Below are 136022 nucleotides of genomic sequence, written 5' to 3' on the forward strand. Positions count from 1 at the left end.
TGGTTAGCGGCCCAATGCTGAACCACCACGTCACCAAGGTTGTTCTCCCTCCCAGAAATCTGCCCTAATCCTCTGAACACTGCACCCCCAGGCCTGCATTCTGCTAACCTTTCAGCCTGCTCATCTCCTTGAGGAGAATGCCTTCAGCTGAGCTCCTCAGCCCAGGGCCACACCAAAGGTGCTCAAGGAATCACAGCATGACAAAGGGCTCCTTGAACAGCTTACTTTGAGATGTGGCTTTGTTTCCTAGTCCTCCAGAAAACAGGAGCCCAGATAGGAATCCCTCCTTTCACTTAAAGTTATTGTTTTGTTTTCTTGGCTTTAACTGTTCTTGGTCTTCATTTTGAAAGTTAAATTCCACAGGGCCATAGGATCGGAGTTTCCTGACCAGCACTGGCTCTACCTGCTGCTTTTGCACAAAATGCACACTGCTATTTATCTGGGCCCCAGGGGCCACTCCTTTGGTCACTTCACTCTCCAATGACTTACTCGCAAAATACTCCTGTTCCTGACACTGGGCAGGTAGGCTTCCAGGAAAGGACAGAGATAAGCGTGCATCCGATACAATGTTCTTTTCTTTTCTTCTGTCTCTCTCTCTTCACAATGTTTTCCTTAACCTGAATTCCCAGTAAAGGGTCTGGAAATGTAGTGAACAGGCTAGCGGTTATTTACAAATGCTACATTAATTATCAGAAGCAGAACGAGGCCTCAGACAGGGAACGCACACTCACCCACATTTCCACACTGGGTCCAGGGAACAGGGAGTCAAGTAAAGGACACACCACAACTGAGCCATCCGTATTGGCTTGGGACCTTGGACCTGAAATCCAAGAGATGATGAACCTGATCCTTCTGTTCAACCTCAAAGGAAGTTAGATCTAAAATAACATCTATAGAACCATGGCCAGTAATTGGGTTTTTAATTAATTTGTTTTAAAATTTAAAGCAAGCACTCATTTTGCTTCCCCTCTGAGTGGAGCCTTGTACCTGCACTGCCAGCCAAGCCTTCACCCTCCTGTCTGAGGCCGCTCAGGCCAAGGACAGGAGCTAAGTGCATCTGCGTCCTCGCTTTTACCTGGTATCAACCGGCCAGGTCTCAGCAGAAATAGAAAGCCCAAATCTGCTAATCACTGGGAGAATTCCTGCCCGGCTCTCCTAATGAACGGAAGCATGTGCTTGGCCGCCCATTTCAACAAGCCTAAGAGGAGCCTCCAACCAATACACTGGACACTGCGACTTTCCAACTCTGACACTAGAGTGCCGGCCCCGCTGGCCTGTGCGCTGGGATTTGAAGGCCTTTTGCCCACCTCAAGGAGCTGCAAGCGGAGGAGTCAGGCACGGTTGTTAATCACAAGAACAGGTAAAATGTAGCTCACGTTACAGTCTTCCGAAAGCGCTAGTGTTTTACTACTTTCAAGGAAGTAGACCGAGGGCGAAGAGTTCTGACAAATTTATTCTCATCTCTGAAACATTCCTCTTCGACCCTGAGTAGAGTCAGGCCCTGAGAAGGGTCCTGGCAGAGACTCTGAAGGCAGCCAGCACCCCAGAAGCTGACGGGTACGAAAAGCAGTCCTTCCATGTGGCTAACAGAGGAGCAACCAGACCCCTGCCCTGATGGGACCCTCCTGAGGTGGCATGTCCCTCTAGAGCGGCGGTTCTCAACCTGTGGGTCACGACGCCTTTGGGAGACAAAGCACCCTTTCACAGGGGTGATGCCCGATTCATAGCAGTAGCAAAATGACAGTGCTGAAGTAGCAATGAGAATAATTTTATGGTTGGAGGGTCCCCACAACATGAGGAACTGTATGAAAGGGTGGCGGGCATTTGGTGTTGGGGTGGGGGGTAAGAGGAGAGAAACTGAGACCAGATGGGGGCATAGGCAGGTGGGGGTTGAGAGCTTTCTATAGAAGCCAGAGAATTCAAAGTGGGGGCTGGGAGGTGGCCATTCTCCAGGAGAAAGAGAAGAGACAACAAAATAACTGATGGTCTGATCCCTGATGGTCTGGTCTTCCAGAGGAAGCTCACCAGACAGGGACAGACCGGCAGACCAATGAGATAAAAGAAAAGCCAGGAGTCAGCCCCCTTTGTGGGGCGAGGTGGGGGCAGGGCCGTGGCTGCTTCAAGGGTGGTGAAGGAGGCCCCACCCCTCAATAATTGGTCTGGAGACAATTGGGGTCCATATGGAAGGAATCAGGTAGATCCCTATCTCCCTATCCCCCAGCTGGCCTCCACTCAATTCCAGAAGACCTGGGAGGAACAAGCACAGCTGTCGGCTATTGGAGGGAAACAGAGTCACTGTACCACGGGGGCGGGACGACGTCGACGTTTCTTCAGTAAGGTGCAAACCCTAAAGAAAATGTTGGTCTTGTCCACATTGAATGTAAAACTCTTCCCTACCACTACAGACACCACGTACAAGGTGAAATGCAGGCAGTATTTGCAAACCCACGTTACTGCGGAAACCACTGATCCGCTATCTTAACCTGCCTCCAGATCCGGACCCATAGGAAAGGGGGTTCGGGAGGAAAACGGGCAAAAGACAGGAATAGGGAACTCGCAGAGGAAGACGTCCAAAAAGCCAGTAACAAAAGAGGTCCGGAGTGTCCTGGCCGGCTCGCCCAGAGGTGGAGGGGGGGCACGCCTGGCGGGCAGATCCTCCCTGCGGCACACCCAGCGCCCTGCCTTGGGGACTCCCGACCCGGTGCTGCCTGGGCTTGGGGTGAGTACAGTTCCTTCTATAATCTTCCTGGTCCACACACCAAGTCCTGCGCTTGCTTGGTGTCTCAGGGCAGTTCTCAAAAGGAATGCCCCAAACCAACCTGACGGATGACAGAGGCCGGATGTGGCACGGAAAAGCAGATGGCAAGACACTGGACCCCGATACCGTTGATATGAACACACACACACACACACACACACACACACACACCACCACCACCACCACCACCCCGCTCCCCCCACCCCCACTAAAGTCATGTTTCTATGCCAAAGGCTTTTCCTGATCATAAAGAAGCGAGTCAGTTTAGTTCATTTACCCTTAGCCCTTCGGCCTAGCAAAGCTGCTTCCCGGAGGTGGGAGCGGGGGACTGACTGAGGACCTAGACCACCACCCAGACCGGCTCCGTCTCCGGGCCCCGCCCCCACGCCGGCCCAGACTCTTGGGGGGCCAGGCCCTTTGCGCAGGCGCTTGTGCAGGAGCCCGGGGCGTGGTCTCACGCGGCGCCGGGGCGGGGCGCGGCCTCGCTGGGCGCTCGTGAGCGAATTCCAGCTGCGGGCTGCAGTGCAGCGTGATGCCCAGGCTGGGCTGCGGGGCTGCGGCCGGCCGAGAGGAGGCCCACACTGCACACGCGCAGATGGAGCCCCCGCGTCAGCAGCCAGCCAGAGCGCGCGCTCCCCACGTCCTGCGCGCCCCGCTGCCGGGCGGTCCTCTGCGGGCCCCTAACTCCTGCCGGGCTCGGGGACCCCAGGCTCCTGCATCCATCGGAGCAGCGATGCCCCGGGAGATCATCACCTTGCAGCTGGGCCAGTGCGGCAACCAGAGTGAGCGAGCGTAGGACCCCCCACAGGCCTCAGGGTCTGCCACCTAAATGCTTGGCCCCTTTCCAGTTCCCCCCTCTCCCTTCGATGAAGGGAGTGCCCACAAGGTACAGCCCCTAGAGTCAGAGCTCCAGCCCTGGCCATGGTGGGCCCCCCTTCCTGCCCCACCCTTGGCGGGTGTCAGCCTCTGACTCAGATGCCCAGGCTCCAGGCGACCCAGACGTCTTCCCTCCCCCCTCTCCTAGTTGGGTTCGAGTTCTGGAAACAGCATGGCATCAGCCCCGAGGGCATCGTGGAGGAGTTCGCCACTGAAGGCACAGACCGAAAAGACGTCTTTTTCTATCAGGTGCCTGCCCCCAGCGGCTTGGCCACGGGCCCGCAGGGCGCCGGGACCCCGAGGGGAAGGGCCAGGGCTGCTGGCTGGCGCTGGGAGGGAGGGCGGGCAGGCGCCCCAGTTGGCAGGTGCCCCCACTGACTGCGCTCCCCCCTCCCCTCACCCCCTTGCCAGGCAGACGATGAGCACTACATCCCCAGGGCGGTGCTGCTGGACCTGGAGCCCAGGGTGATCCACTCCATCCTCAACTCCCCCTATGCCAAGCTCTACAACCCGGAGAACATCTACCTGTCGGAGCATGGCGGTGGCGTGGGCAACAACTGGGCCAGCGGATTCTCCCAGGTGCCCGGCAGTGGGCCATCCATCCCAGGCACTTTAGATATTTCCACCCTGGGCATCGGACCAGATCAGATTGACAAGAAATAAGAGACACCAGGGCTACCCTGAAAAGAGGGAATACCAGGGGGGAGGTGCGGGCAAGTGTACAAATCACTTGGAAGGCAGCTGGCCTGGATTGAGGTCTGCAGCAGCTTCTGCTTGTGGGTAGGTAGTCCCTGTGCCCCAGGAGGAACTCTCCTGGCTGCAAACAGATGCTCTCCAGAACCTTCCATCCCTGGCCTTCTCTTCCCATTGCTCTATGTGGTGGTGGTTGGGCCCCACAGAGTAGGTTTTTTAATCACAGCGACTCCATGTGACTGAGCAGAACTGTCTGATTACAGGCTGAGATCTGCACAGGAGCGGGTTGCCAGCCCTTTCTGCCTCCAGGCCGGTGGGTGGGTCCCAGCACTAATCTTTTGGTTAGCAGCCAGGCCAAGGGATCTTATGTCTCCACACAGGATGAAAAAATCCACGAAGACATTTTTGACATCACAGACAGAGAAGCAGATGGGAGTGACAGCCTAGAGGTGAGGTCCCCTGCCCACAAAAATAAAATTTTAAAAATCAGAGGTGGGGAGTACTGGGGAAGGTCAGGAAGTGGCCTGCTCAAGGTGGTCTGACGGGACAATACTGTTCAAAGCCCATTTATCGGGTACCTGCTGCATCCATGCTGGGGTGCTGGGATAAATAAGAAACGATTCTTGCCCTCCTGGAGACCATGGCCTTGATGGGGACGTCATGTCTTTTCTCCTCTGGGCACAGCACGTTCCCAGAGACGGCTGGGATATTCACAGAGCAGACCTTGAGAAATGAGTGCATTGGAAATAGGGAATGTGATCACCCTGAAACGTCTTTCCCTTTTAACTGGAAACTGCCCTCCCCTCTCCCCACACAGGGGTTTGTGCTGTGTCATTCCATAGCCGGAGGGACCGCTCTGGCCTGGGCTCTACCTCCTGGATCGGCTGAATGACAGGTGAGCCAGGTCTGCGCTGAAGACTGGAGCCCTGTTGCCCTGGGTTCACTTTTGGTACTTTTTCTCTTGGCAGAGAAGATTTAAAACATCCTTTTTTGAGTCACAGGGATGGAGCCGCCATCCCCCGCCCCCCCACCCCCACCCCCGCCCCAAGATGTGGGTTTGCCTAGGAAGAGGTTGTGGATTGAATTGTGTTGGCATGTATGCTGTAAACCCTAACCTCCATGCCTTTGGTTAGAGCTCCATTTGGGAAGGGGTTGCCTTTGCTGTGTTAATGAGGCGGCATTAGTGTAGGCTGTATCTTGAGTCTCTTTTGAGATATAAACAAGAATAAATCACCTGGCAGGCAGCGATGGGGCTAAGATAAGCGCCTAGGGCATCCCAGAGAAATGGGGAAGCAGAAGCTAAAGAGACACAAGGACCTTCCTGCAGAGGGGACACAGACAAAGAAAGACTTCCCCCAGAGCCAGCACTATGCATTTGAATTGGAAGCCACCAGCCGCTCTGGCGGAGAAAGAAGGGACTTTCTACTTACTCCTACTTTCCGGAGAGTTACAGTCCTGGAAACCCAGAGGGGCAGTTCTACCCGATCCTCCCAGGTTGCTATGCGGCGGCGCATTGACTTGATCACAGTGAGTTTGGCTTTGAGAAGGTGCTCTTGTGGCACATTGAACTGCTAGCCAACCACAGGATCAGCAGTTCAAAACCAGCAGCCTCTCCAAGGGAGGGAAAACAAGGCTTTCTACTCCCGTAAAGAGTCTCGGAAACTCAGAGGCAGTTCTACTCTGTCCCGTCCATCAGGGTCGCTTTGAATCACATTCGCTCAATGGCAGTGAGTTTAAACAATGAGAAAACACATTTGTTTGTTCTGCCCCCTGACTGGTGATGTTTCAGTCAACAGCACTCTGCACCAAGGCAGGCGATCTGCTGGGTTTCAGGCTTGAGACAGCCTTTCTGACGACTCTTCTGCCCTCACCTTGATTAGAAGACCGGGGCGGCGCAGGGAAAGATATATTCCCTTTTCCCTGCGAAAGAGTTGAGTAGTGATGGGGTTCCTTCCACTGGACTGCGCCACGCTCCCCTCCAGCCTCTCCTTCCCCTCAGGTACCCCAAGAAGCTGGTGCAGATGTACTCGGTGTTCCCCAACCAGGACGAGATGAGCGACGTGGTGGTGCAGCCGTATAACTCGCTGCTCACGCTCCAGAGGCTGACCCAGAACGCGGACTGCGTGGTGACCACAGAGCGAACCTGGAGGGTGGGCTCCTTCGCCCAGAGCAGTGAGTGGTATGGTACACAAGGGGGCTCCAAAAAGTTCATGGAAAAATGGAGCTAAAGGATCGTGGAATTTCCCCCACCAACTTTGTGAAGCCCTCCTCCCACTTCTTGTCCTGTTCAAGCCCCTTCCCAGCCCCCAGACACCCCCAAGGCCATCCTTAGGGCTGAAAGCAACTTACACTGTCCTGAGACAGAGACTCTACAGGCCCCGCCCTCCCACTCTGCCTGTTCAATGTCTGCCCTCTTAGACTTGACCTCCTAGCTCCAGGCGCCATTGCCTTAGGAAAACCTGCCCTGACCACTCAGTGGAGGTCAGACTCCTTTGTGTCTGTTTCAGGCCCAGGTCATGCTACCTTGCGGTGTTTTATACTTTCTCTCTGTCCACTTGGGTGGAGGGCAGGGAGGACACGTCTGTTTTGCCCCCTTGCAGCTCCAGGGGATGCACAGTAGATGCTCAGAGATCCGGCTGCTGTCTAGTCAGCGCCCACTCATGGCAATCCCGAGGGGGTCAGCGTAGACCTGCCCTCCCGAGGATTATCGGTGGTGGGGTTTTCGGAAGTGGATCCCAGGGATATGCACTACATTGAATGGTGAACAAGTGTCTTGTGAGGTTCCAGAGAACAAGCCTGCTTGGAGGCTAATACCCTGATTCCTGGCCTTCTTCCCTCTCAAAAAGGGGCCATGACCCTGCTCTGTCCCCCAGGTGGTGCTGGACAACACGCCAGGGACCGCCTGCACATCCAGAACCGGTCCTTCTCCCAGATCAACCAGCTGATGAGCAACTCCCCCACCCACCCCACCCCCTTTGGCTCAGAGCTGGGGCCCTCAGGGCTGGGAGGCCACCTGGGATGCCCTGACACTCCCGCCCCCAGGTGTCCACCATCATGTCAGCCAGCACCACCACCCTGCGCTATCCCGGCTACATGAACCCCCCTGACCACGGACCAGTCGGTAAGGGCAGCCCTCAGAGCCCACGCTGCACTAGCTCTGGGCCCAGCAGACCCTGGCCTGGCCTTACTCTTCCCCCACGGCCTTCTGTGGCCCCCAGAGTCTCTGGGCTCGGCCGGCCACAGAGCCTGGGGCTGGCTTCCTAGCGGAGCTCCATCCTCCCCTGTCTGGGGCGTTCTGCAGGCACTGGCTCCAGGGTCAGCTTGGACTTGCGCACATGGGCATGACTCAGCTGAGCTGAGGGGCGCTCAGACCCTGACCTTCCAGCAGAGGCTCAGTGTGGTCCCAGATGGAGAGGCCTCCCCAGAGGCCCAGACCCCAGCGTCTGGTCTGTGGGGCCTATGTCCACAGCTCTTTCTTTGCTGTGTGTCTCGCCTGTGACTCAAGTGAGGGTCTGGTCCCTGTCCCCGTCCTGTCCCCTGTACCCTCAGGTGGCCAGTGTGAGGAAGACCACGGTCCTGGATGTCATGAGGCGGCTACTGCAGCCCAAGAACGTGATGGTGTCCACAGGCCGGGACCGCCAGACCAACCACTGCTACATCGCCATCCTCAACATCATCCAGGGCGAGGTGGACCCCACCCAGGTAGGGGAGGCCCCTCCCAGGTCTTTCTCTGCCTACCAGCCCCGCAGGGCCAGGGGAGAGAGAGGCTGCCAGCACCACCCCCTGGCCTGTGCCCACCCTAGGTGCACAAGAGCCTGCAGAGGATCCGGGAACGCAAGTTGGCCAACTTCATCCCCTGGGGCCCAGCCAGCATCCAGGTGGCCCTGTCTCGGAAGTCTCCTTACCTGCCCTCAGCCCACCGGGTCAGCGGGCTCATGATGGCCAACCACACCAGCATCTCCTCGGTGAGGCTCACAGCTTGCGCCCTTTCGTGGGCCCCCAACCGTGCTTTGATGTGCTTTACCTGTCCACCTCCCTGCGCCCCTGCTTCTGGCTTTGGGGTGAGCCTTTGTCCCCTGAGCTGTGTGCTGTTTGTGACCTGCTCCGTGCACACCCCAAGCTCTTCGAGCGGACCTACCGCCAGTATGACAAGCTGCGGAAGCGGGAGGCCTTCCTGGAGCAGTTCCGCAAGGAGGACATCTTCAAGAACTTCGACGAGCTGGACACGTCCCGGGAGGCGGTGCAGGAGCTCATCGACGAGTACCACGCGGCCACGCGGCCGGACTGGGGCACCCAGGAGTGACTTCCCTTTCCCCTCCCACTCACACCCAACCGTTCCTAGTCTCCCCGCCCAACTCGACACCGCTTCTCTCCACAATGTCTCTAGTTCATCTCCAGCCCCACAGCGGACCCTCCTGCTTCCCTTCTGTGACATCCGATCCCTTGTCTACCAGTGTAGCTGCAATGAAGTCAGCAAGCCCAGAGGACAGGCAGAATTCTCCGTAGACACAAGGATGGTGAGATTTGTTGAGGCTTTGGATGTGTGATCGTGGGGAAAGGATAGCAAACATGGTGAGGTGGGAAGGCGACCGAACACACGGAAGGTCCTCCAGGCGTTCGATGGACACATGGCTGCAACAGTGGGTTGGACCCTAACGAGGACGGTGAGGAGGGTGCAGGCCTGGGTGGTGTTTCCTTCTGTGTACGCAGGGCCACTGTGAGTCTGTGGTGCTTCCCAACAAGAGCAAATGGAGTCAGGGCACAGTCTGTGGCGAAAGGAGCCCCAGGGACACAGTGGTGATGCACCTGGCTGCTCATCCCAGGACACGCAGTCCAAGCACACTTGCTACGGAGCAGGCACAGTATGTAGCCGTCTGCTTCCGCTTTGGAAACCCTGGGGAGGCAGTTCTGCTCTGTCCTGCAGAGTGGATATGAGTCTCAACTGGATGGCAACAGGTTTTGGTTCGTCTATGAAAACGGTGCTGTCAATGAATATTGAAAATACCATGGACTGCCGAATGAACAGACACACCTGTCTGGGAAGAAGTTCAGCCAGAAAGTTCCTTAGAGGCAAGGATGGCGAGACTTCATCTCATGGACTTTGGACATGTTGTCAGGAGCGATGAGTCTCCGGAGAAGGACATCCTGCTTGGTAAAATAGCGGGGCAGTGAAAACCAGGGAGACTGTCGACAAGATGGATTGACACAGCTGGGTACCAACGTAGGAATGTTTGTGAAGATGGCATAGGACCGGGCAGGGTTTTGTTCTGTTGTTCAGGGTCCTTATGAGGTGGAACTGGCTTGATGAAGAAGGGGGATGGGGTAAAGCACCTTCCAGCTCCCTGCTAAGGACCAGGCAAATGATAGGGCAGGGCTTGACCTGCTCCAAGGTTCACAAGTTAGCCCAAGTCTTAGGATGTCTGCAGTTTCTCTTGTCATCCCTCGCCTTGGACCACACTGGATGGCAGAAGTCAGCCCCACTCTCAGGGTTTCAGGGGCTTCTTGAGGGCTTCTGTCTCTTCAGCCCCTAAGATCCTGCCTTAGATGGACAAGAGCTGCACCAGCCCCCACCCCTCAGACTAGAGGAGGACCCAGGGTATTCTGAGCAGGTTGGGAAGGAAAGAAGTCTGGACTCTCAGGGCCAGTACCATCAGAGTCCCAGAAACACAAACCCAACACAACCACATCTGCTAAGCAGGAGCAGGGATCCAGAGGAGGGTTGACCCTCCTGAGAAGTTCTCGGACCTATCTCCTCCCTCCGTTCCAGGACCAACACATGGGTACACTCAGGGCCAGGAGGCCGGCCACTTGGGAAGGAATCAAGCAGTGCCAGTCTTGATGACTCACTGCCCTCTGGCCTCAGGGGTGCCAGGAAGCCTTCCCTATGCCACCCAAGGGAGAAGAGAAGAGAGGGTGAGTAATTAATTGCCAGCTTCCAAAGCTGCCTCTGGCCTGCCCCACCCATCACCCTACAGCAGCTGCCCGGCCAGACAGAGGTTAAATCCAGAAGGTCCAGGAGGGTGGAGCCCTGTGGCAGACAGACCGTTCTGGGTGCCTGGAAAAGCCTAGTGTGTGGGTGGGTGTCCCCAGGGGTGGAGTTCTGAGCTTCGGGGCTCTGACTTGTACAACACTCTCATCAGAACGCTTTGTGTAAATAAGGATTTTTTTTTTTTTGCTTCTCTTCTACAAATAAATTAAGAAACAAACTAGAAAATTGCAGCCCCTGGGTGGAGGGTATGCCCTGTCCCTGCAGGGCCAAAAGGGTCCACAGTGTCCTCAGATCTCAGAACAGTCCAGGCCCAGGCTGGGAGCAAGAGGGAGGTCATGACCTCTTGGCACGCTCAGTCCTGCAGCTGCCCCAAACAGCCAGACTGTCGCTGGCTGGGGCTCTTCCAGGCCCGGGTGCTGGCTGGGAGGGGAGATGTCTGGCTGGTCTTGGCATGGTGAAGGGCTGCTACAGGGCCTCTCGGGGGAGGGGCTGGCCAAGTAGGCATTCACCAGCTGCATGATCTCTTCCACCTAAGAGAGGGCAAAGGGCAGGGGGCCACCGGGCTCCTTAGGTCCCGTTTCCTACCCAGGCTCAGAAACGCCAGGATCCTCCATGACCTGACCCCTGCAGCCGTCCCCCACCCCATGAGGTGCCGCTCACATTGGCTGCTGCTCTGGCCCTCTCCGTTGCCAAGTCTATTCCCATCTCTGGACCTCCACCTGGAATGCTTGTCTCCAGATCTTAAGGGTCACCTCCTAGTGCCCAGGCCCTCTCCAGCCCCGTCCTGTCCTGGCTGGCTGTTTTTCCCTCTGGGGTGCTGCTCTTGATCTGAAATGTGACCTCGGATGACTTGGTGCTTGTCTGGCTCTCCCACTCCCATGTAAGCTCCCGGAGCTTGTCTCAGCACGGCCCCGCCCGGCCCATGCCCAATCTTCCAGAAATGGTCTTGACCTGCCTTCCCTTCCCTCCACCCTCCACTGAACCCCACCCCCCAAGCTCCCACTCACTCACCTGGGGACTTTGCAGGACAAGTTGGCTCTCTCCCACCCTCAACGCCATGGTATGGGGCCCCGTTAGCTGGCAGGCGGCCACATGGCCATAGCTGACGCTGTGGATGGGCTCTGTCTCTCCCGGGCGGGAGAGGGACATGGCCTTGGCGCCCAGGCCCAGGCATAACTTCTGTGGAGGGCCTCCACCAGGCTCCTGCGGGCATAGAGAGAGTCAGTGGGGTGGGTGGAGGAGGGACTGAGACAGAGGACACTGCGATTGGCTTTGGTGAGAGAGGTTCTGTGAGCACCTGGTTCCCCCACTAGGCCCACAGTGGGAGCCTGCAAGGAGTCACAGGACACCAGCGAGGTGAGGGGCCACCACGGGGGCCCAGGGGGTGGAGCTGCGAGGCTCTGCCCGGGTGGGAAGTGTGACCCACGGTGGGGGCCTGCGGCACTGGGGCAAAGATCCCACGGGGCTTGGGCCGCCAGAGTCCCCCTTCTCCCTTCTCCCCCTCACCGTGCTCAGCTCCAGAACGTCATACCGAGCAGCGCCGAACCCCGGACACTGCGCTGCCAGAGCTAGGTAGGCAGCCATGGCCTCCGCTCGGCCCATGCCCCGAAGCCGCTTCCAGCCGCCCAGCAGGGCCGTCGCGGTGCCGGGGCCGCCACCTCCTCCTTCTCCTCCTCCTCCTCCGTCGCGGCCCGCGCTTCCCGCCCCGCCGCCGCGCCAGGCTCGCTCCGCCCGCCGCTTGGCCAGGCCTGGGCTCCAGAAGGCCCCGGCCAGCAGGGCGGCGGAGGGCAGGGGCCTGGGGGCGGCGCGCGGCGGAGCCTCGGGCGGCGGGGCGGCGCGCGGCAGCAGGCGGTCCAGGGGCGGTGGGGGCGCGCGCGGCGAGAAGTCCGGGTGCAGGCTCTGCAGGCGCAGCGCCGCCAGGGCGCGCAGCGTGTGGTCGCGAGGGGGCGGCCGGCCGCGCAGCAGCAGAGCGTGAGCCTGCGGGGGAGACCGCGGGGCATCAGCGCGCGAGCGGCGGCCGCGCGCACCTGGGATCTGAGGTCCCGCGAGGGAGGGCGTGTCTGGGTGGCATAAAAGGCGAACGCGGAAAGGCTTGAGACTCGGGTCCACCCAGAGGCGCCTCGGATCGGCTCGCAAACGGGAGCCGCCAAAACCCCAATGGAACGCTGTTCTCTTCTGACACACGCAAGTCACCGCGCGTGGGAATGGGCGACACCTCGGTTTTGAGATAGGGAAGCTCAGGGATTCTTAGTGGGGCGTGACTGAAGATGACCTTCACCTGCTCGAAGAGGAAAGGCAGTTCGTGACCGTCTGGGGACAGCCCCTCGGGGTGCAGAGGTCCGTGAAGACGCAGACACAGTTTCCAGCCCGAGTCTGGCGTGTCCACCAGCCCGGCTTCATCTCCTGCGGCCAAACTGCGGAGGAGGAAAGACCTTCAACCAGGAAGCAGAGCCTCCAGGGCCAGGGCCCCAGGGCTGGGCCGAGGGAGGAAGCAATAGGGTGGGCCAGGTTTTTTTCCCCCCTGGGGGGCGGGGAGTCTGGGCGGAGTAGAAAGGAAGAAGTCTTGAAGTTAGACTGTGGGGTCCCAGGGAGACCCCAGCATAGATCGCTGCTGCTCGGGGCATAGAAAACTCAATTTTAAAAAGAAAAACGCCTCTCTTTAAATCCAAAGGTTCAATCTTTACAGGAGCAGACTGTCTCATCTCTCCCCGCCACAGACACACCACCACCACCACCTCCACCACCAACTGCCGACCTTGTGGCCAGTAGCTTAATCCATAGCCCACTACCCCGCCAGCACCAACGGATCAACATTTGTGTAGTGATTGAGGGCATCTGTGAGGCAGAGGAGTTAGGGGGCAGCAGGGCTGGCTCTGGACATTTACTTCTCAAACCTGGTGAGCACGTCGGCCACGAGGGTCCCCCCAGCCAGGGCTCGCTCCTGCGCCCCATGCTGTTCATACAGCGCGAAAGAGTTGCGGCTCCGGGTCAAGCCCAATCGCCCCACTAGCTCTCTCGCCACCTGCGGGGGGGGGGGGGGGGGAAGCGGGAAGCAGAGAGGGGGAAGTCAGTCCGTACAGGGGAGAGAGTCTTGCCAGCAGTTGGAGAGGGGCGGATACAACTGGAGGGGGTCCTCTAGTTTGCTTAGTCGCACCACTCCACCCCACCCCCACCCCCTACCCAAATGCAGATTCTGAAACACTGGGAACATCTAGGACCCAGGCACCGAAGGAGCAAAGCCTGGGAAGCGTGGGGATGCGGAAGCCTCTCTCTAGCCTCACCTCCCCGGCAGTGGTGTGCGAATCGATGGCCACTGGGCAGGCACCAGCCCCGGGACAGTGTACTGTGCACAGCAGCTCCTGCCGCCGGCTCAGCGCGGAAATCTCCGCCAACGAAGGCACCAGCTCACGGCTGCGTGTCCGGCCCAGTGCTCTTCTGATGAAGCGCGCATATTCAGCCAGCTCTGAATCTGGGAGGGCCCGCTCGGTTCTGGGACAGAGGGTGACGGACATCAGTGCTTAGAGAACTCCCCACTACCACCCACCGCCTATCTGTCATCCCAGGACTTCCTCCCCTCCAACTAAATTCCTCAAAGGCAGCCACTCACTCGCCCTTCCAACTACCCCATGCTCTGTTTGGAGTCGAATTGAATTCCTTTCTGTGTCACCCTGCAGTCCCTTCCCACTTCAGAAAGTCTCTTGGATGCTCATTCCAGCTAAAATTCTCAATCCAGCAGCATTTCGCTGGCTAATTTGGAAGCCTTGGAGCAGGATGGCATCAGCCCAGGGAGGAAAAGTGCTTTTAAATAATTGTCCAAAGGGGGCGCCTTTTTGTCAGTCCTTCTACAAAAGACATGGTGCATAGTAGCCTGGGCCCTGGTTTAGGCCGAGCCCCTCCCTTCTCTATGCCATCTGCCAAACCCTTTAGAAAGAAGGAAAGATCCTCCCTCCCAGCCCAGCAGGACCCAAGCCTGAGCCCCGCCCAGCTCACCTCTCCAGATGCCCCAGGAGGTGCCCGCGCACGGCTCCCCCAGGCCTGAAGGTGCAACTCATGCAGGTGAGGAGCTGCCAGTACCGCAGGGTCGCAGGGTCATGGGTCGCAGGCGGCCCGGGAGGGCCCGTGGGGCCCGAGGTCTGCTTAGCCAGCTGCAAGAAGAGCTCATCCTGCAGTGCCGGCAGGTCCCGACAGGTCTGGAGCACACCTTGCATCAGGGGCCCGGGGCTCCGCACCCCCTCCAGGGCCTGCAGCGCCAAGAACAGCCGCACTGCCTCCTCCCTCAAGGGCGCATAGCCCGGACCTGCGGGAGGGTGGGGGTGGAGGGATGGTTTGGAAAGGGGACACAGAGCTGGGCCCTAGGAGGAAGGCATGAACCAGGGGGAGGTCAGGAGTATAAGGGGACAGGGGGTGGCGAGGAGAAGAGGTTAAGAAGGACAGGCAGAGTGAAGGGAAAGCAGTGGTCCCCCCAGAACCACCCTCTCAGCCCCTGGCTTCTGGGGATCCCCACTCCAGATGCTTCTAAGGGAGTTGGGGTTATTCAGTGGGACAGGCTGAGAGACACAGGCTTGCCCCAGATTTGGTAACTGGGACTGGGCACCACTGTGATGGACCAGAACATAGACTGGGGGGCGGGGGGAGATCAGAAAACCAAGATGCTGGTCCTTGCCCCTTTGTCCCCTCCCTGTTGGAATCTTATGGGGAGGGGGGTTGGCTGAATGAGGACAGGTGCCCTTCCAGCACTTTCACTGCTTGTTAAAGTGACACGGACAAGTAACATGGCATGGAAGTGACATGGACAGGTAACACGACACAGAAGGAGCCCTGGTGACACTGAAAGGTTGGCTGTGGACCCGTCCCCACCCCAGCAGTTCCATGGGAGAAGGCCTGACCATCTGTTACTGTCAAGATGACAGCCTAGGAAAGACCATGGGGCAGTTCTGCTCTGGGGTCAGAACCCTCTCAGTGACACACGATGGCAACATGACATGTTCCTAAGAGTGTGAGGAAAGGTCAGAGAGTGAACACTCTACAAGGAAGTTCAGGGGCCCCAGTGAGACCCAGAGAGAAAACAGTCAAAGGCAGCCCTTTCTTTTTCTGGCTGGCTTCCTGCCCTACTGACTCCCCCCCACCATGCCCTGCCCTAGGTATGCCAGTTTCCCATTTCCCCTTCATTCTTGGAAAAGTGAGAGGCTGGTAGGCCCTGCAGTGTCTCTGTAAGTCCCTGCTACCCCCACCCCACTTCAATCCAGGCATCTCCTATCCAGGGTTTCCTAGACTCTACATGGTTCCAGGAGGAGACAGCTCATCTTTCTCATAGCCCCAGACCTAGCCCCCACAGGCCACCAGGGCTCCAGGAGATAGGGCAGATTCTTAACTCGGATCAACCACATCCCCTGCAGGGGGTTGGAACCTTGGGGCCACTCACCTGGGGCATTCGCTCCATAGGGCAAGGGCAGGAGTGGGGCATACAAGGCCCCACTCGTGTGCCTCAGGATAGGGTTGCGGTGGTAAATGAGGGCCACAGCCTCCTGGTCCTGACAGCTCTCCTAGAGGCCAAGGGGGAGGGTCAGATTACGGGGCAAGAGCTTCCCCCTGTCCCCAGACAGCTTCCAGGTTTGCCACCTTCTTTGCAGGAGGCCCCCCTCTCTCACACCTGAATGTCCCTGAGCAGTAGCTGGGTGGGGGTCTCCAGCGGGGCCTTGGCTGCGATCACTTCTCGCAGCGCCACCCCCCAGCGTTCAGCTTCTGTCTGGCGTGTTGAGCAGAGCCACACACTGTGTTTGCGGCCAGACACGGTCACTGACCATAGACCTGGGGGAAAGAAAGACCAGGATGAGGAGCCCGGCCCAGCAGGGATTGTGGCAGCCCCGGGAGGTAGAAGTAGAGTGCCCCCACTTCTCACCGGTCTCTTTGGGCCTGCGTTCCGGCCCGGTCACAGCGCACAAACTGGTGAGCACCAGGCTCCCGAGGTGCCGCGCCCCGTCCCCGCTGCTGCTGTACTGGTCCAGGGAGTCCCGCGTGAGTACGAACCAAGCCCGGCGTGGGGGCAGCCAGGGCCGCGCCCCTCCTCCGCGGGGCTCACGGTACAGCCAGCCTGCGGGGAGGGGACAAGATCAGCAGATGGAGATAGTATTCCCTGGGATTGGGCGCCTTGGGCGCCTCTGGAGTGCCCGAAGGGGTCCCCCACCTTTCACGACGACGTCCGGGTCGTCATCCGGCGGCCCCTTCTCGGGAATGAGGCTCCGGGTCTCATCTGAACTCGGCAGCCTAGGCCGAAGAGGAGGAAGGGTAGAGCGAGACTGCCGCACCCCGGGCGCGTCTCAAGGGGGCGTCTCACCAGGAGCTCACCAGACCACACCAGAGAGGTGCCTGGCTCCCGGGCGGGGAGCCCCTCCCCTTGTCTGTGGGAACCACCAGGCTGTTCTGACCTCGCACCAGAAATAGCCTGGACCCCCCCTTTCTCCCGGCACCCCTGGCTGGACCGCCCCCCCTCCGCCCCCATCCCCGGGACCCCGGCCAAACCACAGCGTCCGGCAGTGGGCCTCTCCCTTATTGCACAATCGCGGGAGGGAAGAGGGTGAGCAAGGGGGTCCTGCGGGCGAACTGGGGTCACGTTAGCACGGGTCAGGGCGTTGGGGCTCACCTGTCGGAGACGGGCCCGGTTCTTGCTGGCTGAGTCAGCGTCACGTCCAGGGGTCCCTGAGAGTCAGACAGAAAAGGCCTCAAGAACAGGCGCGGCCCAGGAGAGAAGGCTGCAGCCCATGCCTCTGGGACCGCGCTGCCGGGGGAATTGCGGAGTCCCAGAGCAGGGTCGCAGCAGGGGCGGAGCGAGCCAGTCACTGGGCCCGCCCCTCCGCTGGTCCACCGGGGAGGCCAAGGCCGCTGCCTCAGTCCCCTTTACCCTTTGAAGACGAAATCAGGGTGGAGTTGGGGTGGGGGTGGGGGGGGAAGAGCACTGGGCGCGGTGCCAGCAGACCTTGGTTCTAGTGCCGACTGGGCCCCTGGCTCGCTGTGGAACCTTGGACAAGTCCCTTCCTGCCTCGGTTTCCCCTTCAGTAAACCAGTTGAAGTCTCTTCCCACTCTAGCCCACTAGAAGCCAACCCTTGCACTCGCGTTTCCTGTACTGCACTAGGTCCCCTTTGCTTGGGGGGAGGGAGAAGGCGGCGTCAGGCAGCAGTAGCAGAGGTGAGTAAAGGGCGATGCTTACCTTGGCAGCAGGCACAGGAGGGAACTGAGCCCCTGCTTCCCTGCTGGGACTCAGGTGGGGTAGGCTGGGCTGAGGAATGGCACCCGCCCCCCAGGAGGAGTAGTTTGGGATCTGGCCACTTCCCCACTCGCCCCACATCGCCCTAACTTCAGTCCTAGACTGCGATCTGAGAGGCCGGCCTGGCAGGAATGGTGCCATCCTCCCATCGGGCCAGACAGCTCCAGCCAGGAGGGGGAGGGGGCCAGGGACACCTGTCCCCAACACCAGAGAAGGGGGGTGGGGTGGAGGTGGAACATGAGAGAAGCCGCAGCCTGGTTGACAAAGCCGAGCCCGACCCTGCCCAGGCTGGAAGGTCCTGGGCCTTCCAGGGGTGGGGTTGCACCCATATCCTGGAAGGTCCAAGCAGGGTTCCGAGCCATGCTACCAACGGGGACAGGTGGTGACCACCCTCTCACACCAGCTCCCCTAATCACAGTCCCCTACTTCCCTCCCCCCCCCTCTATATTTATCCGCCCTCCGCCTCCGCCAGGTGCTGGCGCCAGCCTCTGCCCGGCAGCTCAGCCCGCCCCACCCGGGCACTGAGCCACTGGGCCTGCCTGGGACCCCTGAGCGGCGGGGGATGGAAGCCTGGCCTAGGCTTTAGCACACTGGAGTCTGTCCGTCTGAGGGCAAGAATATGGAGGAGGGGACACCAGGATCGAAATGGCTCCCATACTACTCGTGCCTCAGTTTCCCCAAGGGAATAGTCGACGAAATCGGGACTGTCCCTAGCTATCCCTCTGGAATTCCCTTGGAGCCTCACCAGGGAGGGCCGAGAGTCCTGTCCAGAGTGGCAGGGGGGTGACAGGGACACTTGCAGAACCGTGCTCCTCAGCTCCTCCGTGGGGTTCCTGCCACAGACCCCAATCCTAGGATACCTTCTCCCCCTCGCCCAGGTCCCCGCGGCAGAAGCTCCCGCATCTGGCCCCAGAGCTCCCGAACTGGGAGCGGAGCGGACCCAGGCATCCGAGCCGCCCAGCCGGCCTCGCCACATTCCTCGGAGCTGGCGGAGGCGGAAGGAGACGGGATGGGACGCGGGCCCGACGGGGAAGGGAGAGGCAGGGCCAGGTCGGGCCACGCGTGACGCCTACCCTGCCTCAGGGCCCCCAGCAGGTGGACAGCGCCCAGCATGCGGCGCGAAGCCCGCAGGCACCTTCGGAGTCCCACTGTGCCTTGAGCTCTGGTGGTGGGGGGAGGGCTTCTAGCCCCCAGGCAGGAACCTCCCCCTTGTCCCCAGTGCGCCCAGAGAACAGTTTGGCTGGAGCCTTGATCCTGGATCGCGAGCTGGGGAGCCAACTGACTGGAGCGAAGATTGAGACAAATCTCCAAGACATCCCCACCACCCCGCCGCACCCCCGACTTACCCTCCCGCCGCCCGCCGGATTCGGAGTCCGAAGCTCAAAAGTCTCCTCGTCCTCGTCCTCGTCCCCGTCCCCACTAAGCTCGCCGTCCCCGTAGTCCCGGTGCAGAAGGGTGAAGCCTCGACGGCAGCAGAGGAGCCACCACAATCCCCCGGGGAGAGGCATCCGGGCGGGCCAGCGGCTGGGGATGGGGGCTCGGGCGGTCGCGGCCGGGCAGCAGGGGGTCTGAGAAACTGGCGGGGCTCCGACCCAGGGGGGAGGAGGAGCGGGGGGAACGCAGGAGGTGAGAGAGAGGGCGAAAGCAACAGGGAGAGAGCCTTGTTCAGCGCTGGGGTGCCAGGGGACGCTAGCTGGAGCCTGCGGGGGGGCTCGGTGCCTGGTCCACGGAGGGGGAGGGGGAAGAGCGTCCAGGATCGGGGTTGAGGGGGGGAGGTGGGAGCAATGTCCGGAGCTGGGAAGTAGTGTCCGTTGTAGTGTCCAGTCCTGTGGGGGGCAGTGTCCGGTGCAGTGTCCGAGGTGGGCAGTTGTCCAAGCCCCTGGGAGGGTTGTGTCCGGTAGGGCATCCGGTGGCCGGGGCCCGGGCCGCGCGCGCTGCGCTCCCTGCAGCCCCGGGACTGGCGCGCTCGGGGCGCGAGCACAGCGTCGGGACCCCGCCTCCCCAGTCCCCTTTCCTCTGTGGGGCCCCCCCTTTCCCTCTCCTTTCCTCCCTTCTTTCCAGGGCAGGGTCCAGATTTCGTCACAGCCTCTTCTGCCCAATCACTGCTCCTGGCGCCGGGCGCGGCCACCAATCAAACAACGGAGGCCGCGGCGGGTTGCATCATGTGCCCCTGGCTTGGTGACAGCGGGGAGGGGCGGGAAGAATGGAGAGAGAGGGGGCGGTGATATGTTAGCCACGCCCCAGGTCGGACGCGGGGTGCTAGTGACGTCACGAAAGCCCCGCCTTCAGGTGCTTAACTCTTGGCGCACCAACCAACAGATGAAAAATGCTCTTGGGAAGGCAGACGGGAGTGAGGGGTCTCGAGAGAGAGTGACGGTGAGGAAGACCCGACTGAGGCCCTCCGAACCTCTGATCATCTGGTCTCAGAAGGCCCGTGAGAGGGCGTCCAGACTGAGTTGGGCATAGTGCTAGAGGTGGCCTCCACCCCTGGGCGAAGGGGTCTAGGGTGGGTCTGAGTTTCTTACTTTAGAATTGAAGAAACTGAGGCAGGGGCTCCGAGAAGGTTCGGACCTAGGCCAATTATAGCACTGACCTGCGGGCGCCTGCTCACTGTACTCTGGGGCGGAGAGGGCCCTGGACTTGGCGGTGATCTCCGAATACATCGGTCGCCAAGGGCAAGGAGGCTGTAGTTCTGTGTAGGAAGGGGTTAACCGAGGAGGGAGGCGGACGGGGCGGGGCTTAGCCTTCGCGGGAGCGCGCCTTGCTGACTCAGCGGCGGTTCCCTAGGTCTCCGGTGATGGGTTCCAGGTCGGGCGCGCACGGCTGGCATGCGTGACCCTTTGGGGATCGGCGCCCGCCGTTATCAGGCCTTCCCTAGGTCTTGTACGCTGGAAGTCGTGGCTCTGGGCACCAGCCGCCGGAACCCTAAGGAGGAAAGGCTAGCGCTGGCTAGCCAGGGCGGTGGCGGGGGGGGGGGCGGGGGTCCTCAGGCCTGCGCCTCCCTGGAGACGGCCACGCCACGCCCCGTTCTACTCGCCTCGGCCTCTATCCTTCTCTCCTCTCTCCTCCCCACCCCCACCCCAAGTTTAATGGCTGGAGTAACCGGGACGGCTTTACTGACCGAATATTAAACTGCGAGAGTTGTTGCGTGTGAACATGAATCTGCTTGTATGTTTGTGTAGAACAAAGACCAGGTATCTGCCCTTTCCCCAGATGGGTGGCCCGCCCTGAGTTTTCCCAGGATGAAGAGTTCACCAACCGATTCGCTCTTCTCCAGTTCGAATGTCATTGTTTGTAGGGAAGGGCTTTCCGACGTCTAACCTCCCCTTCTCCTGTATTTCCTCTGATTCCACCCCCCTCCCACTGTACTCCCAGCCAATGACAAGAACTGTGACAAGAACGGTTGGAAATGTGCAAATTACAATTCCCTGCTTGTCTGGTTTTTGCTCCATGGAGAAGAACTTCAGCTCAACTTTGAACATTCCTTTTTTTTCCCATCGCAGAATCTCAGAAGTGATTGCAAAATGGTAATAAAAAAAAAAAGGGAATCCAATCCAAACGTCCACCCTCCCCCCGCACCCCCCTTCCAGGCACACACAGTCCCCGAAGCCTGTGCCTGAACATTCCAGAGGCCAGGAACTGGGTTCTTTCCTAAGGCAGCCATGACTGGCTAGCTCTGGTTGTTGGAAAGCTACCCTCTTTTTCAGGAGGAACGTCCGCCCCTCCCCGCCTGGCAGCTTTCCCGCCGCACCTCTGTCGGAGGCAGCGAAGGTGGAGGGGTGTCAGTGCCTGGAACTTTAACCGGCTCAGCAGTACCCCACCCCCACCCCGGCTCTTGGCGGCTTCCACTCAGAACGGAGCGGGAGGGAGGGGTCACCCACCAGCTCTGCCCTGCGACAAATCACTTCCAACTCCGTGACGCAAAAATAGTAACAGTTGTTGGCTTGCATCTCATTTTCATGTTATCAATTTAATGTGTCAGGGCACAGGTCCCTACCTCTGGCGCAGTGTTCTCCCACCTACTCCCCTTTCCCACTCCCTCCCCAGGAATCGTTTGGGGGGTGGGGGCGCCCCCTCCTCTAGGTTCCCGCTCTGGGACCTAGAAGGAGAGACTGTGGGTCTCAGTGGGAGCCGAGCAGGAAGACAGGCGGGGCCCGCAGGGGCAGCGACCTCCGGGGGGAGACTCTGGACTGCAGCCCCCACCCCGCAGCAGCCTCCGGAGGTCTTGGCGGAAACGCAGCCCCAGAAAGGCGTAGAGCACCGGGTTCAGGCAGCAGCGGGCCAGGGCCAAGCCGCCGGTCACCAACAGAGCTAGGTCCTTGCGCTTGCTCGCCGAGCAGCTCCGCTCGCGGGCGGTTAGCAGGTCGGCGGTGTCCAGCAGCAGGGCGAGGCTGTAGGGCAGCTGCAGCACCACGAAGGCCGCCACCAGGGCCACCACGACGCGCAGCGCGCGCCGGCGCTCGGGCCCCCTGGCGGCCAGCAGCGTGCGGCCCAGGAGCGCGTAGCAGGCCGCCATGACGCCCAGCGGCAGCGCGAAGCCCAGGACCACCTGCGCCACCGCACTTGCCCCCTTCACCGTCTGCGTGAGACCCTCGGGGAAGATGAGGCGGCAGTGCCGCAGGCCTTCGCGCCGCGCGTCCTGGCTGTAAAGGAGCGCGGGCAGCGCCAAGAGCAGTGACAGCAGCCACACGACGCCTGAGACCAGGTGCGCTCGGCCTGGAACCGAGAGCCGCGGCCTGGCTGGGAGGGCTCGCGCAATGGCCAAGTAGCGGTCGGCGCTGATACAGGCCAGGAAGAGGAAGCCGGCGTGGAAGGAAGCTGAGTAGAGGCCCGAGATGGCACGGCAGGTGGCACTGCCCAGGTTCCAGCCCTGCAGAGCTCCTGCCGCGGCAAAGGGCAGGGTCAATGCCAGCAGGAAGTCGGCCAGAGCCAGCTGGAGTAGGTGGGCTGAAGTGGGCGAGCGGGCCTCCCGACGGGCCGCCAGGTGGGTGGCCAGAACCAAGCCATTGCCTGCTAGACCCAGCGCAGCCACCGTCAGGGAGGCACTGGGTTGGAAGGCCCTGCTGAAAGCCTGGACATCTGCCTTGTAGCAGAGCTCAGGCAGCGGCTCAGAGGAATATGCCTCGTTATCATCCCCAGAGTAGGGTCCCCAGGAGTCCTGGGGAGGTCAAGAGGAGAGATGAGATGAGACACCTGTCCTCACACTTCTCCCTGCCCGTCCCCGCCCCCACACCTCCAAAATGGGGTTGGAACAGCTCCAGCCACAGAAGAGATAAGAAAGAAACTTCCCCAAATCTTGCCTTACGCCTCAAGACCTGGGCTTCCCGTGCACCCCATCCTGCCTCTGCCTCCAACCTCCAGAGTGACCGTGAGCAAGGAAATTGCCCTTTTTCGGACCTCAACTTCCTAATATGTAAACTCCCGATTGTTTGAAACAAGGATGATTGTGAATGTGAAGGATTTGCTTTCCATCGTGGAAAGTGCTGGTGTTATTAATAAATCTTTGAGCTTCGGTTCCTCTGCAGTGCCCTCTCCTGGAGAGACTTACCCGTGCAGTCTTTGCTTCCGAAGCTGACCCTACTTGGTCTGGAAAGGGTTTCTGCTTGCCTTCTTTCCCTTACCCCCTTCCAATCCGCCGCACCCCTTACTCCAGTCCAGCCAATGGTTGGGGCTCACTTGGGGTCTTGGTCTCTATATTCACTTTTTTCCCTGAGCCTCTTCCTCCCTCTGCCCCCCCCCATCCCCGCAACCTTACACTACCAGCCCCATCCATCTGAGGGTCCCCACCAGAATAAACCACAGGTTAGAGCCTTAGCCCTCTGCACCCCAATAGCCAGGTGGAAAATTCCATCACCTTGCCCTCCCTCTCTCTAACCACCCCTGCCCACCCTAAACCTTGCCCAATTCCCACCTGCTCTGTGGGCTCAGTCTTCATCTCTTGCTACACGGGTTTCTGAAGTGTAGTCACAGGTGGGAGAAGTTAAACTAGAGACAGGAAGGAAGGGGCGGGGAGAGGGGCCAAGGGGGCGGTGGGGATTAGGATCTGTAGAGGGAGGTGGGGATTAGAATCTGTGGACCCACTGTACCGAACTTTGCACCTGGAGAACTTCTTTCTACCCTGCCCATTGTGGAGCTTGGGGAGAGCTTTGGAATAATTATTCGCAGCTAACTAGCTGTGTGATCTTGAGTAAGTTTCTTGACCTCTCTGAGCTTCTTCTTCCTTTTCTATAATTTTTCTCCCCCTCTGCAAGGTGGAGTAAGGTAAAAATGCTGATCCACAGTTAGGAGAGGGTGCTCAGGCACTGGCCCTAGGGCATCGATTGCCTTCAGAAATGGTTAAATTTTACTTACCTTTCTTCCTATTTCCAGACACCATTCTCCCCGCCGCCCCCGCGCCCCTCTTCCTCCTCCACCCCATTCTCTTTGCCGGAATTTATTAAGACCACCCAGCCCTTGTCTCCCTGATGTTGGCCCAGCCCCGTGACAGTCTAGGGCTACATGGGATGTTGGTCCGCTAATGAAGCTCTCTACCCCCGCCCTTTCGAGGCTGGGCTGAGGCGCGCGCTTGCGCGGGGTCCGGGAAAGCGCGCGTGCCAGGAGAGAGAGGCTGGGGTGTGGGGGTGCTGACTGGGGGAGGTGAGAAGGTGGAAAGGAGAGGAGAGAGGAGACCCAGGAGAGAGAGAGAGAGAAGGTTGAGGGAAGAGCGAAGGGAGGAGGGAGGCAGGGGAAGGAGGAGAGACCTCGGCCGGGCCCGCCGCTAACCCCCAGGGAAAAGCTGGGAGCCGGAGCCGGAGCCGGCGCAGGGAGGCGGCCGCCTGCGCCGGGGACTGTCAGCTCCGCACGATGCACCTCCGGCTCTTCTGCATCCTGCTCGCTACGGTCTCCGGAGCCCAGGGCTGGGGCTACTGTGAGTGCGGGACTCGGATACAGGCGAGGACGGACCAGGGAGCACAGAGCCTGCAGGGCGGATCCCGCACCGCATTGCGGCGGGGTGGTCGCGGGCCCCTTCCCGGCAGGCGCGCGCCCGCTCCTTCTCATCCTTTCCAGCCTCTCCCCCGCGCTCCGCAATGCAGCTCTGAGGCTGGCTGGCGCGCGCAGCCGGGCTAGGGCTGGGCTTCCAGCGGAGGATGGAGTCCGGCAGGGCGGGGACGTGGGGCCGGGCTGCCGCGGGAGAACGGTCCAGTTAGGGATGACCCGGGCTAGGTTTAAGGCTTTGCCAGGGTCTGGATTGGCCTCTGGAGCTGGCCCCGGGGGCTAGGGTTTGGGTCTGGGTCTGGGTTTTGTGGCATGTAAGCAGACGCTGGTGACAGTGCTGGCTGGTGACGGGGACCAAGGCCTGAATTGGAGCTGGCAAGGGAGGGTTTGGGGGCTAGTGAGTGGGACCGCCCTTAAGGCCGGGCCTGAAATGGTGTATGCTGACCTTCGGCATTGGGTTTAGGGCAGTAAAACCCCCTGGCTCCCCAAGGGCAGGAACTGAGCAGGGAAGGGACTAGAGGTTAGGTCCGCAGGGCTAGTCTGGGAATTCCCCTGGAGGAGAAGGCAGCCCCTCGTCCCCCGTGTGTGTGACTGTTTTTTTTAGGTGGGGCCTGGCCTTTCCCCTGGGAGTCTGAGAAGAGGGAACTCTGGCTGTCTTAGTGGGCTGAGCTTTGGGGAGGCCTGGGAGTGGCCGTTCTGACCATAGTGTCCATTTCCCCACCCCTCCGACCCCAGATGGCTGTGATGAAGAGCTGGTGGGGCCCCTTTACTGGCGTTCACTGGGTGCTTCTTCCTACTATGGGCTCTTCACAGCGCCTCGCTTCGCTCGGTTGCACGGTGAGCAGGTGCACCCTGCGGCGGGGTCCGGGGTCAGGGGTGGGGGCGCTTCCAAGGGCTGGGGAAGGGCAGCATGCCAACGGTGAAAGCCCTTGTCCTTCTGCAGGCATAAGTGGATGGTCACCCCAGATCAAGGATCCAAATCCCTGGCTCCAGATAGATCTAATGACGAAGCACCGGATCCGGGCTGTGGCCACGCAGGGCTCCTATAACTCGTGGGATTGGGTCACACGCTACATGCTACTTTACGGAGACCGCGTGGACAGCTGGACTCCGTTTTACCAGCGAGGCCATAACGCGGTAGTTTGCTGGAACTCCTGGGGCGTCCCCTGGGGCTCGATCGGGCAAGGGTGGGGGTGGTTAGTTCACAGACGAGGTACACTTGCCACCATTCTGGGGACTCAGGACAGCATGGCTGTCAGGTCACCTTGTATGCATGTGCAGGACAGCCCACGCCCAAAGCATTTAATAAACGTACAGAGCCCCCCAGCGGCTAGTGGTTGGGCTGCTAACCACGAGGTCAGCAGTTCAAAACCACCAGCTGCTCTGTGGGAATAGGTAGGGCTTTTGACTCCGGTGAAGAGTTACAGTCTAGGAAGCTGGGGGGGGGGGCAGATCTACCCTTCCCTATAGGGTCGCTATACTGGTGGCAGACTGGATGGCAGGGAGGTTTCTCTGTTCTTTCCTTTTTTCAATCAGAGCTTCAGGAAGGAAGGGTCGTTACCATGGCGCTTGAGAAAAAGATAGGCCAGTGGGAGAGGGCACGTTCAGCTAGGGAACCTGTTCCCAAGGTCACGAAGGCAGCGTTTGCCCTCCCCAAAGTCAAGGTGGGGACCGTGGGGAGATGGAGCCGCGGGGGGTCTGGGGCGTCACCCCTCCCCTCTCCCTGCAGACCTTCTTCGGGAACGTGAACGAGTCGGCTGTGGTGCGCCACGACCTGCATTACCATTTCACCGCGCGCTACATCCGCATCGTGCCGCTGGCCTGGAACCCGCGCGGCAAGATCGGCCTGCGGCTCGGCCTCTACGGCTGCCCCTACAGTAAGCGGCGTCCTGGGCGGCGGCGTCCGGGGCGGCGGCGGCGGCCGTGTCCTCGTAACCCACAATCTCCTGACACACGCAGAGTCCGACGTGCTCTATTTTGACGGCGACGACGCCATCTCGTACCGCTTCCCGCGAGGGACCAGCCGGAGCCTGTGGGACGTGTTCGCCTTCAGCTTCAAGACGGAGGAGAAGGACGGGCTCCTCCTGCACACGGAGAGCGCCCAGGGCGACTACGTGACGCTGGAGCTGCAGGGGGCCCAGCTGCTGCTGCACATGAGCCTGGGTGAGCTCCTCCACCCTGCCCTGCGGGGACCCTTTGCCTGGAGAGCAAAGTCAAGTCATCTGGGTTCCAGGCTTTGCCACCCACTGGGCCTGTGACCTGGGACGAAGCGCTCCCTGAGCCTTCCTTTCCTCAGTGTCCTTGTCACACCCAAAGCTCTATTTGCTCCTACCAGCCTGGAGATGTAGCTAGCGAGCTCCATCTAGCATGCAGATAGGAAACCCGGAGGCTCTAAGAGGTCAAATAGCCCCAGTGGTGGGGCGCCCTGACTGCCTTGTCAGGCACGCTGGGGGTCCTTGGGGCTCAAGGTTGGACCCTGCCCCACCCCACCCTCAGGCAGCAGCCCCACCCAGCCGAGGCCAGGGCACACGACCATGACCGCTGGAGGGGTCCTCAATGACCAGCACTGGCACTACGTGCGTGTGGACCGATTCGGCCGCGATGCCAACTTCACCCTGGATGGCTACGTGCAGCGCTTTGTGCTCAACGGCGACTTCGAGAGGCTAAACCTGGACAACGAGGTAAGCTGGGCAGGTGCCGCAGCGGCACGGCGGGCAGTACCTGCTCTTGCCGGGAGTCCCTAGATTTTCCAAGGAGCTGGCCAGCCTGCTCACCAGCGAGACCCCTGCTTGTCGTTGCTGTTAGCCTTCAAATTCCAGGGTGCTACCGTCTCAGAACTCCTGGGATGAGGCTGGGCATCCGGGATCCGAGCAGGTGAGAAGGCTGGCCCCTGGAGTCCTCCCACATCTCGGTGGAGTCGGGAAGACCCTGGCCCCAGTTGGAAGCACGCTAGACAAGCGTGCTAGGGGGGCGTTCAGGGGTGTGCGGCCTGTTTGTGGTGGACACAGCACCTGCCCCCAGGCCTGGGGCTGAGCTCTTGGTTGTAATACAGGTGACTGGGAAACCTGTTTCCAGTCACTGTGGGCTGGGTGGGTGGGTGGGTAGGTGGGTGGGTGTGAGAGCTCACGGCCCACCCTGCCCACAGATATTCATCGGAGGCCTGGTGGGCGCGGCGCACAAGAACCTCGGCTATCGGCATAATTTCCGCGGCTGCATAGAGAATGTCATCTTCAACCGCGTCAACATCGCCGACTTGGCCGTGCGGCGCCACTCTCGGATCACCTTTGAGGTCAGTGTGCCGAGGACCTGGGAGGAAGGGACCCCCCCAAGCTGCTTGGGGAGCAGAGTTGGAAGAGCATGGTATAAACATCAGGGGCCCCTTTCCCCACCGCGGGATAGGTGCCCAAGTGGTGGAATATCCCGGCTGCCACCTGCTAGGTAATAGGTGGGCAAATTGGAGTCCGGAGGAGCATGGCCAGGCCTGGGCCATAGGCTGTGTGGCCTGGCTAAGTCAGCCCTTGAACCCAAGACACTGCAGCCTGCATCCTCACCCCATCCCCACTGGGAATTGCTGACAGCTGAGTCCCTGGCCCTAAATCACTTCTGGACTCTGAAGGGGAGGGCAGGAGGGGTCACCCATGAGCAAGCCAACTTGGTTGAGAAACCTTTTCACAGCTGGACAGATGTGTCCAAGAGGGAAGGTTCAGGTGGAGGGTCCTGCCTCCTCCCTCACAGAAGGGGTGGCTGGGAGGGTCTTGACCGGTGGGGACATTGAGTGCTGAGCCAAGGCACTGGCAGCTGCAAGGCCCAGAGCCAGGGTCACCGGCTGGTGGGCCTGACGGATGCTGGCTGGCCCTGTCTTTCACCCCCAGGGTAAGGTGGCCTTCCGGTGTCTGGACCCAGTTCCGCACCCCATCAACTTTGGAGGCCCTCACAACTTCGTGCAAGTGCCTGGCTTCCCCCGACGGGGCCGCCTCGCAGTCTCCTTCCGCTTCCGCACCTGGGACCTCACCGGGCTGCTCCTGTTCTCTAGCCTGGGGGACGGGCTGGGCCACGTGGAGCTGATGCTCAGTGAAGGGCAGGTCAACGTGTCCATCTCGCAGATGGGTCGAAAGAAGCTTCAGTTCGCAGCTGGTGAGATGGGGGCAGCGGGCAGTGCCAGGGAGCTAGAGAGGGGTAGAGGTGGTAGGCCGGGATCAGAGGCCTCTGCAAACTGGAAGGGAAGGGCAGGAGCCTGCAAGCAGTCCTCTGACCTGGGGGGAAGGTGGGAGTGGCTGGAGGGGGCTGGGAGGCAGGTCTGGCCTGGGCAAAGGCGACCAGAATCCCTAGAAGGCTGAGTCCGGAAACGCCTCAGTGTCAGCGGGTCCCTGGAGGTGCTGGGTATTTGCTTGGGACTTTGCAGCCTGTGTTGGTCGCAGGGGTTGTGGGTGGATGATGAAGACAAATGCTCAGAGACGTCACCTCTCCGTGTGATGCGTGCAGCCACGGGGCCATGTCACATACACTGCTGTTGGGGTCTCGTGGTGGGGTGGCTGCTATCCCTTGTAAGCCGCCCTTCGTCTGTGATCACTTGCTCCCCCACCGTGTTCCCTTCTCATCCGTCCAGGGTACCGTCTGAATGATGGCTTCTGGCATGAGGTGAATTTTGCCGCACAGGAAAACCATGCCGTCATCAGCATCGACGATGTGGAAGGGTCAGAGGTCAGGGTCTCTTACCCACTACTGATCCGAACAGGGACCTCATACTTCTTTGGAGGTAAACGGGGACCAACCTGGCCAGTTCCCTTGCCTCTCCCCGTCCCCCCTCCCCACTGTCCCCCAGATCCACTCGGAAGGGGAAGGAGCGAAATAGAGAATTTTGCTGGGAGCAAAGCTTCTTTCCCATTCTGGCCCTGGTGGTCCACATAGGTGGTCCATACTTGGGCCAGAGCCCCATCTCTTCCTTCATGCTTGGGGTCTCCCTCGAGGGGTGTCTCATGAGGGTGCTTGTTCCAGGGTGTCCCAAGCCGGCCAGCCAGTGGGGTTGCCACTCCAACCAGACTGCGTTCCACGGCTGCATGGAGCTGCTCAAGGTCGACGGCCAGCTGGTCAACCTGACTCTGGTGGAGTTTCGGCGCCTCGGGCACTTTGCCGAGGTCCTCTTCGACACATGCGGCATCACTGACAGGTAACTAGAAGTCCCCTGGCTACAAGGTGACCCCTTCAAAGTCCTCTCCCCACCATCCCCTGGGGGAGTGAGTTTTCTCTCACCCTTGACTACCTTCCCCTTTGTCTTGGCTCCTCAGTCTCCCAGCTGGAGACCATCCCCGTCTTGAACTCTCACCTCCCATTTCTTTCCTTCAAATGATCACATGTTCAGGATCGGAAGGAAGCACCTGCGTTGGGTCCTGGGACTTAGGGGAGTGGAGGTGGAAGGGAGGAGGAGCAGGCCCGAGTTTCCCTCTTGGGGGGGATGTGATAAACAGGAACCACAGGACTTGAACTTGACAGGCTGCCAAAGAAATGGCCGGCCTCTGGTCTTGTCCCTGGCTCTTTGAGGAGGGGTAGGGGTCCCATTGGTTCTGGGGCTCCCAGGAGCAGAGGGGGAAGCTTGTGGAGCAGAGCCCCCCTCCGCTCAGGCCCTTGCCTCGGGGCTGGCCCCTTCCCTAGGTGCAACCCCAACATGTGTGAACATGACGGGCGCTGCTACCAGTCTTGGGACGATTTCATCTGCTACTGTGAACTGACAGGCTACAAGGGGGAGACCTGCCACCAGCGTAAGCCAGAGGGGTGGAGTGTGGTGTCGGGGACTGGGGAGGTCAGGAGAAGGGAGGTGGACGTGGTGCCGCTGGCCTTTTGATCGATCTCATTCTGGAATGGCCTTGTCCCCACCGCCACCTGCTCCACACCCCCTACCCTGGCTCAGCTTTGTATAAGGAATCCTGTGAGGCTTATCGGCTCAGTGGGAAAACTTCTGGAAACTTCACCATTGATCCTGATGGCAGTGGCCCTCTGAAGCCCTTTGTCGTCTACTGTGACATCCGAGGTAAGCCGCTCTGACGCACGGTGCGGCAGGTGACCAGGCAGTGCAGGGGCCGGGCTGTTCAGGACAGAGGCGTGGACAGGGCCAGTCAGGGGACACCGTGGCGAGACTACAGGGATTTTGTAAGCATCGCCTCTGTCACCTAGCCCTACAGATAAAGTCCAGCTTCCTGATCCATCCCAGCTCTCACCTCTCTGTCCTGCTGTGTCCAGGGCCCAGGGCTGGGCTGCTGGTCACGTCTGTAGGATGGAGGTTGGCAGGGTGCAATGCCCCTCTCCAGCCAAAGCTCTCCCCCTAGAGAACCGAGCGTGGACAGTGGTGCGGCACGACAGGCTGTGGACGACGCGGGTGTCGGGGTCCAGCATGGAGCACCCCTTCCTGGGCGCTGTCCAGTACTGGAACGCATCCTGGGAGGAGGTCAGCGCTCTGGCCAACGCTTCCCAGCACTGTGAGCAGTGGATCGAGTTCTCATGCTACAACTCCAGGCTGCTCAACACTGCAGGTTAGGGCTGGGTCCAGGAGGGCGAGGCGGGGCAGGTGGACAAGAGGCTGGTGGGGGCCTGGGGGAAGGAACCCAAGAGGGGCCAGCCGGAGCCCTGGGCCAGAGATGCAGGCCAGGGTCTAGGCTGCTTGGAAGGACAAGAGGGAGCTGGAGGCTCCCGGAGGGCCTGGTAATGGCCTGCTTCTCCCGCACAGGGGGCTACCCCTACAGCTTTTGGATTGGCCGAAATGAGGAGCAGCACTTCTACTGGGGAGGCTCCCAGCCTGGGATCCAGCGCTGCGCCTGTGGTCTGGACCGGAGCTGCGTGGACCCGGCCCTACACTGCAACTGCGATGCCGACCAGCCCCAGTGGTGAGCAGGGCACAGGGCAGGGCTTTCAGGGTCCGGGGAGGGTGGGGGCAGAGAACCTCAGACCTGAGCCACTGCACCCGCCCCACAGGAGAACTGACAAGGGGCTGCTGACCTTTGTGGACCATCTCCCCGTCACCCAGCTGGTGGTGGGGGATACGAACCGCTCCAATTCTGAAGCCCAGTTCTTCCTGAGGCCTCTGCGCTGCTACGGCGACCGTAAGTGGCACCCCCCTTCTGGGTGCCCTCTTGGGGGTTGCCTCTCCGTGGAGGCCCAGATCTAGGTCACTTGACCCACGGGGGTCCTCTAGGACTCACTGTTGCTGCCAGCCACTCTACTTCCCAGCCTCCCCTCAGCTGTAGCTTCCTTGCCTCAATCTTCCCCCACCCCAGCTGAGGCTCCCAGACCCCTCTGCCCCCTAGCCTTCCTGACAAGGTCTCCCTCCACCTGGCATTGCAGGAAACTCCTGGAACACCATCTCTTTCCACACGGGGGCCACACTGCGCTTCCCCCCAGTCCGTGCCAACCACAGCCTGGACGTCTCCTTCTACTTCAGGACCTCGGCCCCCTCTGGAGTCTTCCTAGAGAATATAGCGGGCCCTTACTGTCAGTGGCGCCGGCCCTACCTGCGGGTGGAACTCAACAGTGAGCAGGCTGACCCTGGGAGGAAGATGGGAGAGCTATGGGGAGTTGTGGGGTGGGCGGGGCGGGGGTGAAAGGCAAGGACAGATGCCCTTGGGAGAGGCTCGTAGAAAGGGTTTTGGGTGACCAGGGATTCTGGGGCGACCTCTTGTTCTTTTCTTGTAAATTTTATTTGCTGCTGTTGTTGAGAACGTACACTGATCCCACAATTTCTACCAGCACGAGTCAGCGACACTGACCGCTGAAGTTCTTCAACTCATCCTCCCCCTTGAACTCAAAGCCACGGCCCCGATGTCTGTTACTGAATCTTCCAAGTTGTTATCAACGTGTTCCCGTGTAGGCCGTTCTTAAAAGAGCACAGCGCCCAGGCACCCATTCTTTACTTGGTGTGCAGCTAATCTGTGGTTCAGCTTGAAGAAGACTTCAGGGGATGTGTTTTGATTTAAAGTGGATCTTGGGGAGATAATTTTAGGAGTTCATCTCCCCTCTGTGACTCCAGAATTGGGGATTCCGTTGGGCGTTTTCCCTCTGTGACCAGTATTCTCCCGTAGACCCTAATGCACACGCTCAGAGCGGGTAGCGGGGCACTATCCAGTTCCCTCCGTCTCCTGGCAAAGGAGGCAGTAGTTGCTCCTTGAGGTAATTCGCCACTCATCCCATTGCTCCCCCATTCCTGACTCTCCTGTTGCTCCAAGCACATGGAGGCCACTGCTGTGACTTGGGGGGCTGTTTACAGGCTTTTAGGACCCCAGGCACTTATAGACCAGAAGTGCTAACCATACTGGACCGGTTAACTCGATGTCCCACGTAACCGTGCCCTAAAACCTCCAACGTAAGAAGGCCCCATCTGACGAGGGGTTGGTGAGACTCGGCAGCATTCACAGCTGCTCTCTGCTGGCCTTGTGAGAGCTAGCTTTGTCTTGAGGGCTAGCGTTGGGGGTCCTGGGCACCCACTTTGCCTCTGCAGACTTTAGGCCCCTTGTGTGTGATGGAGCAGGCGGGACTCCTGAGGTCTCCCCCAGCTCTGATGAGCTCTGTCTCTAGCCCGAGATGGGGGCCTGGGACATTCACCCTTGGGATCTGCTCCTTGGGGAGAGAGCAAGAGCCTGTGATTTTCAGCAGTTAGTGGGTCTGGTGCCAGCTGTGGACAAACTAGAGGGCCAATCGAGGCGCGCCAAGGAGAGGAAGGGAGGGTGCATTGAGCAAGGAATCAATCGCGAAGCATCTTGGCAGCCTGATCCCACCCCCACCCCTTCACCCGCCCCTGCCCAGCGTCCCGGGATGTGGTGTTCGCCTTCGACGTGGGGAACGGGGATGAGAACCTGACGGTGCACTCGGATGACTTTGAGTTCAACGATGATGAGTGGCACCTGGTCCGGGCAGAAATCAACGTGAAGCAGGCCCGGCTCCGTGTGGACCACCGGCCCTGGGTGCTGCGGCCCATGCCCCCACAGACCTACATCTGGCTGGAGTATGACCAGCCCCTCTACGTGGGTGAGCGGCCCCCCAGGGGCAGCACGGATGCCTCCTCTCCCTTCCCACCCTCCCAAGGCTGCTCTCCTGGCTTCCCGAGGTCCCTTAGCGTAGATTCAGTGCCCCCCACCCTCCCACCATCGTCCCTTACTTCTCTGGTCCCTAGAATCATGCATAGCCAGTCCTTCCATGCCCCCGGCTCCCTTCCCAGCCCACGCCCCAACCCCAGCTTTTTAGTAAATTAGGTGGGGGTGTACACATTTCGGATGATAAACTTTGTATTCAGCAGTTTAAACTGCTGTTCAAACACAACAGCACCCCCACCACTAGTTTACCCTTCACCTGGCTCCGATGTCTCTTCTTGTGACTTCACAACACTCAAGTGAGCTGGCCACCGGCGAGCCTGCCCCGCACTAGTTCCTAGTCGTGTCTCTGGCTCTACACCGGGTCTCAACTTCCCTTCCAGGGTCTGCAGAGCTGAAGCGGCGCCCCTTTGTGGGCTGCTTGCGGGCCATGCGTCTGAATGGCGTGACTCTGAACCTGGAGGGCCGTGCCAATGCCTCGGAGGGGACCTCCCCCAACTGCACAGGCCGCTGTGCCCACCCTCGGTTCCCCTGTTTCCATGGGGGCCGCTGCGTGGAGCGTTACAGCTATTACACATGTGACTGTGAGCTCACGGCCTTCGATGGGCCATACTGCAACCACGGTGAGTAGTGTGAATGGGCGGGGGGGGGGGGCGGCTGGGACAGGGCCCCAGGGAGCAGGATGCAGGGCGGGTGGGCAGAGAGGGAGGGTGAAAGGGAGTGTGGGGAAATTGAGAGTTGCCCCTGGGTGCCTATGCCTTGGGCTGGGGAGTCAGGGAGTGGAAGATGTTGGGCCACTCACTCCAATGGTGTCGATGGGATGAGGAAGGATGCCGGGGGCGGGGGGGGGCAGAACTCAAGAAGAGCCAGCAAAAGCTCTTCCCTCTCCCCCATCACCTGCTCTCCTGTTGCCACCCTCGTGAACATGCCCGCCCCGGGATGCATGGCATTTCCCACTTCATAATCTTTGTGCCCTGGTAACACGTACCCAGTTGTGGGTTAAGGAGTCTTGCTCTACGTAGCACGTACACCCAGTCCGATGTCCTCAAGACTGGCTAGTGGTAGGAAGGGACCTGTAGACGAGGGGCATACATGGCTTTAGGGCAGTGGTTCTCAACCTGTGGGCCTTGACCCCTTTGGGGTGTCAAACGACCCTTTCACAGGGGTGGCCCGATTCATCACAGTAGCAAATGACAGTGATCAAGTAGCAACAAAAATAATGTTATGGTTGGGGGTCCCCACCACATGAGGCACTGTATGAAAGGGTCGCAGCATGAGGAGAGTTGAGACCCACTGCCTTAGGGGCAGACCTTTGGTCTTGTTTGGAAACATGACTGGTGGAAGGGACACGGCCTGGCATCAGGCTCTCTGCTTACTGCTTCTTGGGGCCACTCACTAACCATCTCGGGTTCGCGGTTTCCCCTCTTGTAGAGGCAGGGGTTGGATTAGATTATCTCCCCCTTTTTGTTTTCCTTTCAAAACCATGTTATTGAGAGCTAGCACAGACACCCTGTCCTTCCGTGGTTCCGTCACATTCGAGCAGTACCGGGCACTTGTTACCACGCTCAGTCTAGACGACCGCTCTAAGTTTCTCAAGAATCTAAACTTTTGTTCAGTGGGAGGAGCGTCAAGGGACTCAAAGCGAATCGCCGTGGCAACAACAGGGGTGTGTGTTAGAGGGTGGGGGTGTGGGGACCGCTCTGGCATTGGGAGGGAGACCCTGTAGGCTCGGGTCTCGCCCGCAGATATCGGGGGCTTCTTCGAGCCTGGCACCTGGATGCGCTACAACCTGCAGTCGGCACTGCGCTCGGCGGCCCAGGAGTTCTCCCACATGCTGAGCCGGCCAGTGCCGGGCTATGAGCCTGGCTATGTGCCCGGCTACGACACTCCAGGTTACGTGCCTGGGTACCACGGCCCCGGCTATCGCCTGCCGGATTACCCGCGGCCGGGCCGGCCGGTGCCCGGTTACCGTGGCCCGGTGTACAACGTGACTGGAGAGGAAGTCTCCTTCAGCTTCAGCACCAGCTCGGCCCCTGCGGTGCTGCTCTATGTCAGCTCCTTTGTACGGGACTACATGGCGGTGCTCATCAAGGAAGACGGTGAGGGTCCTGCCCGCAGCCACCTTCCCCCACACCTCCCTTCCCAGGACTGTGGCTCCGTTCCCGCCACCAGTGCCCCAGTGAGCTCTTGGAGCTGGGGGCGGTGGGAGCTGGGAGGAGAGTCCCGCTTTCTCCTCCCACTCCGCAGGCACCCTGCAGCTGCGCTATCAGCTGGGCACCAGCCCCTATGTGTACCAGCTGACCACCCGCCCGGTGACGGACGGGCAGCCACACAGCGTCAACATCACCAGGGTCTACCGCACCCTGTTCATCCAGGTATGCGCCGGCGGGCCCTGGGCCTGAGCTCACGGTCTAGGGGGTCTAGGGTGGGGCACCCAGGAACCTAGCGAGGATTTGTCCAGTGCAGCGATCCCCGCAGTAGCTGGCAAGTCGCTGAGCTGAGGAGGGGTTCTTGGTCGGGCTCAACCTGCCAGGTGTTCTTGCCCAAGCTCACCAGCCAGCAGGCTGCCAAGACCGGCGACCCCAATCTACTTTGTTTCGAGAAACTTCCCAGCCCTGCGGATTGCAGACTGGGCTGGCACCCGACTGCCTGCAGTGGCAGCACCAGTGGGCACAGAAAGAGCGTCAGCCCGAGCCCCCCCTTGCTCAGCACACTTCCCCCCCCCCCCCGCCTCAGGTGGACTACTTCCCACTGACAGAACAGAAGTTCTCACTGCTGGTGGACAGTCAGCTGGATTCACCAAAGGCCCTGTATCTGGGGCGTGTGATGGGTAAGCTGTGGGTAGGTGTTGGGGGGGGGTAACGGCAGAGGATGCCCTGGGGACCTGGAGGAGACTAGAGGAACAATGGACTGTGAATGGCAGGAGGTGGGCGGCAAAACTGGGGGAGACCTACAGATCAGATCCCGAGGGCGTGGGGGCTCCCGAAGTGGCCCGAGCCCTTTTTTTCTGGGCCCGTTGCTCCCTCAGAGACCGGCATCATTGACCCGGAGATCCAGCGCTACAACACACCAGGCTTCTCGGGCTGCCTGTCTGGTGTTCGATTCAACAACGTGGCTCCCCTCAAGACCCACTTCCGGACCCCTCGACCCATGACTGCCGAGCTGGCCGAGGCCCTTCGAGTCCAGGGAGAACTGTCAGAGTCTAACTGTGGTGCCATGCCACGCCTTGTCTCAGAGGTGCCCCCTGAGCTTGATCCCTGGTACCTGCCCCCAGGTAGATCCCTGGGACACAGGAGCGGGAGGGAGGGATGAAGGGAAATAAAGGGCCTGACCTCACCTCGGGGGGGGTGCTTCCCCTCCACAGACTTCCCGTACTACCACGACGATGGATGGGTGGCCATACTCTTAGGCTGTGAGTAGCAAACTGCCTCCCTGGCCCTTACCCCAGGGCTGAGGGGCAGCCCTCGGTCCCTGCTGGTGAGCTGGGCACCCCTGAGGGTAGTATGGGGTGCAACTAAGAGCCTGGGAACTATTCACGTCGGAGGGGGCTGTGAGCATTAAACTGAGGTGCAGAATCAAAATGGGGCGAGAGGTAAGGTAAGGGACGAAGAAGAGGTGGGGGGGTTGCTGCCCATCTGGAGAGGTGAGGAACTGGGCTGGCTACCAGGGCTACAGAAATATAGTACGGTAGATCAGGAACTCAGACCCGCCAGGGACTTAGAAACGGCTAGGCGTAGCTGCCCACCTGAGCGGGATGGAAGGATGTGTGCTCACGTCTATACGTAGGTCGAAGCCGCACAACCTGGGTCCTGAGTTCCTCCTGCTCCTCTTCCAGTTTTGGTGGCCTTCCTGCTGCTGGGACTGGTGGGGATGCTGGTGCTCTTCTACCTGCAAAACCATCGCTACAAGGGCTCCTACCACACCAACGAGCCCAAGGGCACCCATGACTACCAGCCTGGCAGCAAGCCTCCCCTCCCGACTGCAGGCTCTGTCCAGGCCCCAGCCCCTCCATCAGCTCCGGCCCCTGCACCCACCCCCGCCCCCACCCCCGCCACCCTAGGCCCGGCCACTCGGGACCAGAATTTACCCCAGATCCTGGAGGAATCCAGGTCTGAATGAATGGGGAGGGCTTTGGGGACCAAGTCCATCTTCCCCGGCTTTCCCCACCCTCCCTCCATCCCACCCTGGCAGGGACATTTGGCTCTTTTTAGCTGGCTCTGCCCATCTAGAGGATATCCCTTCTGCCTGAGGCGGTGGTCAGTCGGCAGAGCTACAGATGGGACCAAAGGGAGTGGCAGAGCCTCACTGCCTAAACCAATGCCCTGCCCACCTGCTCCCCCCTCCCCACCCCCCCAAAGGAGAAGCAGCATAGGGCTGAGGCAGGCCCTTCCTGCCACCCCTGTCCCAGCCGCTGCCAGGGAGCAATAACAGAGTGTAGGGGAGATTAACCCCCTCCCTTCAAAGATACAATCTCAGCAGGGACAGATGTGTGGGATTGCAGGGATGCACAGGGCTTGGGGGGAGGAGGCTGCTAAACCATATCTCCCAGCCTCCCCCCTGCCCTGCAGAGCATCTTCCATCTGCTTATACTCAGCTGGGGGGGAGGGAGGGCCCCACTGCTGTACTCCCCCCACCCCTTTGTTTTTCACACAGAGACCAAGAGGCCTCAGTTTAGCACTTTAGCACCTCCGCTGCTTCACATGCTTCAGCCAAAGCCCTAAGTAACCCTGCAAGCTAGAGAACACAGACATGCTGACTAGCCAGCCCGCGGCTTTCCCACCCGCTCTCAAGATATGCAACAGGCTCTCGCTCGCTCCGTGCCTGACCCGAGGCCTGGCCCTGCCCCCATGCATGAGGGGCCTGTCCTGCACTCAGAGACGCTGCTTCACTTGCCCAGGAGGTCACATTCTTTATATATATTGTTTGTTGCAGTCTCTCTCTAGAGAAACTCTATATAGGACTCTAATTTTTTAATTCTCTGTTTATATATAAAAGAAAAAAATACAACAACTGACTGTCCTGTGCGGTGCCCAGTCTGTAGTCCACTCAACGGCAGTGGAAGTCCTGCTGCTCCCCTCCCTGGAGCAGGGCGGAGCCAGCTGCACCCAGACTGGGAGGGAGCTCTTCCAATAAAGGCAGAGTGGCAGAGCCGTCTCTGTGTGCTGGCTGGCGTCATGGGGAGGATTTAGGGAACTCGTGGGGGGTGGGGTGGGGGGGTTTCAGGAGTTTCCAGAGGAGCTCTTACAGTCCCAGAATCACCTGAAGGAATCTTGCCGGCCTCCTCCACACACAGGTCTCGGGGCGGGGCGGGGTGGGGTGGGAGTCCGCCAGGCGGCGGGAGCCACCCCAGCCCCACCATCCCTGGATCCTGCCGGCCCCAGAGCAGTCAGAACACACTTGCTGCGATGCATTCTACCACTTTATTCGGATAAGAGGTCACAAGCCACAGGACTGTAAAGTGCGTGAGATTCACTGGCAATAAAGCCACAGACGGACTGCCGCCCCCAGCCCCACCCGTGCTCCGGCCCATCATTGCAGTGTGCTGGGGGTGGAGGTGCTGAGACCATCGTCTAAGGTGAGGGACAGCAGCAGCGGGGGGGAAAAAGGAAGAGGGGCTGGAGAAGAAACGGGAGGACTGGGGTCTGAAACGGGTGGGGGGTGCTGATCAAGGCGGCGGGGGTGGGGTGGGGAGGCTGGGTGTGGCGACTTCCTTTTCCACCTCCTCTCCCTGGCCACTTCTCCACAGGCACCTGGTGCGGTGGCTCCTGGAACCAGGGTTTCTGAGTGACTCAGAGCCCCCAGGCCAGTCTGCTGGGGACCCTTGGGGGGGCGGGGGACACATACAGCACAAACCTGGGCAGAAGCAGGGCTCTGAGGCCTGGCTGGTATTGGCCCAAGCAGGTGGGAAGCCGGCGGCTGGAGTGTGCCCAGGGCACACGTGTGGAGGGTGAGTGTGTGTGAGGGCCCCTAAAATCCCTCAAGAGTCAGCCTGGGGAGGGAGCCCCACTTCTTGCTCTACAGGATGGCGGTGGGGTGGGTGGGACCAACAGGTCAGCTCTGGGAGAGGCTCCCCAGGTCAGCCTGCCCCCATCCAAGTCTATCCAGCCCCAGCCCACCGCTCTGCTTCCCAACGGGCTCAGCACCAGCCACGGCCATGGTGGCTGGGGTCTCTACAGGGAGATGAGGGGGCTCCGGTGTCTTCTCTGCTCCCTCTTCCCCTCCCTCAGGAGTGGGATGTGAGCTGGGGCCCCCAGGACCTGAGCTCAAGTTCCACCCCGTGGTCTCCAGACCGACAAGGAGTAAAGTGCTCTGCTCTGCATGAGACTGAGAGAGGTGGCACCAGGGGCTGCCTCTCAGACTGCCTCTTAGTGACTGGGGACATGCCACTTGGTGGTCCCTCATCCACCTCCCTGTGCCTCTCGACACAGCCAGCGGGTGGCACAGGCAGGAAAGCATGTCACACCAATTACCATGCTCCTTCCTAGGCCTGGCCTCAAGAGTTCAGCAGCAGAGGCTTCCTGGGCCAGGCAGGGACTGCACCCCAGCCCCACCCCGCCTTCTTCAATAGCAGCATAAAGCCCCACCTGGAGTTGCGACCCCAGGCCCTCGGATGGGGGTGACAGGTCAGCGGTACCTGCTCCATCCCAGGCCCTAAGTTTGTAGCTTGGGCACCCCCACCCCCACCCATAGAGGGGTGGCACCTAGCTTCCCTTTGCCCAGTCTTTCCTCAAGCCTGGCCACAAAGGAGAAGGAGCAGGGTGGCCCACCTCCCCTCTACATTCCTTCTGTGCTGCAGGAAAGTCTGTCTCCAAGCCAGCCCCCCCTTAGCACGTGGGCCACTGGGACGTCAGGAGGGGGAAAGCTAAGAGGCCAACAGAAGTCAAGCATCCGCCTCCCACCCCAGGCTGAGCACAGGTCCTCTGAACCTCACTTCTGCCATGCTCTCTCCTGGGGGCCCTGCCCTAGCTACCGGCCTTCCTCTATGGACAGCTGGGGCCCCACTCGACACAGTGAGGCCTCGCTACAGGGGTGGGGGCTGGGGGAGTTGGGGTTCTCGGTGTGGGACACACACAGTGCAGGAATCCTGAGCAGCAGTGGGTGGGCACAGAAGCAGAGAAGGTGCCGCTACCAGAGGCGGCGGCCTGGGGCCCCGGTGCGCTAAAGGACATCGGTCTCCCTCTCGATCCCCACGTACTTGAGGGCGTCCGCTTGGCTGTACCTGTGCCAGGGCAGGGAGGAGGAACCAGGTTACCCCCCAGGCTTTTCCACTGCCAAGAGGGCCTCCCCCCTTTCACTTCCCCTGCCCACTCCCCAACACAGCTGTGAACAAGCGGCAGGGGCAGGTGCTGGGACCCCGAACACAGAGACGGCCTTGACCTTTCCACCTGAAGCCCTCGGGAATAAAATGCCAGAGCCCCTGCCACCCGGGGCCTCTAGGGTCATCTCCCATGGGACACTTCTGGCTGCCTCACCTGTAATCGAAGAAGAGCTCTTCACCAGCCTGAATTGCCCTTTTGGCAAAAATGCCAATGCGATGGTCTCCATTCACCATGACCACTGCAAACAGGAGAACCCAAGGACAGGCCATCAATGCCAAGCCCGGCTCTGGGGTCCCTCTGCGGGATTTGGGGCTGATAGCCCACATTCCCAGTGGGGCTCCAGAGCCCCTAGGGCTTGGATGGGTGACTTTGAGTTACAGGGAAAGAATTATCTTGACAAAGACTCAGGTTTAGGGGGAAATACTTCTCATGTAATGTGGTGAAAAAGCAGATTATGAAACTGAGAAAGGCTAGAAAGGTTTCAGACATCAACCATGATGATCTTTACATTAAAAAAAAAAAAACCCACTCAGCTCTGAGAAAAGTTGAACAATAGAGAGAAACAGGAGTACATGAGCCACCCCCCACCCACTCGCCAACTCCTCCCAGGTCCCTGGGAACTCACCTTTGGCATAACAATTGGGGTTCACAGAATGGTTTGCAAACCGAATTTTGTTGCCTTTCCGGGTGGCGTCCACTACAAAATCTGTACACAGCACATGGAAGCAGACCAAGAGCGTGTCAGGCAACGCCCATGGCTGCTTCGGCCGGATTCCAACTCAAGTCTCAGATCCTGCAGCCCTGCCGTCAGATGGGGACTCTGAAGACTGATCAAAAGGAACTAGGGGTGGGGTGGGGGGGGCATAGAGCCTAATTCCACCCTGGGGGGAGCCTTGTGTCCGCCTGTGAGCCCCCCTCTTTGCAATTTGGCAGCTCATCTTCCTCTCTGCGTATGGGAATTTCTGAGTTTCCTGTGCTCCGTGTTCCAACTGCAATTCAGCCCCCCAAGAAGAAACTTCCCCAGAGCAGCGAGCTCAGCCCTGTGGGACTCTGAGTTGTATTGCAGCACCGTGCATGCAGCAAGCATCTGATGGGAAGACTGAGCTGAGCTGAACCAGGGCGGCAGCGGGGCAGTGGGCCAAGAGGCCCCGTACCGTTGTTGAGGTTGAAGAGGAAGCTGGACATGTACTTGTCATAGACCTTCCCGCGGCGGTCAGCCTCGTCCTGAGAAATGAGCTGGATACACACGGAGCACACGGTCATCAGGCTCTCAGCAAGGGGCAGGCATGGTGCCCTGTCCCCAGGAAGGGCTGGGGTTGGCCGTGGCACATACGGGGCGCTTACTAAACATCATGCCAAGACTCCTGAGTGAGAGAGCCCCCCTCTGTCCACCAGCTCAGGAGTCAGGGGCTTCGGTCCCACTCCCCACCTGGACTGACAAGTGTTCAGGCTGAAGAGAGCCCTTCCCCTCCTGCCTCCTTGTGTGGGCTGAGCTGCCAGAGAACTGATTAGCAGTGGTTTGTACCGGGAAAGCAGAGAGTTCTGTGGGACCCTCCAGAACAGCCACATGAGAACACAGCTGAGTTATTTAGAGATGAACTGCCAGCACTGGGCCCTCAGAAACTCAGGGTTTCCATCAGTACCCCACTGTGGGCAAACCCAGAGCACTCACCTCACCACAATATTCAGAAATGAATTCATTCTTCTGCACAGACTCCTTAATGAAGGTGCCCCATCCGGCCACATCTGAGGGGGCCAGCAGCAGGTGCTGGGGGAGAGGAAGCCAGACCTCAGAACTCAGCCCTCAGCCTGAGGACTGCAGAGTCTGGGAGGGAGGGGGTATGCGTGCCGTGTAGGCATGGGCCGGGTGGGAAAAACGAGCAACTGTTAGGAGGATCTGTTATATGAGCCCCTAATAAAATGTTAAAAAAAAAAAAGAGGATCTGAAAACAGAAAAAGGGCAAAGTCATTCTGCTCTGGTGTGTGTGTGAAGCGGGGGCACGGGGGGGTTGGAAGAAACGTGGCACCTGACTCTAGATTCAGGGCCCTCCCTGAGCTAAGTCTGTGGGAATTCATTTGCTCTCTGTGAAGGACAGACAGACCACGTCCGACACTCCCTGCTCCTCTCTGACTTGCCAGCTCTGGGGGCCGGGGGCTTTGCAGTGTCCGTCAAGACCTGAGCCCTTGACAGAGTACGAGTGTCACTGAGGGTGTGCTGGGTGCCTCTGTATGCAGAGGGGGCCCAGGGGGCCCAGTGGTCGCATGCTCAGTGGCTCAGCGAGGGGCAGCAGTGGGAGCCCACCCACCAGCCACCTGGTGGGAGAAAGACACACGTGGCAGTCTGCTTCTGCACAGATTCCAGCCTTGGAGAACCCCGTGGGCACTGCTGCCCTGCCTACAGGGCCACTCTCGGTCGGCTTTCTGGTCGGGGTCCTCCTGCCAGGCCTCTGGGGGACCTGTGGGAAGGTAACATGCTCGGGGCCACTCCTCCCCACCTCGGACTCTGGGCCAGAGCCCGGAACAGGGCCCTCACCTTCTTGAGGCCACGCTGGATGCTGCAGTTCTTACAGGAAACCACCTTGCAGTCCCAGTGCTCTGAGGCCCCGCAGGTGAGACACAGGTCGGGGTCACACTCCCGCACGGCCAGGTAGCACGGACACTGCTTGGTGTTGCACTGGGTTTTGCAGCGGCAGCCCGGGAAGCGGTTCTGGCCTGGGGAGAGAAGCAGGCTAAGCTGGGGCTGGCAGGACGCAGGACCGCGGCGAAGTCACTGTCCCTCATCCAAGGATGCTCGGCAGAGCAGGACAGAGCGCTCCTTCCCTGCCATCACCCCCCCCAGGGTCCTCCCCCCCCCCCTGCCCAGTGTGGCCGAAGTAGAGAAAGTTGTCTCTGAAGGAGGCATGTTCCTAAGAAATTCCCCAACAACAACCAACAATCAGCCCTCATCTCTGTGGTGGACTTTTGAAAGGAGGTGGGCTGTGGTCCAGAGAAAAGAAAATCAGGGTTTTTCACTGGTAAGTCTTCCCCATCAGAGAGAGTGTCATTCTGAGAACAAAACACATCCGCTCTGTGAGCGCCCTCCTCCCTCCACCCTCTGCTGTGGCCAAGATCAGTATCTGCTCTGCGCTAGAAAATATTTACACAACTGCTTGGGCACCCGGTTCTGCAAGCCCTGGGTGCCACCAAGCTGCTGAGCCTTTCTTTGTATGGAAGGGCTGGTGGAAGAAACAGTAAGAGAAAAGCCCTGTGAGCTTCTACCTGTCTCTAGAGATATCAAGCACTTCTCCCATTAAAACTGAACTAAAATAGGCTAGAATTGTAACCTAAAAGAAAAATATAAACCACTCCTTTAAGTCAGTTTTTAAAAAGAGATTTTCTGCAGAGAGAGACTATATTTTTAGTTAAGGAAAAAGATTTTCATGTTTTCTAATTTTTCTCCGGGATGTAAACCTGGGGAAAAGATTAGAATTGTAAGCAAAAAGGTTTGGTTTTGTTTCTGATGTTGCCGCGTCGAAAGTGTCTTGTTTCCTCTGTTGAATTTCTGAAAGGCAGCACAGAAATGAGCTGAGGTCCAACACAGCTGGGGGTGCGAGGAGAAGGGAAGGCCCGCTGATCTGGGAAACGGTCGGGGGAAATACAGAACGCTTACAGTCCGGGTTACACTGGCAGAACTTCTCACAGAAGTTCTGAGTCATGATGCAGGGGCAGCTGCTGTCACAGGGCCGCTCTGGGTGGTCGCAGGGCTGGTAGTTGTACACCTGGGTGGAAGAGTTATCTAGGAGAGAGCAGAAGAGCCTGGAGGCTGCCTGGAAGATGTTCGCTAGCGGCCCTCCCTCCCAGTGGCCGCCTGTCCCCTGTTCAGAGGAGGCTGGCTCTAGCAGCTTGCTCACATCGTCAGGCCCGAAGTGAGAAGACACCTTAGCGGCTGCTACTTCACAGGCTACTCTGGGAGAAGGGGCTGGGGGTGGGGGGAGTGGAACGGCTGCATGTGAGTAGAGTGGGAAGGGGGCCCAAGAAGACAGGGCAGCTGTCGTAAACATTCGATGAGGCCCCGAATGTGCTAAATGGCATCCTGGGAGAGCTAGTGACCACAAGGCCCCTAGCTCTGCCTCCCCAAAGGTCTCGGCTGCAGGAGGGAGCTGAGCTGTTCTTGGCTGCTGCAGGGAAACCCGCAGTGGGTGGAAGCAGCTTGGGGTCAGCCAGGGCAGCTGCAGGTGGAGCGGAGGGGTGGCTGCCAGGCTGAGCCCTCACTGGGAACTGCCCGAGAAGACCCTGGTGAAACGCACCTTTCTTCAGCTGAATCTTCCGGCAGTGCGCAGCCCACAGCCTGGAAAAGAAACAGGATGCTCTGGGTCACGGCCCTCGGGAGCTTTGCCCAGGTGGGTCTGTGACAGCGTGAGCGGCTGTGGGGTTGGTGTTCTGAGGCTGGAGTAGATCACCCTCACATCCCTTCACAGGAGAGGCCCTTACTCTGGAAGCAGTGCCCTTACCCAGGTGGCTTACGGGGCAAGATTTAAACTCAACAGGCCACAAGACAGACAGGAACACGCAACAGCAGGCACACAGCAGCAAAGCTACAACTGCTTCGTCCCCCTCCCTCGCTCGCTCGGTGGAGGTGGGGCTGCTAAGATCCTTTACAGGGAGAGGTAAGAAGTCCTCTCAGGAGCCTTCTCTGAGTGAAGGAAGGTAGGAGGGGAAAGCAACAGGACCGTCCTCTGGCTCAGGCACTGGAACCAGCTCCTCCCTCTGAAAGGTCCTAGCTATTAGAGAACCCGGTCGGGCCAGCCGCCACCACCATTCCCAAGGCTCAGGCAGGGAAAGCGCGGACAGGGCTATTGTGCAACGAGAGAGGAAAGTGACAAACGCAGGCCAAGAAACCCCCTCGCCAGCGTGGGGAAGTGGGCACCCAACAGCTAACAAGGAGGGAGCAGGCCCACGGGGCGGGGCTAGGGATGCACATGGAAACCAGACACACTGTGCGGGGTCCACAGCATCTCAGGGTGTGTGATGCCGGGCACAGGTCCCCAGGGAGCATGGAGGACGGCCCTCAGTTATGTAATGCTCAACGGATGGACACCACATGGTCTCGGGCAATGGTTAGGAGGGAGGCAGATGTGAAGGTCAAGGGAAAGTCAGAGCACAAGGAACTGCACTGTCACAAAAAGCCCTTTGTCCCCCCTCGCACCCGCCCCACCCGCTTGCCTGTGCTTTCTCTTCTTCTTCTGCGAGGGGTTCATGAGCTCATCTGTCGGCAGCTTCAGGATGAGGGATTCTTTGACTGCAAACTGAAACACCTGCAAGACAAATCCAACAGGACCTGTCACTTCTCCAGTGAGGTGGTCCGGAGACACCAGCCAGCCAGGTGTTGGCTGGATGGGCTTGGAGGGTTCTGGGGAGCTCCCAGGCAGTTGAGGGGGCAGTTCCTGACTTGGGGCACAGCACCATGTTCTCTGATCAGTGGCTTTAACCTGCTCTTTACACCGAACCACAAACCGGCTGCCCCGGCCTCTCCCCAACAGGAGCTGCCTCTTTGGCAGGGCAACTTTGTGTAACTTGTGTGCCTGAGTTTAAGACCCGTGATGCTGTGGGTTAGGCAAGGGCTGCGTGAGTCCACTGACATTGGGCTTGGTCTGGCTTCATGGTCAGTGAGTCTGAGATAACTGGATGGCGAGTGAGTTCAGTTGTTAGAGAGAGGTTGTGTGCTAGGCTGCTAACAGCAAGGTCAGCAGTTCAAACCCACCAGCCAGTCCACACGAGAAAGAGGCGGCTTTCTATTCCAGTAAGGAGCTGTGGTCTTGGAAACTCACCGGGCTAATTCTACTCTGCCTTATAGGGTTGCTATGAGTCAGCATCAATTCACAGCAGTGATTGTTTTGTTTTTCCCCTTGGTGTGTGATGGGTTACACAGGAGAAAAACAGGGATTTCTAATGCTGTCAATAGTTACAGTCTTGGAAATTCACTGGGAATTTCTCCCCTGTCCTATAGGGTCACTTTGAGTCAGCAGCTACTCGATGGTGGTGAGCTTGGGTTTGGTAACAGGTTACACAATGGGCATCTAACGGTAAGGTCAGCAGTTGGAAGCCACCGCCAGCTCCATGGGACAGAGAGGTGGCTTCTGCTCCTGCTGAGAGCTACAGCCTCAGTAACCCACAGAGCGGGCCTAGCCTGACCTCAGGGACACGGAGTGAGAACCCACCCCAGAGCACAGAGGGACCTACCTCCTCGGTGCTCTAAGCACTCGCTCCCTCTGTCTGTGTAAATCTGTCAGCTCCACTCAGCTGAGTGGGACAGCACCTCAGAAAGGCTGGTTCCCCCTTCCTGTCGTGAGCTTTCCTCTTTTGGTTCTGGGCCTCTTCCCGACTCTGTGAAAACCCTAAACTCTCTTCCCAGGCATGCATGTGTGCACACACACGCACACACACCTGCACACAAATACATGGACTTGTAGGTGAAGAATGTACGCCTGTGAGCTCCAGAACAAAAGCAAAGACACTTCAACTCGTGGGGTTTTTTGTTTTTTTTCCCACTTGTTTTAAGCAAAGGACTCATGAAGGAGGGGCCACTGGGCGACCTCCAGAGAGCAGGGAAGCATGCAAACAGAGCTCAAGCCCGGGGGGGCCTTTGTTGTACACCACTCCCCGTCCCTGCTCCCCACCCTCAGAGGCTGCCATCAAAGTCTGTGTCTCCCGACGGCTGAGTGAGAAGTGTCAGACCCAGGACCAGCCACTAGGGGTGGTAATGAGAGACCCAGCGATGGGAAACTGGCCACTCGAGCCACTGAGGAGGGAGGCCCCTGATGGGGGAGCAGCAGCTGTAGCAGCTGCAGCGGGCAGAGGGTTCTGAAAAAGAAGACCCAGAGAGGATCTGGGAGTCCTTTCAAGCAAAGGAGTGAACACTGAGAAAGAACAGCAAGAACCAACATAATAATAAAAACAGCAGCAGCTTCAAGTGTAGAAAGCTCCAGCCGGGTTAGCTGGCACTCGGACAAAGGAATAAAAATTCACCAAGGAGGAGAGCAGCTGCCTGAACCTTGATGGGCCTGGTGTCTGCAGAGAGCCCCGTGCTTGGGGGACCCACTCCATGGCCCTGACACACAGACTCACACAGGACCGAAGCTTAAACGACCTCTCTGCTGACACGCGGCCGTCATGCTGGCCAAGGACAGACCAGTGGGGGGAGGGCCCGGGTGCCTGCTGGCTGCTCTCAGACATACCTGCTTGCACGTCTTGGTCCCCAGGAGCCTGGCAATTGAACAGAAGTTGTTGAAGTAGGTACCATGGAAGACGCGAAAAAGAGATTCTTCAGCCCCGGTCCATTCCACGGGCTCCAGGGGCGCTTCCACGACACAGAGCTGGGCTGGGGCAGGGCTTGCCTTCTGTTTCGTGGGGGTCTGACAGCGAGAGTTAGCCTCTGGGGAAAACATAGAGGAACAGAACAAGGTGGAAGGTAATCGTCACTCGTTCGCCACACGCGCCGTCGGGCTTCATTCGACTCGACAGGCAGGTTTTCACAGGTAATGTCATAAAGTGTCAGGCAGAATGTCCTTAGACGGCAAGGCACGGGTCTTTGTTTCTGCTCACTGTACCTGAAGAACTGGAGGCCCAGTCATTGCCCGTGTCCCTGTCACTGTCCCCTTCTTTAGTCTCGGCCACAGCAGACGCAGACGTGTTCGAGCAAGAAGCACTGACCACGTGGTGCCGGCGCCGGCGCCGCCCCGAGCACTTGGAGCGAGGGTTGTGGAGCATGGCGTACTCCTTGGCTCCTTCCTGCAATGGACACGGTACAGACAGCACACGGGGGCAGGCCCCGTGTCGCCCTGCTGATCTCAGCATCGCAAACCTTCATTTCCCTCAGCACCTGTGCTAAGCCCAATGCTACTGTCCGAGCTCCCCCTCCCCCTCCCCCCACCGTCCACCAAAAAAAAAGGCTCTAAGATGTACGGCTCTCCCTCAAAGAGCTATCTTAGACTCTCTGAAGAGATACAGCGTGTGCATCTTCCAGCTCGGAGTGAGCGGAGCCTTAAGTCCATGTGCACGTTGGCGGTTTTGAATGTGAGTACCTGTTCCCACCGGCGGGGGAAGGAGGCCCAGAGAGCAGAGGGAACCTGCTGCGGGTAGAGGGCGGATTGTTCCGACCAGGGCTTCTGAGTCCCGAGCAATTGCCCTTGACACTCCTATCACACTGCTTCGGGCTCCACAGGACACTGGACGTTCTCTGACTGTGTACAACATCACCACTTACACCAGCTGCCAGGGGTGGAACTTCAGTGAGCACTGGACACTTTATAGCCATGGCTCTACTTCCTCTTTTTACACCACATAGCTTCAGTAGCTAACTTGATCTCTATCTTCTCATCAGACTTGGTTCCCAATGATTTCTAGCTGTTTTGAAAACTATGCCCAATTGTAAAGGCTAGGAGTTAGTCATTATAGGGGTATGCAGAATAACCCACTGCCGGCTCTAAAGGAAATTCCAGAGACGTTCCAAAGGTAATTGAGTCCGGAAGTAAAGAACCCGAGATCACTTCTAATCAAGTATCTTCTAACCTGGAATGCCTAACGTAACTATAACTGAGGCCCCAGTTAATTTCTGCTGTTGCTGTCGGGTGCAAGCCCGCCTGGTCCTGCACCGTTCTCTCTCTCCTCGTGTCTGGGCGGCTGTGGCTGCACCGGTGTCACTCCGTCTCCTTGACAGGTTCCCCTTTCCACTGACCCTCGACTGTCCCAAGCACAATGTCCTTTTCCAGGACTTCTCTCTCCTGAGAACATGTCCAAAATATTTGAGGCAAAGCGTCACCCTCCTTGCTTCTAAGCAGAATTTTGGCGGTACTTCTTCCAAGACAGATTTGTTTGTTTTCCAAGGCTCTTTGGCAGCACCCTAACTGAAATGAATTGCTACTTCTTCGGACTTCCTTATTCGCTGTCAACCTTCACGCGCACAGGAGGCGACTAGAACACCACGGCACACCTCAGTCCCTCAAAGTGACCTCCTTGCTAGCTCGCCACGTTTGAGAGAGGGGCCCAATGCAACATGCCACTTGCTTTCTTGGCGGCTGCTTCCATGAGCATGGATCATAGATCCAAGCAAGATGAAACCCTTGACGGCTCCACTCTTTCGTCTATCGGGATGTTGTCTAGTGGTCTTCACACAGAGGTGCAGACTGTCCTGACGGCTGCGATCATGGGTCTTCAACAGCAGGTGCTTCAGGTCCGCCTCACTTTCCGCAAGCGAGCCAGGCCGTGCCACCTGCATACCGCCCGTTCCTAACCAGCCTTCCGTCAGCCTTCACACAGCCCAGCTTCCGGGGTCCTGGTTCAGCCACGAAGACGACTCCCAAGGCGCCTGACTTCACAGGTTCGAGGTGCCTTTCTGTTGTCTCTAACCTACTGCACAGAAAATGGAGCTCTGTCTTTGCTGAGTCTGCACTCTCCATTCCCTTCCAGCTCTCAGTGAACGGCCTCCTTCAGTTGCCCAGACACAGGTAAGGTGCCTCATAAGGTTGGAGGTCTGTCCTTCGGGGATTCGTCTATGGGACTGATCACCTCACAATACGACATCAGCACCTGGATGTGGTATTTTCCTATGGTTTGTGCGCACACTGAAAGACAGTCATGAAAAGGGACACACACACACACACCCCCGACTGGAGTCCTCACGACAGTGTCGACTCTCCCATCTGGAGAACAAAGCCTTTGGTGATCATGCCACAACGACAGTCCCACCGCCCCAGTGTCTGGGGCCCTCCCCTCCCTACAAGCAGAAGGCATGTTTTATTTGTAATTTCTGTCCTTAAACAGCCTTGCACTCAATCGCTTGGCTCCTGTTCCCACGGGCAGACATCCCAGGACCACTTCCTGCACCATTTTCAACAGAGCTGGCAATGCTAGGGCAGCTTAGGGACGTACCAGCAAGAGGAAGCAGTCTGCCCCACACGGCTCTGGTTCAATCTTGATCTCTTTGTTCTTGCGTTTGTACACATTAGGGGTGGCGTGAAAAGCTGGAAAACACAGACGGCCGTGTTTCCAGTGGTCCATCCACTGGATGGGTGGGGCGGGCACGTGCTGGACGGGGGAGCTACGGCCGGAGTTAGTCTGAGATCAACAGCTATCCACGGGGCTCACAGCAGCTCAACACAAAGCGGGGAGGCCGCGAGGGCAGCGCGAACTCGGCGAGTGAAACGAGAACTGGCCTTCCGTAAAGCCATCGTCCGGCCAGAAGCCAAGCGCTCTAAATGACAGACGGGGACTAAGGGGAGGAGATGGGCCGAGGAGGAGAAGGGAGGTGGCATCCCCACCCAGGGGCCCCACTCACGGTGAAGGAAGCAGTCGTACTTAAAGCAGCGGCGGCAGAAAAGCGTGTGAAAGGAGTGCAGAGACTGCTCCCGCTGCACAGATTTGGCGTTGGGGCCGTCGATGTTGGGCGTGCACTGAGGGGGCAGTGCGTTGGGGTCTGACATCTCCGTTAGCTCTCGGTACCTGTTCAAGAAGAGAGGGAAGCGTTCCTTCCAGGGGAATGTCTGCACACCGAGTACCGAGCGCCTCGAGGTGGTCTGCCAACGTAGGACGGGTGCTTGTCACCCGTGGTGGACGAAGGACGGAGGAACAAGTAAGTGGACACACCTCTGCGATTACGCTGGGCGTTTGCCTACAGAGAAGGGGAACTCGGGCGTGGGGAAGAAGGGGGAATCTTGCATAAGGATGATGTTAGACGGACTCTCGGGGAAAGTGGCGGAAGAAAAGTCCTCTGTCAGACTGAGAGTAAGAGTGACCCTTACGTAGGAAGAGGCGTTTAGAAGTCAGCAAGGAAGTAAAACATAATCAGAGGAACAAGCAAATCATAATGCGCTTACCACAAGGGCTTCTTATTAACAGCAACAACAAATCAGCTTGAAGAAAAGCTACGCCCGAGTACCCTGTAAATGGCCCGAGTGGGACGGCTCTGCCTACCTCTCCTTCATGTCGTCCGGGACCCCGTTCTCAGGGAACATGGAGGCGATGGCACTGAAGATCATGTCATTTGGGAACTGTTTCTTGGAGCTCTTTTTGTTGCCTGAATGGAAGATGACAGAAAGCTCACGCGTGCTCTCGTCAGAGCAAACAAGGCCGCTTTCCTGCATCCCCTCTTGCCACTGCGTTTTGACGACAGCTGCTGCCATCAGCCTGACCACTGACCACTGGGGCATACCTAAAGGTCAATGCTACCTGCACGTGGCCCACGTTGCCACCAGGAAAGGAGAAAGCCAGAGTTGTCTACTGTTAGCAATTAAAGCCACAGTCCAAATTAGACTCTGGAGACAGGTGAAAACAGGGAAGACCTGAATCTTGAAGAATCCCATCATAATGTTGATACGGAAGAAGAAAACTGATATAATTATGCTGTACCTATAAGTGAAAGTCTAGAGAAACGCGTCTCCCTGGAAAAGATGATTTAACACGAAAAGCCAAACCCCACTCCCTCTAGTTGCTTCCAACTCACAGTGCCCGACATAACGTTTCCGAGGCTTTAAATCTTTATGGGAATGGACAGCCTCATTCTTCTCAAGAGGCTGGTGGGCTTGCATGTGTGCATGTGTGACGTACAGGAGAAAACGCAACAAAAGGTTACTGCTGGTGTGCCTCGTTGGGAGGATTAAAGCGAACTTTAATTTCTCCTTTGCAGTTTTTCATGCTTTCTACACACATTGCTTTTGTAACCGGAACAACAGTGACTGCGTTCAGCTACTTTCTTCTCAGCTAGGTTACAACTGTCTCGCGCTCTCCGTGACCGTGTTTCCCTTTGAACTGGGCCAAGGAGAAGGAGAAGCACCCAATCCCTAACGGAGCAAGTAGCCCTCCTTGTTTTCCGCTCGTCCTGCACCCTGTCTACGCCGGGGGGGGGGGCGGGGGGGGGGGAAGCGGTGCTGCTTGCCTTCGATGGCGTGTCGTTTTCGCTTTCTGGTGACCGGCAGGTCTCCTTTGCTGTCGTCTTGCTTCCCATCAGAGGGGTCATTGTGCCCTTCCTCCTCCTCATCCGAGTACTGATTCAGGGCATCTACCAACTCCAGGAAAACGGCATCACTGATCAGGACGGACCCAGGGATCATTTCTGCACCAGGAAGATCAGAGGAGTGAGTGGTGCTCCTCCCGGGGCCCGCGGATACTTCTAGGAAGGCTGGCTAGCTAACACATTTTCCAGATAGGTAACATATTTAAATTCTTCTCTGGACAATCAGAGGGCTGGCTCCTGCAAGTGCAGCCGTCCAGCTGGGTAAAGCAGGCCTGATGAAATCCAGTTACAGCCTGACGAGGGCGGTTTACTTGCTCAGCGGCAAACAAACCCTGGATTTATGGTCAGAAACCTCGCAGCAGGGTGCAAACAGCCACAAGTGGGAACAGGTAGGAACTCAAATTTAAAAGCCCACATTTCACTGGGACCTTATAGCTGATGAGTCAGTAGCGACTTTTGGAACTTTTTCTTGAAGACCACACTAGTCATTTCTTTCAACACCAGGGGGAGCTGTGGACCCGTACTGCATGTCAGCAGCATCCCAGAGCACCTACAGGGTGTCTGCCGAGCAGAAGGGGCTGTTGACTTAAACCTCGAGTCTCCCCCATTCCCCACTTCCTGTACACTGACAGCCTTTCCCAAAGCGACAATAAATCCCAGGCGACTTGCTACTATTCAGACACTGGAAGCAACTGGAGAACTCCAAGGATGCCAGTATCAAGCCAGTATGATGGAGGTTCCGTTCTTCGAGGGGAATACGGCAGCTTACTGAACATTTTGCTCACGGAACTTTCTCTCTGGCCACGGACGACTATTATCACCCGTTTAAAACTCTTTAAAAAATTAACTGGAATAATCTTAATATACAAATGTAACGCACAGCCAGACGAGGACATTAGAAATTCCTCAGCGCGCACCCCGAGGCAGGCAGGGGCCCTGGTGGCTGCAGAATGGGCTACGAACCAGCTGCCAAGCAAAGGACCAGCAATCCCCGAGGGGGACTGACTTGCTGGCAGGTTTAGGTCTGTTCTGGAGCCAAAGGGCAGCAGTGGAGAGCATGACGGCAATGGACCAAAGACAAGACACTACATTCATGGCTGTCTTTTCATCTCACATTCCACATTTTCAACCACAGTAAAAAACAAAAACAAAAAACATGGATTATCTATTACTATGTGCACATTAACAGCATATGTCTGGGCAGACACCAACGCGGAAGTGAGGGGGGAGCAGGGAGGGAGGGAAAATGAGGAGCTGGTGCCAGGGGCTTAGGTGGAGAGCAAATGTTTTGAGAATGATGAGGGCAATGAATGTACAGATGTGCTTGACACAATGGATGGATGTCTGGATTGTGGTAAGAGTTGTATGAGCCCCTAATAAAATGATTCCAAAAAATAGAAAATTCTAATTAAGAAAACAAAGCAAAACAAACAAACGCGGAAGTGAGAGGCGAAGCAGTTGTGGCTGTGCTGGTGAGGACGCCCTGCCCTGTGGCGGGGCCGCGTTAGCGCGACAGCTATGCAACGATGTCAGCTGGCCGTACGTAATGAGGTGGCTGCGCTGCAGTTCCTAAGATGATGTGGGCATCCTCCATTTTCACACAGTGTTGCCTGACAGTCTGGCCTTGGGCGCCGAGCCATTTAGGTAAGTGTGTTCTAACAGGTTGCTCCCCAAGGGCCCAGCGCCAATACCTTCTTCGCCATGGACCTTGCCCTCATAATTATTGATCAGCTCTTCAATGAAAGTTTCATCTTCTTCTTTCACCTCATCTCCCATGTATGGGATATTACACAAGACGGTCTCATCCTCCACCTGAAAGAAAACCAGATGTGGTCCATTCATTCTATGAGGCCACTGCACATTTCCTCTTTCCTAGGTAATGGGTTCTTGGCTGTGCCAACGTTGCTTCTTGATTTACCGAAAATGCCGTTTTCTACATTGTAAAGACTGGCTATTTTGTTTTGTCAACAAAATCTCAAATGGAAGGGGGAAAAAAGAGTTTAATTATTTGATGATTCTAGCAACCAAAAGTTGAGCTCGATACTAATAATAGTATCTCCACTAACACTTGGAATCTGATGGCCTGTTTCTTTTCAACATTGCTCCACCTTTAACCTCATCTTGTCTCTATTAAACATGATTGTAAGCAAAGTATGAATATCATCTAAACAACGGTCTAAAAAGCCGTACATTCTTTTATCATGATCCTTATCCCTCTGACTTAATATAGCCATTGTATCACTGCATAGTTCAATCACGTCAAGCAGAACGGATGGCTGCTGCCACAGTCAGTTCCCAGACATTCATTTTCCGCAGGACTCCGTGACGGCGTCTCCTTTTAACCCCGACCACTGTACTCCGCTCCCCGGAATGCCTTCTTCTACTTGCTGTCCCTACAGGTTCATTTTAATTATTCTCATAAGTAGACAAATAAACGACAGAGAATGGCAAGATTTATAATATAACTAGAATATTTAGAAGAGACACAAGGCAACGATGGTAATTCTGGGTGTTTTATAAATAGGCTAAGACTAACCTGTCCAATAGTTAAAAATTATAACTCACGTCAATTACTCTCAATGGGGACCTAAAGTCAAATGCAGGACGGGCTACAGATATTTTCCTGATATAAATAATAGTAGAGGATTCCCTCACCGCACACACCCACTTCAGTTTATCAGAGAACACAATCACTCTCAAATCCCCAAGTATCAAGTAGAATTACTACACTGAAATTGTGTACCGAGAAGAGATGCTATATCCTCTTTCAGTCCGCATGATAAGCACTGGCCGTACTTAGAGAGCACGGATTATCCGAACCACAAACAACCGCAGTGGGAACCAGCATGATACAGTAATTGTAGATCCACGTGCCCCTTTGTTATCTCAGTTGTTTTCCTGTCATCTGTCTCTAGGGTGTTCAGAAAGGACTGTCTCATCAGCAGGTGGATGATTTAGACGGGCTGATACAGATAGGATTTAATTCTACAGGATGTCCCACACTGGCCAAGGCAGTCAGTGAAAATTAGAGTTCCGCCCAAATCTCTGTCATTTAGAAAAGAACCAGCGTCAACTCAGAAGTTCACTTCAGAGAATACCAAATCTCAACAAGTTAGCATGTTTTGCAATATATATGTATGAATATATTTTGTTGTTGTTGAATTTTGCAATAAATGTAAATTATATATATATATATATATATATATATATATATCCATTACAAAAGCCTCCTCCCCTCCATGTCCAACGTTGCTCAAGAGGCTGACATGTGCTTGGAAATGGGAGCATCCGAGCTGTAACCACCATCATTGTTTCCGTGCCTACCATGAAGTTCTGCTGGAGAGGGGACCACGAGTACATGATGGGGACCAACGCAACTGTGTTCAGGGACCTCATTAACATATGCTGGCTTGCAAATCCGGGGAACATGCTCTCGATGGCACACTGAAAAGAGAAGCAGCAACAACAGACACGAGAAGGCAAGCTTGTAACCCAAGAGGGAATTGTAGTTTCCTCCCAAAATGAGCCCTGTCGTTTTCTAATTCTTGCATATTTATAAGCTTGAGGTTCTGGGACAGTTTGCTCCAAAAAAGGAAGCGTGAGGCTGTAAACCTGTGGGAAGCAGGAGGTGTGTCTTGTTACCTGCAGATCTGGTACAGAAGACCCCTAGTGGCACAGGGGTTAAGCACTGGGCTACTCACGGAGAGGTCAGTGATTTAAACCTGTCAGATGTGAAAGGTGAGGTGGGAATCACAGGCTTGGAAACCTTATGGAGCAAGTTCTACCCCGTCCTACAGGATGACCTTGAGTCGGCACTGTCCCGACGGCGACAGGTATGGTTTCAAGTTTTCTGTCAGTGCCTGCTATTGCGACTCCACTGCGGCTCATTCAGTCTCAAACTGCTGCTCTCCGTGGGGCAGGCGCAAAAGCAGAGGGCCTCGGAAAGGCCTGGGCGATGAGGGGGAGATGAGGGTGCTTTCCTGAGGGTATCAACTTGAATCCAGTGGACACCACTCAGTCGCACAGGAGATGGCCATAGTACAGAGGGACGCAAAATCATTCGGAGAAAGAGAGGTGCCTTATGCTTTGGGAAGGACAATTACACTTAATATACTATCTGCTTTTTAGTATTTGAAAGTAGTTATTTTTAAAAGAAACTAGAATGCTCTTTTTATATGGACCACAAGGGCTACACTCTTCATCAGTATGCCAGGCCCTCCTTTCCCGGCAGCGAAGAACCTAGGAGACCAAGCCAGGCACTAAAGAGGTGGCTGCGGAGCTTGGGCACAGGGCTCAGGGCAGTAGGTGGTCAAGGTCTGGTGTTTCCTGTGACAGGCTCATGATTATACTGACTGGGAAGGGAACAGACAAAAGACTATTCTTAGGATTTCAGCAGCTAATTCTTCGCAACTTTGACCCCAGGAAGAGAGCACGGCTGAGCTGAAGCCCCACGAGTACCTTTTTGAGGAAAGGATGCCCACTCACAGGCTTCATCAGCTGAACAGGTTGGACCCGAAGCTTCTTCCATTCTTCATTGAGGATCTGAGTTTTTTCTTGAACTTTTGCAAAATTGGCGACATACAGAGCCTGGCAAAGCCAAGAAAAGACTGTTAAGATTTCACAGCAAGAGTTACAAAAACAACTAAAATTAACAAAGCAGGTGGAGTGCGTTCCAACCATTACACACTGAATCAATATACTACATAGTTACAATGTACAACCTTTCACTTGGAACTTGTATTTTGTACCTTTGCACCCATATTGGCCTGAAGTCGTTTAAGTTGTCGAAGTCGCATGTATTCAGATTTAACTTTCCTTTTCCAGTAAGTGATACATTTGGAAGTTGGGGCATTTTGAATATCCATTCTGCGGCAAATCTGGGAGTAACACAGAGAGGAGAAAACAACGACATTGTATTGCTCGGAAATAAAACCCTCCTCAATTACAAATAAACACGGCCAACCATTTCTACTACACATCTTTATAGAAATATAAATCTATGGTTTTAATAACTTTTAAATGGGAAAAATTTTTTTTCATGTAACTCCTGCTTCAATTACCAGGAAGCTTAATGTCTGCCCTCCTGTAGTGCTGTCCTTTAAACACAGCCCTCACAGGATTCTCTCACAGCTTTGAAGAACCTGGACTATTTGGAACCGTAGAGAAATGTCCCGCACCAAGGACGCAAACATGCAGACCCACTCCCCACCACTCTGCTGACCAACTGATCCCTCACCTCCGAGCAGCGGCAAGACATAGGAAACATCACCCTGCGCCTCATCTTTCCTCGGGATCTTTCATGAAGCTTCAGAGTCGTAAAGAAAGAAGTATTTATTGTAACCAGCTCTACCTACCTCACAGAACGCAAGGGGAAGCTTCAGGTTTTGTGCTGCGTCTCGTCTTCAGAGGCACGGCGAGACACAAGGGGAAAGCCAAGGTTCAGCTTTTAAGAAGGGAAGAGAGCGGGGTGTGATTACATCAGTGGCATACCTCGGAGCCTGATACCCCGAATGCTGCCCCAGTACTAGGAAGATCTCATCAGACCCCAATCTTCGTGGATGCACTTGGGAACGACAGTGCTTTACTTTATTAAATAATCTCCATCTAGTCCTGGGCGCAACATACACTTCCACAGTTACCAAGAGCGCAGTGCTTTTCTGATCCAGGTTCTACGACCGAGTCACCGGTTATTTGAGAGAATGAGCAAGCAGGTCAGAAATACCACAAAATCCACAGGTGTTTGCACTCTGCATGAATTATTTAGGTTTCTTACAGAACTAGCTCAATTTGTTTCACCCAGTAGTTTAAATTCTGAAAGCATTACAAGGAGCTTTGAAGAGGCAGAGACTGAAAATGAAACAAAAGTTTCCGATGTTTATGAAATTTCCGCCAACATACTTTCTTCTTTTGGAGTTTTAATATTATATTTCTTCTGAAAATATAATTCTTAAAATATATAATTATTTAAAAATAATTTTATTAGGGGCTCATACAACTCTTGTCACAATCCAAACATACATCAATTGTGTAAAGCACAGTTGTACATTCATTGCCCTCATCATTCTCAAAACATTTGCTCTCCACTTAAGCCCCTGGCACCAGGTCCTCATTTTTCCCCTCTCTCATGAGCCCTTGATAATTTATAAATTATTTTGTCATATCTTGCACTGTCCCGACGTCTCCCTTCACCCATTTTTCTGTTGTCCGTCCCCCAGGGAGGAGGTCACATGTAGATCCTTGTAATCAGTTCCCTCTTTCAACCCACTCTCCCTCTACCCTCCCAGTATTGCCTCACACAACTGGTCCTGAAGGGATCATCCACCCTGGATTCCCTGTGTTTCCAGTTCCTATCTACACCACTGTACATCCTCTGGTCTAGCCAGATTTGTAAGGTAGAATTGGGATCATGATAGTGGGGGAGGAGGAAGCATTTAGGAACTAGAGGAAAGTGGTATGTTTCATCTTTGCTACACTGCACCCTGACTGGCTCATCTCCTCCCTGAGACCCTTCTGCAAGGGCATCTCCAGTGGCTTACAAATGGGCTTTGAGTTTCCACTCCGTACTAACCCCCTCATTCACTATAAGATTTTTTGTTCTGATGATGCCTGATACCTAATCCCTTCAACACCTCATGATCACACAGGCTGATATGCTTCTTCCATGTGGACTTTGTTGCTTCTGAGCTAGATGGCCACTTGTTTACCTTCAAGCCTTTAAGACCACAGACACTATCTCTTTTGATAGCCGGGTACCATCAGCTTTCTTCGCCACATTTGCTTATGCACCCGAAAATATAATTCTTAAAGTAGCTGTTTTCCCTCAAAGAAATGACAGTGTAGATGAGGAGAAAGGCACAATTCCCTCACCAGCACATCTGGGCCACAACCAGGTCCTGATCCTAATACCCCAGGCAGCCGGATTTTCAAAGGTCATGACCCAAATATTTCCTTTGAAGAAGGGAATGGGCCCCTGTGAAGCTGTCCTTAGAGGGTGATAGTGGGAAGGGCAAGGCAGCAGACAGGTTCATGGGGTTTCCTATTAACCCAAACAAGCAATGCCAGCGCTTAGAACACAGAGCTCCCTGGAGTTCCACATGACCACCAGGAAAGGGCGGGAACAATCCACTCCAAGGACTTGAAACCCCAATTGCTCAAGGGGATTTAAAACAAATTGAGCAAGCCCACATTTCTTCCCTCAAAGTCACACCACCCCTTTTATCCTACTTGTCTGAAATACTTCACAGAGTGCCAACAAGAGGGGCTGTGTTTCTCAGTGACACCACGTCAGAGCAGACAGCACACGCTGTGCCTAAGGAGGGGGCTGCTCCTGCCATTTCAGCCCTGCTCCAGAAAATGCAAGTGAGCTTGAAGGGCGTCCCTCCACACGCCATCCTGCCGAGCCGCCCATGTCACAGAGCCAGTGGTTGACCATTCCCCAGACATCCGATCGCCTTTAAAGATAGATGGTGACGCCCTTTCATTCCACTCTCATTCTCTTTGGAGCTCAGTCCCCCCTTTTGAAATAAATAGTAAGCTTAGCCTACTGGTCCATCCATTTTAAACTGGTGATCAAGTAATAGAAAAAACATTTAATTCAGCTGGTGTGTGTGTGTGTGTGTGTGTTGCTCAGAGAAGGTGGTCACAGAGAAATAACAATATTTTACTTCAAGGAATTACAATTGAAGTGTGGTCTACATTCTGTGAAAAGATGGTAGTCATACCACAATACTCCAACAATGAATAGTATCATTTCTAATTTTAATCAAGTGTTTCATCTGGCCAGGAGCGCACACATGCACATCAACATGCCACTGAGCTTCAAGGGATAACATTGTAACATAAGCCACATTTCCCGTTTACATTAACGTGATACTTGGCTCTCATGTCCACGAGCCAACATTGATTGCACTTGGCCTCTGAACGGCTCTTCTGTGTCTCTGAAAGTTTATTTGGCAGTTGGTCAGTTCCCACAGGGGCAAAAGGCAGATGAAACACACTGTTTGGAACAGATACGACTGATTCAGCACCTGAAACACAGCTGAACCCTAACAAACAACAATCACTTCAAAGTTTAAAGAAATTGTCGTGAGAGCTACAGTCACAAGCACGGGCTTGGTTCATTCATCTTGGGCACGCAGAAAACACTTCACTTCTCCATCTATTCTTTGGTTACTTCCATGTGCAAGGCAGCAGTTCCCTTTCAGTTAGAACGAAGCTAGTGCTTAAGAACCTCTCATTACATTCACTTATACACTGAAAACAAAAGCCAGAACATAGGCTGTCTTGGTTGAGAAATTTAAAACTGAATCTTTATGTAACTCTCACAACTCAATACCAAGATGACAATTCAATAAAAAAAGTGGGAGAAAATTTTGAACAGACATATCACACACACACACACACAAAATTTAGCAATGGCAAATAAGCCTCTAAAAAGATGTTCAGCATCATTACTCAGTAAGTCCCCCTCCCTGCTCCCCCCACACCAAATACCAAATAAAGCCCAGCTGCCTTCCAGTCAGTGTGACTGACTCATGGAGACCCACGTGCTTCACAGCTGAAGCGCGCTCCACAGGCTCCAGGGCCGCAGTCACCTCTGCGGAGATGACGGATAGCACCTCTGTCGATGCTGTCAGGTGCTGCCGAGTCAGGTCAGCCTCATAGGCACGCCGTGTACACCAAAAAGAAGCACCGCTCTGTCTTGTGCTGGAGTGCCTTTGGGTGGGCTTTAGTCCCTTCCCACAGCCAAATGTTTAGCGTTAACTGCCGTCCTTAATGAGGGAAACAGAAATGGAAGCATATGCAGTACCATTACACATCCTGTTGCGGGCTACGGAGCTCACCGGGTTAGGTGCCCTTGAGATGGTGCCAGCTCTCCAGGCCCTGTGCACAACGGAACCAAACACTGCCTGTCCCTCTCCAGCCTCACAATTGTTATGCTGCGCCCACTGCGGTTGACCCTGGTTCCAAACCCCTCTCCTTGACGGCCTTCCTCTTTTTCCAGGGCCTTCTTTTTCCCTATGATGTCGTTTTCCAGGGACTGGTCTCTTCTGATGCCAGTTCTTCTTCATGCAGTCCCACTCGGTGATCCTTCGGGACAGAGCAGAATTGCCCCCAAAGGGCTTCCAAGGCTACAGCTCACTGTGGGGGCATCCTGCCAGGTCTTTTCTCCCAGGGGGCAGCAGCTGGGAGCTCACCTTCCCGACACCATCGCTGGAGACAAAGTGGGTGCATAAGCCAGTGTGGTGAAGGAAGCTGATGGTGCCTGGCTATCAAAAGACAGCATCTGGGGTCTTAAAGACGTGAAGGTAAACAAGCAGCCATCTAGCTGAGAAGCCCACATGGAAGAAGCACACCAGCCTGTGTGATCACGAGGTATTGATGGCATCAGGTATCAGGCATCATCAGAACAAAAAAATCCTATCATTGTGAATGAGGGGGAGGGTGGAGTGGAGACCCAAAGCCCATCTGTAGGCAACTGGACCTCCCCTTACAGAAGGGTCTTAGGGAGGAGACAAACCAGTCAGGGTGCAGTACAGTAACAATGAAACATACATTCCTCTAGTTTTTAACACCCCCCTCCCACTATCATGATCCCAATTCTATCTTACAAATCCGGTTAGACTAGAGGATGTACACTGGTACAGATAGGAACTAGAAACACAGGGAATCCAGGGCGGATGATCCCTTCAGGACCAGTGGGAGGGTGGAGGGAAGATGGTGGAAAGGGGGAACTGATTACAAGGATCTACATAGAACCTCCTCCTTGGTAGATGGGTAACAGAAAAGTGGGTGAAGGGAGACGTCAGACAGTGTAAGACATGACTAAATAATAATAATTTATAAATTATCAAGGGTTCCTGAGAGAGGAGGGTGGGGAGGGAGGGGGAAAATGAGGAGCTGATACCAAGGGCTCAAGCAGAAAGCAAATGTTTAAAAATGATGATGGCAACAAATGTACAAATGTGCTTAACACAATGGATGGATGGATGGATTGTGATAAGAGTTGGACGAGTCCCCAATAAAATGATTTAAAAAATAAATAAAGACAAATCTATTACCCCCAAAAAACAAAAAAATGATGATGGCAACAGATGTACAAATGTGCTTGACATAGTGAGCATATGTACGGATTATGTTAAAAGCTGTACAAGCCCCCAATAAAATGATTTTTTTTTTAAAGAATAGAGCCTTACTAACAGGAACCTGTGACCCTGCATTCTCACTTAAATAAAAGAACAGTGTTCTTTTCTATGGCTGCTTCATTAAGAGGACAACTGCACAAGACCAGAGTCGGCAGATAAAAATCAAAGCAGGACTGTTTTCCTGAGACCCAAAGGAAAAGGACAATACTGATGCGGGAGAGTTCCTTAAACTAGTCTCCTTGGCTGCTTCTGTACAACACAGCACAGAGCTTAGTACTTATTGGCTGCTTATTACCATTCAATGAAAGCAAGACTTTGAATGTGTCCTTTTTGAATTAAAGTATCAGGACACATGTGTGAGAGAATAAAAATACACCACAGAAATTAAATTCACGGCATTCAGGTCCCAATTGATGACCAACTGATAGACTAAAGAGAGAGTAGGGAACTCAACAGTCAGTTTGAACAAAAAAAAATGTTTTAAGGGGATGGAGTGTTTGGGGACTTCCAGGAATGGAGGTATGTCCTTGTTTTTCTTCTTTGATCTTTAGTTTAACTTTCTCATGTGAGAATGCAATGTGTTTTTAATGTTCCTGCCTCAAACCTTTTTGGGAAGTCCCTGGTGGTGAAGGACTAAGTTGTCTGTGTCATCTTGGCTACGATTCTCATTCCCTAACTTTCCTCCTTGGCATGACCTGATGTAAACCCCAATCTCTAGGTGGTAAGTGAGGTACAATTAGAGGGCGTTATAATGATGTACAGATTAACCTGTATCTTGAGTCAATCTCTTTTGAGATATGAAAGATGTGAAACAAGCTAACAGTGATCAGAGGTACCTGACTACCACCAAAACAGAGGAGTCTGGGGAGAAGCAAATCCTTTGGACCCAAGGTCCCTCTGCTGAGGATCTCCTAGACACAGGGAAGAAAGCTTGCCGCCAAGACACATCGTTATCTCCAAGCAATCCTGGATGTGAAGAGGCGCTCCCCTAAACGGAAAGAGAACGCCGCCTCTGCTGAGCAGGTATTCTGAATATGGACTCCGTCAGCCACGGGACCAATGGTGAGGATGGCACAGGACCAGGCAATATTTCTCACTCTGTTGCCCATAGGGTGGATATGAGTCAAAGGTACCTGAGAACTAAACAACACACTAAGAGAATAAATGTATGTTGTGAAAGCCAGCCACAGGTGCTATATTTCTGTTATAGCCACACTAGATGACTCAGACACTAGTGAACAAAGCAAGAAGAAACGTTACATTTGGTCCAAGCCTGAAATACAAAAGCCAACCTTGAATGAAACGAATTGCTACATATTTCCTATGAGGCACAAATCATCAGCAACAAGTGCTGCTCCCAGGACTCAGGCGGCCGGCTTCAGAACTCACGAATTAAACAGATAAAATAACATTTAAAAAGAAAAGTAAAGTATGAGAACTCAAAGGCAAAAGAAACAAGTTTGACTATGTTTTCTTAACTTTCTTTCTCTCAAGTTTTCTGTAATGTATATAACATGCTCCTTGTTATATACATTACAGAAGTAACACCTCAGTAACAAATCTATGTACATTTGTGTTCACTGTAGCACTCTGCACAACAGCAAGAAGATGGAAACAATCTAAATGCCCAGGGTGGGAGAATGGATATTCTCCTACTCACACATAACAGAATAGTATGTATCACTCAAGAATGATGACGAAACTGTAAACACCTCAAGACATGGACAGACGTGGAGGACACTGTGCTGACTGAAGTTGGCCAATCACAAAAGGGCAAATATTGTATGAGATTACTGATGTGTGCGTGTGGGCGGGGGGTGTGATGGGGAGAGGATTAAGATAAAAAACAGATTTTGGAGGACAGCACTAGAAGACATTAGCCCGGAGCGAGTGGTGGGCCTGTCCAGACCATACTGGAATAAACTAACAGGGAAGGAGGGAGAGAGAACGAGCTCATTATGGTCCACCAAACAGGGGATGACATTCCTAGCGCTACAGGGGACAGCACTGGAGACACTGTATGGAAAGCGTGCCTGTCTGCCCACACACAGTGGGGTGAAACGCAAAGGGAGCAAAGTAGCCAAGTCCCCAAGGAATCATGAAAATAGACTTCTGACTCCAGGGACAGGGCTTGGCTCCTCATCAGACCTGATTGGAAAATACTCATAAGGGTCACCAGGCATACCTGGTATTGGTTATTAATTTTGTATTTATTTCACTCTATGTCTATCTAAATAAGAAAGAAAGGATGAACAATCCCAAGGAGAAAACAATGGACATGGGCATGGGAGAGGAGGAGGAGGGAGGGGGAGTGGGGAGCCAACAACTCAGGGATAAGGGAACAAAAGATCTAAAATTGATGGCTTGGAGGGTGTAGAATGCCTGGTGGGGTTTGATCAAGTGCAATGTATTCGAGAGGAATTACTGAGAGCCGAATGGAGGGTGAGCATGATAGTGGGACAGGAGGAAGGTAAAAGGAGATAGAGGAAAGACGTAGGAGGCAAAAGCTATTTATAGAGGAACAGCTATAGGCATGTATATGTAAATATATTAATTTATAATGAAAGGGATAGAGGTCAATGTTTACATATTTATATATTAAGTATTAAGATAGCAGATAGAATTTGAGCTTCTACTCAAGGCCTCCCTAAACACAAGAACACTTTGTTCTAATAACCTGGCACTCTTTGATACTCACCTTCCTGACGGGATCACTGAAGACAAAATGGGTGCAAAAGCAAAAGTGGCAAAGAAAGCTGATGGTGCCCAATTATCAAAAGATATAGCATCTGGGGTCTTACAGTCTTGAAATTAAACAGGTAGCCATCTAGCAGGGAAGCAAATAATCCCACATGGAAAAAGCACACCAGTTTGTGTGATTGTGAGGTGTCTACAGGATGAGGTATCAAAAGATCCATAACAAGCAATTATATCGATGCAAAAGAGAGGGAGTTGGAGTGGAAACCTAAAGCCCATCTGTAGATAATTGGACATCCCCTCACAGAACGGTCACACAACGGTCACACGGAAGGGATGATTCAACCAGGGTGCAGTATAGCACCGACAAAACACACATCATTCCTCTAGTTCCTGAATGCTTCCTCCCCCAACCACCATGACCCAGTTCTACCTTACAAATCCAGCTAACGGGAGTACACACATTGGTACAGATAAGAGCTCTGGACACATTGAATTCAGGACAGATAAAACCCTCAGGAACAGTAGTGGGAGTAGGGATATCATGAAGGTAGGAGGATGGGGAAGGGGGAGGAGAACCCATCACAAGGTTGGATATACAGCCCACCCCCCAGGGGGATGAATAACAGAAATGTGGGTGAAGGAGGAAAACGGACAGCATAAGATACAAATAACAATAATAATATATAAGTGATGAAGGATTCAGGGGGGGGGCAGTAAAAAGAGGAGCTGATACCAAGGGCTCAAGTAGAAAGAAAATGTTTTGGAAATGTTGATAGCAACATATATACAAGAGTGTTTAATACAATTGAGTGACGGATGGTTATAAGACTTATAAGAGCCCCTAATAAAATAATTAATAACCATTTTAACAATCGGTTGCCTTTCCCAACAAGCAAGAAGAAACAAGCCTTTGCTGGTTACCAGGGGAGGGAGGACAGAGAAGCAATGGGCTAGACTAGGGTAGCTAGGTGCTAACTTGGGTGAAGGACTAAGACAATCTTCAAAAAGAGGGAGATGGGGGGAAAAGGAGGATGGAAACAGGGCAAGCCAGGGAGAGGGTTGCTAAGTTGTTTAAATCATTGCATGTGACAATGATGATCTGATAAGGAAACCCCCACCTCATTCACAGTAGGAAGCTTTTTTCAAAAGTCTTTGAGGGAATAAAAAATTCACTTTTCATTCCAGGCTTCTTTATTTTAGCACTGCTTCCTTGAACACTAGAGCACAGGAAGCCCCCCATTGAAGAGGTCCTTCACACCTCAGGGAGAAAGCTGGACCTTAGCATCAAGTTCCCCATTGGCCTATAGTGCTCTACCAGATAGTGACAAGATCTAGGGCTCCTGACTCCTAGTCTCAGTGCCCTGGTGCCCAGTGTCCCTTCCCCTCATTCAAAACAAACACACACACACAGTCTGGAGCTGTGGCAGGAATGGTTTTCGGTGGTTAGGGTACATGTGTGAATAAAACAAGCACCCCCCCCTTGGGGAGTTATAATTCACACTGTGTTACACCCACTCAGCAACAATGGTGTGATTACATTTGTATAGATGGTCTTTTCCTCCATTACAAACATGTTTATAAAACAACAACAGTGCTTATTTCCTCACACACATTCTTTGTAAGGAAGCTCATTTTTATCGATGTCAAACCCTCCCAGTGCTAGAGATTCCAAGGGTGAAGAGACAGGGTCTCTCAGGAACCAATAGTGGAGTGAGCACCTTCTCAGGTTGGACACTTTTTTTTTTTTTGGATGGGGGGGGGGATTGTTTTCTTCAAAGACATCCTGACAGCCAACGTGGAGGAAGTGACCCACGCTTTCCATGTCACCCTTGGACACAACCAAAAAGTTGGTCCACTCTGCTGGCTCAAACCTTCTGGCTCCTAAACACACACACACACACACACACACACACACACACACACACTCCTCCACTTACCACCCCAAATTTCCAAAACCCAGCCTTAATCGTCCATCCCTTCCCCCTCCCTGGCCTCGAAGCAATTCAAGAGTCACTTTTTATAGAATGAAAAGTTTGTCCCACTTAGAGCCTTCTGCCTTTGCTTCCAAGGCGCGTTCACGTCGAGTGGGATGCTTAGGAGAACTCGCGGTGGGTGGGTAGGGATTGGGGGATGACCACCTCGGGCGGGGGAGGGGGGCAGCCTCTTCCAGGCCAGGCTGGAGGCGCTCCCTCGCCTGCACCTGCACAACCCCCTGAGTGCGCACCTCTAAATCCTGCGCCCTAAGGCGCCTCGCTCGCCTCACGCCAATCCCGGCCCTGCTCGCACTGCCACCCCCTCCCCTGACTGCCACGACCCCCGCCCTCAGCCAGGGCCCGCGGAGCCCCCGCCTCGGCCCTCCCGGGGGCAGCCTCAGGTGGCCGGGAGGTGACCCGCGCTCAGGCCCGGCCGCGCCCCCGCCCACCTGCGCCGGCTCCGCCGCCCGGCCCCCGCCCACCGGCCCACCGGCCTCCAACGGGATTCCCCGGGCCGGGCCCGCCCCCGCCGCTCCTCCTCCCGGGCTCGCCGCCCGGTCCCCTCAGCCGCGGCCCCCGCCGGGGCGCCCCCACCCCGGCGCCCCCTTCCCCGCAGTCCTCGCCGCGGGCAGGGCGTCCGGCACCCGAGGACACCCAGGCCGTCTCCCTCGCGGCTTCCCCTCCGTTTCCGGACCCCTTCGCCCTCTCCCTCCCGCGGGCCTGCGGCGGCCGGGCGCACAGGCCGGGCCCCGCGCCCGCCGCCCGCGCTTGTTTACTCACTCACCCTCCATCCCGAGCCGCAGGGACCTGCCGCCAGCACGCCTGCGCGCCCTGGCCCCGCCCCGCGCCCTGGCCCCGCCCCGCCCTGCGGCCCCGCCCCCGAGCCTCCGCCCCGCCTCGCGGCCCCGCCCCCGAGCCTCCGCCCCGCGCGTGCGCGGTGGGCCGTCGGCGCGGCCACCTGGCTTCCTTCGCACGTTGGTCCTCGGGCGCCGGTAGTCAGCGCGAGCCCGGCGGTGAACAAGGTGGCACTGTCGGGGCAGAGGAAGGGCTCCGAGCACCCTCGCTGCTCCTGGACCTTATCTAGTGGTTGCATCCTCTGCAGCCTCACTCCCTGGCGGCAGCCATGTCTCATGTCAATATTTCAAGCGAGCCAGGAACTGCTAGAACCCCTTTACAACTATGAAGCTCTACATTACTTTTCCTGCTTTACAGCTAATTTCCCGATTTCAGTCAATATTTCTCCTAATCACCCAAATTCAAAATTTTAGCCTGGCATCGGACTGGGGACTGGTGTAACTTTGAAGGGATTTTGTAGACAACATACTTCTTTTTTAAAAAAAAAAATCACTTTATTAGGGGCTTATACAACTCTTATCACAATCCATACATACATCAATTGTGTAAAACACATTTGTACATTCCTTGCCCTCATCAGTTTCAAAACATTTGCTTTCTACCTAAGCCCCTGGCATCAGCTCCTCTTTTTTCCCCTCCCTCCTCACTCGCCCCTCCTTCACGAACCCTTGATAATTCATAAATTATTATTTTGTCATAGCTTGCACTGTCCGACATCTCCCTTCACCCACTTTTCTGTTGTCCGTCCCCCAGGGAGGAGGTCATATGTAGATCCTTGTAATCAGTTCCCCCTTTCCAACCCATCCTCTCTCCACCCTCCCAGTGTGGCCACTCTCACCACTGGTCCTGAAGGGATCATCCACCCTGGATTCCCTGTGTTTCCAGTTGCTATCTGTAACAGTGTGCATCCTCTGATATAGCCAGATTTGTAAGGCAGAATTGGGATCATGATAGTGGGGGGGGCAGCATTTAGGAACAAGAGGAAAGTTGTATGTTTCATCGTTGCTACATCACACCCTGACTGGCTCATCTCTTCCCCAAGACCCTTCTGTAAGGGGATATCCAGTTGCCTACAAATGGGCTTTAGGTGTCCACTATGTACTCCCCCTCATTCACTATGATATGATTTTTTTGTTCTTTGATGCCTGATAACTGATCCCTTTGACACCTCGTGATCACCCAGGCTGGTGTACTTCTTCCATGTGTGCTTTGCTGCTTCTGAGCTAGATGGTCGCTTGTTTACCTTCAAGCCTTTAAGACTCCAGATGCTATATCTTTGGATAGCCGGGCACCATCCACTTTCTTCACCACATTTACTTATTCGCCTGCTTTGTCTTCAGCGATTGTGTTGGGAAGGTGAGCATCACAGAATGCCAATTTAATAGAAGAAAGTATTCTTGCATTGAGAGAGTACTTGAGTGGAAGCCCAATGTCCTTCTGCTACCTTAATACTAAACCTATAAATATATGCACATAGTTCTATTTCCCCATCCTCATATATAAATATATTTGTATATGTACATGCCTTTATTTAGACCTCTATAAATGTCCTTTGCCTCCTAGCTCTTTCCTCTATTTCCTTTGACTTTCCTCTTGTCCCACTATCATGCTCAGTCTTTATTTGGGTTTCAGTAATTCCTCTTGGTTACATTACCCTTGATCACACCCTACCAGGCCTCCTACACCCTCCTCACCACCGATTTGGATCACTTGTTGCTCCCTTGTCCCTGGATTTGTTAACACCACTACCTTTCCTCCCACCTCCCCCGTCTCCCATGTCCCCTCGGAACTGTCGGGGCCGTTGTTTGCTCCTCCAGACTGTTCATGCAGCCTATCTTATTTAGACAGACCTGCAGAGATAATAACATGCACACTACAAACAAGACAGAACAAAACCAAGCAATAATATACAATAACAACAAACCAATGACAAAAAAAAACCAACACAACAAGAAAGAAAAGCTTGTAGTTAGTTCAAGGACTGTTTGTTGGCCTTTAGGAGTGTTTTCCAGTCCAATCTGTTGGACACCGAGCTCTGGCCCCAAAGTCCACCTTTGGCATTCCCTAGGGGCCTTGCCGCTCCATTCCCTTGCTGTTCTGTTGCACCCCCTTAGTGTTTTGCCTCGGTGTGGCAGGATCAGATTGGGCACAATTCCCACACTGTGTCTCCAGTGTTGTCCCCTGTAGGACTATGGGTCAGTGAGGGATGTTGTGTCTTATAGTGGGGACGGCCATGTGGTCCTCTCTGTGGACTGGCTGCTTTAATTGGGGTCATCGTCCTCAAGGCCTGGTGGGCCAGGATGTGCTCCACTCTCTCCTCCTCCCCCTTCATCTGCTCCCGTGTGCTCTGATCACACATGTCCCTCTCCTGGAGCTGCAGATTCAGTGCCTTCCTCTGAAATAAATTCTTCTGGGGGGAGGGGCAGGTGTCCACATAGTTGGGATTGGGGCCGGCCCCTCAGACTTCTCCACTGGTTCCCTGCTCCACGCCGGCATGGACAACATGTTTCTGTGTTGAAAAGTAGAATGCCCCGGAAAGGCGATTATGTAAAACTTGTCTCTTTGACCTTCTGTACAGCAAGAGAAGACTTGTACTCACATTCGCTGTTTCCTATGTGTGATTGGGGGGGGGGGAGGCTTCAGGATAAGGTAATATTCCAGTGAATATTGTTTCCTTATCTGACGCCACTCTTTCTATCACCAGCTGCCATGGGGACATGCAGCCCACATGATAGGAAAATCCACTAGACCTGCCACCTAGGTAACATAGTCCCAGAGGGGAAAGAAATCGGAAAAGCAAACACTTGATAACAAGAGATTTAAGAGATGTTCAGAAACATGAAAAGTGTCACCCAGAGGAGCTGATGCCAGGGGCTTACGTGGGAGCAAATGTTTTGAGAATGATGCGGGCAACGAATGGACAAATGTGCTTGATGTGTGTATGGATTATGAAAAGAGTTGCATAAGCCCCTGATAAAATAATAAGTAAATGAATTAGTAAAATGGGGGGGGGGGAGAAAGTGTCACCCAATGATTTAAATTTGGGGTACGATGAAAAATGGTTGATGAGGGAAGACTATATGTCACTCAACTAAATTCCAAGACAGACAATGACAGGACCGAGTTCTACTGTTTAATAAATAAAATTTAACTCGTAAACTTTTTAAAAAAATGCTTTTAGCCTGGTATCAAACTATCTCCTCATAAGATACCTGAAAAGAAAGGGAGCAGGGGTGGGGGTGAGTAGTAACTTAACAGGGTAGAATAGCAAACGATCAAAGTTAACCTCTCTGATTATAAGAGAGCTTATCAAGTACCTTCCAATAGGAGGCACTGAGGATACAAAACCACTCTGTAGTACATGTGCCCAAAATGCATAACTTGAATTTAATCGTAAGGAAACATCAGCCAAACCCAATTTGAGGAGCACTCTACAAAACAACGAAAGTGACAAGGTCATGAGGACAAAGAAAGGGTGGTTGGGGGACACAACAGAGGCAGGACAACTCCAAGTTGTTTGTGATCCCGGATTGAATCCTGGTCCAGAAAAGATACAAGTGATTAGGAAAAGGTCGGCGAACTAGCTGACAGTATCTTATCAAGGAGAATCCCTGGTTTCATAAAGTGCTAACATGTGAGGAACTTGGGTGAAGGATATCGATAGATGAACTTCCTGCGCTATAGTTGTAACTCTGTTGTAAATCCCAAATTGTTTCAAAATAGTTAAAAAATTAAAATACAAAATATCCTGCATCTGCCTCCAACAACATACTTGCAAACGCCTTTCATGTCTATTTTTTTCTAGGAATCTTCACCACACCCTATGAAGGAGGTAGAATGGAATTTAGTTTTACATATTAGACAGTTCCGGCATAAAATAGTTAAAAGTCTGGGGGAATCGAGCACAAGGATCGACATATAACCCCCTCCTAGGGGAACAAACAACAGAAAAGTGGGTGAAGGACGGCGACAGAGGACGGTGTAAGATATGAAAATAAAAATCTATAACTTATCAAGAGTTCATGAAGGAGGAAGGGCAGTTGGGTGAGGGAGGGGAAAATGAGCTAATATCCAGGCCCCAAGCAGAAAGAAAATGCTTTGAAAATGATGATGGCAGCATATGTATAAATGTGCTCACCACATGGATGAATGTATGGATTGTGATAAGCGATGTAAAAGCCCCCAATAAAAGGATTTAATAATAAAAAAAGTTAAAAGTCTTGTCTTACAGAGTTTTCTTTTTTTCTTACACAGTTTTCAATGCACCTCCCTGAATTCGAGATCTTGAGTCTTGGCCCTGGTCCCAGAAACCTTGACTTTGGAATTGATTGCTTTTTTTTCTCAAAGCCATTCCATCAGCTACTGGATTATTATAAATATTCCTTCCAACCTGCAGCTCCCATTTCCATTGCCTTCTAGATCCAAGGTAAAGCCCGGTACCCTGTCAACTTTGACCCGTAGGGGTCCTATAGGACAGAGAGCCTCCAAGGTTCTAAACCTCTACAGAAGTAGACACCACGTCGCCTGCCTTTCAGTGGCTGCTGGTTTTGAACTGCTGACTTTCTGGTTTGCAATGGAGTGCTTTCACCAGGGTTCCTTTCTTCTAGATTGTTTGTTAGTTGTTAGGTGCCATCGAGTCCGTTCTGACCGTGTGCACAGAGTGAAACACTGCCCAGTCCTGCTCCGTCCTCACAAGTGTTCTGTTTTGGCCCACTGTGGCAGTCACTTTATCGATCCATCTAGTCGAGGGCCTTCCTCTTTTTTGTTACCTCTCTACCAAGCGTAATGTCCTTCTCCAGGGACTAGGCTCTCCTGACGACTCGTCCAAAGGATGTGAGATGAAGTCTCCCTATCCTGGCCTGTAAGGAGCGTTCATTCTTCATTTGAGGCACGATGAAATCATCTGGGGAAACTGTATCCTGATGTCTGATGGAGGAGTCCTGTGTGAGTCTGGGTACATTAGAGAAACAAATCCACAGAAACTCACATGTATAAGAGAGAGTTTTATATAAAAGTTCAGTGTGCATCAAGAAAACATCCCAACCCAGTGCTGCCCAAGCCCACAAGTCCCACATTAACCCAAATATCCAACACCAATCCACAAAGTCCTCCTCCATCTCACAAAACAGATGCAATGACACCAACTGCAGGAGGAAAGCCGAATCAGTGAATGTGTAAGCATCTCAGTGCTGGCAGGGGTCTCCACATGGCTGCTCCAGCATCCAGGGCTGCATCGGGGTAGGTCCATGGGGCTTCTCCTTAGGGATGTCTTGCAGGAAGTGAGCCTTGCCAGCTGAAGCAGGAACTGGCTAAGGCAGCTGCACCCTCGTCCGATCATCACAAAGTAAGAGACCTGAGAACTCGAAAGGCGAGGTTCACTGAGCCCTTTATCCCTCTGCCCTTCAATTAACCCCACATGTGTTTATCGGCCAGGTTGGCACAATAAACTAACTCCCTCAATCCACCCCTTGCCAATCTGGCACCTGTACATAATTCTTTAGCTTCATGATTGAAATTAAGTAACACCTACACCTTAATCCTATAATCCTGTGAATATGTTCTCCCACCTATGAAAGTTTGTAAGCCAACCACTTCATGCCTTTATCCCCCCAAGTTTGGGTATCCAATTGAACACTGTACACCTCTTCTGGATATAGTGAATGATCGAATGATGACATGTGGATGAAGTGCTAATAAAATTTTTTTTTAAACAAGAGTGGCAGTCTCAGCAGCTCCCAGGGGTAGATCTGTCTTGTCCTAGCAGTTGCCAGGAGTCAGCATCGACTTGATGGCCATGAGTTTGATGTCTGATTTCTACACCCCGAGTGTTTGTTCACCTGGTCTGGGGAATAGCCTGGGCTTCCAGAGTTTTAAAAGCATCCCAGGTTAGTTTAATTTGTAGCCAAGTTTGAGAACCCTTGAACTCTAGAAACAAACTGGTAAAATGAGAATATGGGTTATCTAAGGGGAGGCTGCTGAGAGCTTGGTGATCGTCAACATTTTGACGGTAACTGAAGCCATGGGAGTGACAACCTTGCCTTAGGAGATTGTGTCAAGAGGAGGGATACCAAGAAATGTCAAGATAACACGGAAAGCATATTTATCCAAGTCCTGGGAAGGCACGGGTTAGCACCCGTGAAAAGGTTGGCAGTTCAAATCTACCCAGAGGCGCCTCGGGAGACAGGCCTGAAGACCCACTTCTGAGGGATCTGAGCCTTGAGAAACCTTTGGCTCAGCACAAGCAGGCGTCAGAGCCGACTCCATAGCAACTAACAACAATGATTACAGAAGTATTTGGAAGTCGGAAGGAAGGAGTGTAGAAGGGTTTGGATATTTTACATCCGTCGTCCAACCCTGCCCTGGCTCCAGCTCCTCCTGAAGCCTGAGGCCCTTGGGGGTCTCTACTCAACTTCACAGCCTCTCCTAGGGGCCACAGCACCTGGTGCCAAGCTGGACGAGTGCTCTGTCATCCCTGTTTCCCAAAGGATTGTGAAAGCGCTTTTCCACGTCACCCATCAACTTCAGGTCCTGAGGGGAAATGCGTTGGCCAGTGATTCCTCTGGGCTTGTGGTGGAGAGAGTAAGTTTTTCCTCTTTCTCAGTTGACTGAGCCCCATATGGCGCCAGTCGCCCGGCTCGGCCTGGCCTTGCCACTCTCTTCTTTCCCAGCCCTTCGGGTGTTGGTCCCGTAAATTCGCAGAAAAACGGTTGGCCGGTGGTCAGCAGCTGGCCCTTGGCAAAACAGGCCCATTATCCCTGCTCCCTCCTCTGGACCACACCCCAAAGCAGCTCCGGGGAGAGGGCGTAGCTGCGTCACTCATCACTCGGACTCCTCCTCGCTCATCCTAGGCTGGAGGCCTCTGGGGCCCAAAGAAACTGGACAAAGTGTGCTGAGAAGCCCAACGGGGTTGGCTCTCTTTTTTGCCCTGAGAGTGCTCTGTTGCGGAAAAATAAAATTATGTGTTTAATTTCTGAAACCCAATGCCTGATCTGCCTTGGCAGCCACTCTCCCAGGCTTGGCCGAGGGTCCGGCCATGAGTGCAGTCACTGATTAATACCAGCTCACCTCGCTCCCTGGAGAAGGGGGGCTTTATTTACTGGGTCCGTTTTCTGAAATCCTTTTCAATGTGCTAGTTTTCCACCAATAATCTAGCCCGTGCCCCCCACCCCCCACCCCCAACCCCCTCTGCTCCCAAGAAAGCTCACATCCCCATTCCAAAGCAGGGTTTCTTTCAGTCCTGGCATGAGCACTGACTGTCACAGTCCTGCGCCTTCTGGGAGGGGCGAGTGCTGAGACTTCTTTTGTCAACCACGGGTCCCCAAGCCGCGGGGAGAAAGGAGCGGAGGTGCTGCCTCCCAGCATTCAGTTTCCCCGGCCTCTTCCTTCCTCTCCCCCAACATGAACCGCCTTTGAGTTATGACCCCTCGGCTGCAGGGACATCAAATAGCAATTCTCTATGGGGGACGCAGAGACCCAGGCAGCCCCTGAGAGTTGGGCCCCAGACAGTCCCTGACAGGAAGAGTAAACACAGCTGTGGAGATGGGAGTGGAGCAGCCCACCCCCTTCCCTTCCCCCAGTTCCCACCCAGAAGCAAGGACAGGCCTCCCTACCCTGAGCAAATAAACAACCAGAAAGCAAAGCACCCGCTTCGAGCCTGCGGGAAGGTCACCGGAACCTGGGGCTGCTGCCCGGGCGGTGGTGGAGGCAGCCAGCCCAAGCGCCAGAACCCTCCCTGGACACTGAGCCGGTGGAGGCAGCCAGCCCAAGCGCCAGAACCCTCCCTGGACACTGAGCCGCGGAGGAGCTCCAAAGCACGTCAAGGTCTGCACGGTGCCTCGCCTGGGAGCCTGGCTCCGTTTCTAATGCTTCTCCACTCTTGGACACTTTGTCCCCTGATCTCAAAACACCCAGCTGTCCACCCTAAGCACTTAGCTCCTGACCCCTGGTTGCTCAGCGATGAAAGCAATGCCTTCAGCAAGGAAGGACAGCCCCACAATACACTCTTGTCCACCGGTGCTCCACATGGAAACTCAGCCTCCGAGCCAAAGAATTAGAAAAGGCCTCTTTAATTTTATTTTTTACTGCCCAAATCAATCAGTCCAGCAGGAAGGGATTTACCATTTGAGGGGTGGGGTGCACTTGGGTGGGATTCATGCCTTGAGGTGTACACACTCTGGAAGCTGCAAGCCCATAGCTAGGGGAGGGCCGCCCACCTCGCTCTGCGCAGCCTTGATCGCCGCAGGACGTGCCTTTGGCAAAGCCCTTCCTGGGGAGTGACCCTGATTTGAGTGGACAGCTAATGACCTGTGCTTCCTCGCTGGCCGTCAGGGTCTCCAACAGGACAGCAGAACGAGGAAAACACTAATAATGACCGCCTTGACCTACCCAGCCTCGCCACGTGCCGGGCGCTGTGCTAAGTGTTGTACACAGCCCTCCTAGAAAGGCAGCCATATTCCCATACGTGTCTTACACCTCAAGAAACTGGAGCTTCCAGAACTTACCCAGGGGCACCCAGCTGGGCAGTGGGATGGCCAGGACTGGAGCCCGATCCATCTGACCTCCAAACCCCCGTGCCGTGAGCCAGTCAACTCTACGTCCCCCCTTCTCTGGGGCTTTCTGGCTCTGACATCATGATTCTGGATTCTCTCCAGGGCTTTCTGCTTTCACCAGTGGCGCCAGCAAGGGCGATGTGTTTGAGACTCTAGTCTGCAAGTCTAGAAGGAAACAGTTGCTGAGAGTCAAGGGGCTCCTTAGTTCCTCTGTTTGAAAGACGCCAATCAAAGCTGGACACTCGACAGACCCCGTATCAGCAGGGAACAGCCCGTGTGAGAGACAAACGAATCTTACCCAGACAGGAAAGGCGAGTTCCCCTCGGATCTGTCCATGACTTCCCCTCCTTTATCAACAGGGCCCCACGGTGTGATGCGTGGCTATACTGGGGTACCGAGCTACAGACATCCCTAGGAAGCAAGAGAGCACACCACCCACAAGACAAGCCATCTGCAGATTACGTCCAGGATACTTTATGAAAAGGAGCAAGAATAAGCCTCAGAATCCATAGATTGCCCATCGTCACTAGACATTGCACTGGGAATATTTCATGTAATCCCCACAAGATGGGAGGTGGGTCAGCGGATGGATGGGAGGGAGGGAAGGAGGGAGGGAGGTGGATGGGTGGTAGGAAGGTCGGTCTTTTATAGAGAAGGACATCCAGGCTGAGAGACTGTGACAGTATTGACCGTGGCTGTATGGCTTGTAAGTAGCCGAGGTGGATTTCAAGCCTCGTGCTCACCTGCCTGACTCCAGTCTTATTTTTTTCCATGAAAAGAAGTATTGTATAAGGAAGTTTGTGAGAATTCATAAAACTAGAATGATGCCAGAATAGCTTGGAAATATAGCTGTCATAATGATATGCACCATATATTGTCACAAGAACCCAAACTCACTGCCATCGAGTCGAAAGGAGCCCTGGTGGCTCCTTATGTGTAATCCTCAAGGTCCTCAGTTCAAAACCACAAGCCACCCTGGGGGAGACCGACCGGGCTTTCTACTCCCATAAACAGTTACAGTCTCGGACACTCACAGGGGCAGTTCTACCCTGTCCTATAAGGTCACGATGAGATATACTCATGTTATAATAGGAAATATTATTCACTGCATGCTTCCTAGCGGCAGGAATGGATCCCGGGGCTTTATATACATTCTTCGCACTGCTTGGGGAGAGAGACACTATCCCTCCCACTTTGCAGATGAGTGAAGCGACTTGCAGGTCAGTCACAGACAGCTCGATAAGCGATGGAGCTGGGATTCAAACCCAGGCCGGACTGACCTCAAAGGGCGTGCTCTTGACTATTGAAGCAAAATAATTAATACTAAGCATTGTTTGTGAGCTCAATAAGGAGTCCTGATGGCACAGAAGTTTCGTACTCAGCAGCTAACACCCAACCCCCACCCCCCCAAAAAAAGGCAGCGATTCAAGCCCGTTGAAACTACCAGCCTCTCCCTGAGGCTTTCTATTCCTGTCAAGAGCGACAGTCTTGGAAACTCACAGGGACAGTTCTCAAAACACTTGCTTTCTACTTGAGCCCTTGGCATCAGCTCCTCATTTTTTCCCCTCCCTTCCCGCTCTCCTTCCCCCATGAACCCTTGATAATTCATAAATTATTATTATTTTATCATATCTTACACCATCTGGTGTCTCCCTTCACCCACTTCTCCACTGTCCGTAAAAATTTATTATTAATAAATCTTTTTATTGGGGGGTTCTTACAGCTCTGAACACAATCTATACATCCATTGTATCAAGCACATTTGTGACCATCATCACTTTCAAAACATTTTCTTTCTGCTTGAGCCCTTGGTATCAGCTCCTCTTTTTCCCCTCCTACTCCATGCTCCCACCCTCATGGCCCCCTGGTAAATTATAAATTTTTATGATGTTCATAACACTGTCTGCTGCCTCCCTTCACCCACATTTTGGTTGTTCGTGTTATGTGGGGCGGGGGTGGTTCTACATCGATCACTGTTTCCATCGTCTTTCCGTTGTACCTAGTGCTTCGATGAATACAGGTGTGCTTATTGCTCTAGGCGATATACCAAGTAGTGGGATTGCGAAGTCACCTGGTCGATATCTCTCTTTCCCATCTTTAAGGACATGTGAGACCATGTCCCACGGTGGTGGCACCATTTTGCCGGGTAGGAATGTGCCCGCCAGCAGGGTATGAGAGTTCCAGTTCCCGACTCCCTCACCAGCAGTTGATGTTTTCTGGTTTTGTTTGTTTGTTTAAGTTTTGCCATGAAGGCTGGAAGAAGATGACATCTCTTTGATGTGCATCTCTCTAGAGGCTAAGCCCCTCAGCGGGTGCATGGGCACCACGGGTGCCACCACGGGCTCGGACACAGCAACAATGGGGCAGATGGCCCCGGACCGGGCAGCGTTGCACAGGGGGCGGTGATAAGTTGGAGCCAAGTGTATGCATCGAGCCGCAGCAGCAGTGGCGAGCGACGGGCAAGCAGTTCTTCATGTGTTTGTTGGCCACCTGCATGACTCCCAGTTTGATTCTGTCCGCCCATTTGACTGCCGCCAAATATGTGTGGAGCAGAGGTGCAAGGTTCAGGCTTCAGCATCAAACAGACCTGGGATCCACATCCAGGCTCCAACAAGACTAGTTGTGTGACCTTGGCCTCCGTTTATTTTCATCTGCAAAATGGGCTCCTTTGGCACCTAATTTAATCGAGGTATGCATTTAAAACAAAACCATTTGTGTGAAGCACTGGACATGCAGAGCTCGGTCAGCCAGCGTTGTAGCACATCTGGCCTCCTGGGATGCTAGGAGGGGGGACAAGGGCTTCACAGGACAGACACAGGCCACACGGCCCGGCCCAGGAGCGTGAAAGCAACACTGGCATCTGCTATTGGGTCCTGACAGCAACTCTGAGTCAGCCCTCGGTGCTGAGGGACCAGCCGTGTTCTCAGCATGACTGGGCGTGTGCTGTGGTCATTTGGCCATGATCCTCTTCCGCCATGCTAGCTGAGTGTCATTCTTGTGAACCTGGCCTTGGGTCTTTCCCGGAAAACAGGCCACACTGTGGTGATGTCATGGTCCAGCCAGCGCAGGCACAGAAGGCTCAGCCTGGTTCTGGAAGAGGCTCTCCATCCTTCTCGCCTCCGTTCAAGACACAGCAAGGAATCAATCTGGAGGGAGAGGGACGTGATGAGTCAGGGTGGTTAAAAAGTGAACCTTACTAGCCAAGCAGATGTAGGTTCAAGTCCTGGCTATGCCAATACCTAACTTTGGGACGAACTTTGGGACGTTGGGCAAATCACTTGAATGCCCTGATCCGGTTTCCTCATCTCGCCCCTGGAGAAGATCATTCTGCTCTTGTGTTAGGGGGGGCTTTCAAAAGAATGCACTGTGCCAATGTTCATTCAATAAGTGACAGCTCTAGGGGTCAATGAGGAATATGACTTGGCCAATTTCTCTGCTTCTGACCAAGCCAGCGACCAAAGTTTCCTCCAGGAACCAGTCTTGCTGCTGGGAAGCAGTCGGGCTCCTCCTCCCTTCTGGCAATCTAGAGCCACGGAGTGGCTGTCCCTGCCCTTTTGCCTCCCCTCCCTTGGCCAGCTGGCTCCCTCCTCTTATTCTCCCTGCGGGCTTGCTTTCCCTCTGAAGAAGTCTGTCTCCCTTCTTATTTGCAAAGATCTGTCTTTCCCAGCCAGGATTTCTGGCTTCCTTGATCCAGCCTCTCCTGCACATGCCCTGTACTCGGCGTGTTTGTTTGCAGGCAGCTGGGGAAGAGGCCAGCACCAGGCTGCCTGTGTAGAGTTCGCAAGGGGTAGGGGACTTGCAGTACTGTATACCCCCCAGCCCTCCAGGCTGTTTTAGATTTTAGGGATGTCTTATTTATCTTAGCTGCTGTGATGGAAATACTACAAGTAGATGACCTAACAAACAGCAAGTTATTTTCTCAGTGTCCTCGCTGTTGTCAAGCCGATTCTGACTCATAGCTCCCCTGCAGGGCAGATTACAACTGTCCCCATGGGTTTCTGAGACTGTACATCTTTTTTTTAAAAGCAGTTTCATCAACATATAATTCAAGTATCACAATACAATTGAACGGTTTAAATATAGTAAAGATGCTGGTCTATTTATCACTGCTATACATTTTAGAACATTTCCTTCATTCTTGCATTAATATTAGACATTATAAATCTTGACGGGAGCTGAACGCCTCATCTTCCTCCCCCAGAAATCCGACTTCAGATGGCAGGCTCTGGAGGAAGATTTTCTCTCTCTGTTGGCTCTGGAGGAAGGTTCTTGGTGCTTTGAGCTTCTGGTCCTTGCCAGGCTTCCTGTGGCTTGGCTTCTCTCTCCCTGAGCTCTGCTTTGCTAGCTTAAAAAGAGATGGGTTCAAGATAGACCCGACACTCACCCTGCCTCATTCACATAAAAATACAGCCCATTCTCAAGTGGGACTATAATCATAGGCACAAAGGTCAGAATCTATAACACTTTTTTGGGGGGTGGGGGGTGAGCATCCTCCGATCCCTAACAGGAGGGAAGCTTGCAAACACTGCCCAGGGTCTCATCACTTCTCCCTCGGCTGCCTGCCAGCGGGATGGCTCCTGGCATACAACCAAAAGGCGATTTACTTGACAGGAGGATCCCCTGCCCAGGGAGGATCACTAAGGTAGGGCCAGAAATCTGGGGAGAGTGGCCAAGTGGCCCAGCGTGTGGGCCTCTATTCCCAAACACTGCAGTGGGTGGTGGCAGAGGAAAGAGAGATCTGCAAAGGCCGCAAAACCTGGACATAAGGTGGCTTCTGTCCCAAGCCACGGCGTTTGCCGTTGCTTCCTGTGCGTGTGAACGGTGGACTTTGAATAAGGACGAGCCAAGGGCAAGGCGAATCGATGCATTTGCTTGTAGTGCCGGTGGAGAGACTGGAAAGCACCGTGGACGGCCAGAAGAACCCACAGATCCGTCTCAGAAGAGGTACCGCCAGAACGCTCCTTCCAGGGAGGAGGACGGCGAGAGTTCGTCTCACGCACTTTGGACATCGTGTCAGGAGAGGCCAGGACTTCATGCTCCGTTAAGCGGAGGGACAGCGAAAGAAAGGAAGACCCTTGATGAGATAGACTGACCCAGTGGCTGCGGCAAGGCCTCAAACCCGGGAACAGTCGTGAGGACAGCGCGGGACATGGGTTACGATGCGTCGTTAATGACTTCATGGCACCAAACAGCAACAACAAAGGATTAGACCCCACCGGGTGTATAAAAAAAAAACAAAACTAAAAACAATCCCAGCGACTAACGACAACACGCTCCGTGAGAAGGCAAAAGACCCACCTACATGTAATATCATGGAAGGATACTCGAGACATTAAGAAAAATCTCCAGACAATAGGCATATTAGATCCTCCTTCTATTTTTCTTAAAAGTTCAACAACTGTGGGGAGGAGAGTGAGAGAAATGGCAGTCTAAAGTTTTCTGTCTTGTTTAAATAATTTACAGCTAATATATAGCTGAGCGTGATTTAGACCTTTCAATCTGGCTTAAATATGTAGAGGTTATGGGAATATACAGACACTGTTTGTCTGCCAGCTTGTCCTACCGTGGGGGCTCGTGTATCGCAGACACCGGCAGGCTCGCCCCAAGTGAACAGGCTTCAGCAGGGCTTCCTGACTCAGAACAGCCTATGAAGGAGGAATCGGCTGTCCGTTTTGGCCTCTGAAAACCTTGTGCAGAGCACTGAAACGCTGTCAGACCCTGATGGCCTGGTGGACAGCAGCAGGGCATTGTCAGAGTGCTGGAAGATGGCGCCTCCAGACAGAAGGCACTCAGAACGTGACCGAGGAAGGGCTGCCTTCTCAAAATAAAGTCAATCTCACGACCTGAATTGAGGAAACCCCGTGGGTGGAAAGACTTTGAGACCATTTGCCGGGAAGGTACTACTCAAATGGAGAAGACTCAGCTCCAACCAGTCTACTAATATTTGGACCGTGGCATGTATGAGGTATGAATCTAGGGGTAGTGGAAGTCATCAAATAGGAAATGGTGGTATGCCCATTATTATGCTTCTATTGAGCCAAGTTACAATTTGGATTTATATATTATGAGTTAATTGTGAAACATGAACATAATGAGGTTGCTTTGATTTTCCAGAATTAAACCTTCTATTAAAACAATGAAATCATAGTTTCTGGGTCTTAACCAAATCATAAAACAAAGGGATGGACATTTATTTTTCATTGAAATTTTATTTCTATTGGCATGGTTATAGATCCAGATCTCAGTAAATAGATTAAAAACAATTTAGTACAAAAAAAAAAGAAAAGGAAATGGAACCCATAAAGATCTGTGTCTAGGAGCGAGTGAACTGGAATGGACTGGTATTGACAGTTTTGAATCAGAAAATGATATGATTCGCCTGCTGGGAGCGACACATCTGTCAAAGGAAGCCAACCTCCAACAACCAAAGGGCCAGTAGGCACAACTGTGCCGTGATAACATTTACAGATTACAGTGAAGAGACAGTGGATAGGAGAAATAGGAGAGAGCATACAATAAAAGAGTCAGACACATTTAAAAAATCATTTTATTGGGGGCTCATACAACTCTTATCACAATCCATACATACATCAATCGTGTAAAGCACATTTGCACATTCGTTGCCCTCGTCATTCTCAAAATACTTGCTCTCCACCTAAGCCCCTGGCGTCAGCTCCTCATTTCCCCCTCCCTCATGAACCCTTGCATGCAAAAGTTGGACACTGGATAAGGAAGATAGAACTAAATAATAATTTATAAATTATCAAGGGCTCATGAGAGAGAGGGGAGCAGGGAGGGAGGGGAAAAAAGAGAGGACCTGATGCAAAGGGCTTAAGTGGAGAGCAAATGCTTTGAAAATGATGAGGGCAAAGAATATACGGATGTGCTTTATACAATTGATGTATGTATATGTATGGATTGTGATAAGAGTTGTATGAGCCCCTAATAAAATGTTTTTTAAAAAAGAAAATGACTCGATAGGACTCATAAAAAGAACAATAGGATTGTACAACTCTTCTTTATGCCTTGAACTATTGCATTGTATGACGTGGGAATTGTATGCCAATAAAACTGTGTTTTTAAAAAAAGGAAGCTAGAAGAAGAATTGGTATGTTTGAATTATGGTGCTGGTGAAGAATATTAAAAGTACCCTGGACTGCCGACAGAAAAATCCGTCTTGCAAGAAGTATCGTCAGAAAGTGCCTTAGAGGCGAGGATGGCGAGGCTTGATCTCGCGTCCTTTGGACGTGTTGTCAGGAGAGACCAGTCCCTGGAGAAGGACATCCCGACTGGTAAAGAAGTAGTAGTTGTTGTGAAGTGCTATTGGGTTGGTTCCAACCCATATCGACCCTGCACACAACAGAATGAGACCCTTCCCCGGGCGACATCCTCACGTCGTGCCTTGTGCTTGAGCCCATTGTGGCAGCTACTGAGGCAACCCATGCTCTTGTTGGCTACCACTCTCTACTAATCGCTATGAGGTGCCGTTGAGTTGGATCTGAACCATGTCATCTATCAATATCCATCACAAACATAGCAATGGTCCTAGAGATGGTCCATCTCGGACCCTAAGGAAATCCTTCCCTGAACATTGCTGTGGATCATGGGACAACCTGCTATAGCGGCTTAAGAGGAGGAAGGTGAGGCCTCCAGTCACCCGAGCAGCTGCGAAGGACTCCTGTAAATGACCCTCCCTCTGCAGCTGATGAAGACATCTGACTGTTATGGAAAAGAGGGAGAAGAGAAATCAGGAAGAGGAGAGATCCCCTGATTCTCCAACTAGAGGCCTCTGCTCCCAAGTTCAGGAATGCCTCTACAAGCTCTCCTTCGGAAGTCACCATGTCACCACGCAAACTTAACCCTAACCGCAGGCTAACACTTCCGACCAAATCACCTCAGCTTTCCTTTGAGCTTCTACGGGCATTTTAGATATTAACATCTTGAGGGCCAACAAGACAAGAGATAGGACCTGTCTTTGGAGTACTAACCAACGTTTCTTGTTTACCCATCAAACCACGCTGCCCTATTTCAAATCTCACATTTACTTCCTCAGCCTCAATCTTGACCCCCATCCCCAAGCAAACTGCACCCTAGGATGAGGTCCTTCTGGCTTTAGCCCAGTGGACAAAGTTAGTTTTGCTTTTTGCCCACCGTGGCTGCCTCCTCCCATCTTATTACCCAGAGATCACCCTCTTGATCACAGGGAATCATAGCAGACGGTTGACCATTGCAGTAGATGCCCCTCAACAGGAAGGCCTGGTGGTTAATGTCTAGTGGACCACCCTCTGGCTGCCTCGCTAAAAGAAATGACAGACCCTGCCATGGAGGAACCAGTTCTGGCCCACAGAGACCCGACATCAAGTTTCTGAGACTATACATTACTATACTACAGCCATCTTTCTCCCTCTGAACAGCTGGGTACCCCACCCCCCTCCCTCTGGGTAAAGACAGTGCCACTTCCGTGGAGGAAGATAATCGGTTATCATTGGTCACACTTTGAGAGCCTGAGCCTGAGATGAAGATTCTAAGAGAGAGCAGAGAAGAATGATAATTTGTGGTGGGAAGCAATCGGCAAACTGGGACAACAGCAGGAGCTGACTCCAAGGGTCAGTGTCTGGGAGTAATTTAGGAAAGTTCAGTGCTGACAGCTGTGTCTGGGAGTTCAACATCATGACCATCCCTGCTCCTGGCTTCCTCCAATGCTCCAGGCTCATGAAGTGCTGGCCAGGACACAAAGGAAGCTGTGGTGGAGCAGAAGCCAGGCCCCTACCCACCCCTCACCCCATCCCCACCCCGTTCAACCTCGCTGCTTCCAAAGCAGTGAGACCTTAGGGAAAGCGCTCAGGAAAGCAGGGACACTAGCATCTGGTGAGCAAATGTAATGTCCTTTCACGCGCTTCATGCTCCTGAGTTTGGCTTTAAATACAGCGGCATCGTTCCCAACATCACAGCAACATGAAAGCCACCAGGAGACCATCGGACTGCCCCAGGATGGTGACACTGTCTGCTGTACTTTGGACACGTTATCAGGAGGGACCGGTCACTGGAGAAGGCCGTCACGCTTGGAACTCTCAGTGTGCAGGAGTGTGGCTGCTACAATGGGCTCACACATGGCAGCAGTGCTGAGGGTGGGGCAGTGACGCATGGGAAGCCCAGCACTGACTTCAGCATTTCCGCGCAGGAAGAAATGATCCTTGGTGGAGGCTCAAAGAAACTGGCATTCCACAGACAAGAGTCCTGGAGGTAAGGCACTGGGGGGCAGTGAGGCAGGATTAGGCCCCAGAGCTTCCAACCTCAAGCTGGGGACTCTGCCCCTGAGCTTGTTTCTTCCTCTGTGAGATGGAGAAAATGATACGCACCCACATACACGAGGTCTCTACATGAAAATAATAATTTACAAATTATCAAGGGTTTGGCAAAAAAAATTATCAAGGGTTTGGCAGCATATGTACAAATGTGCTTGACACAATGCATGGATGGTGATAAGAGTTGTACGAGCCCCCAATAAAATGATTCTTTAAAATGTATCAAGAGTTCATGAGGGAGGGGGGAGAAAAGTGGAAATGAGCAGATACCAAGGGCTCAAGTAGAAAGAAAATGTTTCGAAAATAATGATGGCAACATGTGTACAAATGTACTTGACACAATGGATGGATGGATGGATGGATGGATGGATGGATGGATGGATGGATGGATGGATGGATGGATGGATGGATGGATTGTGGTAAGAGCTGTAAGCGACTCCAATAAAATGATTTTTAAAAAACAAACGGGGTATATAGTCCCTGCCTCCGCCCTGCTTCTTTCTCCCAACCTTGGCCTTGTAGTGCAACCACAGTCCTCCCGAACTCACTCCCTGAGATCGGGTCCAACCGGACCCAAGAGGACGCTGCCCCTGTGGGTTTCTGAGACGAACTCTTGACCACCTTGGAGAGCCTCCTCTGTCTGCCGAGGAGCCGCTGGTGGTTTTGAACTGTTGGCTTTGCGATTCTCAACCCAACGAATACCCGCTACACCTATCCTGCCTCGTGGTGACCCTCCAGCCTCCTTCCCAGCAATGTGCACACCTTGCCTTGCTCCCTCCCAGCCCCCTTCGGGTCGGTTCGGTTTGGGAACCCAGGCGCCCCCGGGAGAGATACCCTGAAGGGCGGGCGCTCGGACTTTGGCACCCCTCGCCTCTCCCCAGGCCGTCGCCCATCAGGCCCGGCCGGCCTTGGCAAGCAGGCTGCGCTCCGTGGGTGATCCCGCCGCCCCAAGAGCATCTTCGAACCGCCTGCCTGGCCCAGCTCCAGGCGCCCCTTCCCCCACGGCCCTGGACACCCGCGACGTCCAGAGGCCTCTGCGCCCCCAGCCCCTCCCTCCTCTCCGGGTCCCGGGGGGCGGCTCGCGCCCCGCCCCCGCCCTCCGAAGAAAGGGGAGACTCGCGTCGGGTGGTGGATGCTGGGCGAGCCCCGGGGAGCTCGGGGGGAGGGACCCGGCTTCCGGGGTGCGGCGGGGAGCTGTCCAGCCCCCAGCGTGGCTGGGAGCAGGGAGGGGGCGCGCGGGCGCCAGGCCGGGTGCGGCCGCGACTCCCCCTCCAGCCGCGGCCCCCGCCCCCCACGTGGCCGCGGTCCCAGCCCCTCCGAGGAAGCGGCGCGGCTTCCTGCGGCTCGGGCCGGGCATATAGGCGCCCCGCCCGGGCCGGCCAGCGCCGCTCCTCGCCTCGTCCCCTCGCCGCCCGGTCGCCGCGCCATGGCCTCGCTCCGCGCGGGGCGCGCCGCCCTTCGCCCGCGGCTCCCCGGGACCAGCGCCGGGCGGCCGGCCGCGCTCCGCCTCCTCCTGCTGCTGGGCGGTGAGCGCGCGCCCCGGGCCGGCCGGAGGCCCCAGCGTGGGAGCCGCCTGGACGGGCCGGGGGCCGGGGGCGCGGGCGGAAGACCCCGGGACCGCGGACGGGCGCGGGGGGCTTCCCACTTGGCCCCGTGGGGAGAGAGCGAGGTCTTGGGAGGCGTGGGGCTGGGGTGGCGGGAGTGGGCTCTGGTGGCCTGGACGAGAGTGGGGGGAGACTGGGAGGGGCCCTTTTCTTCATGGGCACCGGGACGCCCGTGGGCCCCCAGTCGTCTTTGTCTTCCCGGGGGCTTGGCCTCTAATCCCTCCCCTCCAGGCTCCCCTGCTCCCATCCGGCCACCCCACCTCCAGCTCCCATTTCTGCCCACAGCTGTCCTGAAGCCCCAGGAGTCCCTGGCACAGCCTCTAACTACCCCTGGCAGCTTGGAATCCGAAGGTGGGTGATCAGGTGCTGTGGGAGGGTGACGGGGCCAAGGAGCACAGGCAGGCTCTCCAACCACAAAGCAGGGCCCAGCCCCAACTAAACTCCCTCTGTCCCTCCCCCTCCTCCTTGTGGTTGGGGTCTCTCTCTCTCTCTCTCTCTCTCTCTCTCTCTCTCTCTCACACACACACACACACACACACACACAGCACTTACAAATGGTGAGAAGCCCCTGTGGCAGGGACATCGCCTCAGCCAGAGGGAGTTGTCTGTGCCCGTGCTAAGCCGAGTAGAGGGTGGGGAGGTCGAGGGCAGGGATGTGGTTGATGCCCTGAATTTGTGCCCACAGGGCAGAGGGTGCAGAAGTATGAGGCAAACATCCAACTTTGCTGGCTGGACTACAAGTCGTATATGGACTCCCTTGAAAAGGACTGGTGTGACTGGGGCATGATTAGCAGGTAGGGGCACGTCTGGGGGTTCTCTTCCACATGGCCCTGGAGGGAGTGTGGGGCACCCCTCTCTCTGAGCCCAGGCCTTCCCTCACTGGAGTTCTTTCTACCCCAGGCCTTACAGCCTACTTCGAGACTGTTTAGAACGCAATGCGGATGAGTTTGGCCTGGGCTTCCCCAACCCCTGGGCAGAGAGGGTCATCTTTCAGACTCACCAGATGCACTTTGCCAACTGCTCCCTGCTTCAGTCCACCCTCTTCGACCCTCCGGAGGACGTGCTCCTGGCCATGATCATAGCCCCCATCTGCCTCATCCCCTTCCTTGTCACCCTGGTGGTGTGGCGGAGCAAGGACCGGGAGGCCCAGGGCTAGGTCCACCAGCTCCTCTCCCCTAGCTCAGACCTTAGTGCCTCTCCCAGTGGTTCCCTCCCCTCCCTTCCCACTCCTCTCCTTCACCCCAACAGCAGGCCCTGAACTCGGTGGGAATGGGAGTCAGGTGGGGTGGGGGCACAGGCTCTGTCATGTAATCTTCGAAATAAATCTTTTTGTGTGTGTATACCGTCTCCTTCCCATCCCTTCCCAGCCTGTGGGCTTCCTATGCAGTCCTGGCCACTCCACAGGCCCTCAGCTCTGGGCAGAAACCAGGTCCCCGCTCCCCCCCCCCCTGCTCTTTTCACTTGAGAACAAGAGAAAGAACAAGAGGTGCATGGATGTGCACACACACACACACACACACACACACTGGCCCCTCCCACCTGAAGGCCACATCCCTCTCCTCCTTCCTCCCAGGGTGAGGCCTTTCCTGCTCCTATCCAAACCCGCTCCAGGAAACATACAGGAAGAGACTCCCTTCCCGTCTGGGCAGCAGTTGGGGGCCTTTGATTGGGGAGGTGTGGGGGGAGGGTGGAATCTCTGGCTCTGACTCCAATGAGAAGGAAGCTAGGCTCCCCCAGCTCCGATCTCTCCCCCTTCTTCTTGTGTCAGTTTACTTGAAGGTCTGTGAGTAGAAACCTTCACCTGACACACAGGAGGCCAGCCCTAAACACTTTAGGGCTGGGTGGAAGCCTTCTCTCCTGGCTTCATCACAGACTCCTCCAGATCCATGCATGGCCCCCATCCTACTATTGTCCTGGACCAGGGCTGTGGCCTCCAGCCTGGCCACACACTGCCCTCTGGTGTCCGCTGAAGCCAACCAACAGAAGAGAGACGTCATCTGGACAAAGCTCCATGGGACTTTGGGGTCAGAGGCCTGCTATTGCTCTAGTCACCACTTCCTTACCCCCACTTCCCTTCCTCTCAGCTTCCCGAGACACAGCTGTGCTCTGTAAACGTAGACACCCTTAGCCTCGCTCTGCAGCTCGGCATTTCTGCATAGGGATGCTCCTACGGAGCCCAAGGAGCTCTGCTGACTTACAGGGTAAGTGTTCAGCTGCTCCCTGGAAAGGTCTGTGGTTTGAATTCACTCGCTCTGCCACAGGAGACACGACTGAGCAGCCTGCTCCCCTAGAGAGTACAGCTTTGGAGCCTGTGGGGGCTGGTCTACTGCGTCCTGCAAGGTCACCAGGGGTTGGAATTGACTCCGTGGCACACAAGCAACAACGTGTGGGATGTCTGGGTGGTGCAATGAAAATACTCAGCAGCTCCCTGAGAAGGTTGGAGGTTTCAGACCACCTTGGAGCACATGGGAAGAAAAGCCTGGCGATCTGCTTCTCAAAACAAAAGAAACCTGTACAGCCCACCCTGACACACGGGATCCGCCCAGTGGTACCTGGTCCCTCGGTCCCTGCATACTGACGAGAACTCTCCCTCCCTTCAGTGCCCCCTGAGACACACCTGCCAGGGGACTGACAATATCTAGAAGGGCCCTTTCGTTCCACAAAGGCACTTTGTGTGTGTGACACCTGCAGCTGCTTCGTGGACTCTCCTTTCTTTGTCGTTGAAGTCTCTGCTCTCTGAGTACACACATGCCTGTCTCCTAGGAAATGCCCGTCTGCACCATACGCATGTGCTTGTATGCTTTCGGGAACATTTCTAGTATTTCTCTGAGACACACCTCTCAGGATGTGCCTCTCTTTCTAGACATGCACTGTGAGTTTTCTCCTGAGGTTAGCCTTCGCCCCAGTTCCACGAGCAGACCCATCTCCCCCAGGCCTGTGCATCTGCCCTCGTCCTGGCACACTTTGACCTTCATGCACTTTCTTAATCCACATCAAGGGGACAGCACATACGTGGTATATGTTGTGTGGAAGATAAACTAGAGAAGGCCTGCGTGTGAGTCCGGGTTGACTAGAGACACAAAATCAGAGACCCATAGGTACAAGAGGAGCTTTAGTGACTGTTGAGAGAACTCCCCAGTCCTGTCCAGATCAAGTCCATACGTCCGATATTAGCCAGTATGTCCAAAACCAGTCTACAAATTCCTCAGACGCACACAACACATGCCCATGACACCAAATGCAGGAAGATCGCAGGTCAGTGGGTGGAAAGTCTTGTGGATCCAGTGGCGGTGGAAGCATCTCAGTCCTGCTGACAAGATACATGGGGCTACGCTGATGGGGCTAGAGCAGCCACGTGGAGACCCCTGCCAGTGCTGAGATGCTTTGCTGGCAGGGGTCTCCATGTGGCTGCTCTAACTCCATCAGGGTAGCTCCATGTGTCTTGTCAGCAGGAGGACGAAGCAGAGAGTGTAGGTCTGGCCTCCACTGAGCCATTTATCTCCGTAGTGCCACCACCTGAAGTCATCAAGCTGTGACTTGAATAACAGGCTAAACTCCACCCTTTCATTTTTAATAGTCTCAAATTGACACCGGATTATGTAACTACCACAGCCTGGTTTCTGCCCTCAATGGCATTCATGTAATAGAGGAGCTGTCATGTGCACAAATAAACAATGCTGTGGGTGATGATTGTGAAAGAAGGAGGGGTCACACATGCCTGGAACGGTGATAGGAAGTATGATCACAGGAGGTGAGTGTGGGATCGTGACCTTAGACAGAACTAGACCTTAGACGGAATAGGCTAGTCTAAGAGAGTAGTCAAGGTATTAAATTAAGATATTACAGCAATAAGCCAGGCTTGAGCAAATGGAGACATGAAAGAGTGGTGGGTGGGTACGTAGGAATAAAAATGAAAAAAAAAAGAATAAAAAGGAAGAGAGGTGATTAAAAGTAAGGGACAGGTGTGTCAGCAGAACTTAGAGATAGAGGGTGAAGGAGCAGGGTGGCAGTGAGGGTTAAGGCTGGGCAGACTTTGAGCCTGAGTTACTAGGAGAAGGACGGCAGAAATAACAGGGAAAGGGCCATTAGGATGATCAACTGACCTAAAGAGGATGAGGCCAACGGAGTTAACAATGGAACATTCAAATCCTCTCACTCCGCAGACAGTTGGAAATGGGGAGTGGTGAGGAAAGAGCTGGAAATACAGGTTTGGAAAAGGGCTGAGGTTAGGAAACACATTTAATGGGTGATGGAAAAAAGATGGGAAGATCAGAGAAGTAGCAGGAAAGGGATCAGGCAATGCCAAGGAGGTAGAGGAAATGGTGACCTCTGAGAAAGCATTCTCAATGGAATGGTTCACTCATTCATTTACTCAACAAATACTTGTCCGGGCACTCTGCAGGTGAGGGACGGGGAACAATGAAGGGCAGAGTTGGATGGTGGAAAAATTGAGATCAGGAGGATGTGGAGTAAGTGGCAGGCTCAAGGAGACTGGACTTGTTTTGAAACAGGGAAGATCTTGGAGGAATGGAGCCAGAGGACACAGAGAAACAGGAAGGTAAGAGAGACGTCCGAGAAGAAGGTGGAAATGAGAAGCTCAGGAAGAGATGCCCTTCCCCTCACAGAAGGGTGGCGGGGAGGCGGCGAGCCAGTCAGGGTGCAGTGCAGCAACGATGAAACATACACCCTTCCTCTAGTTCTTGAATGCTTCCTCTCCCACCCCCTACTATCATGACCCCAATTCTACCTTACAAATCCAGCTAGACCAGAGAATGTACACTGGTACAGATAGGAACTGGAAACACAGGGAACCCAGGACAGATGATCCCTTCAGGACCAGTGTTGAGAGTGGCGATACCTGGAGAGTGGGGTAGAAAGGGGGAACCAATTACAAGGACCTACATATAACCCCCTCCCTGGGGGACAGACAACAGAAAAGTGGCGGAAGGGAGATGTCGGACAGTGTAAGACATGACAAAATAATAATAATTCATAAATTATTAAGGGTTCATGAGGGAGGGGGAGAGGGGAGGGAGGGGAAAAATGAGGAGCTGATACCAAGAGCTCAAGTAGAAAGCAAATGTTTTGAGAATGATGAGGGCAACAAATGCACAAATGTGCTTGACACAGTGGATGTATGTATGGATTGTGATAAGAGTTGTATGAGCCCCAATAAAATGATTTAAATATATATGGCTCAAAATGGTATAAACATAATCATGCCTTATATTTGTATATTAATTTAGTGTTTTCCAAAGCATTATCATATATCATAAAATTCAATATAACTAAAAAAATGATATGCGGAGAAATGGAATAACACAAACAGTAATAATGCGAATGTTCACACATTGTGAAGAATGTAATGAGTGTTATTGAATGACTTGCATAGATACATTTTGTTGAAGGGGACATAAACTCCTATGAAAACACTTTCAAAAGTTCTTTTTAACTCAATTATTATTTTTTTTTAAAAAGGAGCTATGTGGAGTTCCCAGGTAGCACAGATGGCTAAGCACTCAACTACCATCCAAAAGGTTGCTGGTTTGAGCACAGCCAGAGGATCTTGGCAACCTATTTCTAAAAAGGGAGCTATGCCAAAGGGTTAGCCTTGAAAAGGAAGAGAGACATGTTTCCAGTGATTCCCAAAGGAAAGAGGAGTAAACGTGGAGAGGAACTTTTTTTAAAAAATTTATTTTAACAATTTATTGGGGCTGATACAATTCTTTTCACAGTTCATACATATATATACATCAATTGTATAAAGCACATCTGTGCAGTCTTTGCCCTAATCATTTTTTTCTCTTTTCTTCTTTTACATTTTATTAGGGGCTCATACAACTCTTACCACAATCCATACATATACATACATCAATTGTATAAAGCACATCCATACATTCCCTGCCCCAATTATTCTCAAGGCATTTGCTCTCCACTTAAGCCCCTTGCATCAGGTCCTCTTTTTTTCCCCCTCCCTCCCCATTCCCCCCTCCCTCATGTGCCCTTGGTAATTTATACATCGTTATTTTGTCATATCTTGCCCTATCCGGAGTCTCCCTTCCCCCCTTCTCTGCTGTCCCTCTCCCAGGGAAGAGGTCACATGTGGATCCTTGTGATCAGTTCCCCCTTTCCAACCCACTCACCCGTGGAGAGGAACTTTTAAGGATGCGCCAAGTGTGGATAACAAGTAGAGGGAAAGATGAAGGGGTTCATACACATGACCTCAATCGTGTAAAAAAAATCGGAGAAAAAAGGATGAGAACAAGAGAAGGGGCTTGATGAGCTTGGGAAAATCTGAGCAGCCCCTAAATGTGTGACATGAAGTTCATAAAAGATGGGCTGCCCTGTCGTAGGAAATCTGGGGATCAGCCAGTCAACTCTGGTGACTTATTTTCCAGTAGTACTTTATAGTCTTGGGGTCTTTTTTTATTTTTATTTTTGGTTTTGTTTTATTAAAGAGGATTGAGGCAGGGAGGTAGAACCACCCTAGTTTGGGGACAGACCAGCACATAAAGAAGCCTGAGAGAATAGAGTAGGCTAGGCTGGGTTCAGGCGCCTTGACAGTGTAGGCGGGGGTGAGGTGCCCATTAGCTGCTAACTGCAAGGCCCCCAGTTTGAACCCACCAGCCACTCTGCAGCGGGAAGATGAGGCTTTCGGCTCCTGTCAAGACTGACAGCCTCAGCATCCACAGGAATATTTCTACGCCAGCCTATGGCGTGGTTATAAAGGGGAGATGTCGATGCCTGGATAAAGAGTACTAGACACCAAACGGCGCTGAGATTTGAGGCTAGGATGGTGGGCTCATTAGAGGAGAAGACATACGGAGGTGCTTCAGAAAAGTTTATGGGGAATTGCAATGAAGAGATGGTGCACTTTTTCCCAGCAAAGTCTTTTTTTTTTAAGTCCCTGGTATAGCTGTGGTCCAAGATGGAAGCTGGGGGTGATGGCAGCAGGGCTGTTTCTAAGGACACAAGCTACAGGGCAGGCCCTCGTGGGTTCTGTAGAAGGCACGTTGGTGTGGAAGGCCATGGGCGGTATCGTGAGACCTTTACATTAAACGTTCGACGAGCCTTGGTCCTGGAGAAACTCCCCTTGGTGGAAATTCGCCTGCGCTGGACTTGGGAGCCCCGACTGAGCCAGGGCACTTCTGGGGGCCCGGCCTGCAGGGAAAGCCCGGATGGTCCGGACGGACCGGCAGGCCGGCGGAGCAGGAGGGGAACCTTTGTGCTGCGCCTTCGGCCCGGACGAGTGAGAGGGGAGGCCGGAAGTGCCGGCCGGCAGCTTCCGGGAGTCCTGGGCTCCAGCGATGGCGATGGGGTTCGAGTGGCCGTGGCAGTATCGCTTCCCGCCCTTCTTTACGTGAGGTTTAGACCCCGAGGAGCCCCGCTGTGCCCCCTCCCCACCCTGGGCTTAGCCCTGCTGCCCCACGTGGGAAGGGGGCGCAGGACCCGGCTGCCACCGCCCGCGGTCCCCCCTTCCTTCCCCGAACGTGCCCGGGGACGATTGCAGCCTCTGGCCCTGGCGAGCCCTCTAATTCTGCGCCTCACCCTTCACCTGGCAGGTTGCAGCCGAACGTGGACACCCGGCAGAAGCAGCTGGCCGCCTGGTGCTCCCTGGTCCTGTCCTTCTGCCGCCTGCACAAACAGTCCTGCATGACGGTGATGGAAGCGCAGGAGAGCCCGCTCTTCAACAACGTCAAGCTGCGGCGTATCCTCCCTCGGGCCCCCCGCCCCCCCCCCAGCTGAGACTTTCACCCCGCCCCCTCACTCAGGCAGACCCCCACCCAATTGGGTTTAGCTAGAAGCAAGCATGTACAGCCACCACACACAGGACTTCAGCACTACCCAGGGTAAGAGACGGACTCTTTTAGGGTCGTTCTCTTGTCCTAGGCAGTGAGACGTGCCCAATGTGTCTTTCAAGTCTTAGAGCCTCTGCCTCCGAAGCCTGGACCCAGTCTTCTCAGCTGAGTTTGGGTATTTTTGTTTGTTTGTTTTGCTACTTGCATGCCCCTTCTCGGAGGCTCATAATTCCTACTACCTTTAATAATGTTCTCATCCATGTCTCCCCCCCGGCCAGGAAGTAGGGGTCATTTATTTTTGCTGCCTGATTCACCCTTCAAATATTTGTGAAGGGCCAAAGGGAGGGGGAAGGACAGAGGGTGAGGAATAGCAATTTTCATTTTCAAAGGCCCTTTTAAGTGGAAAGATTTCTTTATCCTACACCCCCCCCAATAGCCACAAAATACCATGACAGGTGTAGATATATGTGTGTGTGTGAGGGGGAGGAGAAGGAAGTGGATGTTTCTCAACATGGGACTGACTAGTTCTGAGACTTTCTAAATCCCACCCAGTTCATATCATTTTATAGAACGTATACCATTCCCTTAACCTTAAAACAGGGAAGCTCCCTGTGGAATCCATTCAGATTGTACTAGAGGAACTGCGGAAGAAAGGTGGGCTCCATTCACCAGATTCCTTATTTATCTTCCTGACTGGGTTTCGCTGAGAGCAGATTAGGACAGGCTTTCTGTTTTTGTTTTGTTGTTTCTCATCTCCCTGGCCTGTAGCCCAGAGTAAATAGTCCGAGTCCTCAGATCCCTTCCTCCCATTTGTATAATAAAATCAAAATTTCTCCCAGCTGCGTTCTAAGACCTGAAGGGAGGGGGGGAGCATGGCGTTTGGCAAACAGGCAAAGTCAAACAAATAATGAGTCTCTGAAAGCTGCCTCTTCTGCCTTGTCCCTTCTTAGAGCTCCCTCCTGCTTTCACGAGTATCTGTTTTACAGGGAACCTTGAGTGGTTGGATAAGAGCAAGTCTAGCTTCCTGATCATGTGGCGGAGGCCAGAAGAATGGGGGAAACTCATCTATCAGTGGGTGAGCCCATCCTGTCGCTGAGTGCTCAGCCGTGGCCCTTGGCAAAGGAACAGTGTACACCAGCGGGCTTGAAAGAGCTCATGGGAACATTCTCTTACCTTTGCGTTTCATTGTTCCAAGAACTTGGTGAAGCCCCCCCAGCAGGTCCCGGTGTTGTCACCAGATCGAGGCTGAACAAAGTGGGGAGGAAGCAGAAAGAGAAAAGGCAGGCCTTCCAGGCAGGCCCCCCCCCATTTTTTTTCACGGACTCAATTTCCCTGACTGCACAGAACTTCCCTTTCTCTGCCTGTAGGAGGCTGGGGGGCGGAGGGGGTGCTCGAGGCCATGTTTGGAGAATGCAGTGCTGGGAATCAAGGGTGCTATTGTTGGCAGGAGGCTCTGGCCACAGGAGATAAATGAGGAAAGGAAAAAAAAAAAACCAGCCTCGGGCCCCTCCCCCACTGCACCCTTCTGGGACTGTCCGCAACATGAATGAGCCATTCTCAACCTGTATGGGTGTGGGGGCAGAATGCTTTCTTTCCCCCCAACTCCGAGCCGCCACAAACCCCCAACTTTCCCAAAGGAGGGAGGCAGGCAAGAAGCATCAACAACCCAAACATAACAAAAACACACCACCCATTCCTGAACAGGAAGACAGCCAGAATCCGAGGTCACTCCCGCAGACACGTGAAGGCCTGTGGTTAGTGAGTCTGAATGTGGGTGTACACATATAAATATAGCACCTGTGGGCCTTGTGGCTCTTTGACGCCTCTGCAGAAGCAAAAGGGAGCTGTGGTTTGGGGATAGGTACCATTCTTGGATCAGAGAGGTGGAGTTGATGAGGTTACCGTCTCACAAAAGATTCCTGGTCCCTATTCAGTCCCATTTTTCTGTGTCCACAGGTTTCAAAAAGTGGCCAAAACAACTCCGTGTTCACCCTGTATGAACTGACCAATGGGGAAGACACCGAGGACGAGGGTATAGCCTTGCCCTCCCCATCCCCGCTCATTCTGTCACCTGAATCCTCCTGCTTGCATTGGCATCTCTCCGCTGCTGAATTCCAAGTGCTGCAGGCCCTCCCCTCATGTCCAGGGATTCCGTAAATGCTTGAATTCACGTGTTTCAACCCCCCAAAAAAATGACTTATGTGGGTGTCCATGCACTTTTCTAGGGATGGAGTCCCTGTTACAAGATTGTCACCGCACGTGTGATGCGTGAAAAGTTAAGAGCTGCAGATATAGATGCCCAATGAGGAACTAGGGTAGAGGGATTACGCCTGAAATCTCTTTGCTGGCAGACTCAGGCGTTCTTTCGCCCTTGAGTCCTATAGAGGGCTCATGATTTGTGGGCACCAGCCAAAGTGATTGGACTAATACTCCTGGCCCGTTGAAGTAATTTGGTTTCTGCCCAGGCAAGGATTTGTATAGTGTTTGATTTTGGCATAGTGTAAATAGTCCTTAGCTCTCTAACTCCATATTCTGATCCCCACACCATGAAAAGTTCTCATCTTAGTGGGGGTAGCAGGGCACCTCCCCTGGGCTGCCCCAGCAGAGTTTATGGTTTTCGCTATTTGCCCAAGCCCTGCAGGCCTCTGCTTGCTACTCCCACCATCACCCCATGACTTCAGGCCTGCAGCCTTGCCCAGCCCACCACTCAGGCTGGGCAAGGCTGGGCTCCCTCAAAAAGTAAGCTCCCTGATTCCAGAGCGAGGGCCTGCAGGGGCTGAGGTGTGCCAGCCTGTTTGGGCTTGCCTCTTGCCTCTCACGCCTCCGTGAAGTGTCTTGCCATATCTCAGGTACGCAGCTGGCCATTGACGCCCGGCTCTGCCTCCTTTTACTAGGAAAAGATAGTTCTCTGCTGGACCTTACTAGTCTCCTGGCCAGAGGTACTGACAGCTCTTCATTTTAGGACCAGTCCTCCTGACGGGTATAGATGTGTGTCTAGGGCCCATATCCAGTGATAAGGGCCTTCACTTGCCCTCGGGTTGAATGTAAGGACCCCCTTCCCCCTTTGCTCCTTGGGAAATCAGACATTTGCTCCTTGCGCATCAGACATTCATGGCAAGAGTGGCGGGGGAGGACATGGGAGTTCAGAACCAGGGAAGAAATAAAGCACGAGTGGTCAGTTCATGCTGACGGGGTGGTTCCTCCTGCTCTCACTTGTCAGGAGTGCCCAGGAATTGAGTGGGGACTGAAGGCGTGTAGCTTGGCCTCTTGCATCTCGGATTCCAGCTAACCTGCTCTCTTCAGAGGCCTTAGGCCCAGAGGCGCCCAGTACCCTGACTGACCCATCTCTCCTTCTAGAGTTCCACGGGCTGGATGAGGCCACCCTGCTGCGAGCGCTCCAGGCCCTCCAGCAGGAGCACAAGGCCGAGATCATCACCGGCAGTGATGGCCGAGGCGTCAAATTCTTCTAGCAGAGACCCGTCCCCTTCTGCTTCTGACAGCCCACCCTTCCAGGGCTTTCAAAAGGAGACAGATCCAGCATCCCCACAGACTGGGTCTGCGACTCCACCGTATACTCCAAAGGGTTCCAGTCCTGAAGGCTGGGACCCAGGGATCGGGGTTTTCCACGAACCCCGCACTTCTGTCCCTCGGGGGGGGGGGGGGGTAGGGTGAGGCTGAGGCGCCAGGACAAAAGATGTACTGCTTCTTCCCTCCTCTCCTCTCCCACCCTGGACTGTCCCTGCGGCAGGGTCTGTAAACCTCCTCCAGCGTGCTCACACACGCACTCACGCCTGCACAGGCTGCTGCTGTCTCCGACCCCTTCCACTCCCTCAGCGTGGCTGCCTGCCCCTCTCTCAGGCTGGTGCCGGATCCTTCCGAGGGGGTGGGGAAGAAGCCCCGACTGCAGGCCGCCTTCTAGGCACTGTCAAGATAGGCCCACACAGGGAGGGGCCTAGCAGTGAGAGGCAGGCTGGACACTGATCTATGACATTAAAAGTCTCAACTCCCACTGTCTGCCTTCAAGTTCCTATGCCGCAGTTAGGGATGGGGCAAGCTGCGGAGTGTTGGCCTGCGAGTGAACTTCTAGCCAGGGAGCTAGGGGAGGTCTAAGGCCTGAGTAAATGTACTGACCCCGCAGGGCCTTGGGGCTGGGCAAGCCTGTGGCGGACATCTGTGGGGTGGGCCATGTGTGGGAGTGCTGATGGAGCACAGCTTGCGGACAGATTGCTCTGCTGGCCTTGGGGTCACCGACTCCCCCTTCCTCTCAGTCTCCCCTGGAACCACTCTGAAGCCCCTCCCTGTACCCTTCTGGTCTGGGTGCGGTAGTTGTGGTCAAGGTTGCTGAGAGGGGGGAACCGGATGTGGACTTTGGTTTATTGGAGACTTTGGCAAACAGGGTGAGGAAGGAGAGCCCACAGAGCAAAAGCTGCCAATTTGACCAGTGCCAGGCGGCGGCCACAGCAGGCCAGGTTGGGAAGAATGGCCGCCCTGCATTCTGGGTTTAAGGGACAGCATGTCCAGAGACACGGCCATCCCTGTGTAGCGTGGGAGGGGGGACTGCGGTGCCGGAGAAGACCAGACCGCTGTCCCCCATATGGTCAGTTCAGCTCGAGCTTCAGAGACCATTAGGAAGGGGTGGCGTTAACTTTATCTGGGCTGCTCAGGCTAGTGGTGGCCTCCCCCTAAGTGCCCCTCCCCCCAGAACCGGAGACTCACGGTCCCGGTTTCCTCCCGTGTCCGAGCGTCCCGCCTCCCAACGCACAAACAGGTTTGTGCACTCCTTGCTCCTTCCAGAGCAGCCAGCGGGGCGTGGGCTGCAGCGTGCGGCCGAGGGCTCTGGGCCCTGGGGAGAGCTGGGGGGCAGGAGGCTGGGAGCTCCAGGGGGCGGCTCTGGGGGGAGGCGGGGCCTGGAGGGGGCGTGGCCGGGGGGCTGGGGCCCCAGCCGCTCTGCCCCAGCGAGCACCCTGCGCACCCAGCCAGTCGCCTGTCAGGCCGCCGCCGCTTCGCCAGCCGCCCTGCGGCACCCGGTCCGTCTCCGTCTCCATGCTGGCCCCGCCGGCCCCCGAGACCGCCGTCCCCATGTCCCAGACGGAGGCTGACCTGGCCCTGCGGTCTCCGCTGCCCCTCGCCACGGCCGCGGGGCCGCCCCGCCTCGGGCCCCCTCCCCGCAGAGCGCGCCGCTTCTCCGGGAAGTCCGAGCCCCGGCCGCGCTCCTCCCGCCTGAGCCGCCGCAGCTCCGTGGACCTGGGTCTGCTGAGCTCTTGGTCCCAGCCCGCCTCCTCCGTGCCGGAGCCCCCAGACCCTCCGGACTCCGCTGGCCCATGCCCCGCGAGAAGCCCACCGCCCCGCTCCGAAGAGCCCCCCGAGAGCACGTGGGCCGAGGGAGCCCCTGCGAAGGCGGCAGACTCGTCCCTCTCTGCGGTGGCGGGCTCCCCCGGGGTCCTGGGCTCTGGGGAGCCGCTCAGGACCCCCGAAGCCACAGCCCGAGAGCGGCGGCGGGAGCGGGAGCTGGAAGAGAAGGAGGACACGGAGACGCAGGCGGTGGCGACATCCCCGGATGGCCGATACCTCAAGTTTGACATAGAGATTGGACGTGGCTCCTTCAAGACGGTGTATCGAGGGCTGGACACGGACACCACGGTGGAGGTGGCCTGGTGTGAGCTGCAGGTGCGGCCGGGCGCCCCCTCGGTGCACCTGGGAATGGGATCCTTTGCGTGTCCTGGGCTGGGACCTGGGACAGCCGCAAGGAGGGGATATGTTCTTCCAGTCCAATGTCCAGACTGCCCTGCTCTCCTTGCTTTGGCGATCCGTGAGCCGTCTTGACTCGGGGCTGCGAGAGAAGCAGGCAGGTGGTGTGCAGCAGCTAGCTCCCCCAGGGACAAGTCATTGCCCCTCTCCATTCCCATGTGCATTCGGAGAGGTGGGCGGAATCATGGGAAAGTAGGTGGTAATTCTGATCTCTTGCGTCAGGATCCACTCTATCAGCCCCCCTTTCCCTTGGTGCTGAGGCCCTCAGTGTGACCTGGGGCCCACCCACTCTCCCCAGCCTTTGTAAACCAGGAGGAGTGGGGGCAGGTTCCTTTCTACCTCTAGGAGACACAGGCTGGGGACTGTGTGTCAAAATGAGTCACTGTGAGAGCCCTTCTGGGGCACACTTTGGTGGGGAGGGACTAGGAGCTTGGTCTGAGTCCAGCCCTGTTCCTCAGTCCACGGAGGACCTGGGCTCTTTCCTCACGAGCCCAAAGGTGCTGAGCCTAACGGGCTTTAGAGAGATGCTCCGAGCTCACCTTTGCATGGGAATAACCCAGTCAATTCTGGGCTCTGCCTGGCATTGGAGCCCCTAAGGGTCCACCCCTCTGGCCCTGGAACACAGCTCACCCCTTGCTCCTGCCAGTGCCACGCCCTGGATTCTGGGCCAAGAGAGGCTGCCAAACCTGGGGGGGCGGGGGGGGGGAGCGGAGGAGGGAGCAGGGAGAAGGATGAGGCCTGGCCAGACAGCTAGAGGGGTGAGCAGTCTCCTGGCACCCAGTCCTGGATCCGGTCTTTCTTTCTCTACACCTCCCTCCGCAGTATTCCCACCTCCTGTCTGGATCTAGCCGTGCCTAAGTTCTGGGACCAGCCCCCTTCCAGGCCCCAATTCCCTCCCTGTCCCCTGCCGGCTTGCTGCTTGTCCTCTGCCAGCCCCTGGGCGCCCCCTCCCGCCCCATGGCCGGCTGGGCAGCCACAAAGACGCTATTGAGCTCTGGACTCCTGGACCTGGGCTGTATAAAAGCGCTTGTGTCCAGCAGGGGTCCAAGGTGGGCGTGTCCTTGCAGCCACCCCAAGTGGCCTAAACTGAAGTTTGGGGTCCCTACCCATTGGGCTAGCCATCCCTCCAACCCGCCAGCCTCTGTCTTTACCAACCCTCGTTTCTCACCTAGCCCATGTGTAAGGCCCCCCATCCCTCTTCATAGGGGTACTGTGCCTGAGGGAACCCCCTCCTCCATCCCACAGACTCGGAAACTGTCTCGGGCTGAGCGGCAGCGCTTCTCTGAGGAGGTGGAGATGCTCAAGGGGCTGCAGCACCCCAACATCGTCCGCTTCTATGACTCATGGAAGTCCGTGCTGAGGGGCCAGGTTTGCATCGTGCTGGTCACCGAACTCATGACCTCGGGCACGCTCAAGACGTGAGCTTTGGTCTGACTGGGGGGAGGGGGGGCTGGGGAGTGGCCCCACTGCTTCCTAACTTTCCCCAGCTTCCTTATATTCAGCTCCTCTGAGTCCAAACCATCTTCCACTTACCCTCCGTGTGCCCCAGGGCTCCATCACAAATCAGGGCTTCCACCTCAGGCCCCTCTCTCTCCCTCCTCACTCTATCTCACCTACTCCCAGGCCTCTCAGCTTCCACTGCCTCACGCATAACAGCCTCCTCCAAGACGTCCTGCAGGAAGGACCCTACTGGGGATCAGGACATCTTTCTCAATGCCAAATCCGACCACCTCATCCTGCTCTTTAAAATCCTCCAAAGCCCTTCCCACAACCCTAGGCATAAGTACACACTGGCTACCCTGCTCATTTTCAGCCCAAGGTTAGGACAGATGGAATTTCCAGCACGTCCTCCCCTCCAGCCCCGTCCCCCTGTCCCCATGCCTTTGAACACGGTGTCCCCTCTGTCTGGAAAGTCTCCATCCCTTCCCCCTTTCACCCTTGAACTCCAACTCGACCTTGAAGACGCAACACAAAAGTTATTTCCTTTGTGGAGAGCTCCCCCTAGCTCACTCAGGGCACTTAATTATCCCTTCCGGCCTCCACAGCACCTTGGCCTTAGCCCTATCTCTCCATCTACCTCCCTGTGGGTTTGGAAGCCCAGTGTGTCTACCTACCCCAAGCTCAGACTTAATTTCTCCCTGGGGTCAGGTGCTAGGTTGGGAGAAGCTGCGCAGGTGGTGGTGTGGGTGGGGTGAGAGGAGGGAGGGCTGCCGGTGAGCCCGCCCACCCCCACTCCCCTCACCTGTGCTGTGTGAACCTTCCCCCAGGTACCTGAGGCGGTTCCGCGAGATGAAACCTCGGGTCCTTCAGCGCTGGAGCCGGCAGATCCTGCGGGGGCTTCATTTCCTACACTCTCGAGTCCCCCCCATCTTGCACCGGGATCTCAAGTGCGACAATGTCTTTATCACGGGCCCTTCGGGTTCCGTGAAGATTGGGGACCTGGGCCTGGCTACACTCAAGCGCGCCTCCTTCGCCAAGAGTGTCATCGGTGCGTCCTCACACCATTTCTACCTCCCGCTCTGGGGACCACCCCAGGCACACGAATAGTCCCTAGACATCTGAGGAGCTAGCCGATCACGGGGTAGAGAGGGCAAGCTATGGGACCCAGCTCTCTCCACGCCCGCTCCCACCCTTCTTTCTCTCTCCCTCCCTCCCTCTCACACACCCTTACTCTGTTGAGTTACCCAGTTGCCACCGGCATCCCGGGGTTCCTAGTTTATAAAGTACCCAAGAGGAGGGGCCAGAAGGGAGGCCTTGCAGCCTCCTCCGTGCTCTGAACCCCACAGGGACCCCGGAGTTCATGGCCCCGGAGATGTACGAGGAGAAGTACGACGAGGCTGTGGATGTGTACGCATTCGGCATGTGCATGTTAGAGATGGCTACCTCCGAGTACCCGTACTCCGAGTGCCAAAATGCCGCGCAAATCTACCGCAAGGTCACTTCGGTGAGAAGAGGGTGGGGGGCGGGGGCGAAGGCATTCCGGGTCTCCCTCCCATTGTCCTGCCCCATGAGCCCTTCCTTTGGTGAAATGCCTTTTCTCTTCATGAAAACAGGCTAGACATAAAAAGGCCCTGCTGCGCATCTCCGCTGCTAACCGCCCCCCACCCCACCCCACCCCCTCCCCGGCAACCACTTAGAATCTTGATTTGGGTAGCGCTCCCTAGAGGTGGCAAACAGGTTCTCAGCCAGCCTCACTTCCCAGCTTTCCAGCTGCCCCGGGAGGTGAGCAGGGCAAAGGGGTATGCCCTGCATTCTAGAAAGAAGAAAACGGGGCGCAGCGGGAGCCACGTTCAAGGTCTCAGCGCCAACGACGGGGGGGGGGGGGGGGGGGGGAGGAGGCAGGGGGGGGGGCGAGGGGAAATGGGATTTGAGATCCAATCTCGCAGTCGCCAAGCGTTGCCACTGCCTCGGACGGGTAGGGGTCTTCTAAGCAAGAAATGGGGTGCCTAAGGGATGCAGGCTTCAGGCAGCCCCCCTCCTCCAGGGCACAAAGCCGAACAGCTTCTACAAGGTGAAGATGCCCGAGGTGAAGGAGATCATCGAGGGCTGCATCCGCACCGACAAGAACGAGAGGTGGGTGGGGGGGCCGGCTGGCGCGGCTGCAGGGGCGCGGGGCGCCGCGGGGGTCTGGGCTCACGGCGGCGGGGGCCCCCCCCCAGGTTCACCATCCAGGACCTCCTGGCGCACGCCTTCTTCCGCGAGGAGCGCGGCGTGCACGTGGAGCTGGCGGAGGAGGACGACGGCGAGAAGCCGGGCCTGAAGCTCTGGCTGCGCATGGAGGACGCGCGGCGCACGGGGCGGCCGCGCGACAACCAGGCCATTGAGTTTCTGTTCCAGCTGGGCCGGGACGCGGCCGAGGAGGTGGCTCAGGAGATGGTGAGAGCAGGGGCGGGCCGGTGCTGGGCGGGGGCGGGGGTGTGGTTTTGGGGGGGCGCGCAGGGGGACCGGTTGTAGATTTCCTTTTTTTGGAAGCTCTCCAGGGGGAGCTTTTGCCCTTTCTGATCAATTTTTCTGGAATGCCTTTCCCCCTCTGGTTCTTTATCCTTCTCTACACCCAGAACCACCAATTTCAGGCAACCTTCGCCGTTAGAGTTAAAAATAAATGCTTTCTTCCATTTCCCCAAGCCTCCCATCACAGCTACCTAAGTGCATCCTAAATCCATCCTGACCTTTCTCCTGTGCTAGACCTTAAACTCCCTGAGGGCAGAGACCGGTGTTCTGCAGGTGCTGGGCGCCCACATGGTAGGAGTTGTTAATAGCTCGCACCCGGATGTGGCGCAGAGCACTTTGGCAAGCGTTTCAACGCAGTGACTGGTATGCTTGGCGGGTAATTTCATCTCCATTTATGGAGGAGGAAACAAACCTCAGAGAGGTTGTTTAAGGTCTCACAGCAAGTAATTGGCTGGATTTGAACTCGGGAATTCAGATTGCAAGGCAAACCACTCTGTGACTCCTCCTTACACCATCGATAAAGCTCGTTATTGAACCAATAAGGAAAAGGCCCAGGCAAGACGGAGGGCCAGCAGAGGCCTTTATAGGACCTAGAAGATGGCAGGGAGGCTGGGTTAGGACGATCTGAGGAGGGAGGGTAGGGTGGGAGTTTTCCATAGAAAAATGGCCATTGAAAGGGCGGGCATCATCTGTGGAGGAGCGGCCTAAGAATGTGTGTGGACTGTGGCCTAAGAGCAGGTGTCTACTGTGCAGATCATAAAAGATCAGCCTGGGACCAAATCATGCAGGGACCCTTGACCTTGTTGCTGTTGATATTTGGAGTGGGGTGATTTTTTGTGTGCCTTGGGGGACATCTTGTACACTGTAGGGTGCTTAGTAGCATTCCTGGCCTCTACTCACTAGATATCAGTCTAGTCTCCAGATATTAGGGAATGGCTCTCTTCCCCACACTTAGTGTGTAGCCCTGAGAACTACTGGTTTTCTATACATACTCATACGCAGGTGACTAACTTTACATCACTGCAGAATGGTGCTAAGACCTGCCCCAGAAGGTTCCTTGGAGTTTGACAACAATGATGATGTAAAATGAACACTGGTTAATCAATCAGTGGTGGTACCCATCCACCCTGGAGACCCCAGTGAGGTATCCTGATGGATCTTTGAGGGAGCTCTCAACTTGTGCTCCTCAAACACCCCCCTTCCCCCCAATTCTAGGTGGCCCTGGGCTTGGTCTGTGAAGCTGATTACCAGCCAGTGGCCCGTGCAGTGCGTGAGCGGGTTGCTGCCATCCAGCGAAAGCGTGAGAAGCTTCGCCAAGCTCGAGAGCTAGAGGCCCTCCCGCCCCCACCAGGACCCCCACCAGCAACTGCCCCCACAGTTCCTGGACCCCCCAGTACCTTCCCCCCAGAGCCCGAGGAGCCTGAGGCAGACCAGCACCAGCCACCCTTCCTCCTCCGCCATGCCAGCTACTCATCTACCACCTGTAAGTCACCCTTCACCTGGGGACTTGGGTCCCAGAACCCTTGACCTCTACCCTCCATCCAGAAGTTCCGCCTAGTCACTTGCCCCACCCTCCACCTCTAGCCAGGAAGCTTCCTCTGGGAAGGATTCCCTCACTCCCACCCCCTCCACAGCTCCAGACCCCCCCTGGTTCTGTCAGGGCCCCTTCTGGACCCCCCACTTTCCAGTCTTTCCCCATGTTTTTGATCCCCTCCCTCCCCCACCAGCGGATTGCGAGACTGATGGCTACCTCAGCTCCTCCGGCTTCCTGGATGCCTCCGACCCTGCCCTTCAACCCCCTGGGGGGGTGCCATCCAACCCCGCTGAGTCCCATCTCCGCCTGCCCTCGGTGAGAGAGGGGGTCACCTGGGGGGCTTCCAGCCATTCTGATTCTCTGAGCTTTCTTGTTCCTTGTAAAACCCAACCCAGTCACCTGGCCCCAGGTCCCTGGTAACCCACCACTCTCACACTTGTCCTAGCCAGTGCGGTCTCCCTAGGACCTAGCATCCAAGACCCGGCCACTGGAGATCCCCACACTTCTTTGCCCCGAGTCACAGGAACCCTTGTCCTGTTTCAGGCTTTCACTCTCTCCATACCGCGTTCTGGCCCTGGCAGTGACTTTGCCATGATGGACAGGTATGTGCTGGTGGTGGCTGGAGCGGATGCTGTGGTTCTTGGCTCCCAGTGTCCACTTGGCTACCGCTCCCCTCTCATTCCTCTTGTCCAGCTATGCTTCGGATGCAGCATCGGGCCTTAGTGACCTCGGAGAAGGGACGGGGCGGATACGAAGACCCCCAGGGAGAAATCTCCGGCGCAGACCCCGATCCCGCCTGCGGGTCATGAGTGTAAGGGAAGGACGCAGGAGTGGAGGAGCCTGGACAGCCCGGTGGGGTGGGGTGGGGTGGGGTGGGGAGGCCATCTGGAAAATGGAAGGCGCCATGTGTGACATGGTGTCCCAGAGACAGTCATCTAGATTCTAATACCCTCATTTGGGGATGGGGTTGGCTTCTCTCCAATTCCAGCCTGACCACTGACACTTGGCTACAGGGAGGGGGAGGGGGAGGGCAGGAGGGGGAGGGACAGGTGATGAGGGCAGAGGACTTGACCTCCCCTCCTTCGCTTGCTTTGGCTCTGAAGGTCTCTGATCAGAATGACAGAGTGGTGGAGTGCCAACTGCAGACCCACAATAGCAAGATGGTGACCTTCCGATTTGATCTGGATGGGGACAGCCCAGAGGAGATTGCAGCCGCCATGGTGAGGATGACAGAGTGTTTGGGTCAAGAGACCCCCTGCGGAGGCGCTCTGGTGTTGAACCCTGCCCCCACCAGGCCAGTTGTTGACTGGTTGGCCCTCAGCACACTGACCCTAAGGAGCCTTTCTTCTTGGGGAGAGTTCTGTTTCGCTAGTAAGGTCTGACTTCTTAGCTGGTGTGGACTGGGCATACACACAGGGCATAGGCTGATACAGACTAGGTATACACACTGGACATAGACTGATGCAGACTGGGTACACACACTGGGCATAGGCTGATATGGACTGGGTATACACACTGGGCATAGATTGATAGGACTGGGCATACACACTGGGCATAGGTTGATAGGACTGGGCATACACACTGGGCATAGGCTGATACAGACTGGGTATACACACTGGGCATAGACTGATGCAGACTGGGTACACACACTGGGCATAGGCTGATATGGACTGAGCACACACATTGGGCATAGGCTGATACAGACTGGGTATACACACTGGGCATAAGTTGATACGGACTGGGCATACAAACTGGGCATAGGCTGATATGGACTGGGTACACACTGGGCATAGGCTGATACGGACTGGGCACACACACTGAGCATAGGCTGATATGGACTGGGTATACACACCGGGCATAGGCTGATATGGACTGGGTACACACACTGGGCATATGATGTGTGAAGTGCATGCTAGACGCCCAGTACTGGGTCTCCAAGAAGAGCCTGGGCTGGGGCAGCAGGATGAAGAGGGGCAGCAGATGGGTAAGCAAGGCAGTGGGCAGGGCGTTTTTTTAATGTCATGTGTATGTGCTGAGTGAGCCTATAGGGCAGAGCAGCATTTCACCACAGGGCTTCTCAGGCTGTCATTTTCAGTTCGTTCTTTCTTTTCTTGTGATTTGTGTGAACGCACTCTGAGAACACTTGTTTGCCAGTCCACAGTTCGTGCGCATCTTGCTTGGCTCGCAGTCCCCACCTTCACTGCACTCCACCTGCTTCTGCCCTCTGTCTGCCAGCGATCCCTGCCTTCATTCTGCCCCTTCCTGCCTTCTCAGCTTTATCTCTGAGCAGATGCTGCCCTTTGGATCTCCTGTGGTTAATTGTGGTCATGAGTGAGTGTCTCTCTGGTGGTATGGTTAACCTAGGAGGCTCCTTGTCTGAGCCATGAGGGTAAGTTCAGCTCTAGGCTTAAAAGATGTCTAAGGGCCATGGTCTCAGGGGTCCCACCAGTAAGCGTGGTCCTCTTTATGGTCTTTGAGTTTTGTTTAACAGTCTTCTCCCATCCTACCCAGGTGCCCCTACTGTGATCCCTTGCATGGGGGTTAGCGGTGTAGCCGGGCACCATCTAGTTCTTTCAGTCTCAGGGCCACGGACACTGATCCATTAGCCTTTTGGACTAATTGTTTTCTTGTGCCTTTGGTTACCTTCACTCTCCTTTGTTCTGTACGGAGAGAGACCGATAGTTGCACCTTATGTGGGAGAGACCCTAACTCGCTGCATCAGCGAAGGTGTGGGTAATGGAAAAGATTTAGGGTCGGGAAGTCTTCATGAGAGACTAATGCCAGTGGAAGCAAGTGTCCCGATAGGAAAATCATGGAAAGCAAGGCTGGGCAGGTAGAGTGAGCCCAGAATATGGAAGGTCTTAAGAGTCAGCCAGACTGTAAGACATTTTAAGACCATTCTGCCATGTGATGTGAGAGGAATTGCAGGTAGGGGAGTTCAGTGGGAGGTGGACTCAGGAAGGCAAATGTGGACCGTGAGAGTAGACCATGGTAAGAGGAAGAAGAGTGCATCTGCAGGTGTCTCAGGACAGCTGATTATTCTGTAATGCAAAACCAGCTGCCATAGTACAGTATACATAGTAGATGCTCAACAAATATTTGCTGACTTGATGCGATAGGGAGTGGGAGAGAGCAGATGTTAAGGGTAACTTATAGCCGAGAGAGACTAGATAATGGGCACAGGGAGAGAGGACATTGGGAATGAGCGTTTCATCGAGGGATCACGAAGAACTTGAGTGAGTGAAGAAGTAGCTACGAGGAGACCTTCTCTCGATGGGTCAGCATGTCTGGTGCATGTAAGAGTCATCAGCGCACAGATTAGGTCCACAAAGCCAGAGGCTTGAGGGCCTGGGAGTGCATCTCAGTGGCTTACCCAATGAGTAAGAGCAGGCAGCGGGGTGGGGTAGGTCATTGGAAGGACACTGGAGGAATCTGAAAAAAGTTAGCAGAAACTGAGTGAGGAGGGAATTTCAAGGAAGTGACATAGGGTAGAGGCCAGGGCAGTCCCACCCTGGGTGTCGTTGGAAGAAGGGCTTGGGGTGAGAGTGGGGACAGTGGCTTGCAGCCTCTGGGGTAAAGGAAGTGAGAGAGACATCAGACTTCACGAACTCTCTCTGAATACCCCCCCCCATCATGTCACTCACATTGTATGCTGGACAAAGACAAAGTATCACCCAGCACACAAGCTTCTCACCTTCCACCAAGCCACGGGACCCTTCCAGGGCTTCTCTGTAGCTACACTGGTTTTGGAACTGTCCAGCATCCAACGAGGTTGGGTGCCTTTCTGTGCCTGCCTCTATCCCATCAGGGGTCTCTTGCTCAGAGAGCCTTCGCTACTGGCTTTCAGGCCCACTCTGGTCCCATGCAGCCCAAGTGCCCCCAACCATGAACCCAAGGTCAAGTCCCCTTTTCTCACCCTCTTTCCAGCCCACCCTCTACTCTCTGTATGGTTTTGCCCCAAAGCCTTTAGTGACTGCCTATGACTGCAGAGTAAGGTCCAAATTCCAGAGGGAGCCTTTAAAATGAACAGCACTTTCAAGTACACTCAGGGACTCCCTATTTGGTGAATGTGCCATTCCCATTCACAACCCAGAGCTACTGCTCATGCAGTTCCCTGGACCAGGCCTAGCCCTCCTGATGAGCAGTGTGGAAAAAGCAAAGGGTGGACTTTCCCCGAAGAAAGGCCTGAGTTCAAATCCCAGCTCCATTAAGGACTAGGCTCAGTGAACTTGGGCTAATCTCTCTCTCTTTTGTTTTACTCTTTCTCTTTTAAGCATCTGTTTATTTTCAGCTCCTTATTGTGACCTGGGTGACATTTTACAGAGCAGATAACGTTTCTGTTCATGTCAGATGAATTTGGTTTCATCTCCTTGACCGCCGTCCGTCCTTGTGATGTCAGGTCGTTTAACTTCCTCCTTCCCCGTGTTCCTGGTTTCCCGCCCTCCTCCTTTCCTAACCCTTCTGAGCTTTGTCCTTGAGTGAATGCTGCCTAATTTGACCATAAGTGGTAGATTATTCCAAGGTGTGTGTATCCCACAGTGTTATTATTCCTGTTATGGGCCTGTCTTTTGTTTGGCTGAAGGCTGCTAAGCACAAGATCAGTAGTTCAAATCCACTAGCCGCTCTATGCGAGAAAGATGAGGTTTCCTGCTCCCTCTCCTAAAGATTTACAGTCTCGGAAACTCACAGGGGCTATAAATAGGAACTGACTCCATGGATTGTTTGTTGGTTTGGGGAAGGTATTCTGTAGCTGAAAATTGAGTCATAGGGGTAAATTCCATTTCAGACCTGAGAGGCAATTAAGGGTCAGACTCTTAGAGGTTCTATCAGTTTTTATCTGACCAGGAAGCCTGCCCTCTTGTATATTTTTGTTCTACATCCTTTAAAATTTGTCCTACATTTTTCTTCTGCTCTACCTAGGACCTTCCAGTGTGATTCCTTTCAGAGCAATCGATAGAGACCACTGGGCACCATCTAGTTCTTCTGGTCTCTGGGTCTTGGCGATGGATGTTAGAGTGCTCCGTTACACCAGTGAACGGATTGCTTCCACAATTAGTGTTTCAGGTTCATCACTCTTCTTTGCGCTGGACAGAGAAAGGCCGGTAGTAACGACTGAAATCGCTCACTCTGCACCAAAGCACGATGGAGAGCCTGGTCTCTGTGGACTCTCGTCTACCTTGTTGCCCCCTGAGCCCACAGTTCTATTGACTCATTCCCTCAGTGCATTTGCTTGTGTCGTTTCATAACAGTGCTTCTGTGCACTCCACCCCATTCCTAGATCTATTTGAAGCAAAGATAAATACCCCTGTCGAATCTATCTATCTATCTATCTATCTATCTATCTATCTATCTATCTATCCATCCATCCATCTACTCCCACTCTCCCTCCCTCACCCTGTCAGCCTGTCTGTCTGTCCATGTGTCTACTCATCCATCACCATCCTTGCGGGACTCTTCAGAGACTGGATGTACCTCTGTGGCCATTCACTTTGGCGCCCCTCTCAGTGTCTTCCTCCGCCTCCTTCATTTTTTGCCAACCTCCCTCTGATTGGATATTGCGTTTCCCTTCGCCCAAGTTCACATGTGTCTCCCTTCCAGCCAGCAGCTTCCCCTCCCTTCCCTTTCCACCCCAGGTGACCATCAAATAATTTTTTATTTTAGTGTGAAAACCTTTTCTTAACTTTTTACACCAGTGGGCTCATGCGATCTCTGTCCTTCTGCAACGGATGTCTTTCATGACGCATAACGCTGCCTATGTTCACCCACGTCGTGCGCTCTTGCATAGACCCATTGTTATTCTTTAATGTTGCATGGCATTCCATTGTGTATTGGTACCATTGTCTGTTCATTCAGGGTTGTTTCCATCTTCTTTTGTTTCCTGTTGTGAACAGTGCTACAATAAACATGCGTGCGTATATATCTGTTTCTTTTCTGGGATCTAGACCAAGTAGCGGGATCGCTGGGCGGGCACTGTGCTCTTCATGCTGAGATAAGATCTCACTGTTTGGATTTGCCTCTCTCTAGTGACTAAAGGCGGTGAGCGTGTCTGCGTGTGTTTGCTGGTGGCCTCAGTGCCTTCTTTGCCCAAGTGTCTGTTCTGTCCACTTTTCAGTGGGATTGTTTCTCTTTCTCTTGTTGAAGTCTTGCCATCCTGTAGAGATTTCAGAGCTCACCGTAGGCCCGTGTATGACATGCCAGAACCCAATTTGTTGTTGTTTGCCTGTCATCCCTCTTTTTGAGAAATGTATGATACACCTAAGTGTCTGATTTTTAGAAGGTCTTCAGCGGTCTAGTGTGTCCCCTGCTGCGTGTTGTTTTCCATTATGTTTTATAATGTATCTATGCCATGCACTTGTCCCTGTCTTTCATTAACGATCTTTCTAATTCTAGGTTCTACACGTACGTCATTAATCCATCTTCAGTTTGCTTCTGTCTATGGTGTCAGGTCTGGGGTCTGTTCATTTTCTGCAAGTGGGTCCCCAGTTTTGCCAACACCATTTCTTTCCCAGTGGGTTTGGGCCCTTTGTCAAAGATCAGTGGTCCGCAGGTGGATGGGTTTACTTCCAGGTTCTCAACTCTGTCCCATGAGCCTGTGGGTCTAGCGTGGTACCGGTACCAGGCGTTCTGGGCTACCAAAGCTGGGCCGCAGTAGGTTTACCATCAGGAAGTGAGTGACCTCCCACTCTGTTGCTCTTCTTTAGAAATGCTTTCTTTGCTTATCTGAGTTGCTTTAAGTTGGCATATCAAGTTGGCAATAAGTTTCCCCATCTCTTTAAAGAAATGGAATCTAAAGAAATGATGGAATGTTGGTATCTGGATCAGGACTTTGGGCACGTTTTCTTAACCCCTCTGAATTTTACTAGCTCATCAGTGAAATCCCAGTAATGATTCTTATTTTGAAGATGGTCTGCGGATTCAATCAGACACTATATGAGACAAGGGCTCACATAAGGGTTGCTTTTCTTATTTGTCTTTCAAAACTTAGCTCAAAGGACTTCCTTTGGGAAGCTGCCCTGGCTGCCCCCCTTCTCCAGGGTGCTATGACTTATTCCCTCTTTGGAAAAGCATTTTCATCGCTACCTCACTGAGAAACACCTTACTTGTCCTGGGCTGACTTGCAGATTGCTGATGATCTACTTGTCTCTTCCATTCCCCTGGGGCTTTCTGAGAGCAAGATCTTGTTTCTTGCTCCCTTGCATAATGCCCAGCACACAGTAGGTGCTCAATGTCTGAGGATCTGAATGTGAGATTTGCCACTTATTGTCTTTTCTTTTTTTAAAAAAAAGCTTTATTAGGACATAACTCACATATTGTACAATTCCATAATTCTATCAGATCCAGAAGAGTTGGACAATTGTTCCCACAATCGACTCTTATGCCTGTATTCCCCCAGCCTCCCCGCCACAACCCCAAGGAACTGTCTCCGTGGATTCACCCATCCTTGATTTCATGTACCCAAAAAATGCCAAAATAAAAAAAGCTAACAACCATAATCAGAGGAAAACCTCAATCAAAAAGAAAGCAGAAAACATTAAAAACTGAAACAGCTTTAAAATGGGCCCAGAGGGAGACCCAGCAATGAGGCGTGAAGGACTTTGTGGGCCATGTGTGCATGTGGTATACTTTGGAAGCAAGAATCCTGCTCAAAAGTGTAGACTTGTGGAAGGAATTCAAACTGGTTTTAGAGATGGACTTAAGAGGCCTGAGTTCAAATCCTCTGACCTTGGGTAGATTGAACTTCACCTCCTTGAATAAATCTTGGTCTAAAAAGAAGAGTTTAATACCAACCCCAGAAGATTGTTACTGGTGTTAAATGTGGTCATATATGTAAAGTGCCTGCTACCAACATGCTTCCCCGGGGCCACTAGCCCCTTTCCTCCAGACCGTGTTTCTCCTTACCCCACACAGCCCCTGGCGCCCAGTGGGAACCTACACGCCTGTTTCAGGCAGGTGGCGTGAAGGGGGGGGGGATTCTAAAGCTCACAGGCTGGGGAGGGCCGAGTGGGGCAGCTGTCATCCCCCCATCATCATCTCCAGGTGTACAATGATTTCATTCTACCCGCGGAGCGAGAAGGGTTCCTGCGCCGCATTCGGGAGATTATCCAACGCGTGGAGACCCTCTTGAGGAGAGAGACAGGCTCTGCGGAGGCCGTTGGGGACACCCAGGGCCCCCAGGTCAGTCTCTCAGGGCACCCCCATGGGTGGTGGCCTCTCTGCCCCACAGCACCTTTGGATTTAAGCCAGTTCCTGGGACTTGAAAACTAGCTCTTAAGCTTTTGGGGTTATGGACCCCGTTTGAGAGTTTGATGACCAGGGGCACTCTTCCGTAGCAAGCAGCTTGTTTTTTTCTTTTTAAAAAATCATTTTATTGGGGGCGCTGACAGTATTCACAATCCATCCAGCAATCCATTGTGTCAAGCACCTCTGTACAGACGTTGCATTTTCAACGTTTTCTTTCTACTTGAGCCCTTGGTGTCCTCATTTTTTCCCCTCTCCCTCATGAACCCTTGATAATTTATAAATCATTATTTTTTTCATGTCTCACACCAACCAGTCTTCCTTCACCTACTTTTCTGTTGTTCGTCCCCTCACCCCTGGGAGGGTAAGGGGGGAGCAGTTATATGTCGATCATTGTGATTGTTTCCCCCTTTTCCTCCCTACCTTCACCCTACCCTCCTGGTATCACTACTCTCATTACTGGTCCTGAGGGGTTCATGTCCTGGATTCCCTGTTTCCAGCTCTGATCTGTACCAGTGTACATGCTCTGGTCTAGCTGGATTTGTAAGGAATAATTGGGGTAATGATAGTGGGGGCGGGGGAGGAAGCATTAAAGAACTAGAGGAAAGTTGTATGCTTTGTCGGTTGAAACACCTTGTTTTCAACGCATGCTTCTAAATAATGCACAGAGGACGCCTAGCCGGCTTTGCTCAGCCTCACCTTGGTTAATAGTTTTATCACTCTCTCGCTTCTCTCTGCATGCACCCATTTTTCCCTGAACCATATGAGACTAAGTGGCGGATATCAAGCCCCTTGACCTCCAAAGATGTCGCACAGACATGTGTGACTTCCCTGGCATGCCTAGAGGTTTGTGGGTCCCCGCTCAGGTGTTAAGCTTTTCCCCTATCCCTCAGGAGAAGCCATCACCATCATCTGCCCTCTCAGGCCCCCTTCCAGACCCTTCCGGCAGTAAGTTCTGAGTTCGGCTCATCGAGCTCTGGGGTGGGGGGCTGGTGAGGGCTGGTTTTCTCCTGGGTGTGCCTGGGAGGGACCTAAGGGACTGGGGTCTGGAATTTCAGAGCATCCTCTTCCACAGCAGAGCCCCTGAGCAGCACCTCCCTGGACCAGAGGAGCTGGGCGGCCTTCTCGACCTCTCCATCTTCGCCTGGAACCCCATTTTCTCCGGGCAGTCCCCTGTCCCCGTGTCCCCTCTTCCCCATCACTCCTCCCCCGTATCATCCCAGCTCCTCCCTGTTCCCCCTGGATCCTTCCCAGGCCTCCTCCTATCCCCCCTGCTCTCCACTTCCGTTGTCCCCCGGAGTCTCCCAGTTCCCAATCCCATCCAGCCCGTTTCTTCAGGCCTCTCTCCCCTCAAGTTCTCCACCCACATGCTCTCTCAGTTGTTCCCAGGTCACCCATAACCTCCCTTCCCCTCCCCAGCTCCCTTCCAGCACAGCAGCACCTCTCCTCTCTCTGGCTAGTGCCTTCTCGCTGGCTGTCATGACTGTGGCTCAGTCCTTGCTGTCTCCCTCACCTGGCCTCCCTCCCCAGCCTTCTCCAGCCCTTCCCACCCTCCCTGCCCCTGCTCCTGATGGCCCCGGGTGTCCTCCACCCCTCACGTCTGAGCTGGAGAGTGAGGTGAGTTTAGGAAGCCAAAGGGACGATCACAGAGGCTCCGTTGTGAACACTTCCCTCCTCACTTACCCGTTACTTTGTAGGTCTCCCCAAATCCTGCTCGGCCCTTCCTGGGTGAAGCCAGACTGGCACCCATCTCTGAAGGTGAGGCTTCTGACCACTGACCGCCTCACCTGTGTCCGTCAGCCCCACCCCTTGGTTTGGTCCTCCTGCCCTTACTGTCTCCCTCTCCTCCTCCCCGTCTGCACAGAGGGAAAGCCCCAGCTTGTGGGGCGTTTCCAAGTGACCTCATCCAAGGAGCCCTCTGAGCCCATCCCCCTGCAGCGGCCGCCATCCCCAGAGCCTTCTGGTCCTCTGAAGCCTGCAACCCCTCCACTGGCCTCCGAGAGCTCCGACACAGAGGACAGTGCCGGAGGCGGGCCGGAGACCAGGGAGGCCCTAGCCGAGAGCGACCGTGCAGCCGAGGGCCTGGGGGCTGGAGCAGAGGAGGAAGGGGGCGAGGGGAAGGAGCCCCGCGGAGCAGGCAGCCCCCCACCTCTGAGCCAGCCCAGCCCCAGCCCCGTGTGGACTAACTACTCCTACAGCAGCCTGTGTCTGAGCAGTGAGGACTCAGACGGCAGCGGGGAGGACGAGGAGTTTTGGGCTGAGCTGCACAGTCTCCGGCAGAAGTGAGCCTGGGGCCCTGGGGGGTATCTGGAGCAAGAGGTGGCCTCTGGAGAGCCCAGCGGGCCTGGCCCCCCTCACGCCCCCGGCCATCCGTCCTCAGGCACTTGTCAGAGGTGGAGGCTCTCCAGACGCTGCAGAAAAAGGAAATTGAGGACTTGTACAGCCGGCTGGGCAAGCAGCCCCCGCCTGGCATCGTGGCCCCAGCTGCCATGCTGTCCAGCCGCCAGAGGCGCCTCTCCAAGGGGAGCTACCCTTCCTCCCGCCGCAACAGCCTGCAGCGCGCCGACGGCCCGGGCCCTGGTGAGACCACCAGGGCCCAGCTCCCCTCTTTGCCCTGAGATCCCCTCCCTACCAAGCTGGCTTTCTAGCAGGCCCTGAGGGTCTTGCCCCTTGGTTCCTGGGGACTAGCCCCCTGGGCCCATCCCTTACTCAGCGCTCTCCCTCCCGCCCCACTCCCAGGCATCATGCGAAGGAACTCCCTGAGTGGCAGCAGCACCGGCTCCCAGGAGCAGCGGGCAAGCAAGGGGGTGACATTCGCCGGGGATGTTGGCAGGATGGTGAGGGGGGAACCTAAGGGAGGGAGCACCCAGGGAGCATTAACACTGCAACGCCACCCTCCTTCCTTCCACCCCACCCCGGCGTTTCTACAGCATGCTTTCTTTTCCCTCCAGTGAACTCAGAGCAGAAGCCGGTGTCTCCCCCACACCTGGGCTCGCAGAATCTGCTGCTTTTGTGACTCACACAACTCAGCAAAGAGGACCCAGCACTGGGAGGGGAGGGGGGACTAGGGACGTGGAAAGTGTGGGCCCTTGCTAGGGGAGAGGCAGACAGAGAAACTGTTGTAAAAGGTGTCAACTCGGCCATCATCTCTCCTCAAAGCAGCCACCTCCCCAGGCAAGGGTCAACCACTAAGCACCCCCCCCAAGCCCAGAAGCTTCCAGATGCCCGGATGCCCACTCCCAGCTGGGCATATTCTCACATGAGACTTAGCCGCAGCCAATAAAAATGCTGGAAACTAGGACTCTGGATTGTATCTGTCAGGCCTGTGGACAAAGGCTTGTTGGGTGAGGCAAGGGAGAGTCGAGAGAAGGGGTTCTCCTCTCACAATGGGAGACAGGTAGAAGCTGCCCCACCCTCTGGCTACCTCCCAGATCATGAGGAAACTGCCAGGTCAACGATGCTCTTGAACATGCCAACATCCACTCTAGGCTCCACCCTCGGCCTGCACAGGCAGGCCCCGTAGTAGTCACAAGAAGGAGGACTGTCCATCCACCTGTCGCTAGAGGTGTGGGAAAGACCAGGTAGAGGAAAAAGATGCAGTTCAGTGTTTGAGGTCAAGGAAGTGCAGACCTGAGAATGACTCTCTGCCTACCCCCAGACCTGGTTCAGTCTCAAACTGCCCGATGACCTGCCAGGATCTCTCTCTTAAATCAGGTGGAAAGATCTCACAGAAAAAAGTAAGTCTAGTTAAACATTTACGGCTCCCTGGGGCAATGCCACAGCTACTGTTGGTGCTCACAGAGCTTTCCACCGGCAAATGCCTTGTAGTCTCAGCCCCACCACACTCACTTGGCAATAGGAGAGGTGACTCAGTTTATTATTCTCAACTGGGCCCCATCATCCCATCAGGCTCCAACATGGCTAGGAGTTGCTACCTCCCAACCCCCATACCAGTCACACCCCAGAGGTGTGAAAGGGGCAAACCAGTCAGAGCTCTTAGGAAAAACCAGGGCTATACAATAATGAAACAAGGAAACCAAACTACAGGACGGGTCTGGTCACTGCACACGGTGTGTGAGGTGGACAGCGTCCCTTTTGCAGCTGCAGACGTCTCCAGCTGCTGGGGCTCCAGGCTTGGCGTAAAGTTGGTTAGGGCAGCAATGCCGGGGGCAGCTTCATTTTCTGCGGGACCACGGAGCATCATCCAGCTTGTGAAGGGGCTCGGCAGGGTGGAGCCCATGACACCCATCGGGGTCAGGGGCCTGACGCTCTAGCCAGGGCTCGGGCGCGGGCAGCTTTGGCCTCGTCCTCCAGCTCATCTAGGAAACGCTCCTGCGACACCGAGTAGAAGGTGTAACCATCTGCGTGGTGCGTTCAGGAAACCACCTGGAATGTGCTCACTCCCTTTCCCGAGACTAAGCTAATTTACCCTCGCCCAACTCCGTTTTTATTAATAAATCGTATTAGAAGAGTATCCCCACCCCCCCACCCCAAAAATAAAGGAGTCCCTTGGAAACAAACGGTTAAGCAATCCTTACACACCCTCTCACTTGAGTCACACACAAGGGATTAGCCCCATTTTACCCACACATTAAACACTGGGCCCGTTATTGTTCGGGTAAAAGCGGCTGAGAACTTCACCGCTCGGGTCCTTTCGACCGTCCCCCCAAGCGCCTCCCGGTCCGCGCACGGTAAGGTCGGATACAAATAGCAAGCACCAGGGCCCCGATGCCCAGGCCGGTCACGATGTTCCGGGTCCGCCGCTGGGGCAGCGTCTTCTGCCACTGGGCGAGTTCCACCTGCCGCATGAACTGCAGCTGCGTGGGGGTGAGTTTCTCCCGGGCTGGGTCGATGCGCTGGGCCACGGGGCCCTTCCCACGGCTACCAGTATCTAGAGGGTCTCCAGCGCCGGGGGCCGCCATATTGCTATGCCTTCTCCGAGGCGCGGGCCGCGGGGCTCTCTGGGAACTTTAGTCCTTGGGCGCCGCAGGGGACGCTGGGAGTTGTAGTCGGAGCGGAGGCGCTCTTCGTGATTGGCTGAGCGGTGCGCGGCCGTTGAGGAGGGGCGGGGCGGGGCGGGGCGAAGGGTGCCGAGGCTGTGGGGGGCGGGGACGTCGAGTTCTCCTCAGGCTGGCGCTGCGAGGGGGGCGAGGCGCCCTGAGTGCGCCTGACGATTCCGGAGAGGGGCCGGGGGCACTGGCTGTGGGCCCGTGGGCCCTGGAAATGGACGGACCTGCGAGGCCAAGATCGGTCTCGCTGAGTGACTTTCAGTTCGGGGCTGTGACGACGGAGACCATCGAAGACGCCCTGCTCCACTTGGCCCGGCAGAACGAGCAGGCCGTGCAGGCGGCGGCCGGCCGCGCGGGCCGCTTCAGGGAGACCCGGATCGTGGGTGTGGATACAGCCGCGGGGAGTCGGGCTCGCGGCGGGCGGGGCGTCTGCCTTCGAAGCACTGACCTTGAGGTGCCCTAGTCTCTACCTACTCAGGGCGGTCGTTCCTGGCCGTGCGCACTGTACCAGGTGCTGGGGACTGAGCCAGCCAGACACTGGTTCGCTGGCCCCCACCAAACACACCCCAGCCCGCCGCCATCCTGTGGAGGCCCCCTCACAGTGGCTAAGCCCCTGAGCTGAGCGGGGAGCAGACAGCCGCCCGCCCGCCCGCCCGATACCCACCCCGCAGCGCCACCAGGGCACCTCCCATGGAGAGCAGGGACCTGTATTTAGGATTGGCATCACCCCCACCCCACCCCGGTTTCAAAGTACGAGCAATCTTTGGGGCTAAAGAAGTAAATGGCTAGGTATAACGGTGGTGAGCTGTGTCACTAAGCGAAAGCAAGGTTTTGCGGGGACTAAGGATGGGATAAAGTGGGGGTGCCAGTTGGCACGGAGCTGTCTCCAACTCTTGGGGACCTCAGGTGACCGAGCATTTCCAGTGGCTGATTTTGGGGGAACTCTTTGGCAGGTCTTTCTTTCAAGGCGTCCCTGGGTGAACTTAAGCCTATATCTTTTTACTTAGTACCTTACAAGCACATTAACCGATTAGTGAAGTTCAATATGAATTACGCTTTCCAGGGACACCCGGCAGGAAGAATGCACTTTGATTGGTGGAGGTGGAGGAGGGGGACCTTTGAACCAAAAGGCGGTTAAAGTCCCTTCTAGAGAGAGGTCCCTATGGGGAAGCTGAGAAGGGAGCATGGATACTGGAAGTCCAGGTTGGCCAGAGAACGTGGAAGGGTCATTGAAATTAAAACAAGCAAAGTAGTTTGGGGAGTCCTGTCTGGAACTGAATGCCAAAGGGGATTTATACTTTAGTTGGGAAACAAGAAGGCATTGGAAGTTTTTTTAATATGAACGCAACCTTTGCTAAAGAAAAGTGATGGGCAATGAAGGAAGGATGGGTTGAGTTAAAGAGGAAGGAAGTCTGTGTCAGTAACCTAGGTGACAGGCCAGAGAGAATGACCAGGAGCTGGATTACCGACATCTCAAAGGCAAAGCCCGACAGTTCTCCCATGGGTGAACTTGAGACGTGAGGCAGGTAAATATGACTATGCCAAAGCATTGAGTCAGAACTACAGTGGTGTCATCAACAGAAACACCACACACAACAGACAAACTGCAAAGACAGCAGTTTGGGTCTCAGAGCTACTTAGGTGAAGGTGCGGGCAGAACACCTATCGGGAGGTGTCTGGCAGACAGTTCAAAGTACGGGCGGAAGTGGAAGTTTGGGAAGCCATAATGTTTACTGAGGGTGTGGCAGAGGATGAGTTAGTTCCTCGAGGGTGTAGGGAGAAGCAGGTGAACAATTCCTCGAGAAACCTTTTGTATTCAAGGAATTGGAGTATGGGAGTGGGGGAAGAGAGAGGAACAGCCAAGCCACCTTTGGAAGAAGAGTTTCAAGGAGAGTGGTCAGTAGCGTCAAGTACTTCAAAGTTATTAACAGGAATGAGAATTGCAAAAAGGCCATGATGCTGTTTGGCAATTTGGACATGCTTACCTGCTCTTGAGATGATTTTAGTAAGCTGTGAAGGGTGGATACCAATGTATAGAAAATGAATGAATGTGGAAGCAGTAGATGTAAGGTAGGCTTTTAAGAAATTTAACAGTGAAGGGAAGGAGTGAGATGGAGTCCAAGCTGAAGAAAGTAAAGGGAGGGCCTTTTTATTTTTTAACTTTTGATTGTAATTTGAGTGAAAGCTTAAGAGCATATTGGTTTTCGAGGGGAGGGTCTCTAATGAATAGACATGAGTAAGTTTTATAAGAGGTGGCGGCGCTAGTAGCAAGGAAGAGGTGTAACCCTCATAGATTCCACCTAATCTAAGCTCAATTTTCTTGGCATAGTCAAGAGGAAAATAGACACATAATCCAGATAATTCAGGCCCAAACCAAACAACTACAAGTGCAGCTAAACAGCAAAAAGAAATAGAGCCTGAACTCTTAACATACAAATGGATTGACACCATCATTATGTCGTCTAGTATTTTATGGAATTGCCCAAGCACATTCTCATCTAGATTGAGCATTGCTAGCAGAGCTGTGGTCTGTGGCAATAAGGTTTTATACATAACTAAGTGTCATGTAAGAGCACTGGTAGCACAGTAGGTTAAGCACTGGGCTGAATATAGATGGTAGGTAGGTGGTTTGAACCCACCAGCGGCTCTGTGGGAGAAAGAGGAGGCTGTCTGCTCTCAGAAAGAATGAAAAGTCCCAGAAACTTCACGGAGCAGCCATACAGTTCTCTAGGTTACTATCAGTCAGAATCAACTTAATGGCAGTGGGGTATATAGGACATGGTGGTGTAGATGGTTAGACTGTTTGGTACTAACAAGATTGACTACCCCCTCAAAAAACCCCCCACCTTTTTATTGTGAATTAGGTAGGGGTTTACATATCATTGTTTTTATATTCAACAACTTCTCTAACTTCCAGTGACTTGTCGTGTCCTACCAAATTTGGGAACGTTCCATGAATTTGCCTGCCATCCTTGTACTGGGGCCATGCTAATCTTCTGTGTATTGTTCCTATTTTGGAGTATGTGCTGGTGAAGCGAGCACCAACTTGACTTTTTTAGTCTTTTTTTTTCCTTTGCCCGAAGGAAGATTTTTCTCTGGAAACATATGGTAATTTGACTACACATCATTCTTTGCTGATCAGTGTTAAAAGTTCCTGGGTCTGTAAGAGCTTTCTTTGTTGAAAATTGACATTTACCCTTGTGTCCACCCTCAAATGATATTGAAAGCTAAACAGAACTCTATCTGGGGCTGTTCTTTCAAAGAGAAACAGGCAGTCTAAAATCTCGCCAAGATAGCTTGCCCTGCCCACTCTTGCAGGGATTTTTTTGTTGTTGTTGTTTCTTTGCTTTTGTTTTCCTCTAATATTGGGCATCTGTCCCCTGATTTGGGGCTGGTTCTTTACAGCATGCCACTCTACCATAACACACTTGCTCCTCGGGCGAGGCTCAGCCTCCACAGATTTACCCAACAAACTGGCAGTGGGGAGCTGGTGCCCAGCTGTAAGGGGACTTGTGTTTGTAAAGCAACGGGAGTTCTCCAGAGGGTGGTTACTAAACAAGCAGTGTCATAAAGAAGATTGAAGCGCCAGGAGGGATCTTTCTGTCCCTGCCAACATTCCACTGAAAACACAAGATAAGGGTTAGGGCTTTTTATCCATCCAAGAATCTCCCTAGGACCAGGGGGAGGGGGGAAGGGGGGCTCCCAGCATGGTGTAGAGGCCATCTAGACCAGCTGAGGATGTCTGCATATAACCGGCCAAGCCTTTTATCAGCTGAGACCCACAGGAAGGCTCCAGGGTCAGTGAGGGAGCTTGGCTGGCCCTTGACTTTGGCACGCAGTCAGCCCTCTGTTCATGCCTCTGATCTGCCTATTGGCAGCAATGGGGACTGAGTGCAGCCCGCGCTGTTCCAGTCTCATCTTTCTCCCCTCCTGACCGTCTTCCCTGGCCCCATCCTGGCTTTTACACAATGCCAAGAGTCCCCCAGATTGGTTTTGGTTGCATCTTGTGAATTAGGCTCTTCTTTCCTGTTTTGGCAGAGTTTGTTTTCCTCCTGTCTGAACAATGGTGTCTGGAGAAATCTGTGAGCTACCAGGCTGTAGAAATCCTAGAAAGGTAAAGCTCTGCGCCCAGGGTCTTTGCTGAGTGGTACCTCTCAGAATGGTCAATGTACCCAAATCTTTAGCAAAGTACTGGTTGTCCCTTGGCCTGGTTTTGCATCCTCCTTTTACTTGCTAATTAAATTTCCTAGCCAGCCATTGATATTAGAGCAGATAAGACAGAGCCGAGTGTGAAGCAGCACAGACCTGTTTGAGTCTGTGAGTGTGGACTAGTGTACTCTCCCATCCTGTCACGTATAGGTTCATGGTTCAGCAAGCAGAGAGCATCTGCAGACAAGCCACACTCCGGCCAAGAGAGAATGAGAAGGCAGGGCCGCAGAATTGGAGGGCGCTGAAAGAGCAGCTTCTCAACAAGTTCCTCCTGCGCCTCGTGTCTTGCGTTCAGCTGGCCAGCAAACTTTCCTTCCACTACAATGTAAGGACCTGGGGTCGTCCATGGGCACCTCCCATGGACATGAGGAAGAAACCAGCTCCAAAGGGGGCTGGGAGAAATTTCTTCCTAGGTTGGGCTAGGTCATTTTATTCACGCGGAAATTCCAGAGAGTACATATGCTTCCTAAACACACACACACACACACACACACACAGTCACACAGTCACACGCAGAGTCACACAGGGGCACTTATTAAATAGCCTGAAGTTCTGTTCCCAAAGTAGAATTGCTGGAGAGATGCCATCATTCATACAGGTCACCTTTCCTCCCTTGGAGCTCAAGGACAGTTTACATAAGGTACCTGAATTGCCAACATACTTATCAGCATAAAGGCAAACTTTTACATTCATTAAGCATTAAAGGGCTCCACGTGGCTCCCTAAGACTGTAGAGTAAAATATCATTCAACAGGTACTTATTGTCTTCTATGGCCAGGTGTTGCCCTAGACGCCATGGCTACCAAGAGTAGAAATGCCCTCTGCGCTCAGTGTGTTCATTGTCGGGGGAGAGTGTGGACACAGAGCACTATGCATGTCCGAGATCCACGGGCTTTCAGAGAACATGATGCCTCAAAGCAGGGCGAGGGGGCGATCTGAGGGATGAGGGAGAGGAGCTGAGGAAAGGGAGGCTGTACGGTTTGAAACAGTATAGAGGCTGAGAGAGCGAGAAGCACGGTGGGTTTGGAAAACTGAGGAGTAATTCTGTGATGCGCAGTGCCCGGGTCATTTACCAGGAAGACAGACGGGACTTGAAGGCATGGGCTGGATTAGGGAGGGCTGTGGGGACTATGTTTCTCCATCTAAGTGACCTTTCCCCCTTTGTTTTCCTTTCTTCAGATAATCAGCAACATTACAATCCTGAATTTCCTCCAGGCCCTGGGGTATCAGTACACTAAAGAAGAACTGGTGGACTCTGAGCTTGATGTTTTGAAGTCCCTGAACTTCCAAATCAATCTGTCCACTCCCCTGGCATATGTGGAGGTGCTCCTGGAAGTTTTAGGTACTTAAAATGTGTGTTAGGGCATATGGATTGGAACCTTCTGTAGAAGGCAATAAAATATGTGCCTAGAGGCTTGGTGGCAGCGGGCAGAGCCTGCCAATGAGGACATGCAGGAAGCCTGCGATGCTAGGTGCTATCTTTGGATGGCCAAGAGAGGTGTTCCCTCTGGCACTTGCCAGGGAGGAGGCCGAGGTCTCAGCAGCTGGCTTCTACTTGGAATCACTAGACACTGCCTTGTTGCAGGATCAGAGTTGGCTTCGCAGAGGCGTGGGAAGAGAACAAATACACAATTTAATTGTGTATTATAGATGGAGGTTTCTCCACTCCTTCCTTTGTCCTTTAAAACGGGACTTGAGCCAAACAGGTTTCTTATAGAACACAGCAACCAGGAAGTTCATGAAGAGCTCAACAGCTTTATGTCACAACTGTGGTTAGGATTAGAGAAAGCCCATTTCAATGACCCTTCTTACTCTGTCTAGGGTACAATGGTTGTTTGGTCCCAGCAGCACAGCTGCATGCAACCTGCCTGACTCTGCTTGACCTGGTTTATCTTCTGCATGATCCCATATATGAGAGCCTGCTGAGAGCTTCAATCGAGAACTCCACCCCCAGTCAACTGCAAGGGTAAGGCAATGCCTATAGGGTAGGTTCCTTCCAGAAACAGGGCGGTGGAGGCAATGGGATTAGCCTGGCAGGTTACCTGGTTCATTAATTTCCAATGTGTGGCTTGGGCGTAGATGACTGCACCCAATCAGCAAAGCCCAGCAGGCTCTGACTTTTCCATTTAAATGACTTCAGGTAATTAGCATACATTATTTCCTAGTTCTTCCATTATAACTGCTTAGGACCTGCCATTACTGGACTGTTTTTACAGCCACCTGGTGCGGAGGGGAAGGAAAAACACCACCAGTCACAAGGTTGCAACTTGGCCTAAGTGTTTGATTACTGTAAAGTCAGACTGGTGAAAAGTCTCACAATTACATTTGTTAGGGAGACAGATGGAACAACAAAAGGCCTGTAAGCCATTCCGGCACCAGGCTCCAGTTTTCACCTCAGCTGAGTTGGAGGGTGGGAAGGGGCTGTCCCTTAGCTATTCCTCGACCATTTCCTTCCAAGTCTAAAAAATCCAAGATGACCAACACAAACAGTTCATACTTGAAGTTCCATGACCCTCGACTTTGGAAGATCAAGTCCCACTCTAACTCCCAAATTAATATGGTTTTAATCACTCAGGGAAAAGTTTACTTCAGTGAAGGAAGACTTCATGCTCTTGGCAGTCGGAATCATCGCAGCCAGCGCGTTCATCCAAAACCCTGCGTGTTGGAGCCAGGTACGCCCACGGAGCCAGAAGCCACTGACTGGATAGCATTCCCCCGTCAACTACAGACAGCTGACAAAGGCTAAGTGTGGAGGAACAGGGTGAATGAGCGGGATTTCGAAAGGTTAGAACTAGGGTCGAGCTGAAAAATATTTTCCAGTTTTCCTCTTAGGAAGTAAACTAGAAATGGGGGCCCTAGTTTATTCATTTCCCTTTATGACGATGCCCTAGTGCTGTGTTACAGTCTAATAACTCTGTCCTCCCCAACTGAGAAAACATCAGGACCCAGATAGCCCTCTCGTGTCTCAGCAGAGGGACTGGCCAGCAGGTTGTTTCCATGTGAGTGCTAGCAGGGTGAAGGTATCCTCATGAAATGTAGCCACTGGCAAACACTGAGACCTGGATCTCATCTTTCCTCAAAGTTGAGAAACAAACACAAAAATTGCATTTGGCGCGAGAAAGCATCCAAAGTTTTGTGTGTGTGTGTGTGTGTGTGTGTGTGTGTGTGTGCGGGATTACTTAACAAGCAGGAATCTCTCTCTGAAGGTCGTCGGGCATTTGCGGAGCATCACTGGCATTGCCTTGGAGAGCATTGCTGAGTTCTCTTACGCAATCCTGACTCACAGCGTGGGGGCCAACACTCCAGCGCGGCAGCAGTCTGTTCCTCCCCACCTGGCGGCCAGAGCTCTGAGGGCTGCTGCTTCCTCCAACACCTGAGGCAGGCTGAATCTGCCACCTGTCAACAAGCGCCCTTCACTGCAGCCCGACCGCCCTGTTTTACTTTCCTCACTCGGGACAAAAGTTCCAAGTGGCTTTTGCACTGTTCTGTTTTCCACTTTCAGGCTTATCTCACCCACGTCCGAGGGAAGGTAGACAGACATGTCCTTTTGGTTGTATCAGACTGAAAATGTCAGAGCTGGAAAGAAAGATTATGAATAAAGTTGGTTCATTTTTGTTTTATTTTTATGGCTTTTTCTGTAACTGTTCATTTCACGGAGAGAATACTGAATTGGCAAATGTCTTTCTATAAACTAATACAACAAAAAAGAACTCTGAGCATGTAAATAAGTATTAACCAGGGGGCTGAAAACCCAAATTATTATTAAAAAACAACCAAATTATTTATGCGACCTTGGCTGAGCATCAAGGAGACAGACTTTCCTCTTTAGAGTGAGCGACTCCACGGGACTTCAGACCAGTTCAAAATAGTCCCTTGAGGTATTCTGATCCAAGTAGGAAACGAAGATTGAGCCCCCTTAGAAGATGGCGGCGGACACCACCACTTAGTGTGTTGCCCTCCGGTGCCCTGCCCCAAACCTTCTAAACCAGGGAGGCCAGCCACAGTCCTTTCCTCGACGTTTCAGAAGCCCGGTACAGAAGAGTCGGTTATTGGCAGGCTTCTGGTGAGCAACACATTCAAAACAGTACGCCCAGCTGTCCTCTTGGAGCAGGGAGAGCCCTTTGTTGACTACTCGGATCGTGGGCAAAGTATGGACGGCAGTGACCGAGCAGAGCATTCTGAACCGACAGGTTAAACCCCTGGAGCTATACAAATGGCTTCCTCTAGAGCTGCCTGCATGAATCTTTTGTAATAACTAAAATGAACCTGTCTCTGTTCAACATGCTTCAAAAGAATCAAATGGATGCACTTGAACCCAATTCTTCCGGAATAAAAAGCACACTGCTTTAAAGAAAAATGCACCAGCACACCTCTGGGCAGTCATCAGCCTGCAGCAGGTCTTTTATTACAAATAATTAAATCTGTCCATAATGCTCCAACGGCATCGAACGCCATTTCCTATCTGTAGCACAGGGCAGAGTAGGCATTCAGCACTAGAACTCCAGCATCTGGTCACATCACACGGTGACCAAAGCTGCTACGTCGTTTTCCCACGTGGCCCAACTGCGCCTCTCAACTCACGCTCGGTGGAGAAAAAGGTTTCTATTCCATGTTGGAGGTGCGGATGGTGAAAGACAGGGAAAAAAATCCAGTGGAAGTACATCAATCTTAATTCGACTCAACTTGTTTAAGAAGACAAAAATGGCGGGGGTGGGGGACTTAGTTTGGAGGGAAGGAAGACATAGGGTTAACCTCGACACAGCAGGTTGTAGCTCTGGAAACTAGCTTTCATACGGTACTTTAAAATAAAGTGGCTTTGTAATTTTTGGTATTGTAAACATAAGCTATTTAATATTACCCAAATTTAATTTAAAACTTTTTTGCAAACAAAACAAAATTGAAAGCCTTCAAGGCAAACATCTTTCTTAAAAAAAAAAAAAAGTCATTTGTTATAAAACTGTGAGGACACCCAGGCTAGACCCCACTTAAGGTTTGTCAACATGAACTTGAGCGCTTTCGTCCACTGTTCCTCGGAGTTAAACTGGGTTTTGATGGAATAGGAGCCGCCGCTGCCTCCGGTGTCTTCAATCTTGCCTTTCTCCACATCCATCCTGCAAGGGGACACAGCAGAGCTCGTTAGCAACAGGACTGAGGGCAAGTCAGCTGGGGCAAACGGGCAGGGCTGGATCATGGGACCATTCACGTCATTTTAGCTATTGAAGAACTCTGGGCGAGGAGCGGTAGTGTATTTTGGATTTGCTTGAAAGCCAAAAAGAAGGCTGTCACAAGAGCTTCATTGTCATCGTGGGGTACAGGGCAGGACACACACCCAAACAGATGGGGAGCCAGGAGCAAGGGGTGAGAGGGGGTCACAGTGCTCCTCCCTGCTTTCCTAGGCATCCCTGAACTCACGGGGGTGGTGGGTGGGCAGTGAAGCAAGGGGGTGCTTGGTTTGGGTGCTAGTTGTAGTCAGTCTCACTCCCTGAACAAAGGTTCCCAGCTAGCACCAGGCTCCCAGGAGACCTGACCAAATAAGCATTCTTGTATATTTCTAAGGGCGTGGGGGACAACTTTTCTGAACTAGGGAGCAGGCTCGGCTGCTGCCAAACCACCGTGACAGGGACCAGGCAGTGTCGGACGGGCCGTGCCTGGCACTGTCACCGTCGCATGCTTTTCTGCCCACCAGGCTGAGCTTTGCTCCCAGGCTTACTGCCTCTTCAAGTCTGTTCCGTTTGGTCCCGCTAAAGACTCACTCACTCAGCTTTCTAAAACACTGACCTGTACGGAAGACAAAAACGCGTCTCGCCTTTCTCGACCTCTTCTTTAAACTGCTGCACACAGTCCAGGAAAGCCACCATTGCGTGATCAAACTTGTTGTCCCAGAAAAACCGCAAGCCCCCAGAACAGTATAACGGCAGCTCCTGCCCAAGAGAGAAGGTAGCTATGGATGTGGGACCCAAGACAAGCAACCAGAGTCTGCCCAGGTGCCTCCAGGTCATGCCGTCCAGTCCCGGGAAACAAGAACTGCGGTTGCACTTGACTTTCCATGACCTCTAACAACTGCTATCACCTTGAGCTCATGTTCAATGGCAATGTGCAAAATGGCACACACACACACACACACACACACACACACACACACACACACACACACACACACCCTCTAGAGTTCTGCCCATATCCTTTCTCAGCAGACCTTAGAAACCTCTTTTTCTCTACAGGTCCCAGTGAGCTGCACTGCCGACTTAGGTGGCCCTGGCTCTTCAGGAGGAGCCGTGGTCTATGAAATGATTGGAATAATGCCAGTATCAAACAAAACCAGCCACGTCACTACGTGCACGGACCCACATATTTCAATGAAAACGGAGCATCCCCAAATACCTTAGCTTTGTCCGTCAGGGACTCCAGGTAAGAATGGTTTCCATAGGGAACAAGGCGATACCTACAACGAAAGGCAGAGATGGGCGCACGAGCCCTCCAAAAGGGACCTCGAGCCTCCCATCTGAATGCTGCCCAGGGGCCTCTTGTGCATAATTCCTGCTCCTCCCCCTGCTTCCCCAGCACTCTGGGTTTCAACACTAGATTTTGTTTCCCAAACAAGCTACATTTATTGTACGATTGCCTGGGGGCTTCTCATGGACAAAGGTGAGTTTTGGATTAGATTGAAACAATGAAAATAGCTTGAGGAACACTTAGGGTTCTGGATGGGGATGCTGCTGTTTGCGCAGTTCATGGGTTGCCCATCTGTGGCAGGAGCCCCTCAGTGAGGGAGACCACAGCAGAGTCTCTCGGTGAGGGAGACCACAGCAGAGTCTCTCTCGGTGAGGGAGAAGCACAGCGGAGTCTCTCTCGGTGAGGGAGAAGCACAGCAGAGTCTCGCCACAGGAAATTCCCAGTGGCACAGTGGTGGTGAGCTGGGTTGCTAACTGCCGGCTGCTAAAATGGGGTGTTTTAGTCCCATAGGAAACTCACAGGGGTGGTTCTACTCTATCCTGTGGGGGCGCTATGAATCGGCATCCTCTCTCAGTGGCAGTGAATTTGGTCTTGGCTACTGAGAACAAGTGCTCCTGCCAGAGATGAGATATACCAAGATACACCACACCCCAGCAAAGAGCCCCATGTCCTACCTCTGGAATTTCAGCCCCATTTTATTGGCCAGGGCATGGAGCAACAATACCGTCTGACCCCAAGCAGCATTAATCTCGTTCCATTCCACGGGAACACTGGGCAGGCGACCCAGTCTGAAGTTATTGATTGTGCCAAACTGTCCACTGTGCCTACAGATAAAGGTGGAGAAAAACATAGGAGGAACGGAACACTGAGAGATGCTTGCGATCGCCTGCTCCCAACCACAAGCTAACACCGATCTCTCTCCTTATCTTCAGGCTCACTTTGAGAAGCTCTACTTTACACACTTTAGATGCATGCCCCAAACTTGTCACCATTTCCCCCAACTGCTCAGCTGTCAAAGCAGAAACCAGGGTGCCATCCTCGGATCCTTCCTCTCTGTCTTTTCTCTCCAAAACCCACCAAGCTATGTTGCTTCTACCACCTAAGTCCCTTAAAGGGCCCCCACTTCCCTCCAAATTCAATGCTAGTCACCAACCAATATTCCCCATTAACGAGTCTCCTGAGCAACAATACGGTTTTTTATGTTATTTTTAAAGCAATACTCTTCTGCTTCCCCAAGCCCTTTCCCGAAGCGCAGGCACAACTCTCCTTGATAATGCACACGCTGACGTCCCTCCCTTGGCCCACACGCTTGGGTGGCACCACTGGCACTTGGATAAAGCCCAACCGCCTTAGTGAGGTCGACGACATCCTTCAGGAGCTGGTCATGTTCCACTTTCATATCCTGTCCCTTCCCTCTGTGCCCTGCCTCCAGCCACAATAAGCTCCTTTCAGTTCTCCGAATCCACCACTCCCTCTTTCCTCTGGTGCTTTGCACACCATGTTCTCTCTTGGGAATAACTCCCTGCACAAGGGACGTCAGGTGTCAGCTTCACAGCCGTTTCTCCTCTGCGGGGAGCTGCCCAGTTTTCCCCAAATTGGGTAAAACATCCTCATGTGTTCCGGTGGCACTCTGAGTTCACCATGATCACACAGGATTACGAGTGTCCACTACGTATCTTTTTCTTCCACCAGAGGCTAAGTGACCAGAAGGCAGACTCTGTGTTGTTTGGGGCTGCCCTACTGGTGCATGGCGGTGGGGCTGCCCACCTAGTTCAATGGGTCTCCGCTGAGGGGCAAAAACGTGGACTGAACTAATGGCGGCAATCAGAACCAGGCCCGGTACCAGGTTTTCACGTAGCTGGAGGCTCAGACTGTTCCCTTTCTTTGGCTTGGTGGTCACCAAGCTCCAAGGAGGCTAATGCTCTGACTGCACTTATCTCCCGTCACCAGGGGGGGAAGAAAAACTGAGAGAGAGGGGAGTGGTGCTATGCTGTGGGGAAGCAGGCGCCTCCTCGGCTTAACGCGCAGACACTCGGTACCTCCCAGACGCGGCTAGCCTCCACCCCCATTACCAGATGTGGAAGGTCGCATTAAAGACATTGGTTTTCTTCAGCTTGTCCAGCTGCATCTGGGCATAGCGCATCTGGTTTTCAACACTCTTCAGTTCATCATCCAACTCCAGCTGTTGTCGTTTAAATTCACTGTATTCCCGCTGATACCTGTGAGCAGGCAAAGTGACGGCTGTTATTCGGGGGCTACCATTTCCCTCACCACCCCTCTGAACGGCCTGTTCCCGTGGGGAGGGGGCACATCACGTCACAGCATCTGTTAGATGCCGCACAGATCTGGGCCCTAGTCCTTGTGCTTGGGAGGAACAAAAGAGGTCTCAAATTCCAGGCCAGGAAAAGTCCCTCTGTGATTCTAAAAGTGAAAAGTGGGCAGGCCAAGAGTGGTTGTTTTTTGTTTTCATGGATTGGCCATACTGGACTCGAACTTTCTCCTGTGTGTTCTTCCTTCTGTAAGGAGTCAGTCCACCTCATCCCGCTCACAGCAGCTCCACCAGAACGCCGTGAAAAAAATGGACTGGGGGGAGGGAAGGCGGAGCTGACACCACGGGCTCAAATAGAAAGCAAATGTTTAGAACATGATGATGGCAACAGATGTACACACGTGCTTGAAACGACTGATGTATGGAATGCTTTAAGAGCTGCAAGAGCTCCCAATACATTTAGCGCCATCTAGAGGACGGAGGCTGCGTCTCCTCCACAAGTGGGACAAGTCCCAGGTCAACACCACCTGTGCTGAGTTCTGAGGATGACTTCCCCAAATGAGTTCCCTCTCCCTATGGGAGAGCTCCACTCCACGGTGTCTCCATCCTGCCCCACCCACACCCCTCTGCACCTATTCATGCACTCTTCATTGGGACCTTGCCGACAAGCCTCCCAAACGCACTGGGCTGACCACCCCGTTTCAGAAAACAAATAAAAATTACTTAGCACTCTCCGGCAATTAAAAACTTTGGTGCTGGAGCCTTCAATCCAGGATTAAGTGTAGGCGTCTGCTTTTGCAGGGCTCCCAGATCTTTCCAGCGCCCCCGGGGGAGGTGGGATTGCCCACTTTAGCAGACCTGCTGCTGTCTGACACAGGGCCCCTACTGTCACCAGACCACTCAGCAGGAGGTCATTTCCTCCCCTGGAGTCTCAAGGGAGGGCAGGTCGGAGAACGGGGTGGGCACTCACTGGGCTTCCTCCTGATCCAGCCTCTCAGCCTCAGCCTGGACCTTCTCCAGACTTTCTGCCACTATCTTGCGGTTCTTTTCCACGTCTTCCAGCTCCTGGATCAGCCGCTCCTCCTCCAGGGCCAGCTCCTGGAGCTCCATCTGCAGCTGCTCACTGTCGTCCTCACTCATCTGCCCCAAGATCTCCAGGCAGCGTCTGCCGGGGACACAGGCAGCGCCGCGTACACTTACCAGGGCGAACCGGCTAGCCCATTCGCACCGAGAGGAACGCAGCTCCTGAGCTGGAGCCAAGCAGGCTCTGAGCAGTGACCGCTCTACCACCTCGGCCTACTAGCGGGCGCTGGAAGCACTCACTTGTAGTTCTGACACTCGTTCTCGGTGACGTTGAGCTGCGTGTCCAGCTGGTCTAAGAGGGTGTCTGTGCACTCCTCGCACAATGGGTGGTCCACGTCCGTCTGGCCTGACATGATGTCAAAAAGGTCCCCAGTGACCTGGGAGGAGGAGAGAGTCAGGGCGGTGGCCTCTGTGCGCCCTGTCCTCCCACCGGTCTACTAGCCATGCCCACCACGTGACACTGGGACGAGGCACACTTGCCTTCAGTCTTCGGCTGAGATTCTCCATGGTGCCGCCGTCAGATGCCTCCCCGATCAGAGTGAAGCTGTTGGCACTTTCGGTAGACATCATCCTGCAGACAGCCCCCCGCCCACGGGCCACGTGAGGGGGCACAGAGGCCGCCTCCACCTACTGAGGTGCCAGTGGCAGACTCTCAGGCACTGGCTGCGGGGCCTCAAGGTGCTTACCCACCCCTAGCCTGACTGGCCTCCTCAGGGTACCTCTCTCCCAAGGAGAGGCCATGCTGGTCCTCCATGGGGGCCTGCAGCATGAAGGCTGGCCTGGATGGGCGAAGGGAGGGGGCATCAAAAAGTGATGTGTGTGTGTGTCTATAGTGGAAAAGGGAGGAGAGTCAAGAAAGGCCATTCTGAATTACATCCCTCACCACCTTCACCTCCAACATGAACTTTACCTTCTCATGAACTAAGGGAGCACCTAACATTATTTGCTATTTTAAAATTCTTCTCAAGAGCCAGCTCTTCTACTAATTAATCTCGCAAGGCCTCATCATTCCCTCAGTTCTCCATTATAGCTACTGTCCCTTTCTACGGTGTGAACGGCAAGAACCACTCAATCGATAATGGGTGGTGATGGACCAGCTCTGAGGGAGTACATCTTTTCTGAAAGAGCCAAAAGGTTCGGTCGCTGCCATCCCCCGGCTCCACGGCTCCACCCCTGGGTTTGACTCAAAGTCCACTGGCCTTTGGAAAGGGACAGGGGGCTGAGGAGGAGCAGGCACCTGGCTGGGGGGATGAATCTGCGAGACACACCATCCTGGCGAGTTTCCACAAATGGCTCCTAAAAAGGAAAGAAGAGGGCTTAGCGTCTGGCAGCTTCGAGGTGGGGTCTCTTTCCCAAACAGACCTAGGACTACTCAGAGCTTCAGCCATGATGACAAGCCTAGGCCAATCAGAGAGACTTTAACAAGGGCATCGTCTAGTCAGGCCTCGGCTCCGTGCACAGACAAACTGCAAGTCTCCTTTGAGTGGGAACAGCAGTCCCTAACGACCTCATACTGGATGACGGTGGCATTCGCACTTTTCCAACACTTACCGGTTGGAGTTCTGGCAGAAAATGCCCTGAATCACAGTACAAGGAACAAGTCATACAGGAGGTGAGGAAGTTTGCCATAGTATAAAACAAAGAAAATCGCTTACGGTTGTGTTCTAATC

At 54.3% G+C, this 136022-nt stretch overlaps 11 protein-coding genes and 1 non-coding gene across 16 annotated transcripts in view; 6 read left to right on the plus strand and 6 right to left on the minus strand.

Moving 5' to 3' along the window:
* The first annotated feature begins 3290 nt into the window (after positions 1–3290).
* Positions 3291–10507, plus strand: LOC142458753 (tubulin gamma-1 chain-like). The gene is given in 13 exon segments (XM_075559669.1): positions 3291–3540; positions 3783–3883; positions 4046–4213; positions 4708–4776; positions 5145–5188; positions 5190–5222; positions 6327–6453; positions 7201–7219; positions 7222–7270; positions 7369–7475; positions 7833–8029; positions 8131–8292; positions 8448–10507. Coding segments are annotated over 13 exon segments (1509 nt in total). The 3' UTR covers positions 8631–10507.
* Positions 10473–19221, minus strand: PLEKHH3 (pleckstrin homology, MyTH4 and FERM domain containing H3). Its single transcript, XM_075561866.1, is given in 14 exon segments — positions 10473–10707; positions 10709–10846; positions 11328–11519; positions 11823–12293; positions 12595–12730; positions 13202–13338; positions 13598–13805; positions 14307–14613; positions 15739–15859; positions 15967–16124; positions 16216–16407; positions 16501–16580; positions 16957–17012; positions 18925–19221. Coding segments are annotated over 14 exon segments (2397 nt in total). The 5' UTR covers positions 19087–19221; the 3' UTR covers positions 10473–10668.
* Positions 19222–21677: 2456 nt separating this feature from the next.
* On the minus strand, positions 21678–23513 carry CCR10 (C-C motif chemokine receptor 10). Its single transcript, XM_075561869.1, has 2 exons — positions 23490–23513; positions 21678–22736 (listed from the first exon to the last, which is right to left on the minus strand). Exons 1-2 carry the CDS (start codon positions 23511–23513, stop codon positions 21678–21680), a joined length of 1083 nt encoding a protein of 360 aa, XP_075417984.1.
* Positions 23514–24267: 754 nt separating this feature from the next.
* CNTNAP1 (contactin associated protein 1) lies at positions 24268–38763 on the plus strand. Its single transcript, XM_075559375.1, has 24 exons — positions 24268–24485; positions 25289–25390; positions 25497–25690; positions 26283–26430; positions 26513–26716; positions 27050–27234; positions 27699–27842; positions 28426–28687; positions 29160–29309; positions 29549–29720; positions 30203–30309; positions 30459–30578; positions 30874–31077; positions 31272–31428; positions 31517–31644; positions 31886–32071; positions 33341–33562; positions 34008–34247; positions 35370–35723; positions 35872–35999; positions 36361–36454; positions 36653–36898; positions 36989–37036; positions 37460–38763. The coding sequence occupies exons 1-24, from the start codon at positions 24422–24424 to the stop codon at positions 37741–37743; spliced, it is 4143 nt and encodes a 1380-aa protein (XP_075415490.1). The 5' UTR covers positions 24268–24421; the 3' UTR covers positions 37744–38763.
* A 262-nt stretch (positions 38764–39025) lies between these two features.
* Positions 39026–68598, minus strand: EZH1 (enhancer of zeste 1 polycomb repressive complex 2 subunit). Of its 2 annotated transcripts, none has more exons than XM_075561871.1 (21): positions 68532–68598; positions 58284–58372; positions 57678–57806; positions 57415–57516; positions 56254–56373; positions 54621–54741; positions 52852–53028; positions 51891–51993; positions 51256–51419; positions 50850–50941; positions 48530–48710; positions 48158–48354; positions 46146–46237; positions 45230–45270; positions 44593–44718; positions 43477–43655; positions 42616–42711; positions 42098–42179; positions 41569–41649; positions 41097–41181; positions 39026–40843 (listed from the first exon to the last, which is right to left on the minus strand). In XM_075561871.1, the coding sequence occupies exons 3-21, from the start codon at positions 57792–57794 to the stop codon at positions 40783–40785; spliced, it is 2217 nt and encodes a 738-aa protein (XP_075417986.1). In that variant the 5' UTR covers positions 57795–57806; positions 58284–58372; positions 68532–68598; the 3' UTR covers positions 39026–40782. The 2 variants fall into 2 exon arrangements, with proteins under 2 accessions (XP_075417986.1, XP_075417985.1); XM_075561870.1 differs by having other exon boundaries at positions 57388–57516.
* A 19002-nt stretch (positions 68599–87600) lies between these two features.
* RAMP2 (receptor activity modifying protein 2) lies at positions 87601–89400 on the plus strand. The gene is made up of 4 exons (XM_075559376.1): positions 87601–87982; positions 88346–88411; positions 88746–88854; positions 88961–89400. Exons 1-4 carry the CDS (start codon positions 87883–87885, stop codon positions 89214–89216), a joined length of 531 nt encoding a protein of 176 aa, XP_075415491.1. The 5' UTR covers positions 87601–87882; the 3' UTR covers positions 89217–89400.
* A 5917-nt stretch (positions 89401–95317) lies between these two features.
* VPS25 (vacuolar protein sorting 25 homolog) lies at positions 95318–99868 on the plus strand. The gene is made up of 6 exons (XM_075561872.1): positions 95318–95420; positions 95623–95768; positions 96460–96513; positions 96846–96934; positions 97816–97891; positions 99217–99868. Exons 1-6 carry the CDS (start codon positions 95368–95370, stop codon positions 99327–99329), a joined length of 531 nt encoding a protein of 176 aa, XP_075417987.1. The 5' UTR covers positions 95318–95367; the 3' UTR covers positions 99330–99868.
* Positions 99869–100839: 971 nt separating this feature from the next.
* WNK4 (WNK lysine deficient protein kinase 4) lies at positions 100840–118623 on the plus strand. Its single transcript, XM_075561920.1, has 19 exons — positions 100840–101526; positions 102853–103025; positions 103875–104095; positions 104394–104551; positions 105092–105180; positions 105267–105483; positions 106774–107041; positions 107286–107407; positions 107636–107694; positions 107786–107903; positions 108196–108312; positions 115130–115267; positions 116224–116278; positions 116406–116947; positions 117028–117088; positions 117195–117612; positions 117711–117910; positions 118070–118167; positions 118282–118623. Exons 1-19 carry the CDS (start codon positions 100903–100905, stop codon positions 118282–118284), a joined length of 3681 nt encoding a protein of 1226 aa, XP_075418035.1. The 5' UTR covers positions 100840–100902; the 3' UTR covers positions 118285–118623.
* A 561-nt stretch (positions 118624–119184) lies between these two features.
* COA3 (cytochrome c oxidase assembly factor 3) lies at positions 119185–120293 on the minus strand. Its single transcript, XM_075561919.1, has 2 exons — positions 120036–120293; positions 119185–119691 (listed from the first exon to the last, which is right to left on the minus strand). Exons 1-2 carry the CDS (start codon positions 120250–120252, stop codon positions 119585–119587), a joined length of 324 nt encoding a protein of 107 aa, XP_075418034.1. The 5' UTR covers positions 120253–120293; the 3' UTR covers positions 119185–119584.
* A 161-nt stretch (positions 120294–120454) lies between these two features.
* Positions 120455–128173, plus strand: CNTD1 (cyclin N-terminal domain containing 1). Of its 3 annotated transcripts, none has more exons than XM_075561899.1 (7): positions 120455–120722; positions 124378–124453; positions 124699–124873; positions 125727–125889; positions 126369–126513; positions 127123–127219; positions 127754–128173. In XM_075561899.1, exons 1-7 carry the CDS (start codon positions 120554–120556, stop codon positions 127922–127924), a joined length of 996 nt encoding a protein of 331 aa, XP_075418014.1. In that variant the 5' UTR covers positions 120455–120553; the 3' UTR covers positions 127925–128173. The 3 variants fall into 3 exon arrangements, with proteins under 3 accessions (XP_075418014.1, XP_075418015.1, XP_075418016.1); XM_075561900.1 differs by having other exon boundaries at positions 120597–120793; XM_075561901.1 differs by lacking the exon at positions 120455–120722 and adding an exon at positions 120817–121089.
* On the minus strand, positions 123275–123381 carry LOC142460421 (U6 spliceosomal RNA). Its single transcript, XR_012786631.1, has one exon. It is a non-coding gene; the product is annotated as a U6 spliceosomal RNA (small nuclear RNA).
* A 751-nt stretch (positions 128174–128924) lies between the features above and the next one.
* BECN1 (beclin 1) overlaps positions 128925–136022 on the minus strand; it is an 11289-nt gene continuing 4191 nt past the window's right edge. For both annotated transcript variants that reach the window (XM_075561893.1, XM_075561892.1), the window contains 9 exons: positions 135590–135648; positions 134833–134923; positions 134593–134729; positions 134240–134434; positions 133073–133219; positions 131675–131824; positions 130929–130989; positions 130326–130468; positions 128925–129658 (listed from right to left, as the gene is read on the minus strand). In XM_075561893.1, the coding sequence (XP_075418008.1) occupies positions 129490–129658; positions 130326–130468; positions 130929–130989; positions 131675–131824; positions 133073–133219; positions 134240–134434; positions 134593–134729; positions 134833–134923; positions 135590–135648 (1152 nt within the window). In that variant the 3' untranslated portion in view covers positions 128925–129489. The remainder of the gene's footprint in view (positions 129659–130325; positions 130469–130928; positions 130990–131674; positions 131825–133072; positions 133220–134239; positions 134435–134592; positions 134730–134832; positions 134924–135589; positions 135649–136022) is intronic.

Source organism: Tenrec ecaudatus, chromosome 10 (genome assembly GCF_050624435.1).
Source record: "Tenrec ecaudatus isolate mTenEca1 chromosome 10, mTenEca1.hap1, whole genome shotgun sequence".
NCBI lineage: Eukaryota > Metazoa > Chordata > Mammalia > Afrosoricida > Tenrecidae > Tenrec > Tenrec ecaudatus.

Bases quoted from the DNA above. Each gene is read 5' to 3' on its own strand.
- CNTNAP1 (XM_075559375.1), top strand. From the start codon at position 24,422: ATGCACCTCCGGCTCTTCTGCATCCTGCTCGCTACGGTCTCCGGAGCC. The intron at 31,429-31,516 runs GTGAGCAGGGCA...CCCGCCCCACAG, and splicing joins GATGCCGACCAGCCCCAGTG to GAGAACTGACAAGGGGCTGC. The intron at 34,248-35,369 runs GTGAGTAGTGTG...TCTCGCCCGCAG, and splicing joins TGGGCCATACTGCAACCACG to ATATCGGGGGCTTCTTCGAG.
- EZH1 (XM_075561870.1), bottom strand. From the start codon at position 57,794: ATGGATATTCAAAATGCCCCAACTTCCAAATGTATCACTTACTGGAAA. The intron at 48,355-48,529 runs GTACAGTGAGCA...TGTTTTCCCCAG, and splicing joins CTGGGCCTCCAGTTCTTCAG to AGGCTAACTCTCGCTGTCAG. The intron at 41,650-42,097 runs GTACGGGGCCTC...TGCTGTGTACAG, and splicing joins CCTCTTCAACCTCAACAACG to ATTTTGTAGTGGACGCCACC.
- CCR10 (XM_075561869.1), bottom strand. From the start codon at position 23,513: ATGAAGACTGAGCCCACAGAGCAG. The intron at 22,737-23,489 runs GTGGGAATTGGG...TGACCTCCCCAG, and splicing joins AGACTGAGCCCACAGAGCAG to GACTCCTGGGGACCCTACTC.
- WNK4 (XM_075561920.1), top strand. From the start codon at position 100,903: ATGCTGGCCCCGCCGGCCCCCGAGACCGCCGTCCCCATGTCCCAGACG. The intron at 103,026-103,874 runs GTGAGCTTTGGT...ACCTTCCCCCAG, and splicing joins ACCTCGGGCACGCTCAAGAC to GTACCTGAGGCGGTTCCGCG. The intron at 105,484-106,773 runs GTGAGAGCAGGG...CCCCAATTCTAG, and splicing joins AGGAGGTGGCTCAGGAGATG to GTGGCCCTGGGCTTGGTCTG.
- COA3 (XM_075561919.1), bottom strand. From the start codon at position 120,252: ATGGCGGCCCCCGGCGCTGGAGACCCTCTAGATACTGGTAGCCGTGGG. The intron at 119,692-120,035 runs GTATCCGACCTT...CGCACCACGCAG, and splicing joins GGCCCTGGTGCTTGCTATTT to ATGGTTACACCTTCTACTCG.
- VPS25 (XM_075561872.1), top strand. From the start codon at position 95,368: ATGGCGATGGGGTTCGAGTGGCCGTGGCAGTATCGCTTCCCGCCCTTC. The intron at 96,935-97,815 runs GTGAGCCCATCC...CTGTGTCCACAG, and splicing joins GGAAACTCATCTATCAGTGG to GTTTCAAAAAGTGGCCAAAA. The intron at 97,892-99,216 runs GTATAGCCTTGC...CTCTCCTTCTAG, and splicing joins GGAAGACACCGAGGACGAGG to AGTTCCACGGGCTGGATGAG.
- CNTD1 (XM_075561899.1), top strand. From the start codon at position 120,554: ATGGACGGACCTGCGAGGCCAAGATCGGTCTCGCTGAGTGACTTTCAG. The intron at 124,454-124,698 runs GTAAAGCTCTGC...TGTCACGTATAG, and splicing joins GCTGTAGAAATCCTAGAAAG to GTTCATGGTTCAGCAAGCAG. The intron at 125,890-126,368 runs GTACTTAAAATG...TACTCTGTCTAG, and splicing joins GGTGCTCCTGGAAGTTTTAG to GGTACAATGGTTGTTTGGTC.
- RAMP2 (XM_075559376.1), top strand. From the start codon at position 87,883: ATGGCCTCGCTCCGCGCGGGGCGCGCCGCCCTTCGCCCGCGGCTCCCC. The intron at 87,983-88,345 runs GTGAGCGCGCGC...TTCTGCCCACAG, and splicing joins CCTCCTCCTGCTGCTGGGCG to CTGTCCTGAAGCCCCAGGAG. The intron at 88,855-88,960 runs GTAGGGGCACGT...TTTCTACCCCAG, and splicing joins GACTGGGGCATGATTAGCAG to GCCTTACAGCCTACTTCGAG.